The sequence below is a fragment of the Salvelinus fontinalis genome, chromosome 4 (assembly GCF_029448725.1).
Source record: "Salvelinus fontinalis isolate EN_2023a chromosome 4, ASM2944872v1, whole genome shotgun sequence".
Taxonomy (NCBI): Eukaryota; Metazoa; Chordata; class Actinopteri; order Salmoniformes; family Salmonidae; genus Salvelinus; species Salvelinus fontinalis.
The window spans coordinates 14580724-14724902 of NC_074668.1; the positions used below are offsets into that span (position 1 = coordinate 14580724).

Sequence of the window (144179 nt, forward strand, 5' to 3'; positions counted from 1 at the left end):
GATATCAGTTTGTATCTGTGAATGGTTTGTCCTCTGACAAATCAACTGTACATTTCGGTGTTCCTCAAGGTTCCGTTTTAGGACCACTATTGTTTTCACTATATATTTTACCTCTTGGGGATGTTATTCGAAAACATAATGTTAATTTTCACTGCTATGCGGATGACACACAGCTGTACATTTCAATGAAACATGGTGAAGCCCAAAAATTGCCCTCGCTAGAAGCCTGTGTTTCAGACATAAGAAAGTGAATAGCTGAAAACGTTCTACTTTTAAACTCGGACAAAACAGAGATGCTTGTTCTAGGTCCCAAGAAACAAAGAGATCTTCTGTTAAATCTGACAATTAATCTTGATGGTTGTAAAGTCGTCTCAAATAAAACTGTGAAGGACCTCGGCGTTACTCTTGACCCTGATCTCTCTTTTGACGAACATATCAAGACTGTTTCAAGGACAGCTTTTTTCCATCTACGTAACATTGCAAAAATCAGACATTTTCTGTCCAAAAATGATGCAGAAAAATTCATCCATGCATTTGTTACTTCTAGGTTAGACTACTGCAATGCTATACTTTCCGGCTACCCGGATAAAGCACTAAATAAACTTCAATTAGTGCTAAATACGGCTGCTAGAATCCTCACTAGAACCAAGAAATTTGATCATATTACTCCAGTGCTAGCTTCCCTACACTGGCTTCCTGTTAAGGCAAGGGCTGATTTCAAGGTTTTACTGTTAACCTATAAAGCGTTACATGGGCTTGCTCCTACCTATCTTTCCGAGTTGGTCCTGCCGTACATACCTATACGTACGCTACGGTCACAAAACGCAGGCCTCCTAATTGTCCCTAGAATTTCTAAGCAAACAGCGGGAGGCAGGGCTTTCTCCTATAGATCTCCATTTTTATGGAACGGTCTGCCTACCCATGTGAGAGACGCAGACTCGGTCTCAACCTTTAAGTCTTTACTGAAGACTTATCTCTTCAGTAGGTCATATGATTGAGTGTAGTCTGGCCCAGGAGTGTGAAGGTGAACGGAAAGGCTCTGGAGCAACGAACCGCCCTTGCTGTCTCTGCCTGGCCGGTTCCCCTCTCTCCACTGGGATTCTCTGCCTCTAACCCTATTACAGGGGCTGAGTCACTGGCTTACTGGTGCTCTTTCATGCCGTCCCTAGGAGGGGTGCGTCACTTGAGTGGGTTGAGTTACTGACGTGATCTTCCTGTCTGGGTTGGCGCCCCCCCTTGGTTTGTGCTGTGGTGGAGATCTTTGTGGGCTATACTCGGCCTTGTCTCAGGATTGTAAGTTGGTGGTTGAAGATTTCCCTCTAGTGGTGCGGGGGCTGAGCTTGGCAAAGTGGGTGGGGTTATATCCTTCCTGTTTGGCCCTGTCCGGGGGTATCTTCGGATGGGGCCACAGTGTCTCCTGACCGCTCCTGTCTCAGCCTCCAGTATTTATGCTGCAGTAGTTTATGTGTCGGGGGGCTAGGGTCAGTTGGTTATATCTGGAGTACTTCTCCTGTCTTATCCAGTGTCCTGTGTGAATTTAAGTATGCTCTCTCTAATTCTCTCGTTCTCTCTTTCTTTCTCTCTCTCTCTGAGAACCTGAGCCCTAGGACCATACATCACGGCAAACCGGGCACGATGACTCCTTGCTGTCCCCAGTCCACCTGGCCTTGCTGCTATTCCAGTTTCAACTGTTCTGCCTGCGGTTATGGAACCGCCACCTGTCCCAGACCTGCTGTTTTCAACTCTTAATGGTCGGCTATGAAAAGCCAACTGAAAATTATTCATGATTATTATTTGACCATGCTTGTCACTTATGAACATTTTGAACATCTTGGCATAGTTCTGTTATGATCTCCACCCGGCACAGCCAGAAGAGGACTGGCCACCCCTCATAGCCTGGTTCCTCTCTAGGTTTCTTCCTAGGTTTTGGCCTTTCTAGGGAGTTTTTCCTAGCCACCGTGCTTCTACAGCTGCATTGCTTGCTGTTTGGGGTTTTAGGCTGGGTTTCTGTACAGCACTTCGAGATATTAGCTGATGTACGAAGGGCTATATAAAATAAACTTGATTGATTGATGTCTTTGACAGCAGGGGTAATATTCTTGCTTGTGGGTAAATACCACTAAAAGTGTTATTTTTTGTCCTCAAGATAAGTAATTCAAAATTGTATATAAAAAAATATACACTTGATCAGATTTCAAAAGGATCCTTATGTGTGTATGCGTTCATGACAATCGAAGCATAATGACATAGACTTCAAACTAAATTGTATACATTTTAGACTATTTTATTTCAGTGGAAGGAAGCAATGTCCCAAGTGCTGCTCAATCAACTTCAAAGAGAATAATTTGTAGGAAAAATTATACATTTAAAAAATATTTCCTAATTTTCTTCATTAAATGTTATCCTACTTATAGACTTTTGTGTTAAATGCTGCACTTTTTATAAGAATATTGACTATTTTCTGTACATCCTCAGTCGTTGTCCACCCTTTTACATTGTGGTTACTGGCACTTATATATATTTTGACATCAAAATACAATATATATTTTCTACAATGAGATCACAAACAGGAAATTATGTAACTTCCTTGGCGGGAAAACAACTGTGGTGAACCTGGTGGGTATCTAGATTTCATACTATTTCATTTTCATTATGTTGGTGTTGTGATGTGGGAAAGCATAACATGTCCACCCTGTTAAGCAAAATTACAAAAGACGTTAATCAAATTTCATAATTTCTAAATATATTTGTCAAACAATGCAAATTCCTTTTCAAGTGGCAGCCATTATCCTAGCTTCATCACAATCACTTGGAGCATAGTTGCACATTTTTGCTCAAAATGTCCACCCTGTTATTGTCCACCCTGTTTTCCATGTACACGTAACAGGGTGGACATGCACTCAACAGGGTGGACAAATGGATATCTTGCAGTTATGTGTTGCAAAATATGTTTTTGTTCATAAATTGTATTACATAATTACAGTATATATAGCATGTATAGTATTTTAAGAATAAATAAATATCAATTGAATCAGGTCTTTCTGAATGAATGGCACCTCATCTTAGTGCAGCTGAAAGACAGCGGCAATACAGAGAACGACATAATGCTGACCCAGGAACAAGGAGAGTATCTAGAGAAAGAGAGGGAGAAATGGAGGAAAGATAAAGAGGCAGGGAAGAAGAAGTCAATAGCTGAACTCTGTGATAGAGTGCAGCATGCAGAAAGGAAGAAATGGAGTGATTAAAAAAGGATACTGAGAGCCAGGGCCAAGGCTAATGCGTTGCTGCAGTCTGCAGAGGTAACCCTCCTTCCTCCCCATACACACATGCATCCATTTTTCTTGTACAGTAGCTGGTTGAGTATTGAAATGTATAAGGTGTTTGTTACTCTTTATATCTTATCATATGCTATCTCACCTCAGATGCCTGCCTTAGATGCCATTAAAGGAACAATGAAGATTAATCAGGTTATCAGTGTCTCACCAGGCCAGACAAAATACTAGGACATTACTTGTCTGTGCAAGAAGGATAGTGGCATGTTGGACTGTCCTTGTTTCCAGCTCAAAGAGGCAACCCTTGGTGACCCTGCAGCATCTAACCAGCTCCCTACATCTCATGACGAGGCTGACACCACATGGCGACCTGGCACCATTGAACTTAATCACGTAGGGGAGTGGTGTGTTGTCAATTATGACCATGAAGAGTACCCTGGCATCATCATGGATGTAGAGGAACATCACATTAAGGTGCAGTGCATGCACCGGAATGCCATCAACAAATTCTTCTGGTCAAGTCCAAAGGAAGATATTTGTTGGTACTCTGATGGACAGATCATTTGTCAGATGCCAGAGACATAGGCTGTTAATGAACACTGTGCAGATGGAAAAATCCACCTGGAGGTACGTGGAAGAGCATTTGGGGTGAAAGGGGGGAGAGATGGAAAGAGGAAGAGAGGGACAGGAATGTATTTTAATGCTAATTCCAATGATTTTCTAACGGCTATGTATTTTTGTGTTGTTGTTTTTCACAATGAATACAGTTGAAGTCGGAAGTTTACATACACTTAGGTTGGAGTCATTAAAACTTGTTTTTCAACCACTCCACACATTTCTTTTTAACAAATTATAGTTTGGGCAAGTCGGTTAGGACATCTACTTTGTGTATGACACAAATAATTTTTCCAACAATTGTTCACAGACAGATTATTTCACTTATAATTCACTTTATCACAATTCCAGTGGGTCAGAAGTTTACTTACACTAAGTTGACTGTGCCTTTAAACAGCTTCGAAAATTCCCGAAAATGATATCATGGCTTTAGAAGCTTCTGATAGCCTAATTGACTTTATTTGAGGCAATTGGAGGTGTACCTGTGAATGTATTGATGTTGTAGGGCTTCACAAGCCTGGTTCATCCTTGGGAGCAATTTCCAAACGCCTGAAGGTACCACGTTCATCTGTACGAACAATAGTACGCCAGTATTAAACACCATGGGACCACGCAGCCGTCATACCGCTCAGGAAGGAGACGCGTTCTGTCTCCTAGAGATGAACGTACTTTGGTGCGAAAAGTGCAAATCAATCCCAGAACAACAGCAAAGGACCTTGTGAAGATGCTGGGGGAAACAGGTACAAAAGTATCTTTATCCACAGTAAAACGAGTCCTATTTCGACATGACCTGAAAGGCCCCTCAGCAAGGAAGAAGCCACTGCTCCAAAACCGCCATAAAAAAGCCTGACTACGGTTTGCAACTGCACATGGGGACAAAGATCGTACTTTTTGGAGAAATGGCCATAACGACTCTTGTTATGTTTGGAGGAAAAAGAGGGAGGCTTGCAAGCAGAAGAACACCATCCCAACCGTGAAGCATGGGGGTGGCAGCATCATGTTGTGGGGGTGCTTTGCTGCAGGAGGGACTGGTGCACTTCACAAAATAGATGGCATCATGAGGGAGAACATTTTGTGGATATATTGAAGCAACATCTCAAGACATCAGTCAGGAGGTTAAAGCTTGGTCTCAAATGGGTCTCTCAAAGTGACAACGAGCCCAAGCATACTTCCAAAGTTGTGACAAAATGGCTTAAGGACAACAAAGTCAAGATATTGGAGTGGCCATCACAAAGTCCTGACCTCAATCCTATAGAAAATGTGTAGGCAGAACTGAAAAAGCATGTGCGATCAAGGAGGCCTACAAACCTGACTCAGTTACACCAGCTCTGTCAGGAGGAATGGGCCAAAATTCACCCAACTTATTGTGGGAAGCTTGTGGAAGGCTACACGAAACATTTGACCCAAGTAAACAATGTAAAGGCAATGCTACCAAATACTAATTGAGTGTATGTAAACTTCTGACCCACTGAGAATGTGATGAAAGAAATAAAATCTGAAAGAAATAATTCTACTATTATTCTGACATGTCACATTCCTAAAATAAAGTGCTGTTCCTAACTGACCCAAGACAGCAACTTTTTACTAGGATTAAATGTCAGGAATTGTGAAAAACTGAGTTTAAATGTATTTGGCTAAGGTGTATGTAAACTTCCGACTTGAACTGTATGTAACTAAATAGCAGTTTCAGTGTTGTTACTACAACTATTACTATGTACATGTCTATACAGTATTCAGTGTTCAGGGTTTCATTTATGTTCTGTCCCATTATAGCTGTCCACCCTGTTATACCTTGGTCCACCCTGTTATCGTGGCATCTTTTTCAAGTTAATTCAGTTACATTCTCAAATATCAAGAATTTGTGTAATGTATTTTAAAGAGTAAGACACGACATACACCACACAATCAGGACATTGTCTGGAAAAAAGCTTGGTTGATGCCATACAAATATTGTTTACCAAACAAATTTAAGGAAGTGCACTTTAAGATTCAACATAAGATATATCCATGTAATTCTATGTTTCCCAATTTGTGGCTATTGATGATATATGCGTTTTCTGCTAAAAAAAGGTGAAAATCTGACTCACTTGTCCTATGAATGTAAAACTGTGATAGATTTTTGTGAAAACCTTGCAGAATAATTATTTACCTTTTTGAACACTACCCATGTTTTTGACATGAAGGATATACTGTAATATGTTACTATTGCAATGATAACAAGACCATTGAAATTGTTATTATTGTTGCCAAATGCTTTATACACAAACAAAAATTCCAGAATTCTATTACAAATATTTTTGATTGAACTTAATCATCTTGTTAAGAATAACAAAAAGAATAACATCTTCCTGAATCATTATAATGAGATTTTTGTCTGAGTATATACAATTACACTAGAGTTGTCATTCTTTAAAAAAATTGTTGTTTATATATTTTTTGTTATTTATATATATATATATTTTTTTTAATGTATTTTCTTGTTTAAACCTTAGTTTTGTTTTGTTAGACATGTCTAATGTAGGTAAACTATTGAACATTTTGTATTATGAATAAACAAAACAACAATAATACGCACAGAATGACAGAAGCTGGAAGAAAAGACATCCCTCCCACTGAGCAACCACATTGGAAGATGTGTTCGAATCTCATCACGGACTTTAGCATTTTAGCCAATTAGCAACTTAGCAACTACTTACCATGTTAGCTAACCCTTCCCCCGACCCTTAGCCCTAACACATAGCCTAGCTAACATTAGCCACCTTGCTAACGCAAGTGTTAGCCACCTACAGTGGCGTAAAGTACTTAAGTAAAACTACTTAAGTAGTTTTTTGGGGTATCTGTACTTTACTATTTATATTTTTTGTCAACTTTTACTTGTACTTCACTACATTCCTAAAGAAAATAATGTACTTTTTACTCCATATATTTTCCCTGACACCCAAAAGTACTAGTCACATTTTGAATGTTTAGCAGGTCAGGAAAATGGTCAAATTCACGCACTTATCAAGAGAACATCCCTGGTAATTCCTACAGCCTCTGATCTGGCGTACTCACTAAGCAATAATGCTTCGTTTGTAAATATGTCTGTGTTGGAGTGTGCCCCTGCTCCCCGTATACCTTTGATATTTTTGTGCATTTTTCAATTACATTTACTTTTGATACTTAACTATATTTAAAACCAAATACTTGTAGACTTTTACTCAAGTAGTATTTTACTAGGTGACTTTTACTTGAGACATTTTCTATTAACGTATCTTTACTTTCACTCAAGTATGACAATTGGGCACTTTTTCCACCACTGGCCACCTTGCCCCAGCTAATGTTAGCCACAACATTTTTCAAATTCTAAACATATCATATGAATTGTAATTCGTAACATATCATACAAATTGTAATTTGCAACATATCGTACGAAATGGATGATGGACGTCCACAAATGAATACATTCCAAACCAAACTTAACATGCAGTATCATACTAATTGGAGTGTGCCTGATTTACTATGTTACGTCTAGAGCAGTCCTCTTAAACTTTACCCTATCTCCCTCTCACACACACACGCACACAGTATAATTGCAGTACACTAGTATAACTGCAGTATGCTGCAAACACTTCTTCCAAAAGAACACCGTTTTTTTTACTGCAGTAATTTAGCTGTGTAACTGCAGTACACTGCAGTTATTCTGCAATAACTGCATCCAAAATACCACAGTAGACTGCAGTTACTGCACTTTTACTGTAGTTTCAAAACTGCAATCTTTTTTTGTAAAGGACACACACAGAGAGCGAGAGAAGCCAAGAAGAATGGTAAAAATGTAAAGATCGTTAGGTGTGGATACATACAAAAACTATCTTCTTGGCTAAAGTAGAACTTAACATACCCAGTGGTAGGCTATTGAATTGGGCAAACACTGAGCATCAGCTGAGAGGATTGGTTAGTTGTTGTTATGCACTGTCTATCAGCACATAGTGATTCGTTTTTATTATTCCAATAAATGTTCCATTTGACTTTAATTTTGTTTTGAGGATGCCTAGTCTTGCTCTTTTGGAGAACAATTTGATTTGCTTATTTGTCAGATCCTTCCCAACTGAAATTATAGTCTATAGACTAAACATAAAAGGGAAATCAATTAGCCTATAGTCAATCAAGGAAATATATACAAAATTGGTACATTTCATTGTATCTGAGAAAGGTATGCATTGAATGAGGAAAATCAGCAATTTAAATCAAATGTTTACTATAATAGAATGAAAGGTTAACCCAACCCCCACTCTACTCAGTCATTCCGTACACCCTCATTTGCATAAACATGAGTAATTTATGAATAATAAATATGTACTTGCCTTCAGTGAGAGCCAACCATTTGCATATCACCATGGCACTACAGTTATATATACTGTGTGCGGTGTTATCATGAAGCCTTTAAGCCTGCATAAACCAAATCAAAGGAAATGCTTTAACAGGTAGGCCTATGTGAGACTCACTTTTCTATCTTTATCACTCTTGCACGCGCTCTCAAACAGCGGTAAATATTCAAACTTTAACGTTTGAGCGTTTTATTTACAGATATGGTTTTAGTATGGCGTGATATGTAGGTAGCTTGTATCTACTATACCCACTGCTCGTCCCCCCCCCCCCCCCCCTGTGTATTGCATAAACATGAAGTGTAATGCATTATTGATGAGCCCGTAGCAGCGTTTTATAGTCTATTGTGTGTTTGCGCGTATGTCCGTGCATGTGTGTGCGCCCGCGCAAGCGTGTGTCCGTGTTCACTTCTAGGGGGTTATTCTGCTTTTGATAACATGCAGCTATGCATTTAGGTTGCATTACCCCTATTCAAGCACGATTCAGCAGTGAGAAATTAGAGGGACATTTTGATTGAATTCTGAGACATTTTAGCAGACTAAACAAAACCGATGAGCTTACTCTTTGTTTTGTGTCAAGTTATATAGCATACATCTATACAGTTTCCTATTGCTAACATCGTGATGTAGCCTAGTTTCCCTATTTGTATTATAATTGTGTGTAACTTATTTTTGTGCAACAAAATCATTAATACACACATTGACTGACAGGAGGGTGTGTGTGTGTGAGAGAGAGAGTGTGTGTGTGAGCTATCACAGGGATTAATTGACATATTTTTACTAGCATTATACCATTAAACTGTGTGTGTGTCTGTGTCTGTGTCTGTGTGTGAGAGAGACAGAGAGCGAGTGAGAGTCTTCTACATATTACTGTCTGTGTGACTAAAGGCAGTGTCTATGCGTTCTGACAGACTGTGTGTGTCTGTGTGACTAAAGGCAGTGTCTATGCATTCTGACAGACTGTGTGTGTGTCTGTGTGACTAAAGGCAGTGTCTATGCGTTCTGACAGACTGTGTGTGTGTCTGTGTGACTAAAGGCAGTGTCTATGCGTTCTGACAGACTGTGTGTGTGTCTGTGTGACTAAAGGCAGTGTCTATGCGTTCTGACAGACTGTGTGTGTGTCTGTGTGACTAAAGGCAGTGTCTATGCGTTCTGACAGACTGTGTGTGTGTCTGTATGACTAAAGGCAGTGTCTATGCGTTCTGACAGACTGTGTGTGTGTCTGTGTGACTAAAGGCAGTGTCTATGCGTTCTGACAGACTGTGTGTGTGTCTGTGTGACTAAAGGCAGTGTCTATGCGTTCTGACAGACTGTGTGGTGGGAAATCACGCAGGGTTGCTTTGGCATCACCACATCAGCCAAATGATCTGAGCAACACCCTGATTGAGTTACTCTCATTTTGTCGGAAATGAACTGCATTTGCTCTAGCCTGTGCTGCATGATGTAAAAATATTGTTTCATATAAAAAGCTTGAGGCAGTGACAGTGCTAGTTCCAGAGTCTTACATAGAGAATGAGATAGTCTTTTAGCACAAATTTGTGTATCAACTGACGACATAGCAATGATAGTGGGGAATGGGTAGTGCCTTGTTGGCTGTACTTTAGTGTGATGCTGCTTTTTGTGATTTTCTCATTGTGATTTAATTGTGGTGTATATTGCTATCCGAATGATTGATTGACACATATTTTACTAGCATTATATATACCACAATACTGAATACCAGAGCCTAAAGGATATCTATTTAAATGTATGTTTTATATGATTGAAATGAGCACGTCAACTACTAGCCTACTGTTTTTTATTCTTTATGCATGGAGAAGCTCTAAGTGTTCTCGAAACAAGCTACATGTCCTCTGTAAGGTGGTTACCATGTTCAAAGGGTCCACTAGCTACCTATACTCGACCAATCAGCCTCATGTTGTGGACCCAGTCAGTATTAGGGTTATTATGAGGAAACATATTATAGGAATGATGGTGGTGGTGGTGGTGGTGATGATGGTGGTGGTAATAATGGTTATGGTGGTGGTAAAGGTGGTGGTGATGATGGTTATGGTGGTAATGATGGTTATGGTGGTGGTAAAGGTGGTGGTGATGATGGTTATGGTGGTGATGATGGTTATGGTGGTGATGGTTGTGGTGATGATGATTGTGGTGATGATGATGGTTATGGTGGTGATGATGGTTATGGTGGTGATGATGGTTATGGTGGTGATGATGGTTATGGTTGTGGTTGTGGTGATGATTGTGGTGGTGGCCGTGATGAATTCTGCATTTATTATGAGGATGAAGACCAGGATTTGACCAGGGTGATGATGATAATGATGATGAGAGTGCAGATGGAAAGGATGAGTTCCTGTCTTCGTGTTTGTTGTTGTTGTTTACATGGTTGTCCTTCATTTCCCTCAGAATTATTGGATGCCATTCAATTATTTGCAGTGGTCATTGAAGCAGAATATGATATACAATTTTGTTTGAGATTGGTATGAAATTATGCTTTGTGTATAGTATGTATCAATTCCTAATCCTTAGACACACTCAGTTAATTCCTTAATTTCCTTATTTAAATTCCCTTCATGTGAATATTAATTCTTGCACCCCATGATACCCACCCCTTTTTAATTTCCACACCCACCATTGATGCAGTAGTTGCCATGGTGACTATGAGGGGCTGTGGTGATGTCAGAAGCTCCCCTAAGGACAGGTGGGGCGGCAGGGTAGCCTAGTGGTTAGAGCGTTGGACTAGTAACCGGAAGGTTGCAAGTTCAAATCCTCGAGCTGACAAGGTACAAATCTGTCGTTCTGCCCCTGAACAGGCAGTTAACCCACTGTTCCTAGGCCGTCATTGAAAATAAGAATTTGTTCTTAACTGACTTGCCTAGTTAAATAAAGGTAAAAAAAAAAAAAAAAAAAAAAAAAAAGGTGACTATTGGCATACAGCACCCCCAAGAGCAGAACTGACCACCACTAGAGTGTTTTTATGGAATTACACTGGCACAGTGTAAGCACCTGTGCTTGATCAATCATGAAACCCATTTGCGTGGATAAAATGTTTAATTTAGTTGTGTTATCCCACATACATTGTCTCCAATCTCATTGGTCTGAGAATGTACACACTATGTTGAATATCAGATTAACTTTGAGTTATTGTCAACATTGTGAGTATGCCTGTGTGTGTGTGTATCTGTGTGATGGTGCGTAATGCATATGTGTATCTCTGTGTCTGAGTGTGTATGTTTCTCCAGCCAGCCAGTTTGGCATTAAACCCCCTCTGTCCCCTCCCCCTCTCCCTCAGACAGCCACCGCTCCCCCTCCAACCCTCTCCCTAATTGAGCTTTGTGTCTACCTCCTCTCCATTCAAATCAAGAGACATTTGCATACACTGTGTGCCAGCTCCCCAGCTGTACAGTAACTAAATGAGGAACACAGACCGACTTTGTGTGAGGTGCATAGTAAATAGGCAGGAGACCAGCGCTACTCCTCTCTCCTGGAAACACATGCATCCATCCATCCATTCATCCATACCTCCATCCAAAATAGCAGAATTAAATAGCTGGCTATTAATTTCTTCAAATGTATTGCGATACAGAACACGCACACAGGATGTACACACACACACAGAGAGAGAGAGAGAGAGAGAGAGTGAAGTCAGAGTCAGGAATTCTGGCTGCAGTAAGTGTTTATACAAGTACATTATTACTTTATTACAGAACTGGTCCTGAATTAAATTACAACCTCAATGCACCCTCTAACTATACATGAAATATGCATGCACATCCTTAAAGGGAATGTTAAGAACCCCTAGGCCAGCCTTTTATTTTCACATCCTAAAGGGAATGTTAAGAACCCCTAGGCCAGCCTTTTATTTTCACATCCTTAAAGGGAATGTTTTAAGAACCCCTAGGCCAGCCTTTTATTTTCACATCCTAAAGGGAATGTTAAGAACCCCTAGGCCAGCATTTTATTTTCACATCCTAAAGGGAATGTTAAGAACCACTAGGCCAGCCTTTTATTTTCACATCCTAAAGGGAATGTTAAGAACCCCTAGGCCAGTCTTTTATTTTCACATCCTAAAGGGAATGTTAAGAACCACTAGGCCAGCCTTTTATTTTCACATCCTAAAGGGAATGTTAAGAACCCCTAGGCCAGCCTTTTATTTTCACATCCTAAAGGGAATGTTAAGAACCCCTAGGCCAGCCTTTTATTTTCACATCCTAAAGGGAATGTTAAGAACCCCTAGGCCAGTCTTTTATTTTCACATCCTAAAGGGAATGTTAAGAACCCCTAGGCCAGTCTTTTATTTTCACATTCCAAAGGGAATGTTAAGAACCCCTAGGCCAGCCTTAGATTTTCACATCCTAAAGGGAATGTTAAGAACCCCTAGGCCAGCCTTTTATTTTCACATCCTAAAGGGAATGTTTTAGAACCCCTAGGCCAGCCTTTTATTTTCACATCCTAAAGGGAATGTTAAGAACCCCTAGGCCAGTCTTTTATTTTCACATCCTAAAGGGAATGTTTTAGATCCCCTAGGCCAGCCTTTTATTTTCACATCCTAAAGGGAATGTTAAGAACCCCTAGGCCAGCCTTTTATTTTCACATCCTAAAGGGAATGTTAAGAACCCCTAGACCAGTCTTTTATTTTCACATCCTAAAGGGAATGTTTTAGAACCCCTAGGCCAGTCTTTTATTTTCACATCCTAAAGGGAATGTTAAGAACCCCTAGGCCAGTCTTTTATTTTCACATCCTAAAGGGAATGTTAAGAACCCCTAGGCCAGTCTTTTATTTTCACATCCTAAAGGGAATGTTAAGAACCCCTAGGCCAGCCTTTTATTTTCACATCCTAAAGGGAATGTTAAGAACCCCTAGGCCAGCCTTTTATTTTCACATCCTAAAGGGAATGTTAAGAACCCCTAGGCCAGCCTTTTATTTTCACATTCTAAAGGGAATGTTAAGAACCCCTAGGCCAGCCTTTTATTTTCACATCCTAAAGGGAATGTTAAGAACCCCTAGGCCAGCCTTTTATTTTCACATCCTAAAGGGAATGTTAAGAACCCCTAGGCCAGCCTTAGATTTTCACATCCTAAAGGGAATGTTAAGAACCCCTAGGCCAGCCTTTTATTTTCATATCCTAAAGGGAATGTTTTAGAACCCCTAGGCCAGCCTTTTATTTTCACATCCTAAAGGGAATGTTAAGAACCCCTAGGCCAGCCTTTTATTTTCATATCCTAAAGGGAATGTTAAGAACCCCTAGGCCAGTCTTTTATTTTCACATCTTAAAGGGAATGTTAAGAACCCCTAGGCCAGCCTTTTATTTTCACATCCTAAAGGGAATGTTAAGAACCCCTAGGCCAGTCTTTTATTTTCACATCCTAAAGGGAATGTTAAGAACCCCTAGGCCAGCATTTTATTTTCACATCCTAAAGGGAATGTTAAGAACCCCTAGGCCAGCCTTTTATTTTCACATCCTAAAGGGAATGTTAAGAACCCCTAGGCCAGCCTTTTATTTTCACATCCTAAAGGGAATGTTAAGAACCCCTAGGCCAGCCTTTTATTTTCACATCCTAAAGGGAATGTTTTAGAACCCCTAGGCCAGCCTTTTATTTTCACATCCTAAAGGGAATGTTTTAGAACCCCTAGGCCAGCCTTTTATTTTCACATCCTAAAGGGAATGTTAAGAACCCCTAGGCCAGCCTTTTATTTTCATATCCTAAAGGGAATGTTAAGAACCCCTAGGCCAGTCTTTTATTTTCACATCTTAAAGGGAATGTTAAGAACCCCTAGGCCAGCCTTTTATTTTCACATCCTAAAGGGAATGTTAAGAACCCCTAGGCCAGTCTTTTATTTTCACATCCTAAAGGGAATGTTAAGAACCCCTAGGCCAGCATTTTATTTTCACATCCTAAAGGGAATGTTAAGAACCCCTAGGCCAGCCTTTTATTTTCACATCCTAAAGGGAATGTTAAGAACCCCTAGGCCAGCCTTTTATTTTCACATCCTAAAGGGAATGTTAAGAACCCCTAGGCCAGCCTTTTATTTTCACATCCTAAAGGGAATGTTTTAGAACCCCTAGGCCAGCCTTTTATTTTCACATCCTAAAGGGAATGTTAAGAACCCCTAGGCCAGCCTTTTCTTGTCCACCTATTGACAGGATATTTCACACATTTCAACTCATTTCAGGATTCAATCAAAAGACTGACTTGAGGGTTTGCTGAAGTCACATGGTCCACAGTCTAATAGAAGTCTAATAGAGCCGTCCTTGGTTGACAATGGTTTGGTGTGCACTCAAGAATCCCCTCTCAGATGTACAAATGGAGAATTTATTGGATGGAATTTTTCAACACATTCACCCGGAAGACTAATTTGCTATGGCAATGTTTCTGCCTTTGATCTTGAATGGAGCCATAAGTGTGTGAATGTTAGCTGTAAACCTACTAGAAATGTTTGCGTAAGAGACCGTGGTTCAAGGTTGTATGTCTTTGTGTGTGTGTTTGTGTGTGTGTGTGTGTGTGTGTGTGTGTGTGTGTGTGTGTGTGTGTGTGTGTGTGTGTGTGTGTGTGTGTGTGTGTGTGTGTGTGTGTGTGTGTGTGTGTGTGTGTGTGTGTGTGTGTGTGTGTGTGTGTTGGCTGAAGACCCATATTGTGTTCTGTCACTCAGACTGTCTCCATACCGAGTGAAAAGCGGAGAAAGATGCAATCCAATCCTTCACAGTACACAGCCCCTGCAGTCCAATCCTTCACAAAACACAGCCCCTTCAGTCCAATCCTTCACAGTACACAGCCCCTACAGTCCAATCCTTCACAGTACACAGCCCCTTCAGTCCAATCTTTCACAGTACACAGCCCCTGCAGTCTAATCCTTTATAGTACACAGCCCCTACAGTCTCCCAAATTACCCTTTATATCAAAGTGCCATGTCCGTACCTTTCCAAATAGCCAGCCCATTTCACAACATGGATGCATGTAGGCTGTTGCTTGATAGGATTGGGCGGTATCCGCAAGTTAGCAAACCAAATGCATAGCTGAAGCCCTGAGCTGGAGCAAACTTATAGTTAAAAGATATTTAGCTGGCACACATTAGTTGTGAATTTCAAGAGTAACTTAATCATCTCTCCTGTGCTGCTCAACAGTGGATCGCCACCATGTTTGCACCATGTGGTCTTTGTAAACATACTCAAAACAATGTTTGTGAAAAAATTTAAAGGTGGTACACCGCCCAAGTCTACTGCTTGAGTAAAGTACGACCTGCTTGTGCAGTGCTCTTTGTGTGTGTGTGTGTGTGTGTGTGTGTGTGTGTGTGTGTGTGTGTGTGTGTGTGTGTGTGTGTGTGTGTGTGTGTGTGTGTGTGTGTGTGTGTGTGTGTGTGTGTGTGTGTGTGTGTGTGTGTGTGTGTGTGTGTGTGCGTGCGTGAGAGATGGAGAGGGTCCATTGGGAAGAGCCACAAGGTTGACTGAATGAAGATAGGTTGCATAGCCTACCTCTACTCTATGCCTTTTTCCTTGTGGTTTTGTTTGGAGGTTTTCTTCCCTATTTTGATTCAAAATAAATATAAGCATCTTGATTGGGATCCTCTTGTAGATGAGTAGCTACTACTGGAATGGAGATTGAGTCGGGATATAGGCTACTTGGCTTGCGCCATGAAGACAATAGGAATAGCCAAACCGTGAAGGGCATATCCAAGTGCAGAGAAAATCTATTCATAAATATATTATTTGAAAACCTCGGTATGCAAGTGTTCGAATAGAGCAGTTTCTGTGTTAAGAGATTGTTTGGTTGATTAATTACAGTACCTGATTAGCCTATTAATAACGCATAGCGATGATTGATCCCCCACCTATGCCAGGTATAGGCCTGCTGCAGGCTTATCCTGACATCATCCTTATCTGCATATCTACACGCATATTAATATAAAGCAAAACCTTTTGTTAGGGCTACATTTTGTTATCCTTATTTGAATTGTCATGAGAATAATTTGTATAGCCTTATTGCTATGACATATCAATGCTGCAAATTCCAGGCAATAACCAAGCCATTACAGTGGGGCAAAAAAGTATTCAGTCAGCCACCAATTGTGCAAGTTCTCCCACTTAAAAAGATGAGAGAGGCCTGTAATTTGCATCATAGGTACACTTCAACTATGACAGACAAAATGAGGAAAAAAAATCCAGAAAATCACATTGTAAGATTTTTAATGATTTTATTTGCAAATTATGGTGGAAAATAAGTAATAACAAAATAACAAAAGTTTATCTCAATACATGTGGTTTCCAATTGTTTGATCTGTTTGATACCGTTCCATTAATTCCATTCCAGCCATTACAAAGAGCCCGTCCTCCTATAGCTTCTCCCATTAGCCTCCACTGGTCTGTAGTGTAGGGTACTTCTGTCTGATATTGTAATTGTTGTATTCCATGTGGTGAAGCTTAGATTTATTTTTGCAAAAAATAAAAGACTAGTATTAGGCGTGTTCTAATACTATCAGTTTTAAATAGTTAGGCTAATCTAAGACATGACATGCATGCATTTGTTTTCAATATTTAGGTTACAGTATTTTCTAATATTGTATATGGAGGGTATACACTACCCCGAGTCTCTATTCACGTTTTTTATTCTAGGTTTAGAAGCTGGGTGTTGATTGGCTAAAGTGCTGCACTATAATCACATAATTGTTTTTCACTCACATGCGAAAATAACCTCTCCCTCACATGCGAAAATAACCTCTCCCTCACATCTGAAAGGACTAAATGGTCAGTGACGATTCCCCACTGAAAACGTATGAAGTCTTCCAGGGACTTCAACAAAAAGGATCAGCCATCAAAGTCACCAGTTCCCTGTTTCACCTGACAAATGCTACGTTTAAAGAACACTTGAATTGTTTTAAAAACACTAGAAGTTTGGCAATTTTATTCGATAAATGTTGCAAATGCAAGTCCTAACCTTTTAGTAAACACCTAAAAAGATCGGAGTTTGACGTGACTGAGACGAGAACAGCATATGACATCCTGAACCAAGTTAAGCATATGGACTATTAAACTGGCATATAATACAATGCATATTTTATTAAATCCGTTTTTAATTGAATGCTTCTATCTGAGGTCTGTTGCTCATGCAGGGATTTAGAATGATATTCATTTCCAAAAAGAGCACGCTGAAGCATAATTCTCATAATTTTTCTTCCGATCATCTGGGAACGAAGGAATAAATGAATGAAGGATTTAAATAAAATAAGGTATGTGCATATGCCATATTATTGTAGGCTTTGCAAGTAGGCCTATCCCTTTCACTAACTACAAAGACAATTTGATTTAACTTATGACACTAATGTCATAGGTCAAATTTAACCTATTCACCAATTCTATACAATGTCCTCTTAAAGTTCAATTCAACAATGCTCTGCTTAATTGCTTGATTTGGTTCAAACAATTCCAAGGTATCACAGATTGATTTGACCATATTTGAGACAATTCGGTTGTCCTGACTGGCCTACTAATACATTTAAAAATGTATGTTACACATTATTTCTGCATTTTGTAGGCTACATTGTTACATGAAGTTAGGCAGTACTCATTCTAACACCACGTGCACGCTGTGTCTGCTTATTGAGGAGTGCTTAACCCTTAAATGGTATGCTATTTGATTCTGTAAGTAGTGCCCACCCATTGGGGCACCGCCACACTTGTGATTGGTGAATTGTTTTAAGATGGTCATACCAAAGACATTTAGCTATTTGATTTAGAATCTCACGACCCCATTACGGGATAAAAAATAACAAATAAATAATTTGATGAAATATTGAATTTGGCCTTCCTGCTATTAGCCTATATGAACTATGTTTAGAAGTGTCTGTACTATATCTGAGATATTTATAAGAAACATCAGGAAATTAGAATTAGAATAATTTTTTACAAATATTGAACACATTTTTTTCACACTAAACTATTTCCATATATACTTACATCTTTTTTTAAACTGGTACCGGATAGTATTGTGAAGCTTGAGCGTCCTAGATCAAAACAACCGGCATGTACGTTTTCGTGAGAGTCTCATCTTTCAATATAGTGGTCATACATCGTTTGTAGTCCAAACCGTTCGGACACCACATACGTTTTCGTGAGAAGACCGAATTTCGGGATGTCTCATGGTCTGACATCGGCGGATGCGGTGGATTGAGCAGCCAGAAATTGAGCCCTTACGGATACAGTATTTCTATTTTAAACAGACGATTTCAATATGGATTTTTTTAATATGCTAATTCGATTTTCTCTGAGGCGGACATCAACACTATGGTGTTAAAATATATATATACAGTACCAATCAAAAGTTTGGACACACCTACTCATTCAAGGGTTTTTCTTTATTTTTCACAATTTTCTACATTTTAGAATAACAGTGAAGACATCAAAACAATGAAAAAACACATGGAATCATGTAGTAACCAAAGAAGTGTTAAACAAATCAAAACGTATTTTATATTTGAGATTCTTCCAAGTAGCCACCCTCTGTCGTGATGACAGCTTTGCACACTCTTGGCATTCTCTCAACCAGCTTCATGAGGTACACACCTGGAATGCATTTCAAATGACAGGTGTGCCTTGTTAATTTGTGGAATTTCTTTCCTTCTTAATGTGTTTCAGCCAATCAGTTGTGTTGTGACAAGGTAGGGGTGGTATACAGAAGATTGCCCTATTTGGTAAAAGACCAAGTCCATATTATGGCAAGAACAGCTCAAATAAGCACTGAGAAACAACAGTCCATCATTACTTTAAGACATGAAGGTCAATCAATCCAGAAAATGTCAAGAACTTTGGAAGTTTCTTCAAATGCAGTCGCAAAAACCATCAAGCGCTATGATGAAGCTCTCTCTATTGAGGACCGCCACGGGAAAGGAAGACCCAGAGTTACCTCTGCTGCAGAGGATAAGTGCATTAGAGTTAACTGCACCTCAGATTGCAGCCCAAATAAATGCTTCACAGAGTTCAAGTAACAGACACATCTAAACATCAACTGTTAAGAAGAGATTGCGTGAATCAGGCTTTCATGGTCGACTTGCTGCAAAAAAAACACTACTAAAGGACACCAATAATAAGAAGAGACTTGCTTGGGCCAAGAAACACGAGCAATGGACATTAGACCGGTGGAAGTCTGTCCTTTGGTCTGATGGTGTGAGGATGGTTTGCTGGTGACACTGTCTGTGATTTATTTAGAATTCAAAGCACACTTAACCAGCACAGACTTCCAGGCTGAAGAAGGAGAGTGATGAAGTGCTGCATCAGATGAGCTGGCCTCCACAATCACCCGACCTCAACCCAATTGAGATGGTTTAGGATGCGTTGGACCGCAAAGGGAAGGAAAAGCAGCCAACAAGTGCTCAGCATATGTGGGAACTCCTTCAAGACTGTTGGAAAAGCATTCCAGGTGAAGCTGGTTGAGAGAATGCCAAGACTGTGCAAAGCTGTCATCAAGGCAAAGGGTGGCTACTTTGAAGAATAACAAATATATTTTGATTTGTTTAACACTTTTTTGGTTAGTACATGTATGTAATTCATAGATTATGTTTTAAATGCTCATAAAAGTGTGGTAAATGTGTACAATTTCCCGTTAAAAAAAATATTTTTTCAAAACAATCTGTTTGGTTACTACTCTGCCCATCAGTGACAGTCAGCAGCAGCAACTCTGCCTCTGTGGGTGCATAGCATATCTTGCGAACATTGCTTGGATTGTTTTGCCAACTATTTGCTATGAGGAGGAACTGCCCCAATGAAATCGCAGGATTTCATAGTATAGATTATAACAGCACAAAGTAAATGGATCATCCTTGGGTGCTCAATTGTGCGTCCATTCAGTCAGAACTTCTGGGTCTGCTCTAGTCTCCCTCCCAATGAGTGTCTTGCGCCAGACGCCACGTCCGCATGTTAGACTAGATCAGCTCTATTAGATACAGATGGCTTGAAAGCAAAACACTTATTGTAATTCACTTGTAAATAAATAATCATAGCAGTCATGGGAGCCTGAGACCTGATAAACCAGACAACTACACGGAACAAAAATATAAACACAACATGCAACAATTTCAGATTTTACTGAGTTACAGTTCATATAAGGAAATCAGTCAATGTAAATAAATTCATTAGGCCCTAGTCTATGGATTTCACGACTGGGAGTAGCGACATGCATCTGTTGGTCACAGATATGCATAGTCACTTTAACTATACATTCATGTACATACTACCTTTATTGGGCCGACCAACCAGTGCTCCCGCACATTAGCTAACCGGGCTATCTGCATTGTGTCCCGCCACCCACCACCTGCCAACCCCTCTTTTACGCTACTGCTACTCTCTGTTCATCATATATGCATAGTCACTTTAACCATATCTACATCTACATACTTCCTCAATCAGCCTGATTAACCGGTGTCTGTATGTAGCCTTGCTACTTACTATAGCCTCACTACTGTATATAGCCTGTCTTTTTACTGTTGTTTTATTTCTTTACTTACCTATTGTTCACCTAACACCTTTTTTACACTATTGGTTCGAGCCTGTAAGTAAGCATTTCACTGTTGTATCCGGCGCACGTGGCAAATAAACTTTGATTTGATTTGAGATACCTTAAAAAAGGTATGGGCATGGATCAGAAAACTAGTCTGTATATGGAGTGACCACCATTTGCCCCATATAGTGCAACATATCTCCTTCGCATAGAGATGATCAGGCTGTTGAATGTGGCCTGTGGAAGGTTGTCCCACTCCTCTTCAGTGGCTCTGTGAAGTTGCTGGATATTGGAACTGGAACACGCTGTCGTACACGTTCATCCAGAGCATCCCAAACATGCTCAATGGGTGACATGTCTGGTGAGTATGCAGGCGAAGGAAGAACTGGAAAATGTTCAGCTTCTAGGAATTGTTTACAGATCCTTGCAACATTGGGCCATGCATTATCATGCTGACACATGAAGTGATGATGGCAGATGAATGGATCTCGTCACGGTATCGCTGTGCATTCAAATTGCCATCGATAAAATGCAACTGTGTTCGTTTTCTGTAGCTCATGCCTGCCCATATCATAACCCTACAACCACCCAGGGGCACTCTGATCACAATGGTGACATCAGCAAACCGCTCGCCCACACGATGCCATAAACATTGTCTGCCATCTGCCTGGCACAATTGAAACCGTGATTCATCCGTGAAGAGCACACTTCTCCAGCATGCCATTGGCCATCAAGGTGAGCATTTGCCAACTGAAGTCGGTTGTGACGCCAAACTGCAGTCAGTTAAAGACCCTGGTGAGGCCGACGAGCACGCAGATGAGCTTCCCTGAGACGGTTTCTGACTGTTTTTGGAGAAAATCTTCCGTTGTGCAAACTCACAGTTTGATTAGCTGTCCAGATGGCTGGTCTCAGACGATCCCGCAGGTGAAGAAGCCGGATGTGGAAGTTTTGGGTTGTCATGGTTACATGTGGTCTGCGGTTGTGAGGCCGGTCGGACGTATTGCCAAATTCTCTAAAACAACGTTGAGAAATGAACATGACATTTTCTGGCAACAGCTCTAGTGGACATTCCTGGAGTCAGCATGCCAATTGTACGCTCCCTCAAGACATGAGACATCTGTGGCATTGTGTTGTGTGACAAAACTGCACATGTTGGAGTGGCCTTTTATTGTCCCCAGCACAAGGTATATGTGTAATGTGTAATGATAAGGCTGTTTAATGATAATGCTGTTTAAATGCATTAATATACTGTGAATTTACAGGGTGGCAGTGTAGCCTAGTGGTTAGAGCAGTGGACTAGTAACTGAAAGGTTGCAAGTTCAAATCCCAGAGCTGACAATGTACAATTCTGTCGTTCTGCCCCTGAACATGGCAGTTCCTAGGCTGTCATTGAAAATTAGAATTTGTTCTTAACTGACTTGCCTAGTAACAAATTTGTGTGTAAATGTGAGACAAATAAGCTTTTTGTGCTTATGGAACATTTCTGGAATATTTTATTTCAGCTCATGAAACATGGGACCAACACTTTAAAAAGAACATAAAGGGCCATGAAGGTTCGGATAGCTTTTTTCCCTTAATAAATAAAATGATCACTTAAAAACTGCATTTTTTGTTTACTTGGGTTATCTTTGTGTAATATTAAAATTTGTTTCATGATCTGAAACATTTAAGAGTGACAAATGTGCAACAAAAATAAGAAATCAGGAAGGGGCAAATACTTTTTCACAGCACTGTATAAAAGTTAGATCATGTGTTTTCACGGCTTGCATCTGCATACGTGTTGCGTCTCTCAAGTGCACTAGTTCTTTCATGACGAATCTGTTCAAAAATGAAATAGGTGTGTTTATGGTGTTGTTCAAATGCACAGATCGCTTTATATATCTTCTCAAAGAAACTGCCGGCAGTTTGAAAACTTGGCATCATATTTCTGTCATGCTGCTTTGTTGACAACTCCAACCACCTTGTGCCACGGGTATTCAGCCAGTCAGTGACCAGTGTGTGTGTTTGTGTCAGTGGAGGCTGCTGAGGGGAGGACCACTCATAATAATGGCTGGAATGGAGCAAATGGAATGACATCAAACAGACGGAACCATGTGTTTGATGTATTTGATACCATTCCACCACATTCCACTGCAGCCATTACCACAAGCCTGTCCTCCCCAATTAAGGTGCCACCAACCTCCTGGTGCGTGTGTGTGTGTGTGTGTGTGTGTGTGTGTGTGTGTGTGTGTGTGTGTGTGTGTGTGTGTGTGTGTGTGTGTGTGTGTGTGTGTGTGTGTGTGTGCATGTGTGATAATGCACCTCCACAAAGGCAAATGTCACCCAGCGTTAGTGATAACTACAATTACATTTAATAACCACTAGATGGTGTCACAGTACTATTGTGTGGGTGCCTGATGCTTTGGACAATACTCTTTGTAAAGGAATGCAAGGACGCATTTGTCAACTTTTACTAGAACATTTCTCCAGTGTGGGGTATATATGGTTATGGATCACATAGAAGTTAATAATGACCATCCAGAAATTAGGAAGCTTATAGCTTACATCGATCTTTATGTCTGCTATGAATGTCATGAAAACCCAAAAATATTTATGTTAAAGAAACATAGTGAGATTGGAATAGGTTTTACGCTTTTGATCAGAAACATGTCTTTCTATTTGTCAATTCACCATTGATCTCTCTCTCACTGCCCCTAGACGCCCCCCCCCCCCCACCCACTCTCTCTCGCTCTCTTTCTCTTCCACACATTAGAGTAGCATATCATTAGCTCATAGTTATGTTATGGGCAGCCCTGTTGGTCTTGTCTCAGGTCCTCTGTGGGTCTGAATAGCCATGGGAAAGAGAGAGGGAAGCTTTCATAGATGTACAAACAGCCAGCACTGTGAGCCACTATGGAGATTACAAGTAGCCCTTCATTAAACCACAGTCCCGTCTAACGGACCCTTTTGCCTGTGGTCTTTATTCATTTCCCCTGTCCCTTTCTCTCCGAATAGGGCCCAGCAGGTGAATGTAAAGAAACGCCAGAGGACGGCCCTCCGACCAGCCTTTCACATGTGGACAATACTCCGGCCCACCTCTTGTACCGCCACATTAAAAACCTGATTAATGCTCTTCCTGTTAGGTATTGATTGAGGGTGAAAAACTAAAACCAACAAAACCCTGTGCCAGAACCCCCCAAACAAGAATTACCCCCACCCCCCGCTCAGGAAAAGAGAAATTAACGATCTGTAGTTTCTTTCTTTTAGATATATATATTTTTTTATTATTATGTAGAGTATTTCTCACAATCCAATGTCACACACAATGATTCTAAAGACAACGGGGTGTATATAGCCTGAAAAATAAAATAACAAATTCACAGGAAGACCTTAATTTGTCTGTAAAAAAAAAAAAATGAATCCGTCGGCCCAGTTAGTATTTTTGTAATCCTGTGTTTTTATGCAACACTCTCAAATGCACACGTTCATTGTTTGCTGGATACCAAGAGAAAGTGCAAGTTTAGCAAATAGACAATAAGTGAAGCCAAGGATGAAAGATTGCTGAGCTTTAATTTGATAAGGTTTACCATAGGGGTTGTCATTGGTTGCCATATATAGGCATATATCTCAAAAGTGATTTCAGATTTAATTTATACATTAATCAGCTTCTGTAATTAATGATTTCTGAAAGCAAGCGGCTCTCCAGTTGGGCTGATCCTGTAAAATTAGCAACATTTGCAAATTGTCATTCATCTAACTCAACTGAAGACTGTTCAGGTTCTGGTGTGTTTTTCTCTCTTTGCCACTAAAGGGAATAGAGAAGGATCTGAATCTGAATACATACTGAAGATTATATTCAGTGGCTGCATCCTTCAATTTAATTTCAGGGAAATGTGTGATATTTTGTATTTGCCTCCATTAGGATCAGAATTAGGATGATCTTAGACACCATATGGTGTTGCTTTGATGAAACTCACATTATGAGGAGATTACTTTAGAGGACTCTTGTCATTGTTATGCAAACAAGCATTTTTACATGTTAATACATTTATGCAGGAACATAGCTGTATGAAGACATGGAAAATGCAGTGGGTAAAAGAGGAAAAAGTGGGAACATTTGCATTTTGCATATTTGGGAATATGTGAATCCAAATCAAATAACATTTTATTTGTCACATGCACCGAATACAACAGTAAAACAGTCAAATGTTTACTTAGAAGCTCTTAACCAACAAATAAACATTTGCTAAATAAACCAAAGGAAAAGCAGTTACACAATAAAATAACAATAATGTGGCTATTAACAATGATTGTGTGTGTGTGTGTGTGTGTGTGTGTGTGTGTGTGTGTGTGTGTGTGTGTGTGTGTGTGTGTGTGTGTGTGTGTGTGTGTGTGTGTGTGTGTGTGTGTGTGTGTGTGTGTGTGTGTGTGTGTGTGTGTGTGTATTTATGACTGTCTAGAGAGAGATTCCTCAAAAAGCCATAAATATTGCATTTCTTTGTTTGATGGAGGTTTGACAGATATTCATGTTTCCCCAACAAATACCAGTGTCAAATTTTTCCTTTTGTCAGTCATCTTCCAAACAGTGAATCCTGACAATTATCTCAGGGAAATTCCTGATCAAAACCACCTTATTCTGTCTGCTGATCACATCCATCACATTCTGTGCTATAGCAGACCTCTCCCTTTATTGCACACAATCTTTGTTTTTGCATTTTATGTTGCATCACTCATCAATTTAAATGCTAAAATAGCTTTTACAGAATGATTAAATGATACCATTTATTTCATGCATTACTACAATGTGTCTCTGGGTTGATAATATGCAGAGTTAAAATGCTATTCTGAAAACCTGGTAATTTGTGCTGTAGCCTACGAGGGAACATTTTCAACAATTAAATAGCTCCTTCCCTATTCCAACAACAGAATCCGATGTGCATTGACCTAACATTGGCCTACATCTCTATTGCTGGACCAATATGAATAACGTGAATTATAATCAACACATGTAATGGGACTATGATTTGTCTGTGTATGCTTTTGTAATAGTTTGATCACATTATTACTAATTATTAACCAACATCGTAATTATGCTGTTAGGAAATACATTGAAGTTAGTTTCATTTCACTAGACATTATTTGGATGGACATCTTATAAATAATTGGATATTAACTAGACAATCCCACTAGAGGATGTTTCCTCCTTTTAGTGGATTCATGTATTTTTCACAATGGCACTAGGCTGCAAAGAAATGCAACATACTGTATTGCAAAATAAAGTGAGGAAAGGAAAGATGTACTATTGAAAGGGGTTAGGCATCCTCCTTCTGAGGAAATGTACGTGTTTGAAAATGAGGTGAAGGAGGGAGAGAGATGGGGGAGAGTCAGAAAGAGGCCCCTCAGGCTAAATCTTGTATGGTAAAGTGGCTGTGGGATGTGGCTGAAGTGTATTTAACACAACCTACGCAGTTATCAGAGAAGAGTTAGGGTACCCCACCTACACCCAGACCCTGCAGCTTGCTTAATTCAACACACAGACACGCACACACGCACTCACCCACGCACCCACACACACGCTCAGAGACATACACCTACACCAAGGCCTTGGAGCCTTTGTCTTACATCCTGTTCATTGAGTAAACAGAAGTAGCCCCAACCTGAATCAATGCAAATACCACAATCAATTATAGTCTTTAAAATAACTTGAGGCTACTGAAGCTGCAGGTGTGAGTCATGCATGCAGAGAGACAGCGTCAGCTGGCCTATGAGTCTCAACAACATGAGTGGGAGGAAGAGGAGCAGAGGGTAGATAGTTACAGTGTCAGGGAGGCTCCAAGGCCTTGGTGTAGGTGTATGTCTCTGATCTGAACAGGATGTAAGACAATGTGTGTTAGCATTATGGTTGCAAAATTCTGGGAACTTTCAATAAATTCCAAATTTTTTCAATAAATTCTGTTAATCCTTCAACCAGGATTTCGGGAATTTATTGAATGTTCCCCGAATTCTACAACCCTAGTTACCATAATTTGTGGTGGTATGCTTGAATTAATCACCATTGATCACATACGTGCATGTACACATTTACACATCTTTACACATAGGTGTTATACAAATATCCACCCACCCACAATGTATTTATAAAGAGGAGTAGAACAATACAGCATTAAGCGACAGATACACATCCAACTAGCTCTCACACTCATGTCAAATTGGACGTTCATCCGTGCTTCTTAAACGTTCAATTTCAAAGTTCTTACAAATGTCAAATTTCAAAGTGTTTCAAGTTAAGTTTAGGCAATAACTCCGAATTTTTAAGGTTAGGGTTAAGTTTAGGCGTTAACTACGAAATCTTAAGGTTAGGGTTAAGTTTAGGCTTAAAATAAAAATCTCAAAAACAACTTTCGGTCACTGGATTCAAACATGCAACCTTTGGCACAAGAGCCAGAAATACATTACACAAGATCTCACAGTCTCACATCAGAATTAGACGTTCATCCATGTTTCTCAAACTTCAAATTTAGAAGTTCTTCCAAACGTCAAATTTTGAAATGTGTAAGGCTAAGTTTAAGCATTAACCAGACACAGATGCTTACACTCTTCCGCCATGCCCGTCCACAACGCCCTAGCAAAACAGAAACCTACTTGAAGGTAACAACGCTCACTGTTGCCCCTAGTGACCCGTTTCCACGTCATCTCCCACCGTCCTCAGACATGGAAGGATGTCGAATACTGACTTGTATCGCGGGTGACCTGGCTGACACCGTCGTGCCTGTGTCTTTATCACAGTAATTAGCAAAATATGAAACAGGAAAATCTAGATGAACCAGAAATACATTAATTTCCCTCTCACTAATTAAGTGTCAATAAAGCTCCAATGTGTACATCCTATACGCACATGCTTTAACAATTATCAGCCAAATCAGCTCAGGTTTAGTGTTGTGAGTGACTTTTGCATTGGTCATGTCTCAAAGGAATTTACAGAATGCTGAGGCAAGATATTCTTCTTCATTCTAAAGCCATTGTGGTGGATGTGAAGTTAATTTGTATACATATACATACAGTATGGAAGCCATGGCTGTATCAAAAGAATGTTGTATGAGTTGTAGGCTGAAGGTTTCACAGTAGTAGTGCTTTTTGTGTGTCACGGTGAGTTAAACCAGTGCTTATTGCATAGCTTTAAAGCCTTATATGAGCCCCTTTATGTTTTGATTTGCTATTAGTCCCTGCTGAGGTGAAGGTGCCCTAAGGCAACAGTAGAGAGAGTATCAACATCAGAGAGAATAAGTATCTCTCCTTCATGTGCTCCCTGAATGTATCTCACTACGACATTTTTCTCCAATGGAAATGGACTGGTGCGGTAGCCAACAGGCTTTCGGTGAGATAACGGTGTGTGTGCGTGCGTGCGCGCGCTCGTGCGCTTGTGAATGTCCGTCCTTGTTGTCTTCGGGTACGTGTCTGGTCATGCACATATTTGGCCACCAGCTGAGGTGGACTTTGAGTAATGGGAGAGCCAGAGAGTAGACCTATCACAGAGTGACTTGGGGCAGGAGGGAAGGTGGTGAAGAGAGGATGATATGGTGGAGGTGGGGGAGTGTGTGTGTTTCTATCAGGCCCAACCCTGTATGGAGTGACTGGCAGCCAGGACATGGCCCCTGCCACCCCCTCCACCCCACTCCATGGGAGCACAAACAGGGACACACTCCACCCCCAGTGACAGCCGACGTGACACAGAGGGGGACGACAGGGTGTGGGGACCTCTGAACACACATGTCACAGTGAAGGAGTGTCAGGACTGTCAGTGACTCCTCTCCTCATCACATACCCACATCCTATGGCCCAAAAACTGGGCCGGTATCCTGATCCGGGCTGACCCTGCCAGATACGGATCAGTGCCGCGGTCAGGAACGTCCGTGTTGGCATGCCGACACATCCGGGCATGGTGCTGATGAAATGAGGCTCTGAATTAAAAGTGTGGTCAACGCTAAAGAGGGGTTAACCAGATTTGACTAGCTAACTCGATTTGACTGGGCTCTGATAGTTAGCAAGAGAGAGAGGGAGAGAGCTATGACGAGAGAGATGGATTCTTGCCAGGTTTAAGCCGTTGATGGCAGCAAATGCAGCCAAATGAACCAAAGGTTTAGCATTAAGCTAATCTGTTATGTTAACGTGTGTGCATGTATTCAAACTCTGCCAATGGTTATCATTATGATCATCCACTCCCATTAAGCTAACTGCACTACAGTGTGCAAAAGGTTTAGCATTGCAATCATTGTAAGCATATCCAAAGCAATTTTCAGTCATGTCTTATTAGGCCTACTGCTGACCATCAATTCCAATGAGGAATAAAATATCTAGCCTGCATTTGACATTTTAAAGATAGTAACTTTTAAGATATGAGTTGAATGCATCTGCCATGCCATATTTATTTATTTTTTATTAATTCTTGAAATAGCTAGTGTAACGGATGTGAAATGGCTAGCTAGTTAGCGGGTGCGCGCTAGTAGCATTTCAATCAGTTACGTCACTTGCTCTGAGACTTAAGTAGTGTTGCCCCTTGCTTTGCAAGGGCCGTGGCTTTTGTGGAGCGATGGGTAACGCTGCTTCGTGGGCGACCGTTGTCGATGTGTGCAGAGGGTCCCTGGTTCGCGCCCGTGTCGGGGCGAGGGGACGGTTTAAAGTTATACTGTTACATTGGTGCCGTGACCCGGATCACTGGTTGCTGCGGAAAAAGGAGGAGGTTGAAAGGGGGGTGAGTGTAACGGATGTGAAATGGCTAGCTAGTTAGCGGGTGCGCGCTAGTAGCATTTCAATCAGTTACGTCACTTGCTCTGAGACTTAAGTAGTGTTGCCCCTTGCTTTGCAAGGGCCGTGGCTTTTGTGGAGCGATGGGTAACGCTGCTTCGTGGGCGACCGTTGTCGATGTGTGCAGAGGGTCCCTGGTTCGCGCCCGTGTCGGGGCGAGGGGACGGTTTAAAGTTATACTGTTACACTAGCATAACCCATATCGTGGCAAATTTTGTCATGAGAAATGCTTTTAACGATACTGAATTCCCGAAGTGTTTGGAAAGGTGAGGTAGTGTCAAGAAAGACGGTGGTGATATGCAAAACACACAAGCAACTGATTGAGCCCAGGTGGTTGGCGATGGATTGGGAGAGAAAAGACTTGACCATTAGGGGGCCATTTACGCCCATTAATATGAACTGCCACCAAGGCAATTTTCTTCCATGGCATTACTGTTTGTGTAGAAAACAGGGTTTCTTTGCTTTGTATGTAAAGTGTTGTTGCCTTTCTCCTGTCCTCAAAGAGCATTAATCAATGGCGTTCAAAGACACCAGCCTCTCTAAGGAGCCGTTGCTCACTTCGCAACAACGAGACACATGAACACCAGCGAGGGGTTTTAAAGATAAGATATAGAGAGAGCACCTGTTGAGAAAAAGGGGGCGGGGGAAGAGAAATTCCCCTCTCATTAAAGATCAACAGCTCAGTGCTCGACTAACGAGCCCTTTTCCTTGGAAGTGAACAAACACTCGGAGGTAACCAACCATAAGACATAGGCACAGGATTCTAGACATTAGCAGAGACAGCCCCAAAATGGACGCTTTGAAAAAGGTGTGACTGGCCGTCAGTCTTGTGGGGCTGTGGTGGGTAGTGTATTAGAGGTCAGAGGTCACAGGTGGGCTCAGGAGAGGGGGAAGATGGCTGAGCACCTCTGTCCCTTTTGAAGGTCCTCTCTGTAGTCTTCGGTATGGTCTATCTGTGGTCTCCGGCGTGAGTCCTGGCTCCTGAAGACCCACCCCTGCTGGGCCTGTAATCCTGTTTTAAGAACCAGGAGGATGGCATTCTCTGCTCTGCCTTGACCTCTGGGTCTGCACAGTGTGTGAGGGGATTAGCAGAGTAGGTCCCAAGAATCCCCACCGTCACAGTGTGTAGCTGACCCAGTGACTCTGTACCCTGTGAGGCCGGGTGTAGCTCCACTATGGGTGGGCACCGAAGGCTGTATTAGCCCCTCTGTTCCCCCTTAATGAGGTGTGCTGACAGGCACCAGGTAAGGGAGGTCGCCAGGGTCAAGGACCCCCGCGGTGCCACACAAAAAGAGCCGGAGGATCACCTGCCACTCTCCAGATCAAATGAGGTCTTAGAGAGGAGGCTCCCCTCTCACCAAATCTCCCCATGAATACTCAGACAGGCCAGGCATGGGCTACCGGGTGACCTCCCTCAGCTAAAGCTCCTGTCAGAGACCCTACACTGCTACACTGCTACACAGACCCACACTCCCTCCAGCACCAAGCCCCTCCCTGCTCCCATCAAGCTCTTAATTCCTACTCTCAGCCAGTCACTAAATACAATGGTGCATAATGGCCCTATAATCAACCCCATGGCCACTAGGCCTTTTCTCTACTTGCAGTCCCCATGTTGAGCAGGCCTGGTGAGCAGCAATGAGATGTTAATTAGCCCTCATATCCAGAGGGATAATCAGTGGGCACATTCAGGTGCACTTAGTCCTCTCAGCATAAAATCTCTAGGCACAACATGTTTTTTAGAAAAAGGTTGAAATACAGTACAAACTCTAGGTTTTGTATGAATAAATGAGACATTTAGAACACAAAACAAAGTCCTCAGACATGATGGATGTAGCTTTGCGTTCCTGTTTTTTTACTATTCGTCTCACACTGTTGGCGGTAGGTGCACCCGATTCAGCTGCCCTGTGTGACTGGTAGGAGAAGTGTTCCCGTTTTGAACCGTTTCATGTGTCTGAAGGTACAAACTTTGCCTTCCCGGCGGGCCCGGAGAGCAAATCAAGTGCATTATAAGCCTACCGCTGGCCAATCGGATGTCTCAGATTACCGTGTCTGCAGTAACATAGCAGGCGTACAAGAAAGCAAAGTTCATACTGTGAGATTTCAAAACTTTTAAAACCATGACTAGAGAGAATGTCAACGAAAACAGCAAAGAGCTGCTGTTTTTATGAACGAGTTTAAGTTTTTACTCAGAGCTGTCAACACTTTGTATTCAACACTTTTATAAGCCATAAAATGTGCGTTCTTCCTATTTCCACTCAGCGCTACGACAAGCACTGCAGCAGTAATGAATGAGTAGGAAAGTGTATCTACAGGCTTGCGTTGTTATTATTAGCGGCTTGTTTAGTTTTTAATATCAAGGAATATTTCACTTTCTCTGCTCATAGGAGTAACAACATGAATTTGTGCATGAGGCAGAAATAATGTGGTGCGACTCGAGTTTCGCCATCAGCTGGAAAACGGTGTCCCTTTTTGGTCAATGTCAGTGGAGGAAAGAGAGAGCGGAGGGATGTTGAGGCGGACCCTCAGTCTGCTGCTCTCTCCCTACGCTAAGACTGACCATCAGATGCACCATCAGCCATCAGCCCAGTACCAACAGCCCAGTAAAATAAAAATTTAAAGTGAATTATTTAAATGTATGCTCACATCTGATCATATAGCCTACCTCAAATTGGGTAATATGTATATTTTTTTAATTGGTCCCGAACAACAATGCATTGGCAAGGCAATTCAAGCAAAGCCAATTTGCAGTGATAATGTGTTGGGCCAATAGCCAACTACACAAACCTCATTGCTACAGTACTGATTTTAATAGGTTAATGTTGCATAGGCTTACATTTTTTAAGTAATATTAAAAGTACATCTGAGCGGTAGCTCTCGACTTGCATTTTGGCTCAGAAAGTAATCTTGACTCAGAAAAGGTCGGTAACCACTGATGTAGATGGTTGGTCAGAACCAGGTTTCTCCTCCAAATAACCTCATCAAACAGGAGCATGTGACAGGGTACCTCACACAATGTCCCCTGTCAGTCAACCCCACTCCTGGGGGTGACGAGGGTTTAGGAGGGGGGCCCTTAGGGCTCTGGGATTGCCTTTAATCCGCAAGCTAATAAATTCAGAGCGGGGCCATATGCTCCTATGCCGTGTGAGAGAGGGGAGTGTGCCCCATGCTACTTCCACCAGGCCAGTGCTTTCTCAGGTACCGCCCCCCCCCCCACAGCCAGACCCTTTGTACTGCAGGATCAGCCCTCTCCACACTGTGAATGGGCCCAATTGATTAAACCCCACCGTATAATTGTCAGCTAATCCCACCAAATCATTTACCATCCATTTGAAAAGCACAATGCACGCTTCTCATTTTCTCTCTTTTCTCTCTCCTTCCCCACCCCTGATTCTCCTCCTCCTCCTCCTCCTCCTCTTTTCACGGCGCCAGGTTTGTCCCTGCGCGCCTCAGCTCTCTATCCTCTCTGTGTGAGCAGAGGTAGAGGGAGGAGGAGGATGGGGTGAGAAAAAATCTAGAAAGCTGATCTGTCTCATGTCTGTGCTCTGCTGGAGAGCTGGCCGTAGATGAAAGCGGGCTGCGGGGGGACGTGTTCTAATCTGCCTGCTGAGAGAGCGGTGCGCTGCGCTAACCTGGCCTGGCCTGAGCCCCTACCTGCCTGGACACAGACAGGGTCTTGACATAGCACCAGCACCACGCAGCACCAACACCAGTCTGGGCTGACAACACTTAGGTACGGGAGTGGCTACAAGACAGGGATTATTCCGTTTTTAATATTGCTTGCTTATATTACCACATTTAAATGATATTGCATTAATTTCTGAAAACAAACATATTGTTGTTGTCCTGTATTTATCAAAATAACCACTCAATATTTAGGACTTCCAACATATTCAGGTTTGATTAGCACAGCAATTGTCCACGTTCACAGCTCACCCAATGGCCAAACTCCCCCCGAAAAAAACCTACACTTGTCTCTATCCCAATTCGTCTCCCATTCTGAGTACACATGTTCAACACCCTTTCAGTGATCTAAGGAATCCCCAGACAGGGGGTCATGACCCTCTGACCTCAGCCATTTAAGCCTTGACCTCTGGATCCCCCCTGGCCACTCCTCTCCCTCATAGGTTGCTTAATGTCTTTCATACTTCTCATCCTCCTCTTTCATATGGGATAGATGTTACCTAAAGTCCATTTTATAGTTGTGTGCAAGGCCTCTCTACATTGTTTGCTAGTTCAAGTTCAAGTTTTATGGTCACATGCACAAGTACAGTGAAATGCTTAACTTGCGTGAGAAATAAGAAATAAATGAGGAAGCTGTATACAGGGTCAGTGTTCAGCACCACGTTTGAATGTAGAGGTATACTAGAGTAATTTGAGGTAGATATGTACATGTAGGCAGGGGATTAGGATAGAGTGACTGGTAGCAGGATAAATAATTATAATAGTAAACAGTATGGCAGCAGCACAAGTTGTGTGTGTGTGTGTGTGTGTGTGTGTGTGTGTGTGTGTGTGTGTGTGTGTGTGTGCGTGTTAGAGAGAGAGTGTCAGTGTAGGAGTGATAGGTGGATATTATGTAAACAAGGCCGAAAAGTGACTGGTAGTAGGAATATATTAATACTTATGGTAACTAATATACTAGTGGTAATATATAAATGTGAACAGTAGTAATAGTGACCGGTAGCAAGATAAATAGATAGATACTAATGGTAATGGCAATCAATAATCAATGAACAGCAGCATAGTGGTAATAGTACATCTAATCAATAATCATTGTAGCAGCAGCGTTGGTTTGAGTGGGAGAAATAGTTGTTAGCCATTTAACACTCTTATGGCAAGGGGATAGAAGCTGTTTAGGAGTCTGTTGGTCTGAGCCTTGATGCACCAGTACCGTCTGCCGGACGGGAGCATGGAGAACAGGCCATGTCTCGGGTGGCTGGAGGTCATTTTGGTCATTTTTCTGGCCTTTCTCAGACACAGCATGGGATGTACGTCTGAGATGACTGGGCCGTCCGCATCACCCTCTGCAGGGCCTTCTGGTCGATGGCGGTGTAGTTGCCATACCAGGCGGTGATACAACCACTCAGGATGCTCTCCACGGAGAAGCTGTAAAAAGTCCTAAGGATCTGAGGGGCCATGCCAAATTGTTTCAGCCTCTTGAGGAAGAAGATGCACTGCTATGCCTTCTTCACAACTGTGATGGTTTGAGAGGACCATGTTTAGTCCTCAGTGATGTGGACACCCGAGAAACTTGAAGCTCTTGACCCTCCTCCCTGTAGGCTGTCTCATCATGTTGTGGCTCCCTAGTGGTGCAGTGGTCTAAGGCACTGCATCTCAGTGTTAGAGGCAGTCCCTAGTTCGAATCCAGGCTGTATCACATCCGGCTGTGGTTGGGAGTCCCATAGGGTGGTGCAAAATTGACCCAGCCTTATCTGGGTTTGGCCAGGGTAGGCTGTCATTGTATATAAGAATTTGTTCTTAACAGGCTTGCCTAGTTAAATAAAGGTTACATATATAATAAAATACAGAGTCCTGGAACATTTTCCAGTCAGTGCTAGCAAAACAGTCCTGCAGCATAGCCTTTGCTTTGTCTGATCATTTATCTGAACATCTACTTCTATAAATCGAACTCTGACATCACACATCTCATAATCTGACATTGGTCTTTAACCTGAACACTTAGGTTGGGTGACTGGATGAAGGGCGTTGTTTGCAAGATGGATCTTCATGTGAAATTCTTGTAAAGTCCCATATATATAGATTTATGTCCTTGGAGGTTCTAAGGCGACATAAGGCAACAAACCATCTGTGCTCGAGTCACTTCAACTGGGCACATCATAGGATGGTTTGGGGCATGTGATGATGACGATGATGGGGATGAAGATGATGATCCATAGGACCAGATTTTGTTCAACATGATGATGTGAGAGGGTGTTCCTCTTAATATAACGTTTTCCCATATCCAATCCTGTACAATAGGGTTCCTAACATATAACATGGTCTGAAATGTAGTGCCTTCAGCCCCTATTTACACCTGGCATCTTTAACCTTCTTTGAGATTAAAGTGTATTAACATTCACAAATAATACACTGTATTGTTAATGACTGTCCATCCATACCCTCTTCATTCCCCTCTACACAATGTTTTTAATATTCATGTCATACAACCAGCTATCAGCAATGCCTTGGGGGGATTTCTCCTCATCCTTGTCTGGGCTGAATGGTTTAATGATGTCCACAAACTGACCATGGAGTCCATAGCCGTGACCCCCTGGGAACCAGGTCATGGTGGAAAGGTCACGACCTCTGACCCCCAGCCACCACAGTGACCTGACCCAGACATGTGCTGATGTCCAGATGAGGTTACCAATGGGATGTTGTCTGGGGCCGTGAGCAAACAGGCAAGGCCATTGTGTGTAAACGGGACAGCCAACCGTCACGCTGTCCAACACCATAATGGGCTGACCTCTGAACCTGGGTAGCTGACACGTGGCCTGCTTTATTGGGGTCTCAAGCCACGCTACTGGTGATAATACCACCATTAAGGGTCAATGGTTAAGATGCCTGTCTGTCAAATGCTCAACAAGAGGTGGGATACACGGCAGCGGGTAACCTAGTGGTTAAAACGTTGGGCCAGTTACCAAAAGGTTACTAGATAAAATCCCAGAGCTGACAAGGTACAAATCTGTCGTTCTGCCCCTGAACAAGGCAGTTAACCCACTGTTCCTAGGCTGTCATTGTAAATAAGAATGTGTTCTTAACTGACTTGCCTAGTTAAATAAAATACAGTTGATCATAACCACAATTTTCTTCAAGTTTTTTCATAAATTTCAGTGCACAAAAAATGTGTATTGAAAGATTCCAACAAAAACCACCAACAGTACAAGTAATCAGTTAAACATTGCTAGATTTATTTTCAATTCAGTTAATATGAATAGTAGGACATATCTAGCCAAGCAGCACAGTAGTATGAAGGCTCCAACGACACGCCACTAAAACCACTGTGACATCATACAATTGACCCGATATGAAGCTCTCACTTGAGCTTACCCCATCAACAAGACACAAGGTCAGAGGTCAATGAGGAAAGTGACCACCGCGCTTTCTGTTGACTGTTCAACCGTCGCACACCCCGGAGGCATGTCTATCGGTGTTACATCTTCCTCCTCCTCCTCCTCCCCAACCCAACTGACTGTCCGGCCATCCCCATTTGACCTACATCTCTATCTCCCATATGGAAAGGGCAGCGGTCTGAATTAGTGAGGACATCCCCAAAGGTCAAAGGTTAAATGACCAGGACTGTTTAGAAGGAAATTAGATTGTAAACACCACACTGCTTTTGAGCTGTTCTCCCTCTATTAAATAGTACTTTCTTCAATATTGTAATTTTAATCCCTGCTGTTGACTAAAGCCTTGTTTTACCCAAATGAAGACTTCTCAGTTTTGATTACTTTTGATAGCAAATTAGTGTGTATAACTTTTATGTGTCAATAGGAAACATATTTGGCCCAGGGTTGCCAAGATCAATCTCTTATCGATAAATGGTCTGCAATTAGTGGAGTCTTCCACAGACTGGTATAAGGACATTCTGTGGTACATTCAGAACAGCTCTCTATCATGAGCTAGTAGGTGGTCCATACACAGCCTCACTCACCTCCTCAGCTCTACAGCTCCTCACAAGGGTTATGAATCTAATTAACACAGAGGCATGCTTTTGTTTGGCCAACCTCTGTTTACATAAAGGACCCACATGGGACCAGGCCTGGGGGTCAGGGGGTCGCACCGTCGCTGTCAGAGAGGCCTATGACATTTCTTTCCCACGTTCCCCAGCCCCCATTGTCCTGGGCGGGGAGCCCGCTGTAGCATTTGGCCCTGGGAGGTGGTGTGGCTTGAGAGGAGGGCCTGGGGGGTGCTGGCCCCTTTGCGGATCCCTGGGAAACAGGCGTAACCAGGCGCGGCCCAGCAGGGACAGCATGGGGTCATTTTACGGCTTGCTGCCTCTCTAAAGGGGTCTGGAGCATGGAATAGGCCCCAAGAGGAGAGCTGATGTGGAAGAGAGCACAAAGGGCTTTGTGTGTGTGTGTGTTTGTGTGTGTGTGTGTGTGTGTGTGTGTGTGTGTGTGTGTGTGTGTGTGTGTGTGTGCGTGCGTGCGTGCGTGCGTGCGTGCGTGCGTGCGAGCGCACATGTGTTAGTGGAGTGGGGGGACTGAATTTGTATGAGTAAGAGTATTTGTGTGTGGTCAGATGGTAATTTTATGTATGTGGGTGTTTGTGTGTCTACAGACATATAACTGAAAATAAATAAGTTGTGTGTAGGCGATAGAGAGGGAGAGAGAGACGGGGAGAAACCAGTGAAAAAACATGGAATAACTGCCAAGGCCTTAGAGATGTATGCTGATGACACTGCTGTGGTGATGTCATTGCTATTGTGAGGCATGGATCCGGATTAGTCTGGCACATCTTCAAGTAACCAATGGAAAACTGAGGGTCATGTTCATAGGAAAATCCATTTTGAAGAGGAGTCTTGGATTCATGAATCTTGCCAATAGTATTACAACAAAAACCAAGTGAGGGTTTCACGATCTTTGTATTATTTTATATTTGGATAATAATGAATGACTTGTGATTTACGATATGCTGTAGATTAAAATACAACTTTCGGTAACACTTTACTTGACACCCAGCGTCATAGCGATCATAACCATGTCATAATATGTCATAACAGCTGCCATAACCTATTATAATATGGTCATAACACTGTCATTACACATATATTTACACCTGTTGTGACATATGTTGCATTATTTTATGGCCGGTAATGACCCCTACATAAGAGTGTCAAAACCCACGAAACCTACCACACAAGGCAAAACATTCCATTACACCATAGCCTACTTGTCAACAGTATGTTTATGCTGTATATTTTTGTGTGAAATTGACCATATTAAATTATCATTGTAGTTATGCTTACATTGATGTCATACATGCACCTAGCCCAGTGCCCTGTTGCTGATGACTGGGATGAATGCAGGAGCAGGACTAGACACCCTCTTTTTGACTGATGACTGACATAAGGGCATGTATGTGACAGGCCTATCTGGCTTAAATGATTATGATGGTCATAATTCTTCTTGACAGTGTCATAAAGTGTATTTTCTCAGTCCGACTAAAGGTGTATTTTCTACAAGTTATTTAAAATATGATGAAAAAAACATGATTGTAGCCTCCCGGGTGGCGCAGTGGTCTAGGGCACTGCATCGCAGTGCTAGCTGCACCACCAGAGACTCTGGGTTCGCGCCCAGGCTCTGTCGCAGCCGGCCGCGACCGGGAGGTCCGTGGGGCGAAGCACAATTGGCATAGCGTCGTCCGGGTTAAGGAGGGTTTGTCCGGTAGGGATATCCTTGTCTCATCGCGCTCCAGCGACTCCTGTGGCGGGCAGCGCAGTGCACGCTAACCGAGGGGGGCGGGTGCACGGTGTTTCCTCCGACACATTGGTGCGGCTGGCGTCCGGGTTGGAGCCGCGCTGTGTTAAGAAGCAGTGCGGCTTGGTTGGGTTGTGCTTCGGAGGACGCATGGCTTTCGACCTTCGGCTCTCCCGAGCCCGTACGGGAGTTGTAGCGATGAGACAAGATAGTAATTACTAGGGATTGGATACCACGAAAATTGGGGAGAAATGGGATAAAAAAATAATTAAAAAAATTAAAAAACATGATTGTAAAGAATTCATTACAACAACAAAGAATTTAAGAAACAGACTTTCAAACAAAAGGAAACTTCTTGGCAAGAGAAAAACTAATTTGAATAAATGTGAGTTTTGACACTCTTTTTTATTTAACTAGGCTAGTCAGTAAAAACCTGATGAGGACAGAGGGTGCTGTTTTCACTTTGGGGGAAAAACGTGCCCAATTTAAACGGCCTCGTACTCAATTCTTGCTCGTACAATATGCATATTATTATTACTACTGGATAGAAAACACTCTCTAGTTTCTAAAACCGTTTGAATTATATCTGTGAGTAAAACAGAACTCATTTGGCACAAAAAATCCGGACGTTGTGGGAAAAAGTAGCTACGTTAGCACAATGTATAACCACTGATTTCAGCTCTAAATATGCAAATTGTCAAACAAAACATAAGTGTATGTATAACCTGATGTTATAGGACTGTCATCTGATGAACCTTATCAAGGTTAGTCAAAAATTATATATATTTTGCTGGTGTGTCACGATCGCTATCTTTTACTGCTGGGAAATGGCTTGTGTTTCTGGCTATTGTGGTAAGCTAATATAACGCTATATTGTGTTTTCGCTGTAAAACACTTAAGAAATCGGAAATATTTGCTGGATTCACAAGATGCTTGTCTTTCATTTGCTGTACACTATGTATTTTTCAGAAATGTTTTATGATGAGTATTTAGGTATTTGACGTTGGTGTCTGTAATTATTCTGGCTGCTTTCGGTGCAATTTCTGATTGTAGCTGCAATGTAAACTATGATTTATACCTGAAATATGCACATTTTTCGAACAAAACATAGATTTATTGAATAACATGTTATAAGACTGTCATCTGATGAAGTTGTTTCTTGGTTAGTTTGGTTGGTTCTTGGTTAGTTAGGTTGACTTTGTGCATGCTACCTGTGCTGTGAAAAATGTCTGTCCTTTTTTGTATTTGGTGGTGAGCTAACATAAATATATGTGCTGTTTTCGCTGTAAAACATTTAAAAAATCGGACATGTTGGCTGGATTCACAAGATGTGTACCTTTCATTTGCTGTATTGGACTTGTTAATGTGTGAAAGTGAAATATTTCTAAAAAATATATTTTGAACTTCGCGCTCTGCCTTTTTAGTGGAATGTGGGAGGAGTTCCTGGTCCCGTGGTGGCTCAGTTGGTAGAGCATGGCGCTTGCAACGCCAGGGTTGTGGGTTCAATTCCCACGGGGGGACCAGGATGAATATGTATGAACTTTCCAATTTGTAAGTCGCTCTGGATAAGAGCGTCTGCTAAATGACTTAAATGTAAATGTAAATAAGTTAATAAGAACGCCTGAGCAGTAAAGGTTAAGAACAAATTCTTATTCACAATGACGGCCTACCGGGGAACAGTGGGTTAACTGCCTTGTTCAGGGGTAGAACGACAGATTTTTACCTTGTCTAACCATTAGGCTACCTACAGGTGTCATAACCAGCTGTAAAATAATACAATATACAGCATGTTAGGTGTAAATATATGGTTCATGACAGTGTAATGACCATATTATGACAAGTTATATCATATGTTATGATACATTATGACATTGTTATGATCATGTCATAATGTGTTATGACACTGGGTGTCATGTAAAGTGTTACCCATCTTTCAGTTTGGTGAAAGTAATACAGTATTCTAATATGTGTGGTTGTGATTTGAAAAGAGGAACATGACTGAGACACGTTGCCTTTTTCAAGCTTATACTGTTTAGTTGTTTTGTCTGACATTTTGTTTACAAGCTGCCGGTCATAGCTCTATGACTCTGGTGAAACCACAAACTAAAAGAGTACATTGTTAGATTATTCTCACAATGTTTTATGCTATTATTTTTGCTGTGGAGTTATATTTATGTAAATATTATGCAATATGTCGATTGCTACTATACAGGAGAACATGATCTTGAAATATTAACATTGTGAGTTGCTTCTTTGTTATATTCAACCCTGATAAGTAGATGGGTATTTGCATTATGCCGCGTGTAATCTTGTAGGACATCATTTGAAGCTAACACAGTGAGATATTGAATTATGAATAGACATCAACAAATTAATAAAGAAAACATTTTATCCTGCCATTACCATCTTTCATCTGTCTACATATCAGAAGAACATAACAGTTTTTTTTCTACCTCATGATAAGGTCATCCTTTTTTAATTTACTCGCATCTTTAGGGTCTCTGACAGGTTTGCAGAGCCACGTAGAGCCGACACATAATACAGTATGCGACTGAGGCTTTGTTGATCTGAGAGCAGAGCGCACTCGCTAGCGTTGAGAGATGACAGCAGAAAACCTTGCTTCCTGCCTGCCTTCCACCCTCTCGCATTCCTATGGAGAGGAAAAAGGAAAAAGGAGTACAGTACTTGAGTGCGAGACACATTCCCATGTGTGTAAGGAGAGGTTCCTTGCCACTCAATCAGCCATTTCCCTTTAGAGCAGTAGTGCTTATTTCAACTGAAGAATGGAAGCCATTTTGTTTTTATGCATTAAAGATACTAGGATCTCACTACTCCCTCCAGTAAAAAGAGGTGTGAAAAATGTTTCACTGGAATATTACAAGTAAGCATTGCTCTGTATCCCAGGACGATCATGTTTTATCACTTTTTGCTGTCCTATTTCATTGGTAACATGTTGTATAATGTATCAGGCTACTGTATTAGTGAATCATAGGAAGTTGGAGGGTTGGAGAAATTGGGAATCTTCATTTGAATGACTGGACTATGATGTATCAGACTGAAGTTTGATGAAACTTTTGATGTAGGCTACAGTTTGTTTATCTCCAAGACCATGCTGACTTCTGAGTGTCACTTTATAAACCCCTAAAATGTGTTTTACATTTCCAATGTATCAGGCAATAAAGAACTGACTTGATAGAATGTTCCCACTCATCCAAATCGCAGACAAAACATTCAATCTGCTGATCTATTGCAGCTATTTACTTGGCTCTCTCTTCAGCTGAATTGTGGTCTTTCCAAAGTAAAACGAGTCGACTTAACAGGTCACAACTTTTACAGAAGTCAAAACAAAACTTTGTTTCAATTTTAAGTTCAGAAGATTACTCAAAACCATTGCTTCCTGTTCAACCCCCCATCCCTCCTGCCATAGCCCTTAACTCCCTTACGCGTGGGAGCGAGAGTATGAAAATAAAATGATGCTGACACCATCTAAAATATAATTTCCACCTCCAGAAATCGGCCCAATAGCATATTCTTAAAAATGATGTACAAATAATAGTAAGATATTAGACCATGCATGGTCTATATGATCAGATATGCTATTAACAATAAGCATTATCACCTATAGTCAAACTGATGAAGCATAGTGGCTATAAAATGTACATAGGCTGAAGCATGGGGTTACCACATTGGGCACAACATCCTGATTGTTATTATAATTATTATTATTAGAAACATGTACTGTATATAAATCATTGTATATAAATGTATATAAAATGTACATATATTACAAAGTATGTCATTGCCCCTTAAGAGCTCTGTTGCGCAGCTGCACCTATACCATGCTTGAAACTCCGATTGTAATACTGCGTTTGTAAAAGCATGCCACAATTGAAGGAGTAGAACAAACGTGATAGTAATGTAAAACTGGGATCGCCGTCCAAAAAAGCTTTCAAAATACATTTTCCAAAACTGCTTTCAAAAGTGTTTTCCCGTGATTGCATTAAGAATTGCTGTGCATTGACTGCTTGTCAGAATACGTTTCCTCCTATGGCTCTCGCAACTTGAATGACTTGAATGTGCCTAGAGAGGAATATTTATCTCGCATGGAACACACAACAACAAGCCGACTAGGTGAATAGGTCAACTATTCTACTATGGGGTTGTCTGATATTATTTTTATATCAACATTACTTGGCAAAAACAGTAGCACTGGGAAGTTCCATCCTGAGTGATACAACAGAGGTTTTGAATGACTTTACCAGCAGCTACAGTAGACTACACAGCTCTGTCTGAGTTTAGTGCTGCTGGCTGTGGTGCGCATTACTGACTATTAAATTCCCTTCATCTGAACATCGAGTGTCATCAACAGTTGTGCATGTCAGTTCAGTGCACACAGTGTAACAGAGAAATTAAAATACATTTATTTGGGAATATACTGTACTGTAATATAGTGTAGTGTAATATACTGTCCTGTGATATACTGTACTGTAATATAATGTACTGTAATATACTGTACTGTATTTCATAGAACGGACATGTCATCTCCAAACCAGGATCCTGTTGGTTCCAGACTTGGTGCATCGGTACAGCTTGCCTTGCGGTAGCAGAGAGAACATGTGACTTAGGTGGCTGGAGTCTTTGACAATTTTTAGGTCCTTCCTCTGACACCGCCTGGTATAGAGGTCCTGGATGGCAGGGAGCTCGGCCCCAGTGATGTACTGGGTCGTACGCACTACCCTCTGGTAGAAATGAGGTAAAATGGATTTCAGTTTTCTTGCAATAAAGTCACCTCTGGGTGTCACGCCCTGACCATAGAGAGCCTTTTAATTCTCTATTTTGGTTAGGTCAGGTCAGGGTGTGACTAGGGTGGGTGATCTAGTGTGTTTATTTCTATGTTGGCCTGGTATGTTCCCAATCAGAGGCAGCTGTTTAGCGTTGTCTCTGATTGTGGGATCATATTTAGACAGCCATTTCCCTACTGTGTTTTGTGGGATCTTGTTTTTGTGTTGTTGCCTGTGAGCACTCCAGTACGTCACGTTTCGTTTATTCTTTGTTGTTTTTGTGCGGTTCACTGATAATAAATATGTGGAACCCAGATCACGCTGCGCTTTGGTCCGAGTATGCTTCCAACGACGATCGTGACAGAAGATCCCACTACACCAGGACCAAGCGGCATGCCCAGGAGGAGAAGGTATCCTGGACTTGGGAGGAGATCTTGGATAGGAAGGGATCCTGGACTTGGGAGGAAATCCTGGCAGGACAGGATCGCCTTCCGTGGCGGCAGACGCAAGGAGAGAAGGGAGGACAGCGATGACGCCGGGGTTCGCAGCCACATAGAAAGCCTAAAAGACAGCCCAACATTTTTTTTTGGGGGGGGGGGGACACAGGGTTGTCGGCAGAGCAGAAGAGTGAACCAGAGCCAGTCTGGGAGAAGAGGGAGAAATTGGAGGAGAGTGAACGGAGCGAGTCAGAGACCGTCAGTGAGTTGATGGAGAAATTGGGGGAGAGAGAACTGAGAGAGTTGTTGTGTTGGTGTATGATGCACGACATTCGCCCTAAGGAGTGGGTTATCTGTTTGATGCCACCTGAGTCAGCTCTCCATACTCGTCCTGAGGAGCGTAGCGTGCTAGCAGTCTGGTAAAAACTGCTCCACGCACCAGGTCTCCAGTACGCCTCCACAGCCCTGTACGTCCTGTGCCAGCTCTCCGCACTCGCCTTGAGGAGCGTGTCATTTGTCCGGTACCATGTGTGCCGGCTCTACGCACCAAGTCTCCAGTACGCCTTCACAGCCCAGTACGTCCTGTGCCAGCTCTCCGCACTCGCCGTGCGAAGTGTGTCATCGTTCCGGTACAATTTGTGCCGGCTCTATGCACCAGGTCTCCAGTGCGCCTCCACAGCCCAGTACGTCCTGTGCTAGCTCCTCGCACTTGCCCTGAAGTGTGTGTCCTCAGTCCGGTGCCACCTGTGCCGGCTCCATGCACTAGGCCTCCAATGCGCCTTCCCAGTCCGGTACGTCCTGTGCCTGCTCCTCGCACTCGCACTGGGGTGCGTGTCACCAGTCCAGAGCTTCCGGCGACGGTCCCCGGTCCAGAGCTTCCGGCAACGGTCCCCGGTCCAGAGCTTCCGGCGACGGTCCCCGGTCCAGAGCTTCCGGCGACGGTCCCCGGTCCAGAGCTTCCGGCGACGATTCACAGTCCAGAGCTTCCGGCGACGGTTCACAGTCCAGAGCTTCCGGCGACGGTTCACAGTCCGGAACCTCCTGCGACGGTCCACAGTCCTGAACCTCCTATGACATCCAGTCCCGCTCCATGGCAGGAGCCTTCCTCTGCGCCGATGCCCAGTCCAGGCACGACGTCCAGTCCCGCTCTAAGGCCGGAGCCTTCCTCTGCGCCAATGTCCAGTCCAGACACGGCGTCCACTACTGCTCCCTGGCCGGACCCGTGGTCTGGGCTGGGGCAAAGTCCCGCAATTTCCTGTTTTGTGGGATCTTGTTTTTGTGTTGTTGCCTGTGAACACTTGTCACGAGAATTATGTTCTCAATGTTCATAAACCCAATTCAATTAACTACTCAGCCTGAAACCCAGAATTTGTAAGATTCTGGTTGAAATGAAACAGACGGAGGCCCAGCTACGATAGTCAGAAAGTTTATTTACGAGAGCGCTAGTTCGTTGTACAAAACCATTCATTTTATACTATCTCCTTACGCACATACTTTTGCACACAAACAGTAGGTATCCTATGCACATACTGTATCAATACCCAGCCGACAAAGATTAGGGACCGTGAGAAGCACTCCCTGTCCTCCCTCAAATCCCTCAGTGGCCTCTAGCCAAGGTCGGCAGCGAATCTTGCTCAGACAGTCTGTGTTTTAGATACTATAGAGACACACTGTACAGATATATTGTTTTACCCTAATTCTGACTAAAACTACACACATCATATATTATAATTTTACTGACTAAGACTACACACATCATTAATAATAATTTGATGATTCTAATGTATTTCATTGATGATTCTAATCAATTACATACAATTATATAGTTTCAAGGTGGAATATTCTAATCGTTCATTTAAACATATAAATTCCATTGACAATCCACCATTAATGACTAAATAATACACCCTGATACATCAGGGAGCAGAGGGAGGATAATCCAAACCAATACATGTATGTACATTCGATATTCATCAATGACTGTTATAGGACTACATCCAATCATAACGCTTCCTGTTAAGATTTTTATTACAATCTTCATAAAAAAACAGTCTTAAACATTAAAAACAGTCTCATCCAACATTGGCTCCTCGTAGTTAAAAAAAACGGAGCCCTCTTTTGTAAGAGAATTATTCACCCCAGAGTTCTCTGCTAGGTCGTGAGCTAATGTGGTTAAACCAGCCAGGGCCTTGGTCACTGATCCTTCTGGAGCTGTGTTATTTAAAAAATAAACGTACAGCAATGAACCCCAATCATTCTACATACCCCGCCCTTTTCTGCCAATTAACATATCGAGAGTCAGTCTATTTTACCAGGTCATGATGGAGGTGGCGGATAATTTGTCAGAGAACCCCTTTACTGCATCCCCAGTATCATTCACGAATCTCTGTTGATTATAATAGATGTCATTAATCCAATCAACATTTTTATTTTTTGTCAACCACCAAAAGAACGTAGTGGCAAAGTCTTCACCAATTTGATTCATAGCTTTGTATTAATCTGTAACTTCCCTGAGGATGCCAATAGTATCCATCTAGACAAAGCTACTCCCATCCTGGTCAAAACTCCTCCTGTGCCTACTTTAGCCTCCTATAACTGGCCTCTGATGACTAACTCGAACTGGTTGGACCAATAACCCCGGGGCGCAAGTGCCTAACCACCCTTTCTGGTAGTTTCTGTCGTATGCGTCCTTTGCTGGTATGAGCCCACCCTACATCAGATATAGGTGCTGTGAGGTTAAGAATTGTCTCCTGTACTTCCAAATCTAAGTCAGTCACATTAACAATGACCTTTCAGCCATTAAAATCATCTAAGTTCTCAGTGCCATTCTTGTGTCTATAACACTGGTACTCATCAGGAGTTAAAGTGAACCGAGGTGGGTTGGCCGAGTACTTCAATCTGACCAACCCAATCCCTGTAAAGTTATTTGCTTTCCTAAGGAATTGTTTAATGTATGTTTACCTTAAATCCTCCATCTTGATCTTCTTTGACTCCTTATTCTGTAAGACACTCATCAGTATATTCTATAGTTTATCTTTTACTTCTTATCCATGACAATGGCGTCATATAATTAGTACCGGCAGGTGGTGGATCTGGATGTATCAGAAAGGTTACCAAGACTATGATGCAGCTCAGAGCCCCTACTCTTCCCAAAAACCACCAACCCTCTCCTGCCCGTAGTCGGTCTACTAGGTACCACCCCATACTCACACTTCTAGGATCACCCACAGTGATGAAGGGTCGGGATAGGAAATCTTCGTTTAACTTCTTGAAGCACGGATCCCTTTAGCGGGTTAATTTTCATTAACAACCGCTGAATTGCAGAGCGCCAAATTCAAAAAAATTGCTACAAATATTTATATGAATGAAATCACAAGTGCAAAATAGCAAAACACAGCTTAGCTTGTTGTTAATCCACCTGTCGTGTCAGATTTTGAAAATATTCTTTACAGCAAAAGCAATCCAAGCGTTTGTGTGAGTTTATAGATCACTAGACAAAACATTAAGAACACCTAGCAGCAATGTAGATTGGTCACGAAAGCCAGAAAAGCAATAAAATGAATCGCTTACCTTTGATGATCTTCGGATGTTTGCACTCACGAGACTCCCAGTTACACATAAATGTTCCTTTTGTTCGATAAAGATTATTTTTATATCAAAAAACCTAAATTTGTTTGGCGCGTTATGTTCAGTATTCCACAGCCTTAGGCAGGTCATCAAGGCTTGACGAAAATTCTAAATAGTATCCCTAAAGTTCGTAGAAACATGTAAAACGTTTTTAATAATCAATCCTCAGGTTGTTTTTAACATCAATAATCGATAATATTTCAACCGGACTGTAAACTATTCAATACTGGAGAGAAAGAAAATGTCGAGCAACCAGTGTCGCGCGCATGAACTAATGGAAGGACATCCGTCTATCCACTGACGCGTTTTGATAAATCTCGCTCATTTTTCAGAATACAATTTTGAAACTATGTCTAAAAACTGTTCACACCCTGAGGAAGCCATTGGAAAAGGAATCTGGTTATATCCCTTAAAATGGACGAAAGGCAGGCAATGGAACAGTGATTTTTCAAAATAAGAGTCACTTCCGGGTTGGATTTTCTCAGGTTTTCACCTGCGAAATCAGTTCTGTTATACTCAGACAATATTTTGACAGTTGTGAAAACTTTAGAGTGTTTTCTATCCTACTCTGTCAATTATATGCATATTCTAGCATCTGGACCTGAGAAATAGGCAGCTTACATTGGGAACGTTATTTTTCCAAACATAAAAATTCTGCCCCTTAGCTTCAAGAGGTTAATTAAGGAGGTAACCGCCGGACCGTTGGTACTCGGTTCTTCTCCTAACTCTGTGTGTGATCAGCAGTGCTTCTATGGGTACATACCTTCTGGCAGTGGGTAATGTGGACCCAAGTGACTCTCTCAGCTGTTCTAACGACAAAGGCGGTGGTTTAACAGAACCTGGTATGGGGCTTCCCAATGGGGCTGCTTCCAGTCTATTCTCCTCAGGGACTCGATTCCCCCCCCGTCTCCTGGTTGGATTGAGTGAATCACCTTCTCCTGTAATTCACCTGTTGGACACAAAATCTTGGACATACGGGGTTGGTTAACTTCTACCGACTCAGAAACCCGGATCCGGGAGCACCCCCACCTCCCCCACCAGTAAAAAAGCTGAATAGCATAGCTAGCATAGCGTCACAAGTAAATAGTAGCATCTAAATATCATTCAATCACAAGTCCAAGATACCAGATGAAAGATCCACTTCTTGTGAATCCAGCAATCATTTCTGATTTGTAAAATGTTTTACGGGGAAGACACAATATGTAAATCTATTAGCTAACCACGTTAGCAAAAGAGACCATTTTCTTTGTCCACCATTTTTTCTCTCCACCAGTAGCTATCACCAATTCGGCCAAATAAAGATATTGATAGCCACTAACCAAGAAAAAACCTCATCAGATGACAGTCTGATAACATATTTATTGTATAGGATAGGTTTTGTTAGAAAAATGTGCATATTTCAGGTAGAAATCATAGTTTACAATTGCACCCACCATCACAACTCGACTAGAATAAATACAGAGAGCAACGTGTATTACCTAATTACTAATCATAAAACATTTCTTAAAAATACACAGCGTACAGTAATTGAAAGACACAGATCCTGTGAATCCAGACAATATTTCAGATTTTCTATGTGTCTTACAGCGAAAACACAATAAATCGTTATATTAGCATACCACATGTGCAAACATTACCCCAGCATTGATTCACGGCAAAAAGAGCGAAGCATTATCACCACCAAAATGTATTGATTGTTTCACTAACCTCAGAATTCTTCAGATGACACTCCTGTAACATCATATTACAACATACATATAGAGTTTGTTCGAAAATGTGCATATTTAGCCACCAAAATCGTGGTTATACAATGAGAAAAGTAGCCAAGCTGGTCAGAAAATGTCGGGCGCCATATTGGACAGTGATCTAGTCTAATGAATAAATACTGATAAACTTGACTCAAAAATACAGGGTGGACAGCGATTGAAAGACAATTTAGTTCTTAATGCAATCGCTGAATTACATTTTTAAAATTATCCTTACTGTGCAATACAGGGTGCGCCAAAGCAAAGCTACCCCAAAGAAAATGGCGACATATGCGTTTAACACTTTTCGACAGAACAACGATTTATCATCATAAATAGTTCTTACTATTAGCTGAACTGCCATCAGAATCTTGGGCAATGAATCCTTTCTCCGGTCTAATCGTCTTTTGGTCGAAAGATGTCCTCTTGTCCCGTCGAAATGGCCACTAACGTTCAGCATGTACTAGAAAAGTGCCCAGCTCTTGGAAGTGCGTCACACAGAAATGCCAGAAAATCGCACTAAACGGATATAAATTGCTATAAAACGGTTTAAATTAACTACCTTATGATGTTTTTAACACCTATAACGAGTAAAAACATGACCGGAGATATATTACTGGCTAAACAACAGCTTGGAAGGAGGCCAGTCCGATGTCCATCGTGCGTCAGGCGCAGGGAGGAAAAGAAAGGTACTTCCGTATCTTGGTCTTTTATACAGGCCCTGATTGCGCAATCGACTCCATTCAAATTGTCACCACTTACTGACATCTAGAGGAAGGCGTAGGCAGTGTTTGTATCCCCATAGCATTCACAGGGACATTACAACTGACCTGGGAACAGGGGCCAAGATTTCTGAAATCTCACTCCCTGTCATGAAAAGTGCTGTAGAAGGAGTTCTGTTTCACTCATAGACATAATTCCAACGGCTATAGAAACTAGAGAGGGTTTTCTATCCAATAATAATAATAATATGCATATTGTACGAGCAAGAATTGAGTACTAGGCAGTTTAATCTGGAGACCAATTTATGCTAAGTCGAAACAGCACCCCTTATATTCGCAAGAAGTTTTTAACAAACAGTCTTCTCATGTGTTCTGCTAGTATATCTTCAACTTCTATGTCTACCTGTTCTGGTCCCTAACTCTGGCCTTATATTTGTTCTACCTGATTAGCTAAACTGTCATCCATTATTTAAAGAAATAGATCCTAGTAACCCAACTCTAGGGATAATATCTTGACCTAATATTTTAGTTACCATAATCGTGTCTGCCAAGTATGTTGGGAACGCTTCTACCCATTTGCTATATTAATCTTTTATTTCATTTTTTTTTTTTTTTAATTATCCAATAGGCCACTAAGTGTCCTAACCTATCCCCCCTATTGATACATGGCTCTGCCCATGTATCAATAATGTCGCATATCTAAACAATGACAGGTAAGATTAGTAAATTATCCTTAGGTCGGACATTATCTTGTAAGATCGCCCCTTTCATTTTCCACATGTCCAATTCTCCCTGGGGCGTTCGTCCATGACTATCCTGTAACAATTATCTGGTAAGTGTCTTATCTTCTTTAAGATTTATCTGTGCTGCTTTGTATGGTTTTAAATGCCTATGTGCCTGTCGGTGTAAATAGTAACCTTTCTCTCCTTTCTTATTTCGCAGGCCCTAGTCAATGCTACTATTTCGGCCTGTTGTGCAGAATAATTTCTATGCAATGGTTCAGTGTCTAACACCTTAGTTCCTGAAACGAACTATGTAAGCTTTCATTCCCCTTTTATTTTCACTCAGTATCTGTTATCTACCCATTCTGTGTCCCTTCTATCTTCTCTCCTCATACTACTCCCCAACCAACAAGGTCTCAGCAGTGCGGCGAGGGCTTCTCCGTCTGCCCTTCCTTCTATCTGTCTGTTGCTCTCTCTTATAACAGTCAGTATCAAATATGGGTTGTTTCCAAATATTGACTAAATGTCTCACTGTCTCCCTGTCTGAACTCATGGATTTTAGAAAAATCACCTGTCTATGGTGGCAATCTCTAAGGTTATTACACAGTTTGATTAAGGTTACCTCGATGCTCTCAATGATCCTGAATCACCACAGCTGTGATATATCCCTGTCCGGTTGGCTTAGATTAGGTTCTAAATACTTAACATAAGTCTACCATTAATCCAAGGCTATGCCATTTCTTTCTTCTCATTGATTGAAATTACAAATATGTCAAAGAACGTCATGTTTCGTTTATTCTTTGTTGTTTTTGTGCGGTTCACTGATAATAAATATGTGGAACCCAGATCACGCTACGCTTTGGTCCGAGTATGCTTCCAACGACGATCGTGACACTGGGTGAGCATTTTCTTGTTTGTATATAGCCCTATACAGCTCATTGAGTGCGTTCCTAGTGCCAAAATCAGTTTCTGGTGGTAAATAGACAGCACAAATCTATCAGCACAATCCTATCATTGTGTTTCCCCATTACAAGATGAAAAGATAAGACAGTTTCTAGCTTTAAGCCAAATTTGCTCTATATTGTTGTTATATTATCTATTACAATAATTTTACTTCACCTGCGATAACATCTGCAAATCTGTGTACGTGACCAATACATTTTGATTTGATTAGTGCTCCCTCCTACACCCATCTAGCTGGCTGTGCTTCTCTGAGTAATCTCTCCTCCATAGACAGCCATTGCCAGTTCATCCTTTCCTCCATCCTCCCTCCTCTCCTCTCCCTTCCCTAAAGCCTGATCCTGATTCTCCAAACCCGGGTGGAGATTTATATGTTTGCTCCTTCTTTGATGACAGGTCAATATTCACACAGACAGCCAAGGTTCCCCTGCCATTACTGAAGCACTTGATGTTTTCCCACCAGTTAAATTCTTAGGGGATTGTTTGGTGAAATGAATGGGGTCTGAGTGCTGAAGGACATCTCCAAGTTTGGCAAACAAACTTATCGTGATTGGCTCAGCAACAGCTCGGTCCAATGAACATGTTGGGGGGGAATAGTCATCCTGGAGTTTTGCCTGTCAATTAAGGCAGTTGTGAAATCCAGTCAGGTGGAGAGTGTCAGGTTGTACTTACCGCCTCTCTGCCCACTTTGGATCTGCCGAGATAGCTGAGCTTGCGCTCACCTCGAATAGGAGAGATCCTGTCAATATTCATATATTTAATAACCCTGAATGTGCTTCTTAGTGTACCTTTTGAAGACTGTGGGGTCTGCATCCCCCTTTGATGTACATTCATTGTCTGCCTCTATCTGAGATCTTCGGGTATGAAATTGGTGACATTTTCATTTTTCATTCATTCAATCCAATCCCAGCTGTATTTCTCTGGCCCAAGATGCTTTGGTGTAAGCTAGAAGGGGCCGTTGAAGTTGGATGTAGTTACCCAGTAGGATAACTATCACACAGTAATGGAACACCAGTAGAATTGAGTAAGGATCTAACCCTAAACAGCATATACTTTTTACCCCCATCTTTGCACAGTATAACCAGATATCTACACACACACACACACACACACACACACACACACACACACACACACACACACACACACACACACACACACACACACACACACACACACACACACACACACACACACACACACACACACACACGCACACACATGCACACCACACACGCACACACACACATTAATCTCCTTTGTGGAAAAAGTATTGGAAGTCCTAGGCTTTATTTACGAGGGCACATAAAGTTGTTCAGGTGGCTGTTTAATTTCCACTCTGAATATAAACGAATGACTGAAGGCCTTAAAAGCCTCACAAAGGACGCAGTGGTGTGCCTGATTTCCACCAAAGGTCACCACAAGGTTGTTCACTCAAACCCTTTTTCATAACGTTATCATGCCAATTAAGAAGGAATGTCAACATAATTTGCAGATAAAACCCCCTGTTCTGAGCGAATGTATCTATTGTGCTCTACTGCACCTAAAGTCTGTTTGAACCGTTTTCCAGTGCACTTTTCACCATTATTTTGGGATGCGCATAAAACCATGATGTTGCCAAAAATACCATATTATCAATCAATCAATCAAATGTATTTCTAAAGCTCTTTTTACATCGGCAGATGTCACAAAGTGCTTATTCAGAAACCCAGCCTAAAACCCCAAAGAGCAAGCAATGCAGATGTAGAAGCACGGTGGCTAGGAAAAACTCCCTAGAAAGGCAGGAACTTAGGAAGACACCTAGAGAGGAACCAGGCTGTTCTAGTTGTGCCGGTGGAGATTATAAGAGTACATGGCCATTAAAGGTAGATAGTTCTTCAAGATGTTCATACGTTCATAGATGACGAGCAGGGTCAAACAATAATCACAGTGGTTACAGAGGGTGGAACAGGTCAGCACCTCAGGAGTAAATGTCAAAGAGAGAGTGGAAACAGCCGGTCCGGAATAAGGTAGCAGGTCCGATAAACAGGTCAGGGTTCCGAAGCCGCAGGCAGAACAGCAGAAACTGGATCAGCTAAAGACACCAAGCATATAACTAAATCTAACATCGAACTGATACTGTACAGACTCCAACTGAAATGACCTGGTTCCACTACAGTGTAACAGTCCTGACCTATTTATGTTAGTTTTTATGTGTTTTTGGTCAGGGCATGTGTTTTGGGTGGGCAGTCTATGTTATCTGTTTCTATGTTGGTTTCGGTTTGCCTGGTATGGCTCTTGATTAGAGGCAGGTGGTTTGCATTTTCCTCTAATCAAGAGTCATATTTAGGTAGGGCATTCTCACTGTTTGTTTGTGGGTGATTGTCTCCTGTGATGTCTTCGTTATGTTAGATGTATTCACTTTTGGAGCTGTTTGGCTGTTCGTATGTTTCGATGTCCGTTCCTGTTCGTGAGTTTACGTTTGTCCATGTAAGTTTATGTTCAGGTTGCGTGTACGTCGTTTTCTTATTTTGTAGTTTGTTAAAGTGTTTGTTTTCCTGTCATCAGTTTTCGTATTAATAAAAAGGATGGCATATTTCCCTGACTCCGCATATTGGTCTGAAGATCCTTCTCTCCTCACCTCTTCCGAGGATGAGGAAAGCGACAGCTCTTACAGAATCACCCACCAAAATACAGAGACCAAGCGGTATGGGAATGCTAAACGGAGCAACAAGGATTTTTGGACTTGGGAGGAGATCCTGTCTGGTAGAGGACCCTGGGCGCAAACTGGAGAACATCGCTGCTCTCGTGAGAAGAGTGAGGCAGCCACAGCCCAGGAGCGGTGGTTTAAGGAGGCAGCTAGGAGACGTGGATGGAAGCCGGAGAATCAAGCTCGAAACCGGAATTATGAGGGGACACGTCTTGCACGGAAGCCCGAAAAGCCTGTGAGTAACTCCCAAAAATTTCTTGGGGGGGGGCTAAAGGGTAGTGGGCCAAGGGCAGGTAGGAGACCTGCGCCCACTTCCCAGGCTAACCGTGGAGAGCGGGAGTACGGGCAGACACCGTGTTACGCAGTAGAGCGCACGGTGTCTCCTGTACGTGTGCATAGCCCAGTGCGGGTTATTCCACCTCCCCGCACTGGTAGGGCTAGATTGGGCATTGAGCCAGGTGTCATGAGGCCGGCTCAACGCGTCTGGTCTCCAGTGCGTCTCCTCGGGCCGGCATACATGGCACCTGCCTTACGCATGGTTTCCCCGGTTCGCCTGCATAGCCCAGTGCGGGCTATTCCACCTCGCCGCACTGGCAGGGCGACCGGGAGCATTCAACCAGGTAAGGTTGGGCAGGCTCAATGCTCAAGAGAGCCAGTACGCCTGCACGGTCCGGTATTTCCGGCGCCACCTCCCCGCCCCAGCCTAGTACCTACAGTGCCTATATTACGCACTAGGCTACCAGTGCATTTCCAGAGCCCTGTTCCTCCTCCACGCACTCTCCCTATAGTGCGTGTATCTAGTTCGGTGCCTCCAGTTCCGGCCCCACGCACTAAGCCACCTGTGCGTCTCCCAAGTCCTGTACACACTGTCACTTCTCCCCGTACTAGTCCTGAGGTGCGTGCCCTCAGCCAGGTGCCACCAGTGCCGGTACCACGCACCAGGTATAGAGTACGCTTTGAGAGTTCAGTGTGCCCTGTCTCTGCTCCACGCACTAGTAGGAAGGTGCTTATCATTAGCCCGGTGCCTCCAGTTCCGGCACCACGCACCAGGTCTACAGTGTGCCGTATCCGGCCAGAGCCATCCGTCTCCCCAGCGCCATCTGAGCCATCCGTCTCCCCAGCGCCATCTGAGCCATCCGTCTCCCCAGCGCCATCTGAGCCATCCGTCTCCCCAGCGCCATCTGAGCCATCCGTCTCCCCAGCGCCATCTGAGCCATCCGTCTGCCAGGAGCCTGCAAAGCCGCCCGTCTGCCATGAGCCTGCAAAGCCGCCCGTCTGCCATGAGCCTACAGAGCCATCCGCCAGACAGGAGCCGCTAGAGCCGTCAGCCAGACAGGAGCCGCTAGAGCCGCCCGCCAGACAGGATCTGCCAGAGCCGCCAACCAGACAGGATCTGCCAGAGCCGCCAACCAGACAGGATCTGCCAGAGCCGCCAACCAGACAGGATCTGCCAGAGCCGCCAACCAGACAGGATCTGCCAGAGCCGCCAGAGAGCCATGAGCAGCCAGAGCCGTCAGAGAGCCATGAGCAGCCAGAGCCGTCAGAGAGCCATGAGCAGCCAGAGCCGTCAGAGAGCCATGAGCAGCCAGAGCCGTCAGAGAGCCATGAGCAGCCAGAGCCGTCAGAGAGCCATGAGCGTCGAGAGCCGTCAGAGAGCCATGAGCGTCGAGAGCCGTCAGAGAGCCATGAGCGTCGAGAGCCGTCAGCCTGCCATGAGCGTCGAGAGCCGTCAGCCTGCCATGAGCGTCGAGAGCCGTCAGCCTGCCATGAGCGTAGAGAGCCGTCAGCCTGCCATGAGCGTAGAGAGCCGTCAGCCTGCCATGAGCGTAGAGAGCCGTCAGCCTGCCATGAGCGTCGAGAGCCGTCAGTCTGCCATGAGCGTCGAGAGCCGTCAGCCTGCATGGACCTGCCAGAGCCGTCCAAACAGGACCTGCCAGAGTCCTTCAGCCGGGATCTGCCCTTTGTCCCGGTGTTGCCCCTTGTCCCGGTGTTGCCCCTTGTCCCGGTGCTGCCCCTTGTCCCGGTGCGGCCCCTTGTCCCGGTGCTGCCCCTTGTCCCGGTGCTGCCCCTTGTCCCGGTGCTGCCTCTTGTCCCGGTGCTGCCCCTTATTCCAGTGATGGTCCTTATCCTGGTGCTGCCCCTTGTTCTGGTGCTGCCCCTTGTCCCGGTGCTACCCCTTGTCCCGGTGCTGCCCCTTGTCCTGGTGCTACTAGCTGTTTATTTAGGGGAAGGTAATGTTTGGGTGGTCAGGGGAAGGGGTAGAAAGAAGAGGGGAGTGACTATGGTGGTGCGGGGACAGCGTCCTGAACCGGAACCACCACCGTGGTCAACTGCCCACCCGGACCCTCCCCTGGACTTTGTGCTGGTGCGCCCGGCGTTCGCACCTTGGGGGGGGGGTACTGTAACAGTCCTGACCTATTTATGTTAGTTTTTATGTGTTTTTGGTCAGGGCATGTGTTTTGGGTGGGCAGTCTATGTTATCTGTTTCTATGTTGGTTTCGGTTTGCCTGGTATGGCTCTTGATTAGAGGCAGGTGGTTTGCATTTTCCTCTAATCAAGAGTCATATTTAGGTAGGGCATTCTCACTGTTTGTTTGTGGGTGATTGTCTCCTGTGATGTCTTCGTTATGTTAGATGTATTCACTTTTGGAGCTGTTTGGCTGTTCGTATGTTTCGATGTCCGTTCCTGTTCGTGAGTTTACGTTTGTCCATGTAAGTTTATGTTCAGGTTGCGTGTACGTCGTTTTCTTATTTTGTAGTTTGTTAAAGTGTTTGTTTTCCTGTCATCAGTTTTCGTATTAATAAAAAGGATGGCATATTTCCCTGACTCCGCATATTGGTCTGAAGATCCTTCTCTCCTCACCTCTTCCGAGGATGAGGAAAGCGACAGCTCTTACATACAGTACCATAACATTATAATGTCTCTCTCCGGGTCTGTCTGAAGAAGGAGCAACATGGACAGAGACAGGTAGAACTGAACGCTCCGACTCGCCAAGTACAGAGCTGTGATGTTGGGCCTCTAACAACTCACTGGAACTCTCCTTCCTAATATTCAGCTAATTTGGCTCTTCCGCTGTGTCCTCGAGTAGGTGCAATACATCCTCCCCCATCATTCATTTCCACCTTCCCTGTGCTCCCTCTCACCCTGGAGGATCTATACAGTGGGAGATAAGAGGAGATGGAGTCTCGTTGGCTTGATTTGAAGCCTTGCTTTGAAGCTGGATGTGGAATAGAAGCGGCACTGCTCTGACTGCTGGAATTGGGGCCCCCTCATAAAAAGCACTTTACCTGTGCTCTCTCTGTGGATCATTGCAATCCTTAAAAGAGATTCTGGGTTACTTTCAAATCACAGCTACTCTGAGCCCCTCACTGTAAATGGGCAGAACTGTTGAAAGAGAGTGAGAGAAATGTTTCTGTCATTTATTTGATATCTCTCTTTGAATAAGAGTGATGACACATCAGAAGGAGTAAAGCAAGGCATACACAATGTTAAAGTTAAGTACAATTAAGACTTGAAATGTATTCACAGATTTGAAAAAACCATGCCCTATACTGTAAACTGTAATCTTACAATAAGGTCAATCAGTTTAGGTCCCTCTTTGAGTCTTAACTCCTACCCTACCATAACGATGTCATAACCGGTTATATTGCCCAGTGAGGGAATTTCATAGTTATTACAGGTCTACCTGAAAACTGCAGATGTTTTTGAGCCAGTCTCCTACAGCAGGAAAATAATCCTGCAGCAACAGGAAATGTGAATTATTATGTTGAATATAATTAGTTTACATTTTTGTAGGGGTTGATTCATTTTTGTAAGGGAAAATAAAGTCTGAAATTTAAAATTGGAAATTAGAAACTTTAGAAACCTTTTTAAACCTCAAATATACTCCAAGTTTTAAATTCCCTGCGTTGCAGTAAAGTTCTCCTGCAACAGGGTAATCAAATGAAGATCGTACATCTGTAGTGCACTGACGTGATCTTTGTGGGCTCATTGTAAGGCAGACTGTACTGTCTGTTTCTGTTTCCTGCTGGGAGACCCCCTGGGTCTTACTGTATAACGCCAGGGACACTGCAGCTGGCCTGCTTTCACGTCCTCAGACATGCCACGGGGAGCGTGCAGAGTGCGTGTGTGTATACTGTGTGTATATACTGTATATATATGGTTGGATAGGAGGAGCTCACTGAGTTGTTTTTCTTAAACCATATAAACAACTACAGTACATACATGTACAGTATATATAATGACATAGTATGCACTTGGCCTATATATCAATGCCTTTAAATCATCAGGTAAAGTAGGCCTATATCATAATATATCTAAATCATTAGTACCTCTAATAAAGCTGATTCTAACTATTATTACCCCACACAGCTTCAACATATCCTCCCGGAATCACCATCGGCAATCTGCTTTCAAACTCAGTCCAACCCGACAGAGGAAAGACTCAGTGAGTTCTGTGTGGGTTTTCCCTGCTAATTTGCGTTTGTGTGTGTGTGTATTTGTGTGTGTGTATGTGTGTGTGAGCAGCTGTGAAAAAGAGATTCTGGGTTACTTTCAAATCACAGCTACTCTGAGCCCCTCACTGTAAATGGGCAGAACTGTTGAAAGAGAGTGAGAGAAATGTTTCTGTCATTTATTTGATATCTCTCTTTGAATAAGAGTGATGACACATCAGAAGGAGTAAAGCAAGGCATACACAATGTTAAAGTTAAGTACAATTAAGACTTGAAATGTATTCACAGATTTGAAAAAACCATGCCCTATACTGTAAACTGTAATCTTACAATAAGGTCAATCAGTTTAGGTCCCTCTTTGAGTCTTAACTCCTACCCTACCATAACGATGTCATAACCGGTTATATTGCCCAGTGAGGGAATTTCATAGTTATTACAGGTCTACCTGAAAACTGCAGATGTTTTTGAGCCAGTCTCCTACAGCAGGAAAATAATCCTGCAGCAACAGGAAATGTGAATTATTATGTTGAATATAATTAGTTTACATTTTTGTAGGGGTTGATTCATTTTTGTAAGGGAAAATAAAGTCTGAAATTTAAAATTGGAAATTAGAAACTTTAGAAACCTTTTTAAACCTCAAATATACTCCAAGTTTTAAATTCCCTGCGTTGCAGTAAAGTTCTCCTGCAACAGGGTAATCAAATGAAGATCGTACATCTGTAGTGCACTGACGTGATCTTTGTGGGCTCATTGTAAGGCAGACTGTACTGTCTGTTTCTGTTTCCTGCTGGGAGACCCCCTGGGTCTTACTGTATAACGCCAGGGACACTGCAGCTGGCCTGCTTTCACGTCCTCAGACATGCCACGGGGAGCGTGCAGAGTGCGTGTGTGTATACTGTGTGTATATACTGTATATATATGGTTGGATAGGAGGAGCTCACTGAGTTGTTTTTCTTAAACCATATAAACAACTACAGTACATACATGTACAGTATATATAATGACATAGTATGCACTTGGCCTATATATCAATGCCTTTAAATCATCAGGTAAAGTAGGCCTATATCATAATATATCTAAATCATTAGTACCTCTAATAAAGCTGATTCTAACTATTATTACCCCACACAGCTTCAACATATCCTCCCGGAATCACCATCGGCAATCTGCTTTCAAACTCAGTCCAACCCGACAGAGGAAAGACTCAGTGAGTTCTGTGTGGGTTTTCCCTGCTAATTTGCGTTTGTGTGTGTGTGTATTTGTGTGTGTGTATGTGTGTGTGAGCAGCTGTGGGCCTCTGGTAGTAACTGCCTACGGCGAGAGCACGGGATGCTAATCCTGTATCTGCCTCCCGGTGTCTTGGCAGATGTGGGGGAACCTTTCAACCCTTGCAGTGTGCCGTGGGGCACAAACACTTGCCCGCCCGCACCGCTACCTCGGTCATGTTCTACAGTTCCTCCATACTATAACCTATTAGCTTTCATCTGTGTCAGTCTTTCTGTAGAGGGTGTCCATGAGGTAGCTTTCAATTGGCAGCAACGAGAGGTGGCGTAAGGGGAGAAAATAGCCTTTGACTGCCATTAGGGTTGAGCATGCATACTTCTACAAATGTACATCAATGTCTAGGGTGAAGAGAAGTCTTTCTCTATTATCTGCTTCCTGTATGTGTTCATCATGATAGACACTTGGTTATAGAATGGATTAAGCACATAGTTACCAAAACATACACTACATTTCCAAAAGTATGTGGACACCCCTTCAAATGAGTGGATTCGGCATAATTTCAGCATAAAATCGAGCACACCGCCATGCAATCTCCATAGACAAACATGATTGGTACTTGGTTACAGAATGGATTAAGTATATAGTTACATATACTGACATCGGAAATAGCCCAAATATTGAAAAGAAAAGTAGAGTTTATATGTACCGAAATCAATCTCTATGACTGCGAATCAAAATGAAATCAATCAATGAATAACCGGCAATACTTGCGTACATCTATTCAGTGAGAGGATATACATCAAATCACATCGAAGTACGTCAGGAACATTTTCCAGGCTGTTACCTGTTAAAATGACTGATTCATCACAGGTAAAGTGAGATAGCTACCCCTCTTCAACAAACTGCTACATTGTATGGGATGACTGAAAATACTAAATGGATTTGTCTAAATGGATTAGGAAAAAAATATAAACGCATGTCAGATAGAAAAGTAAAATCTACAACCAAGACTGTCCACCACCATAAACATTTCATTTCAACAGTCTGGTCCCATTCATCTGAGGTCGGTGTCTGGCAAAGACAAGGTCTTAATCCTTTGGTTTCATGACCACCAGTCCTGGGCCCCTGAAGTGTTTATTAAGGAGTCTGTTGAGGGGGAGTGGTGGGGTGACAGGTGGTCAATACTCCTATCCACCTCAACAACAGAGGGGTGGCCATAGAGCAAACAGCAGGCCAGTCACTACCACAATCCATCTGTGAGTACAGGAGGTCTTTACACTGTATGGTCTGTAACAATTGACTGGTATACCATTTGGACTTGTCAATTCTTCTGGCTACGCCTCTTTCTTTTGACTGCATCACAGCTGTGGCAATAATCCTATTAACACACCCCCTCTTCTGCTTTATTAGATGTAGGACATTCACCATAGAACCAGCGGGCCACCAAGACTCTCTCTCCTCAGTGGTTTCTGTAGCATCAGCTAATCACAGTTATTAGCTGATTTGGAGGGCTAGAATGAGAAACGTCTCTCTTGCTGTGGTGTTGTTTGACCTCCCTGGCCCTCCCACCTCTGACCACCCTCTCTCTGAGAATGTCCTTGTTAGGAGAGACCCAGTTCCCCCCTGCTGTATTCCAGCACAGTCGTCCGCATCATTAGAGACAGGTAGAGACAGAGGTAAAGGACTGCCATGGCTACAATGCCACTTCTCATGGCTAGGAGATGTGCTGGAGAGTTTCAGACCAGCAGTCTTGAAGACAATTATGAACTGGAAACGGTCCTAACCTACCCACCCGCCCATAGACTGGAGGTTGTTCCAAAGCAAACCCCAATCAGTTCAGAGCTATGGTGCCACTATGGCACTGAGCTAGTATCAAGTATGTCTGGGCACAGTACTCTGTAGGGGCTGGGGGAAGGTTGAGTGGGTAAAGGCGATTCCACTTTCCTGCTTGTGAAAACAGGGCAGAGAGGTGTATGGCTGTGATGGTGTTTTGACCAGCTAGAGAGCTAGAGTACCATGGGTCCCAGACACAGTCCTCGTACATTGATCAATGAATCATTGATCTGCTGCTTCTCTGCTACAGGAAGGGTGAATAGAACAAGGAGGGATTATTATACTGTCAGACCAATAATTGTTTGTTTATAGTCTTCTGCTTTGCTCTTTGAGCGTAGAGATGATAGAAAGTTTAGCTGAAAATGTCACCCCCACACAATTAAAGCCATTACAGACAATTGCTTAAAATGATTGTGGATTCAATTCACTCAGTCCATAACATTCACCACATATTACAATTTCTCACTATGCTTAGACCTTTCAATTTCAAGTCGAAATACTATGTGGTATGGGAAGCCTACCACATTTTCATCTCTCAAAAGCTTTATTGTCCAGGAGCTCCTCACAGAAACCCCATTAGAATGTCTCCTGCCCAAGGTGACTATGATGGCATGAAATTACTGTAGTCTCAGAAGACTCTCTCTCTCTCTTTCTCTGCGTCGAGTCCATCTCTCTCTTTCTCTCCTCCGTTCTCCTTTACCCCCCATTCAAACAGAATGTGTAACTGAATTTGAAATGCAGTGCCACGTCTTTCAAGGGCACCAGCTAATGAGACGTTATGCTCTGAATGGGGAGACCCTGTTGGGAAGAGCCTAAAGATGGAATCTGGGACAGGTGCACCTGTCCAAATCCCCAAGACAGATGTATCCTGAGAGAAAAAGAGTACGAGAGAGAGAGAGAGAGAGAGAGAGAGAGAGAGAGAGAGAGAGAGAGAGAGAGAGAGAGAGAGAGAGAGAGAGAGAGAGAGAGAGAGAGAAAGAGAAAGAGTACGAGAGAGAGAGAGAGAGAGAGTCAGCCAGCCAGCCAGCCGATCTTTGGAATGATCATCTTAAAGCAATTCCATTTAGCTTCGTAGAACCCCCCCCCCCCCCCCCCCCAGCAGAGACAGGTCTTAGACTGTTTAGTGCCCACAAAAAAGGTGGATAAATACAGTTGAAGTCGGAAGCTTACATGCACTTAGGTTGGAGTCATTCAAACTCGTTTTCCAACCACTCCACAAATTTCTTGTTAACAAACTATGGTTTTGGCAAGTCGGTTAGGACATCTACTTTGTGCATGACACAAGTAATTTTTCCAACAATTGTTACAGACAGATTATTTCACTTATAATTCACTGTATCACAATTCCAGTGGGTCAGAAGTTTACATACACTAAGTTGACTGTGCCTTTAAACAGCTTGGAAAATTCCAGAAAATTATATCATGGCTTTAGAAGCTTCTGATAGGCTAATTGACACAATTTGAGTCATTTGGAGGTGTACCTGTGGATGTATTTCAAGGCCTACCTTCAAACTCAGTGCCTCTTTGCTTGACATCATGTGAAAATCAAAATTGTAGATTGTAGAATTTGTAGACCTCCAAAATTGTAGACCTCCACAAGTCTGGTTCATCCTTGGGAGCAATTTCCAAACGCCTGAAGGTACCACGTTCATCTGTACAAACAATAGTAGGCAAGTAGAAACACCATGGGACCACGCAGCCATCATACCGCTCAGAAAAGAGACTCATTCTGTTTCCTAAATATGAACATACTTTGGTGGGAAAAGTGCAAATCAATCACAGAACAACAGCGAAGGACCTTGTGAAGATGCTGGATGAAACAGGTACAAAAGTATGTTTATCCACAGTAAAACGAGTCCTATTTCGACATAACCTGAAAGGCCGCTCAGCAAGGAAGAAGCCACTGCTCCAAATCCGCCATAAAAACGCCAGACTATGGTTTGCAAATGCACATGGGGACAAAGATCGTACTTTTTGGAGAAATATCCTCTGGTCTGATGAAACAAAAATAGAACTGTTTGGCCATAATGACCATCTTTATGTTTGGAGGAAAAAGGGGGAGGCTTGCAAGCCGAAGAACACCATCCCAAACGTGAAGCACAGGGGTGGAAGCATCATGTTGTGAGGGTGCTTTGCTGCAGGAGAGACTGGTGCACTTCACAAAATAGATGGCATCATGAGGGAGAAAAAGTATGTGAATATATTGAAGCAACATCTCAAGACATCAGTCAGTAAGTTAAAGCTTGGTCGCAAATGGGTCTTCCAAATGGACAATGACCCAAAGCATACTTCCAAAGTTGTGGCAAAATGACTTAAGGACAACAAAGTCAAGGTATTGGAGTGGCCATCACAAAGCCCTGACCTCAATCCTATAGAAGAATTTGTGGGCAGAACTGAAAAGCATGTGCGAGCAAGGAGGCCTACAAACTTGACTCAGTCACATCAGCTCTGTCAGGAGGAATGGGCCAGAATTCACCCAATTTATTGTGGGAAGCTTGTGGAAGGCCACCCAAGTTAAACAATTTAAAGGCAATGCTACCAAATACTAATTGTGTGTATGCAAACTTCTGACCCACTGGGAATGTGATGAAAGAAATTAAAGCTGATATAAATCCTTCTCTCTACTATTATTCTGACATTTCACATTCTTAAAATAAAGTGTTGATCCTAACTGGCCTAAGACAGGGAATGTTTACTAGGATTAAATGTCAGGAATTGTGAAAAACTGAGTTAAAATGTATTTGGCTAAAGTGTATGTACATTTCCGACTTGTAAATATATATATATATATATATATATATATATATATACACTGCTCAAAAAAATAAAGGGAACACTTAAACAACACAATGTAACTCCAAGTCAATCACACTTCTGTGAAATCAAACTGTCCACTTAGGAAGCAACACTGATTGACAATAAATTTCACATGCTGTTGTGCAAATGGAATAGACAAAAGGTGGGAATTATAGGCAATTAGCAAGACACCCCCAATAAAGGAGTGGTTCTGCAGGTGGTGACCACAGACCACTTCTCAGTTCCTATGCTTCCTGGCTGATGTTTTGGTCACTTTTGAATGCTGGCGGTGCTTTCACTCTAGTGGTAGCATGAGACGGAGTCTACAACCCACACAAGTGGCTCAGGTAGTGCAGCTCATCCAGGATGGCACATCAATGCGAGCTGTGGCAAGAAGGTTTGCTGTGTCTGTCAGCGTAGTGTCCAGAGCATGGAGGCGCTACCAGGAGACAGGCCAGTACATCAGGAGACGTGGAGGAGGCCGTAGGAGGGCAACAACCCAGCAGCAGGACCGCTACCTCTGCTTTTGTGCAAGGAGGAGCAGGAGGAGCACGGCAAAATGACCTCCAGCAGGCCACAAATGTGCATGTCTGGTGTCTGGTCAGGACCTGCCTTACAACAGTCCTACAAGCCCTCAGTAAAGCCTCTCTCAGCCTATTGCGGACAGTCTGAGTTCTGATGGTTCGGAGGTACCGGTCCTGTGAAGGTGTTGTTACATGTGGTCTGCCACCGCGAGGACGATCAGCTCTTCGTCCTGTCTCCCTGTAGAGCTGTCTTAGGCATCTCACAGTACGGACATTGCAATTTATTGCCCTGGCCACATCCGCAGTCCTCATGCCTCCTTGCAGCATGCCTAAGGCACATTCACGCAGATGAGCAGGGACCCTGGGTATCTTTCTTTTGGTGTTTTTCAGAGTCAGAAGAAAAGCCTCTTTAGTGTCCTAAGTTTTCATAACTGTGACCTTAATTGCCTACCGTCTGTAAGCTGTTGGTGTCTTAATGACTGTTCCACAGGTGCATGTTCATTAATTGTTTATGGTTCATTGAACAAGCATGGGAAACAGTGTTTAAACCCTTTACAATGAAGATCTATTAGGATTTTTATGAATTATCTTTGAAATACAGAGTCCTTCTTTTTTTGTTGAGTTTATATATACACTGCTCAAAAAAATAAAGGGAACACTAAAGTACCACATCCTAGATCTGAATGAATGAAATATTCTTATTAAATACTTTTTTCTTTACATAGTTGAATGTGCTGACAACAAAATCACACAAAAGTTATCAATGGAAATCAAATGTATCAACCCATGGAGGTCTGGATTTGGAGTCACACTCAAAATTAAAGTGGAAAACCACACTACAGGCTGATCCAACTTTGATGTAATGTCCGTAAAACAAGTCAAAATGAGGCTCAGTAGTGTGTGTGGCCTCCACGGTCCTGTATGACCTCCCTACAACGCCTGGGCATGCTCCTGATGAGGTGGCGGATGGTCTCCTGAGGGATCTCCTCCCAGACCTGGACTAAAGCATCCGCCAACTCCTGGACAGTCTGTGGTGCAACGTGGCGTTGGTGGATGGAGCGAGACATGATGTCCCAGATGTTATGTCCCAGATGTTATGCTATGGACCGGCCGAGGACCTCCACATCCAGCTTCTTCACCTGTGGGATTGTCTGACACCCGGACAGCTGATGAAACTTTGGATTTGCACACCCAAAGGATTTCTGCACAAAATGTCAGAAACCGTCTCAGGGAAGCTCACCTGCTTGCTCATCATCCTCAACAGGGTATTTACCTGACTGCAGTTCAGCGTTGTGACTGACTTCAGTGGGCAAAGGCTCACCTTCGATGGCCACTGGCACGCTGGAGAAGTGTGCTCTTCACGGATGAACCCCGATTTAAACTGTACCGGGCAGATGGCAGAAGTGTACAACGGGGTTACGGTAGGGGCAGGCATAAGCTACAGACAATGAACACAATTTCATTTTATTGATGGCAATTTGAATGCACAGAGATACCGTGACAAGAAACTGAGGTCCGTTGTCGTTCCATTCATCTTCCGCCATCACCTCATGTTTCAGCATGATATTATATGGCCCCATGTCGCAAGGATTTGTACACAATTCCTGGAAGCTGAAAATGTCCCAGTTCTTCCATGGACTGCATACTCACCAGACATGTCACCCATTGAGCATATTTGGGATGCTCTGAATTGATGTGTACAACAGCGTGTTCCAGTTCTCGCCAATATCCACCAACTTTGCACAGCCATTGAAGAGGATCGGACAACATTCCACAGGCCACAATCAACAGCCTGAGGCTAATGGTGGTCACACCAGATACTGAATGGTTTTCTGATCAATGCCCCTACCTTATTAAAAAACATATCTGTGACCAACAGATGCATATCTGTATTCCCAGTCAGGTAAAATCTATAGATTAGGGCCTATTTTTTTTCTCCAATTGACTGATTTCCTTATATGAACTGTAACTCAGTAAAACCTTTGAAATTGTTGGATGTTGCATTTTAATTTTTGTTCGGTGTACATTAGGGCTTAAACTGAAAATTAAAACCACAAGGGTCTAGTGGGGAATATAAAGTGACAATTAGATTGAGCAGGAGGTGATGGGCTGGATTAGACTGGCGTGAGGTGAGAGGGATGGAGGCTGGAGAGGACAGAGATGGGATGGGGGTGGAGCCCATGGAAACAGGTACACTTGACAGTTGGCGGTCCGGTCAAGGGATCATCTGAGGGGCAGAGATGATGAAAGGAGTCGAAAGGTTTGTGTCCGAGGGGTTCTCCTTTTAATCAGGGACCCTGAGGAGAGAGCACTGCAGCCTGTGGGCCTTCAGCCGCTGTTAACCACTGTCAGACTAATGGTAAGGGGCTCTGGGTTTGAATAAATGGAGCTAGCTTGTTACCAGAGTGCTGATTAATGTATGCGGCAGGGGTGTGAGGGGTTCTGCATTTTAATGAGGGATATGAGAGTGTGCGTGTATGCGGGTGGTGAAAGGGTTTTGAAGCATGTGGCTGAGTGGGATGAGAGGATTGGGTAGGGAATAGTGTCCCAAGTGCACAGGGTGATAAACTAATATTTCTGTCTGATGTGACAGTTGTTTGTGTAATTGTTGACAAGTCGAGACACAACTTGCCACCAAAAACAGAACTTTTGACCATCTCTCCTCTCTTCTGTTCTCCTTTTTTCTCCTCTCCATGCTGTTATGTCTGGGTCTCTGAAAGATTCCCCCTGGAGCTCTGAGCTAGGCCTCACCTTAGTCCTGGTCTAGGGTGGTCTAGTACTCAGCATTATTTTCTGCAAAGACACCATGAATGTCATACCACAACATGATTGATGAACAATCTCTTGTTAGTATTGTATCATGTGAATGATCATGTGAAATAGTCAATAATCAGGATAACTTGTTCTGAAACATTAAATGGATAAACATGCAAAACATTTGTGCTGTCAATGGTTTACCCAACTGCATATCAAAGCACTTTCAACCTCACAATACTTAACCTTTGGGCAGAGGACACATCTCTGGCTGCAAGCACCGCATATGGTCCGTAGGCCACAACATTGTCTGAGCCAGTCGTGTTAGGTTTGTGGAGTGGAGAGACAGCATTGTTGCAAGTGTCATCAAGACTAGACATGTGTCAAAGTAAAGAGATGGCCATTGGGGGCGGGACCTTCCAAACTGCCCTAGCTCTCTCACACATACCTCTGTGTCGCCTGTAAACACCCACTCCACAAATACATGAGTCTTTTTATCAATAGAATTGACAGGTATTATTATTATATATATATTTTTTACAAAGCTTGATATTGATCTCATTATCATGGTTATCAAGTAAGTATAAATAGTGTGCATAAACATTGTTCTAATATAGGTAGAATTACTTGGGCTAAAATGGGCTAAATGCTTTGGTTCTTTGGTCTGTCATGGGACATTTTGTTTGAAATTTGAAATTGCTGACTTTGATCAATGGAAATTATTTTTAAAGGTTGAAGCTCTGCCACATCAAAATGAATATCTCTCAGAGACTTACCCAGTGTGCTGATGTTCTGTGCTAACAAATTCTGTTCCTCTTCTGCAGTCCATACCTGTAAACTGTTGCAATCTATTTAGAAAATTTGACTTCTGCCTATTGTGTCACGAATTTAGACTGAACAGCCATACCATAAAAACATACCTGGTAGAGCTCTCCGCAGAATTAACGAGACACTACTTCTAGTTCTGACATCACCTACAGTAACAGTCAAAAGTTTGAACACACCTACTGTACTCATTCAAGGGTTATTCTTTATTTTTACTATCTTCTACATTGTTTAATAATAGTGAAGACATCAACACTATGTGGCCAGCAGCATACCACCCTGCATACCACTGTTGGCTTGCTTCTGAAGCTAAGCAGGGTTGGTCCTGGTCAGTCCCTGGATGGGAGACCAGATGCTGCTGGAAGTGGTGTTGGAGGGCCAGTAGGAGGCACTCTTTCCTCTGGTCTAAAAAAAAAATAAAAAAAATATCCCAATGCCCCAGGGCAGTGATTGGGGACACTGCCCTGTGTAGGGTGCCGTCTTTCGGATGGGACGTTAAACGGGTGTCCTGACTCTCTGAGGTCATTAAAGATCCCATGGCACTTATTGTAAGAGTAGGGGTGTTAACCCCGGTGTCCTGGCTAAATTCCCAATCTGGCCCTCAAACCATCATGGTCACCTAATAATCCCCAGTTTACAATTGGCTCATTCATCCCTCCTCTCCCCTGTAACTATTCCCCAGGTCGTTGCTGCAAATGAGAACGTGTTCTCAGTCAACTTACCTGGTAAAATAAAAAAATAAATATGAAATAACACATATGGAATCATGTAGTAACCAAAAAAGTGTTAAACAAATCAAAATATTTTTATATTTGAGATTGTTCAAAGTAGCCACCCTTTGCCTTGATGACAGCTTTGCACACTATTGGTATTCTATCAACCAGCTTCATGAGGTAGTCACCTGGAATGCATTTCAATTAACAGGTGTGCCTTGTTAAAAGTTACATTTCTGGAATTTCTTTCCTTCTTATTAACCTGTTGGGGATGGGGGCGCTGTTTAGACTATTTATGCTAATTGGGTAATTTTTGAAACGGCTTCCCACAAAATCCTTGATCGTACAATATGCATATTATTATTATTATTGGATAGAAAACAGTCTATAGTTTCTATAGGAGTTGAAATTTTGTCTCTAAGTGGAACAGAGCCCATTCTACAGCAATTTCCCTGACATGGAGTCAGATTTGAGAAATGTTGGCCACTGTTCTGAAGTCAGTTAAAAGGGCACTGTCATTGCTATGACTATACGGACACTTCTTACGTCTTCCCCTGGATGCCTTTACGTGATGACGATTCCAATGGGGTCGATTGCGCGTTCACAGGCACTACAAATGAAAAAACCCTGAGGCTAGTCATTCTTTTGGAGCTGCGTCATGCGCCTAGAGGACACCGGCCCGCACCTGTTCCAAGCGTTAGTTTAGCCTGTTATATTTCTCCGGTCATCTTTTCACTCATTATAGGAGTTAAAAACATCATAAGGTAGTTAATTTAAAGCGTTTTATAGCAATTTATATCCGTTTAGTGCGATTTTGGGACATTTATTTTTGAAACGATGTGAATAGTTGGGCACGCTTTTCAGTTCATCCCGAACGCAGTTGGCATTTCCACATGGCAAGAGGACAGCTTTCCACCAAAAGACGCTTACTCCCAAGAAAGGATCCTTTGCCCAAGATACTGATGGAAGAACAGCTCAAGGTAGGACATTTTTATTATGATAAATCGTGTTTCTGTCGAAACATTTTAGTGGCTTAGGACGCCATGTTTTTTGACGTAGCTTCGCTTGGCGCAAACTGTATTGAAAAGTAAGGATAAATTAAAAAATGTAATTCCGCAATTGTATTAAGAATTAAATTGTCTATCAATCCCTGTCCACCCTATATTTTTTAGTCACGTTTATGAGTATTTATGTATAAGAGTAGATCACTGTCTAAGTGGCGCAAGGACATATTCTGACCAGCTGAGTTACATTTCACATTGTCTAACCATGATTTTGGTGGCTAAATATAAACGTTTTCGATCAAACTCTATATGCATTGTGTAATATGATGTTACAGGAGTGTCATCTGAAGAATTCTGAGAAGGTTAGTGAAAAAATTAATATATTTTTGGCGATGTTGACGTTATCGCTCACTTTGGCTAGAATCAATGCTGGGCTGCTATGTGCTATGTGCTATGCTAATATAACGATTTATTGTGTTTTCGCTGTAAGACACTTAGAAAATCTGAAATATTGTCTGTATTCACAGGATCTGTGTCTTTCGATTCGTGTATGCTGTGTATTTTTACGAAATGTTTGATGATTAGTAAGTAGGTAAACACGTTGCTCAATGTAGTTTTTCTATTCCATTTGTGACGGTGGGTGCAATTGTAACCTATGCCATCTACCTGAAATATGCACTTTTTTCTAACAAAACCTATCCCATACCATAAATATGTTATCAGACTGTCATCTGATGAGTTTTTTTCTTGGTTAGGGGCTATAAATATCTTAGTTTAGCCGAATTGGTGATGGCTACTGGTGTTGGTGGACAAATAAAAGATGGTGGATTATGCTAATGTGTTTTTAGGTAATAGATGTACATCTTTACATATTGTGTCTTCCCTGTAAAACATTTTAAAAATCGGACATGTTGACTGGATTCACAAGATCTGTGTCTTTCATTAGCTGTATTGGACTTTAATGTGTGAAAGTTAAATATTTAAAAAAAATATTTTTTTTGAATTTCGCGGCACTGGTTTTTCAGTGGGGGGGGGGGGGGTGTGCCGCTAGCGCCACGCTGATCCTAGACAGGTTAATACGTTTGATCCAATCAGTTGTGTTTTGACAAGGTAGGGGTGATGTACAGAAGATAGCCCTATTTGGTAAAAGACCAAGTCCATATTATGTCAAGAACAGCTCAAATAAGCAAAGAGAAATGACAGTTCATCATTACTTTTAGACATGGTCAATCAATCTGGAAAACTTCAAGAACTTTGAACATTTCTTCAAGTGCAGTCGCAACAACCCTGAAGCGCTATGATAAAACTGGCTCTCAAGAGGATCACCACAGGAAAGGAAGACCTAGAGTTACCTCTGCTACAGAGGATAAGTTCATTAGAGTTACTAGCCTCAGAAATTGCAGCCCAAATAAATGCTTCATAGAGTTCAAATAACAGACACAACTCAATATCAACTGTTCAGAGGAGACTGCGTGAATCAGGCCTTCATAGTCGAATTGCTGCAAAGAAACCACTACTAAAGGACACAAATAATAAGAAGAGACTTGCTTGGGCCAAGAAACACGAGCAATGGACATGAGACGTGGAAATCTGTCCTTTGGTCTGATGAGTCAAAATTTGAGATTTTTGGTTCCAACCGCCGTGTCTTTGTGAGACGCAGAGTAAGTGAACAGAAACCAAGCCTTGGTTTCATGCATGTTAACATCAGAAGCCTCCTCCCTAAGTTTGTTTTAGTCACTGCTTTAGCACACCCTGCAAACCCGAATGTCCTAGCCGTGTCTGAATCCTGGCTTAGGAAGTCCACCAAAAACCCTGAAACTTCCATACCTAACTATAACATTTTCCGACAAGATAGAACTGCCAAAGGGGGCGGTGTTGAAATCTACTGCAGAGATAGCCTGCAGAGTTCTGTCTTACTATTCAGGTCTGTGCCCAAACAGTTCGAACTTCTACTTTTAAAAATTCCTCTTTCAATAAGTATTGTAGTATTTGGGGGAAAATAAGACACACATCCTCAATATATTTAAAATCATAATATATGACGTTACATCAGCATGACCTACTATATTTATTTGCACTGTGACACAACAAGGGACAAATGGCAAAAACATTTCACATGACATTTGCCTTGATGTTGCGTATTATAATACATACATTTTTTTTATCAATTGAAATGTGTATTTGTATTGTGTGTCAAAATAGCAATAGTATATTGGTGTGTAATTCTAATGACAACGGTCAACAATAATAATCTATGATGCTATTTTGTTATTTTCAATTAAAAGCCTACATGTATTATGATGCTCTGAGGGACAGAACTCAAATGTTACCTCAGAACAGATTTTCTACGCCTGTGTAATGAGTGTTTTATTGCGTAATTAATGGATGTGTGTGTGTGTGATTGTGTTTGTCTGCGCTCGCTTATGTGTTTGTGTGTGCGTGATTGTGTGTGTGCGTGATTGCGTGTGTATGTTTGCGTGATTGTGTGTGTGTGTGTTTGTATGTATGCGTGATTGTGTGTGTGTGTGATTGCGTGTGTGCGTGATTGTGTTTGTGCGTGTGTGATATTTTGTGCGTGTGTGTGTGTGTGTGTGTGTGTGTGTATGAATCAGAGAGAGTGAGAATGACAACGGTAATCAGGAGTAAACAAAAATCGCTACACAATTACAAAGCGTGTCCATTGTCCTTACTGTACAATTATACAAGCAACCAGAGACAAGCAGTATATCCGTCATACACAAGTCAGAGCCATGTCTCCACTGCTTTTTGAATATGCTTCACTTTAACATGATTTTCATCCATTGATACCAGCTCTCAGAAATATCACACTAAATAGACATGTCCTTGCATGGACTTAACCTCTGAATTTGTTTTTTTAAAAGATTTTCACAGAGCATACTAGATATAAAAGCATTACGTAGCTTTATCGCTTACAATTCTTAAACTCTCTCCGTTTTCATTGGCCTGAAGTGTCTGTGTTTGAATCAAAATGTCTGAATAGGTTTTGAGGTAAAATTGGAAGCAGGGCGAGTGTGGGAGGAGGTGAGAGTGGGAAACACAGTAAGAGGGAAGATTAGACTGTGGAGAAGGTAGAAGGTGGGCGTGAACCTGGAGAGCAGGTCAACCCCATAATATACCAATTTGGAGGGAGCATCATTAGAGCCATTTACCATGACTTTTCCCTACACTCTAGTAATCACACTGTAGGTTCCTCTCAAGTGCTTCGAAGAAAATGGTGGAAATCCTACAAAAGCACACTTACAATACAGTACTTTCAGAGAGAAAGCCTGGGCTGTTATTACATCACTATGGAATGCATAGGCGTCTCCATTATATCTGTAGGCTCTATGGGCTCTGTAGAGAAGAAGGGAAAAGATGGAGATGTTCACGCTGGCAGCCCTGAGCCACATTTTGCCCCATTGTTTTATTTCTCCGAATAGAGGTGGTGGATGCTGTTTGAATGACATCACGGTCGATGAACGGCGAAGTGAGGACCTGCTTTACATTTCTACTTTTTGCTCCGCCCTGCTCGAGCCTGGCACATTTGTAGAAGGTGGTGAAAGGCATTTTTTTTTAGGGTCAAGCGAGATGGCACAGTGATTTGGCATGCAGAGAAAGCGCGCGCGCGAGAGAGAGAGAGATAGAGGTAAAAGAGGTGCCTCATTGCTCTTGATATACGCAAGTAAAGGAAAGAGAGGTGAAGGCCTTGTTTGTAGTTCTCTGTGGCTCAAAGTCCTACACACACCGTTAAAGCCTCCTGCACCACTAACGTGCTGTTGGTGTGGGTATGACATCATCTGCATTCAATCAGATAGGCCTGTCAATGACGCAAGTATAGAGAGACGGTGGAAGAAGACGAACTGTGGCCATGTTAGAATGGCAAAGGTAAAACAAAGCAACAAAGATGGCAGGGAATATGAACGGTATTATACAGTTGCAGACGTGTCACGGTTTTGATTCACGTTGTGATGAAAAGCCCTGAGATTGGAGGAAATCCTAGGCTTGAAAGAAAAAAAAGCCCTATCCTTGCTGATGCTATTTTAATTAAATAGTTGCTAGGTTACACAGAGAAAGACGGCAGGGGTGAGTGGTGGCAGAGGCGCATGGCGAGGGCGGTGGTAGTGGTGGGGAATGGGGAGGGGTTTGTTTGAGCAGGGGACGTGTCCCAGAACAATGAACGCACATCCCTTTTTACAAACCCAATCTATAATATTAATTTCAAATGAGACGTATTGACATGTAATACAGTGCTCTCTTTCTCTCCCTCCTTCCACCCTTTCTTTCTCTCCCCATCTCTCTCTCTCACCCCCATCTCTCTCTCTCTCTCTCTCTCTCTCCATCTTTCTCTTTCCCATCTCTCACCCTCTCGCCATCTCACTCTCTCTCTCACCCTCTTTCCCATCTCTTTCTCTCTCCATCTCTCTCGCTCTCTTTCATTTCTCTCACAGATCAGAGGAAGGGGAAGTCCCCTTTTATCTTGGTGACACTGCTTTTCCACTGGTGACTTACTGGGGGCCCGTGCTCCTGTTGCACCCTGGGATACCAGATGATGGAGGATGCCTCTAGCCCACGTACCCTGGCAACCGTTCATGGAGCCTACAGCTCCACTCTCCAAACCTCCACCCCCTAACCCCTCCACTCCCCCAGCCCTCAACCCTCCATCCCTTCACCCAGTGTCCCCAGTCCAGGGCTCTGGCCACACATAAACCCCAGACAGGCCTCTGATGGATGGGGCTGGAGAGAGAAGAGAAGCCCTTGATGTTGGAAATAAATCTGACAGGCCCTACTGGAAAGGGCCAGGCCTAATCTTTCCCAGACTAATGCTTTTTCCTTTTCTTATTTTTTATATCCTTCTCTCTCTTTATTTCCAACACCACTCTTTTCTCTTCGTCCATGTCTACAGAGATAATGCTGTAATTTACAGCCAAGCATTATGGAAGATGAATGATAGTTGCTTTTAGACTTAATACACATTAGCCTTTAACAGATAATAGCCTACTGGTAAGAGGAAAACAAAGAAATACCTTCAAAAGGAATTCGTTATTTGGTCATATTCTTCCCCTAATGTTCTGAAAGTTATGTAATTCCTATTCTTTCATAAGACTCAAAGTTGCTACTGATCAAAGTACACTGATCAATCTTCTTTTCAAAGGTACCTTGCTTTTATTTTTCATATTCATGGTTAAAGTATGGTTGAGAATAGACAATAAAGCAATGCTTTTCCCATTTCTGTGACTGTTTGTGATCCTCCTGAGTGTGTGAAACTGGCTGTAAAGAAACACTGTGGATATAATTTGAAACACACACACGAACACACACACACACACAGGTCAACAGCAGATCCACAACAGTGGTTTCAGGGCCACTGACAGTCACTCAACTAGCTAACCATTTTTAGATTGGTAAATTAGTCTAGCCAGTTATCTAAACTTGTGGTAGTCATGGCCGAATAGGGACCGGGCACGCAAGGCACGTGCCCAGGGACCCTGACCTCCAAGGGGCCACCCCATGGCAAAATGGGTAGAACTGCAGAAAACTTGCTTTAAACTGCAACAATAAAAAAAATGCAAAATGTGTAGAATTGGAAATTAACTTTAAAAGTACATTTTTCTCTACCCAGTCAAGAAGTGGGCCACTAAAAATGTTTGCTGGCTTGTTTAGTGCCCCCAAAATGCTAGAGTGGTTTGGATGTGCATGCATCAGCCAGCCCCGTGCAATAGCAGAGGATCAGCCTTGCGGACACTGGAGTGTGGAGTGCAGGAATCCCAGTGTCTGTCCTCTGGCCAGTCTCCACAGTCTCCCCTGGGAACCTCCATTGACTCTTCTGAATGGCCCTAATGACCTGAGCTGCTCCCAGGCCGCCGGTCAACGCTCTAACAGGTGGCATGCAGGGGTGAAAGATCAAGTCAATGTGTGTGTCAATATGTTCCCTAACACAGAGACACAATCAAAGCCGTAAATGGACTCTAAAACACGACCTTATTCCTTTTAGTCAAACGGACTAATTTCAAGTTGTATTTTAAATGACATGAATTACCTCTGCAGAAATGACATTCGTATGTGTTTATTTTGGTTCGTTAGGTCAAGTCAACCTTATTGAAAATGAATGGATAAAACCAAACAAATACAGTAATCAGAATAAGAGCTCAACCATGCTGTACACGGAGCATGAGATTTGTACCCCACGTGTTTTTTTACACTATGGTGTAGAACTGAAAGCCTAGATTCAATCAGATCAGGCGTTAGCTGAAGATAGCCGACACCCGCATAGCTGATGTTTAGGTGGTGTCGGAGGTGGAAATGCGTTGGAGTTGAGCAGCTGCTATTGGGATCATTGTCACGCAGCCACATCCGTCTCACTCGTGTTAGAAGTTCAGAACGAGAAAGTGTATCCTATATAGAAATAATGACGCTCAAATTTAAAAATCCTTAAACAAAATAATTATGATTTCTATCAGCCTAATGGAGGTGTAGATTACATCTCACATCCCAGTGTTCGAACTTGTAAACAAGGTTGCGTTGGATTTCTCTTTTTGCGAATCCGTGCAACCAATGGCAATACTCGCTTTAGGTACAATGCCAGGAGCTGTTTGTGGATTTGACAGCTCTAACACAGTTCCACCTCCGACACCGTCAAAACAACTGCTATGTGGATGTCGGCTAAAGCGGATCTGATTGAATAGAGCTATAAATATAGACACATACTCTAAGAATTCTGTGTTCAGCATAATTGCCCAGATTAATAACTTCATAACGAAACATGAAAGAGTTGATGTGTGTGTACAATCCTCTGTATGATGACATTCTATTGTTCTCCCTCTAATCAGAATTGAAATGACATTTCCTGAATGTATAGTACAGTGTTAAATTGCCGTCATGAGGAACATAGGTTGATCTTTAGGAACTGTGTGAAAGGACTGGGCATGTAGCACTCCAGGAATGTATTGTTCATTGTCAGCCTTAATGAAATACAGTGCTGCAAATGAACCCTTAAGGCATGCAGGAAACGTACCCTGTAGCACAATAATGCAGGCATCGGTCGGCTGTGTGTGTGTGTGCATGTGAGCGTGTATGTGTGTGTGTGGGTGTGTGTGTGTGCACGTATGTGTGTGTGTGGGTGTGTGTGGAGGAGGAGGGAATGCACAGAGGTCCAGGGTTCTGGATGTTCAAGTATTGGTGTTACACACTATATCAATCTATGACAGAGTCTAAATCCTATCCAACCAAAATGCAATCCAGGGACCGATATTTAATTGAGTTAGGACAGATTACTCATTGGGTGGACTTTTTTCCCCCCACTCTCTTCGATGCAATGTAATGATAGCACACAATAGGCTTATGGATGAGGACAGCAGCACTATTTCCGTGATCACAATAACAATCTGTCAATCATCCTGCTGTTCCATGTGGGACACTAATATCTCATGACAAATACACCCTCATTGCCCATCCTTAAATAGCTGAATTTCAGGGTATTCCAAACGTTCTTGTTATTATCATGATTGGAACTTGAAAGAAATAGAAGTGCCCTACCATTGCCAAGGAGAAACCTTGATCTTATTCTTAGGCTGAAAAAAAGATGTACTTGCATTCTTCACCTGGTTCCATTGGATATGAACACTTTAATAAGCTGCTTTCTCATTGGACATTCTGAAGGTTGAGGATTCTGCTGCTGATTTTCAGGCTTACAGTGCAGTTCTGCCCAAAGACCACTAGGGGGAAGTCAACCCTGTTTATTCACCTCAGTGAGGCGATCCCTAGAAGTGATCAAATCTAAATGTATAAAAAAAAAAATATATATATATATATTTAAAATGATCAGTTGATTGGCATTGACTTTTATGGTGTTTTCCTACATGTTGTAACAATTCAAATACATTTCCCGATTTGTTCCTTTTCAGTGTAGAAGTCTCATGAAAGCCCTGTTTTTGTCCTTCTGTACTTCATTAGAATATTTCCTACAGAAGGGTCAACTACCAAATCAAACAGCTATTGTGTTTTCATTTTAAAATCACATTTACTGTAGTTGTGTTTTATAAACTACTATGAATGATCATTATATTACTTGACTGATTACACACACAAGTGCTCACACACGCACACGCACGCACGCACGCACGCACGCACACACACAGAGCTCAGACTATCAGGAAGCTTCTAATTAAAGGCCATGCTAGAATGCACCGTTCACACACACACAGACACGCGCACACACACACACACACACACACACACACACACACACACACACACACACACACACACACACACACACACACACACACACACACACACACACACACACACACACACACACACACACACACACACACAGAGAGAGCTCAGACTATCTGGAAGCTCCTAATTAAAGGCCATGCTAGAATGCACCGTAGAGACCCCAGACGAGCCATGTTCATCTCAATGTGAATGAATGTAAGAGTACTGGTGATTACGAGGAGGGCAGCAAGACATTTCATATGGCTATGAGGAGCAAGCACACCCCAATTTGTCCATGAATAGATGTTACTATGAGCACTGTTCAAGATCATGTTTGGGCTCCCTAGTGGTGCAGCGGTCTAAGGCACTGCATCTCAGTGTTAGAGGTGTCACTACAGACACCCTGGTTTGAGTCCAGGCTGTATCACAACTGGCTGTGATTGGGAGGCCCATAGAGCAGTGCACAATTGGCCCAGTGTCGTCTGGGTTTGGCCGGTGTAGGCCGTCATTCTAAATAAGAATTTGTTATTAACTGACTTGCCTAGTTAAATAAACATGTTTATCATAAGTACTGATGTTGCCATAGCTGCTGACTGTAGTATTCATATTTCCATATTTAATCATACAACATTTTTCAGGAATCTTTTCTGAAGCACTGTAATTATTCTAGCCAAAATATTTAGTCTATATTTAGTCAAATGTGATTGACTGAAATATTAAACGTTTTACAAATACAATGTGGGTCCCTTTGCTGTACAGAACTTAGGTAAGATGAGATGCGGTACATTTATGTCGACCAATGATATCATGAACATTTGGTAGAGAAACACTGCCACTAACTAAAACTTTGTTTTCTTGTTTATTCATAACAATAAAATGCTTAAATGTCTCCGTTGTCATAATCAATGAATATGTCAATATTCAGCCACAATGGAACTGTAATTATTTATCCGACAAGCATTGTAACACGCCTGAAAATTGCATAACAAGTCCTTCTATTTCAGGTGACTTCTGGCGGTAGGGGAGGGGTCTTGACTGGAGATGTTCATAAACCAAGTAAAAAACTTCTGACATGTTCTGACAGTGATGATGAAGGGACGGCAAATGGTGGCATAGCAGGGAGGTTGGCATAGCAAGAACTTTGGAATGCTGTGAACTGTGAGGTTGTGAGTTCATATCCCAGGTGCAGACTGTCCAAATTCGCGATTTTTGGTTCCAACCGCCGTGTCTTTGTGAGATGCAGAGTGGGTGAACGGATGATCTCCGCATGTGTGGTTCCCACTGTGAAGCATGGAGGAGATGTGATGGTGTGGGGGTGCTTTGCTGGTGACACTGAATGTGATTTATTTAGAATTCAAGGCACACTTAACCAGCATGGATGCCACAACATTCTGCAGCGATACGCCATCCCATCTGGTTTGCGCTTATGACCTAAAATGACCTCAAATACACCTCCAGGTTGTGTAAGGGCTATTTGACCAAGGAGAGTGATGGAGTACTGCATCAGATGACCTGGCCTCCACAATCACCCGACCTCAACCCAATTGAGATGGTTTGGGGATGAGTTGGACCACAGAGTGATGGGAAAGCAGCCAGCAAGTGCTCAGCATATGTGGGAACTCCTTCAAGACTGTTGGAAAAGCATTTCTCATGAAGCTGGTTGAGAGAATGCCAAGAGTGTGCAAAGCTGTCATCAAGGCAAAGGGTGGCTACTTTGAAGAATCTAAAATATAAAACATATAAAAAGTAACCACTTTTTGGTTACTACATGAGTCCATATGTGTTATTTCATAGTTTTGATGTCTTCACTATTATTGTACAATGTGGAAAATAGTAAAAATAAAGATAAACCCTTGAATGAGTAGGTGTGTCGAAACTTTTGACTGGTACTGTATATATTTGGCATTAATGATTGTAGAGTATGTCTTCATTAATCACAGCTTTCATTACACATTGGATATATATTTTGGAAATGATAGATTTTCTGTACATTTTGTTAAGTAATGTAAGTGTATTGCCTAATGTGAAAATTGAGTAATCTACTGTAATTTACAGTACTGTAGCATATTACTTTTAGCACATCTAAAGGAGATATGAAACACGCATCTTGCATTGTTTACTATTGGCTTGACTGGTAGTTAAAATGACTCAATTGAAAACATGTGCCAATGCCATCCTCCTCTCTTTCATGTTGATGAAATGGTCTATGACTCTGTCATACAGTATCCGCTTCAAGTTTTTGTTGTCCTAGGCTACCTGGCTAAAAGGCTTTCTCGCTAGCCTAACTTCCATTCATGGGCAACGTTAGCTAGTTAACATTAGCCTTCTACATCTAGCTACATATTGAACTTCCATCCTCTCAGGCCAGGGGTACAACAATGTATGAATTAATGGTTGGATCAGAATTGCCGTTACAACCATTGGCCAGTACGGAGAATTAAGTAAAACCACAAGTCCAAATCTCCATACATGGCTGATTTAGGAAAGGGCCTATTTTAGCTAGCTGGCTAGCTAGCCACCTGAAGACAACAACAATTCCAAGATGCAACATTTCAAGTTTTTCTGTCAATGACGTATGCTCTCAATGGGATTTGATAGTAGTGACTCCAAATCCAAGCTGGCTTCCCTTGACACTTTTTTTTGGTGCGCCAGAACCATTTACAGTTGAGCTCGCAAAGTTTAGCTCAACACTGATTGGCTAATACCTTTTATGTCAAGGAAGGCCAAATATTGCTGGCTTCCCTTGCCTTCAATGCTATGGACGGCAACATTTTCATACTCATTTGGACCAGACAGCATCAGATAGAAGGCCTACACGTAGAGAGACAGAGGGATGCTGTTTCACCAGCTCGGATGCTTTCTCCTGTGAGATACATGTATCCTCTTGTGAATTGAAGGAAAATTATGAAACACACAGAGACGAAAGATAAAATGTATGTTTTTCAAATGTTTTATTGGTAAATTTTTTGGGGAAGCCTGGCTTCTCTTGGCATCCATGAATACACGCCACCACATACTTGAGAAAATAGTACCTAAGCAGGCCACGTTTTTCCTTTTCTCAAATCTGAAGTAGAATTGCAAAAATTATCTACATGTATAAAAACAGGTCAGAGGTGTTCAGGAGAACCGAAGTGTCCTCTTTTGAGCCATTCATTCTACAAGGTCAGGTCATTCAGGGAGTAGCTCCTCTTTATAGCCACTTCTCCCAGTCCCAATAACACAATGGTTGAATTCCTATTCTCCCTCAGAGACCTAGTGATTAAAGGGACACCTCTCCAGAAGATTCCATCATTCTTGATGTGAGATGGGGGTCTGGAGGGGTACGCCAACCCCCCAAAGGGGTGCTCTGTGGCCCTCTGTGGTGAACAGACTGGTCTGAATGGGCCCCTTTCAAGGGAAAGAAAAGAGCCTCACCAGAGGTTGGTTTTGGGATCTGTCTCATTGATCCAGCTGCCTTTGAAATGAATGTATTGGCCCAGTTTCCCCTGTTCATATGGAGTATGGACAATGGCACTCAGCCTTTATTATAGCGCTGTACTATTCAAGGAATGCCTCATAATGCCTGAGTTTGAGTATGACTCCCCTGTCGTACAACTCATCACCTCACTCCAACATACAAGGACATCAGAGGACAGGCAAAGCAAATCAATAGAGAATGGCTAAATTATTTTCAGTCGGTACAAGGACTTCCATTTAGTCTAAAGTGTCACTCGAGGCTAAATAAAATGATATGACGACAAAACAATATTGAACGCTATCTTGAGCCTCTGGTTTACAATGAAGCCGAAAATGTGTCCTCAAAAGTGACTAGATGAAGGCCTTGGAAAGCCAAAATGAACACAAGTAATTTACAGTGAGGGGCTTATCAGAGCAATTACATTATCAGTGTACTTGACAGGCTGATGCTAAGCCACACCCTGTTAGGAGCACAACCAGGACAGAGCCAAATGTGAGGAAGACATCAGGAATGAAAAGGCCAGTTACTAAAGTGAATTTCTTTATTTGTTCCTGTTTAACTTTGGAACTGTAAAATGCTGTAGCCTCTAGCCAGTTTACACATGCTACTGTAACTCCTGAAATAAATAAAAGCAGTGGTGTAGTGTCATAATGTAAACAAACAGCAATGCTATGTATTACATTCAAGCAGCACTTTTCACTGAGGTCTTAAAACACTCATAATTGCATGGGGTTAATTCATCCCCTCCACTGACAATATGTAGCATCCACCTTGGTGATGCACAGCAGCCATTTTGGATTGTAAATAACATGGTGGGCTTTTCAACACATGGGTCGTGTTCCCCTGCTCAGACGTTACATGCATCCACCAATGATTGTGTGCCACATCATCAACTGTGCCCTCGGGGACCAGATTGCTATAACATGATGTGGTTAGCTGATACATAAAATACCTATCCAGGTGTTGTAAGATCTGGCATGCGTCAGCATGACTGACTGACTGTCATCAGATTCCTGCTTACCATATCAGAGAGTGAGTTTAACTTTCCTCCACATTAAACCAAATAAGTTAAACATAGCTCGTAATAATACATGACAAAGAAAATTACAAAACAAATGCCACTTTATTTAAATTCAAGACTCAGACAATGTATAAAAATCAGTCGGTTTTTCCTCTCAGTAAAAATAAGTAATTACTTGCCTGTTATAGTCTACAGAGAACTGTTAAATCATTGAGAATAATTTCACTATACACACACACAGCGTGCCAAACAGTATAAACTCACTGTTGTCAAAACCACATTCAAACAGGAAAGAATGGTTCTCCTGTAATGATTTTATGAAAAGAGCAGAGAGGCGTCGATACGGAGAAAGGGACAATATAGGGACACATGGTTGTGTTCCCCTGCTCAGGTGTTGTTGATGCATGCCAATCTTACAGTTCCTGCATCGGTATTTTACGTATCAGCTAACCATGTTATAGAAATCTGGTGCTAGACTCCACAGTCGATGACATGGCACTTAAAGGAAAAATCCATTCAAAAACTATAATTTGGTATTTTTTTCCTTAGTCCACTTTTGATACAGTCCCAAAGTGTTTTGCATGTCAGCAGTAAAGTTTTCAAGATATTGGACTTTCAAGAAGCAAAGTTGTCACTTGAAACTTCATGATGAAGTGACACTTGGCTTCTTAAAAGTCCAATATCTTGAAAACTTTACTGCTGATGTAACGGCAGTCTAAGTCATCCTCCTCCTCAGACGAGGAGAGGCGAGAAGGATCTGAGGACCAATGTGCAGCATGGTAATTTTCCATGATTTAATTAACACAAAACAAGACACTATACAAAATGACAAAACAAACTAACCGTCACAGTCCTAGCTGGTGCAGACAAAACACAAAGACAGGAAACAACCACCCACAATCCCCAACACAAAACAAGCCACCTATATATGATTCTCAATCAGGGACAACGATTGACAGCTGTCTCTGATTGAGAACCATATTAGGCTGGACACAGAAACAGACTAACTAGACACACAATATAGAATTCCCACCCAGCTCACGTCCTGACCAACACTAAACAAGCAAAACACATAAGAACTCTGGTCAGGACGTTACAGTACCCCCCTCCTGAGGTGCGGACTCCGAACGCACCCCTAAAACTCAAGGGGAGGGTCTGGGTGGGCATCTGTCCGCGGTGGCGGCTCCGGCGCAGGACGAGGACACCACTCCACCACTGTCTTTGTCCCCCTCCTTAGCGTCCTTTGAGTGGCGACCCTCGCCCATGACCTTGGCCTAAGAATCCTCCCCAAGGCCCCCACATGATTTAGGAGGTAGCTCAGGACAGAGGGGCAACTCCGGACAGAGAGGCAGCTCCGGACTGAGTGGCAGCTCCGGACTGAGTGGCAGCTCCGGACTGAGTGGCAGCTCATGACTGAGTGGCAGCTCATGACTGAGTGGCAGCTCATGACTGAGTGGCAGCTCATGACTGTAGGGCAGCTCATGACTGTAGGGCAGCTCATGACTGTAGGGCAGCTCATGACTGTAGGGCAGCTCATGACTGGAGGGCAGCTCATGACTGTAGGGCAGCTCATGACTGGCGGCTCTGGCGGCTCCTGACTGGCGGCTCTGGCGGCTCCTGACTGGCTGGCGGCTCTGGCGGCTCCTGACTGGCTGGCGGCTCCTGACTGGCTGGCGGCTCCTGACTGGCTGGCGGCTCCTGACTGGCTGGCGGCTCCTGACTGGCTGGCGGCTCCTGACTGGCTGGCGGCTCTGGCGGCTCCTGACTGGCTGGCGGCTCTGGCGGCTCGTGGCAGACGGACGGCTCAGATGGCGCTGGGCAGACGGACGGCTCAGATGGCGCTGGGCAGACGGGCGGCTCAGATGGCGCTGGGCAGACGGGCGGCTCAGATGGCGCTGGGCAGACGGGCGGCTCAGATGGCGCTGGGCAGACGGGCGGCTCAGATGGCGCTGGGCAGACGGGCGGCTCAGATGGCGCTGGGCAGACGGGCGGCTCAGATGGCGCTGGGCAGACGGGCGGCTCAGATGGCGCTGGGCAGACGGGCGGCTCAGACGGCGCTGGGCAGACGGGCGGCTCAGACGGCGCTGGGCAGACGAGCAGTGCAGGCAGCTCAGACGGCGCTGGGCAGACGAGCAGTGCAGGCGGCGTTGGGCAGACGGCCGACTCTGACCTGCTGAGGCGCACAGTAGGCCTGGTGCGTGGTGCCGGAACTGGTGGTACCGGACTGGAGACACGCACCTTAAGGCTAGTGCGGGGAGCAGGAACAGGGCACACTGAATTCTCAAAGTGCACTATAAGCCTGGTGCGTGGTGCCGGAACTGGAGGCACTGGGCTGGAGACACGCACCACAGGGAGAGTGCGTGGAGGAGGAACAGGGCTCTGGAGACGCACTGGAAGCCTGGTGCGTGGTGTAGGCACTGGTGGTACTGGGCTGGGGCGGGAAGGTGGCGCCGGATATACCGGACCGTGCAGGCGTACTGGCTCCCTTGAGCACCGAGCCTGCCCAACCTTACCTGGTTGAATGCTCTGTGTTGGCGAACCGGGGACACCATATGTAAGGCTGGTGCCATGTACACCAGCCCGAGGAGACGTACTGGAGGCCAGATATGTTGAGCCGGCTTCATGGCACTTGGCTCAATGCTCAATCTAGCCCGCCCAGTGCGGGGAGGTGGAATAACCCGCACTGGGCTATGCACACGTACAGGAGACACCGTGCACTCTTCCGCATAACACGGTGTCTGCCCGTACTCCCGCTCTCCACGGTAAGCATGGGAAGTGGGCGCAGGTCTCCTACCTGCCTTTACCACACTACCCTTTAGCCTCCCCCCAAGACATTTTTGGGGTTTCTTCACGGGCTTCCAGCCACGCTTCCGTGCTGCCTCCTCATACCACCGCTCCTGGGCTTTAGCTGCCTCCATCTCCTCCCGAGAGCGGCGATTCTCTCCAACCTTAGCCCAGGGTCCTTTACCCTCCAAAATGTCCTCCCATGTCCAGGAGTCCTGTGTAGTTGGCCGCTGCTGCTGCTGTCGCTGCCCGTACTCACGCTGCTTGGTCCGAGTTTGGTGGGTGGTTCTGTAACGGCAGTCTAAGTCGTCCTCCTCCTCAGACGAGGAGAGGCGAGAAGGATCTGAGGACCAATGTGCAGCGTGGTAATTTTCCATGATTTAATTAACACAAAACAAGACACTATACAAAATGACAAAAAAAACTAACCGTCACAGTCCTAGCTGGTGCAGACAAAACACAAAGACAGGAAACAACCACCTACAATCCCCAACACAAAACAAGCCACCTATATATGATTCTCAATCAGGGACAACGATTGACAGCTGTCTCTGATTGAGAACCATATTAGGCTGGACACAGAAACAGACTAACTAGACACACAACATAGAATTCCCACCCAGCTCACGTCCTGACCAACACTAAACAAGCAAAACACATAAGAACTCTGGTCAGGACGTTACAGTTGACATGCAAAACACTTTGGGACTGGATCAGTTTTTGAGTGGAGTTTTCCTTTAACCCATGCAACATCTGAGCAGGGTAACTCCCCTTTACACAGGGAGTGAACACACATATCAGACAATACTGAATCACTAGGAAATAATTCAAATTGAAGCTAATGTTTTTCACTGGTAACATATGGATTAATGAGTCTGGACACTATTCTCACATGGCCTAACTCTTTCTAATCATCATCCAACAGCTGCCTGAAGGTATGATCAATTTAGTTATAAAGTCAAATACTACAACAGATGCCATCGTAATAATAATGCTGATTATGGTTTGGATTTATATAGAGCCTTTCTACCGAGGTACTGAAAGCACTTTACATAGTAAGTGGGAAACTCACCTCATCCACAACCAATGATGACTCACTATATTAACACTTGTCCATTGGAAAATTGCTGCATTATTGAGTCAGAAACTGGCAACATTATCAGAGCTTTCGAGAAGAGGTACATACATGTATGCCATGCCTCTAGTGGCACTCTTCATTCCTGCAGCGGGCCCCTCCTACAGTGGGTCATTCCTACAGCGGGTCATTCCTGCAGTGGGTCCCTCCTACAGTGGGTCATTCCTGCAGCGGGTCCCTCCTACAGTGGGTCATTCCTGCAGTGGGTCCCTCCTGCAGTGGGTCCCTCCTACAGTGGGTCATTCCTGCAGTGGGTCCCTCCTACAGTGGGTCCCTCCTGCAGTGTCCACGACTCTGGCGCATAGAGCTCAAGTGATCAGCGGTCTAAAGGTCCTCAATAATATTTCAGAACAAATCGGTTAAAAAATACAAATGTTTTAGATAATCTAGTCTTGAATGTAACCTCTCATGCAGTTTAAGTGTAATGGTTACTCAATCATGCCACTGCTGGCCTAGCCTGGCCACTGGGAGAGGAACCCTCTGAGACATAAAACATTTGTAGCGCAGCACAAGGAAAAGCAACTTGGCCAATTAGCAACCGGTAAGTCAGTAAATGGAAATTCTTGAGATCGAAAACAAATTCTAAAAAACACAAAATTATTTTAATTTAAAGACAAACTAAACCAGAAATAATAAACACATGGAAATGTAGAAATACTTTTGAACCCAAATAAAGAAATACAAAAAAAAAAACGCAAATGGTGACAGACGAGACAAACAATGCATTTTTGGCCAATGCATTGTAAAAGTATCTCAGCTAATCCTTGATTGACATGTCATGGAGCAAATTAAAGATACAATTTGCAATTGATTTGTCTTGAAAACATTTCTGAACTGAAACATTGTACAGTCCAATAATACAGCCCCTCAAAAACTGTATATACTGAACAGAAATATAAACACAACATGCAACAATTTCAGTGAGTTTCCAGAGTTACAGTTCATAAGAGGAAATCAGTCAATTGAAATAAATGAATTAGGCCCAGCCATTGGTGGGCATAGGGCCACCCACTGGGGAGACAGCTTTTCCCCACAAAAGGGCTTTATTACAGACAGGAATACTCCTCAGTTTCATCAGCTGTCTGGGTGGCTGGCCTCAGACAATCCCACAGGTGAAGATGCCGGATGTGGAGGTTCTGGGCTGGTGTGGTTAAAAGTGGTCTGCGGTTGTGAGGCCGGTTGGACGTACAGCCAAATTCTCTAAAACGTAAATTGGAGGCGGTTTATGGTAGAGAAATGGACTTTAAATTCTCTGGCAACAGCTCTGGTGGACATTCCTGCAGTCTGCATGCCAATTGCAGGCTCCCTCAATACTTGAGACATCTGTGGAATTGTGTTGTGTGACAAAACCGCACATTTTAGAGTGGCCTTTTATTATCCCCAGCACAAGGTGCACCTGTGTAATGATCGTGCTGTTTAATCAGCTTCTTGTTATGGCACACCTTTCTGGTGGATGGATTATCTTGGCAAAGGAGAAATGCTCACTAACAGGGACGTAAACAAATTTGTGCATATGGAACATTTCCAGATTTTTTTTAATTTCAGCTCATGAAATCAACACTTTACATGTTGCATTTATATTTTTGTTCAGTATACAATAAATGCATTTTTTTTTTATTTTTATTTTACTTCAAAACGTGGTGTTCGTAGAGGTTCAATAAATCTTCTGTTGAACTAGTCACGAGGCATAGGGCTGGTAATAAGAGCCATGTGCAGCCGTTAACCGTTGAAGGTAACAATTTAAATCACGGACACCAAACACTTTCATCATAAAAACAAGCTGAAATTAGGCAGGATTGATACATTCATAGTGTGCACATTCCCCACCTTTCAAGAGAGGAACATGTTAAGGTAAGACTGACAGAAAGCCTTCACAGGAAACAAAACAATGATTTTGTCATCCGATATAATGCTGTGTAAACATGTTAAAGGTTGACTCAGCGAAATGACTTTGCTACGAGCAGCACCGCAGATATTGAAATGAGCGAGATGCAAGACTTCACTCTCACACAGTATCTGTGCATGTGCATGGGTTCGCTTCACGCTGTTCACAGTTTGGTAGCCAGGGCACCAAAACAGCGGATAAGTTGAGCTTCGCTCTTCAATGCTCTTAGTTGTTGTGGAAATTGACCAACTATGCTGTTTACTTTCTGCATCTACGTCACATCGCTGAGTCTACATATCAATACGGAGTTAGTGTTACGATAACCATTGACCAAAACAACCTCTCTGAACTCTGATGGGTATACTACAAAGATCAAGGGGGCTCCCGAGTGGTGCAGCGGTCTAAGGCACTGCATCTCACTACAGACACCCTGGTTCGAATCCAGGCTGTATCACAACCAGCCGTAATTGGGAGTTCCATAGGGCGTCGCACAATTGGCCCAGGCTCGTCCGGGTTTGTAAATAAGAATTTGTTCTTAACTGACTTGCCTAGTTAAAGGTTAGTAAGATCAAAGAGTTAGCTAGCTTGCCTAAATATTCTGAAATACATTTTTAGTTTTTTAGAAAGATATGCTTGAAATGGGCATAGTCTAACTGACCAAAAATACATATCTACATATAGCGTTCTTAATGATCCAGAAAATTGATTGTTGTTTATCAGTTAGCAGGCTAACTCATTGATCCTGCTTTGTAGTATACCCCTCTGGACTTCAAGTAGACATAGGCCTACAATCAGAGTAGTGTCCAGACAACTGTCTTTTATTCCTGAACGGGCTGGACAATCATCCCTGTGTTCAAGCACATGACTCTGTGTGTGTGTGTGCATGCATGTCAGTAAGCCTGTGAAAGTCTTGCTGTACATAAAATATATGCACAAGCGTATGAGTACACACTTGTGCTCCATTGAGTCCGCATTGGGACTCTGAAGACAGAAGGCCGCAGAGTTGCTGTATGTTCAAAACTAGCAGACATCAAATCTAAAGCCCACTGGAAGGGTCAGTCTTACTTGGCATCTCTTTCAAAATAAATATTCATAAATTCACAGATAATCATAGTTTCTCTACTGGCTCTACAATGGGTGGAGGAGGGGAGAAGAGAATTGAGGAGGGTCGAGGGTGGAGTTGGGTCGAGGAGGGGAGAGGGGAGAGTGGAGGAAAAGAGTCTGTGGCTTATAAGTGGCAGTTGACTTAAATCTTCTCTTGATCAAAAGGCCCTTTTAGTTTTTAACCGCTAGGCTACCTACTGCCCACGGGCATAATGTATGCCAACATGACAGCAGGGATCTTACTCACATCACATAGATTCATACACACATGCCAATCTTAGTTAATCCAGAACTAAAGTCTTGTGTGATTGGTAAAATGCTCATTTAAGTTCTGGTTCCACACGTTAAGAGAAGATATCGAAAAAGGATCGGACCCGGAACGAAGACCTCCACCTTCTCTCTCTCTCTCTGCAGGTTATGGGCAAGTCTATGGGCCAAATGTCCTCTCTCCTTCCGAAACACCTGCGAAATCGTGATTTGTCCAAAGTACCGGAACTAATGCCGCTCGTTATTTCACGCATCCCATTGCATCATTACAGATCTACGATACATTTGTTTACTTTAGTCTGCACACACGAGTATTAATCTACAGGGCTCACCTGTAAAAGAGACATTGGTCTCCATGTGATTTCCCTGTCAAACTAAAAGATTAAATAAAACATCTACAGATGCTATTCCCTTGAACAGGCCCTGTGTGCTGCCCTACCTGACTGCTGTCACAACTTGTCAGAAGGGGCACAAGTTTCTCTCAGCTCTTCCAATATGGCTCAGTTTGTACCAGGGTCAGTAAAATGGGGGGGTAATATACATCACAAATCATAAGTACACATTGCACAGTTTCAAGTGATGGGATCTCAGCATGGAATGTCCCAGTGAGGTTCCCCTCCTCCTCCAGCAGGAATAGCATTGCTTCCAGCTGTCCCTTCTCAAACCGTGACTTGCGAGCAGCGGTTTAGCTCTCATGTCCCATCACACAATCCACAGGTCCCAAGCCCCACCACAGTATGCAGAGACAAGGTCGTTTCTGCTGCTCTGTTTAAGACTGTACGCACACTGAGTGTACAAAGTATTATGAACACCTGCTCTTTCCATGACAGACTGACCAAGGAAATCCAGGTGAAAGCTAATGTATGATCCCTTACTGATGACACTTGTTAAATCCAATTCAAAATCAGTGTAGATGAAGGGGAGATGACAGGTTAAAGGACTTTTAAGCTTTGAGACATGGATGGTGTATGTGTGCCATTCAGAGGGTGAATGGGCAAGACCAAATATTTAAGTGCCTTTGAACATGGTATGGTAGTAGGTGCCAGGCACACTGGTTTGAGTGTGTCAAGAACTGCAACGCTGCTGGGTTTTTCATGAACAGTTTTCCATCTGTATCAAGAATGGTCCACCCCCCAAAGGACATCCAGCCAACTTGATATAAATTTGGGAAGCACTGGATTCAACATGGGCCAGCATCCCTGTGGAACACTTTCGACACCATGCCCCGACGAATTGAGGCAACTCAATATTAGGAAGGTGTAGGGCTGTGGCGGTAATGAAATTTTGTCAGCCGGTGAAAATAACTGCCGGTCTTACTGTATTTGACCTTCAATTTACATAAACATGTTTAGCATCTCCTGGCATCCACGCATAGTCTACAAGCCACTGATGTAGAACTTTGGAACATCTACATTTTAAAAAGTCTAATAAATCTATGTAATATAGCCTACACCATCACGATAAATCCATTACAGGTCTAAAGAAACATGATATGAAGAATAGGTAGCCTATTTCAGAAGAGCAGAATCTGGCTAGCCATATGGCTCTGGGCGTACATAAAGATTTGCTTAGAATTCCGTTGTATTATTTTACAGTATGAAGAATACAATTGAACATTGCTGAATAAAACACAAAGGACATTTTCTTCAAACGATTTCTGTGGGAGAGCGCACACATGGCTATTCTGTGTTAAGAGGTTAACAAAGAAACAAGTTCTCCTATATGCTTCATTTAGTTATTTCTGCAACCTTAGTTGTGATAAACGTTGGGCTATATGTTTAGATTTTTAATACATTCTAAGCCTGCATGATGCAACTAATGAGGATTTGAAAAGAATTGCATGAAAGGCATGACCTCTGCTTTGTTTCTTGTGTAGGCTGCACACACTTCATCAGTCTCTTGTTCACAATTTGACAAGCACTTGATAAAATGTATCACCAGGCCTCGAATTTCCCAGCGGCATCCCCCTTGTGTGGACGTAATGCCCCCTAAAAAACCCATGCCTTTTGCAGCCAAAGTGGACGTTATGCCCTTGGGCTGAATATAATAATTATAATTCCCTTCTCCCGGCTGCCAATCACCTTGCTCCAAAGTACCTCTCACTCACATGGCTCTCTCAGATATCTCAATTATTTTTAACCAATGCCCGTCATGTAATCGTGTCCTTCTCACAGGCTTCTCAGCTAAGTAGGCTACAAGTGAAGGCAAACATATCGGGGACGCAACTGCGCTCATCCCGCTTATCGAATTCCGAGGCGCATATTGAAGATGTTAGAAGAACTGTCCACATTTACTTTTCGTCAGCCAACAAGATGAGTAGGCCAAACGAAGGGCAAAAACACTAGCCTATGTCAATCTGCTATCCACCGTACCACAAAAGTTTACCTATTCTATTGGTCAACTTGCCCTTCTGTGCATAAATATTCTAAACATAGTCTGGGACAGTTGTGGGATGCGATAGATCCCAAATTAATACAACCACTCACATCAACATTTATTTTAAAAGCAATGAGGCTGATGCAACAGATCAGAACGTTTAACTTAAAATGTTGATAAATTAGGCTATTTCTTCACATTATAAGCTGAGCAATGTGCACACGGCAGTAGCCTATCAGCGCACATGTTCCTAAATATAATCAATTAGCGGGAAAACACTGTTCTCAAAAGTGACCGCAAATGCGATTATGCATGTAATGCTTTATTATAAAGTTTCATTTTTATGGTGAAAATTATGTTCCCCAAACTTAGGCTCTACACTGGTTGTAAAGAGGATTAACGTGCTTCATTTGAAGAAGTTATCTGGCCACTCTAGATGTGATAAAACCTTATCAAAACATACAGGCCTATGGGCTAGGCGACATGAGCAGTGCGACTATAATCTGAAAAAGTCGCAAAACCCCCCCGCATGTGCTATTTGCCTTACTGCATACACTTGGCATCATTCACAAGTTATAATACATCATTCACAAGTGATAGGCTAATATTGCCACCTATCAGACTATTCTTGATTTAATCTTGTCTTTACATATACGTGAAATATGTTTTGATTTAGAATGGACCATTATAATGCACCTGTCTCAGAACAGTGGCAGGGGGAAAAAACTACATGTCATCTATGCACTTAAACGCTTTTTCCGTGGTTCATTTTCATGCCAGCCAGGTAGGCTATACTCCTGTTGTAAAGAGAAGCAATGTACTTTATATTAGAAAAGTTGAGAAATAAATATAGCATGCATAGCCTATAGAAAAAGCTGATGGGATTCTCCTATTTTTAATAGAATAGGATGGCGCAATTCTAAGATGCCGTAGCGGTAGGACGTGTGTGTTTGTCTTATCCCGTGTCTTATCCAGTGTAAATAGCCGCTCTTTTTCGTATACATCTTAATCTCACTTTCTATCTACGAACTAAATATACTTTCCTGCAACCTGCCTCACCCAATGTGGTACGGATCTGCTATTTTTATTCCTTATAACTGGAACTTCCATCAGGAGGTAGCCAGCTAACTAGCTAATAGTCTTTGTTAGCCACGGCTAGCGGTCTTCACCTTTTTCTCAGTCACCAGCCAGCCAGCCTTAGCTCGGACAACATCTCCCTGTCTGCTAAACACGATATGAGCCCAGAGCATACCGGACTGCTTCTCTCTACCAATCACCGGATTCCTGCCGCTCTGGATCATTACACCGGATCAACGTGGTTAGCTAGTTGCAAACGAGTGGCTACTGTTAGCTAACGCCTCTGTCCCGAAGCAAGCACCAGCTAGCCTCGATCTAGGCCCATATACCAGCTAATTCTAGGGCTACAACACCTCCTTTGTCAATTGTTCTGGACCCTTTATTGTCAACACGGAGCCCAGCCGATACATCACGACTGGACTGCTGACGTGATCGCCCGATGTGGTCTCAACAGGCTATTCTGTTACGATGTCGCCAAAGAACCATCTACTAGCCCCGGCCCACTAGCTTTTCTGAACGCTGTGTCCCCTGCTCGCCTAGAGTAGTAGTGACTACCGAACGGCACCCTGACTCACCTATTGCTGCTCTTTTGACCATATGATCACTCGGCTACATAGCTGATGACCCCTGAACCGTTTCAATAACACGGTACCTCATTTTGTTTACCTGTCGGCCCCAGCCTCAAACTCAGGTCCTGTATGTACCTAACTGACCCGCTCTGCCCATTCATCGTCATTTACCCGTTGTTGTCTTAGCTCTCCTGACCTGTGTTTGCTTTATGCCTCTCTCTAATGTCAATATGCCTTGTCTATTGCTGTCTTGGCTTTTTTTATATATTGTTTTATTTCACTGTAGAGCCCTCAGTACCACTCAAAATGCCTTAGATAGCTCTTTTGTCCCACCCCACACACATGCGGAGACCTCACCTGGCTTAACTGGTGCCTCCAGAGACGAAACCTCTCATCGTCACTCAACGCCTAGGTTTACCTCCACTGTACTCACATCCTACTATGACATTATACATTATGCCCTGAATCTATTCTACCATGCCCAGAAATATGCTCCTTTTATTCTCTGTCCCCAACGCACTAGACAACCAGTTCTTATAGCCTTTAGCGGTACCCTTATCCTACTCCTCCTCTGGTGATGTTGAGGTTAACCCAGGCTATGTAGCCCTCAGTTCCACTCCTATTCCCCAGGCGCTATCACTTTTTGACTTCTGTAACCGTAAAAGCCATGGTTTCATGCATGTTAACATCAGAAGCCTCCTCCCTAAGTGTGTTTTATTCATTGCTTTAACACAGTCCGCCAACCCTGATGTCCTAGCCGTGTCTGAATCCTGGCTTCGAAAGGCCACCAAAAATTCAGAAATGTCCATCCCAACTACAACATTTTCCACCAAGATTGAACTGCCAAAGGGGGTGGAGTTGCAATCTACTGCAGAGTTCTGTCATGCTATCCAGGTCTATATCCAAACAGTTCGAGCTTCTACTTTTAAAATTCCACCTTTCCAGAAATAAGTCTCTCACTGTTGTTATAGACCCCCCTCAGCCCCCAGCTGTGCCCTGGACACCATATGTGAATTAACTGCCCCCATTAATCTTCAGAGTTTGTACTGTTAGGTGACCTAAACTGGGATATGCTTAACACCCCGTCTGTCCTACAATCTAAGCTAGATGCCCTCGATCTCACACAAATTATCAAGGAACCTATCAGGTACAACCCTAAATCCATAAACACGGGCACCTTCAACCTGCCCTCTAAATACACCTCTGCTGTCTTCAACTAGGATCTCAGCGATCACTGCCTCATTGCCTGCATCCATAATGGGTCCGCGGTCAAACAACCACCCCTCATCACTGTCAAACGCTCTTTAACACACGTCAGCGAGCAGGCCTTTCTAATCGACCTGGCCCGGGTGTCCTGGAAGGATATTGACCTCATTCTGTCAGTAGAGGATGCCTGGTTATTCTTTAAAAGTGCTTTCCTCACAATCTTAAATAAGCATGCCCCATTCAAAAAAAAAGTATAACTAAGAACAGATATAGCCCCTGGTTCACTCCAGACTTGACTGCCCTTTAGCAGCACAAAAACATCCTGTGGCGTACTGCATTAGCATCGAATAATCCCCACGATATGCAACTTTTCAGGGAAGTCAGGAACAAATATACACATGCAGTTAAGAAAGCAAAGGCTAGCTTTTTCAAACAAAAATTTGCATCCTGTAGAACATACCCCAAAAAGTCCATGGAGATAAAGAGCACCTCCTCCCAGCTGCCCACTGTACTGAGGCTAGGAAACACTGTCACCACCGATAAATCTACAATAACCAAGAATTTCAATAAGCATTTTTCTACGTCTGGCCATGCTTTCCACCTGGCTACCCCTACCTGGGTCAACAGCTCTGCACCCCCAACAGCAACTTGCCCAAGCCTCCCCCATTTCTCCTTCACCCAAATCCAGATAGCTGATGTTTTGAAAGAGCGGCAAAATCTAACACCTACAAATCAGCTGGGCTAGACAATCTAAACACTCTCTTTCTAAAATGATCCGCCACAAATAGTTGCAACCCCTATTACTAGCCTGATCAACCTCTCATATCGTCTGAGAACCCTAAATATTGGAAATCTGCCGCGGTCATCTACCTCTTCAAAGGGAGAGACACTCTAGACCCAAACTGTTACAGGCCTATATCTATCCTACCCTGCCTTTCTAAAGTCTTCGAAAGCCAAGTTAACAAAACACATCACCAACCATTTTGAATCCCACCGTACGTTCTCCGCTCTGCAATCTGGTTTCCGAGCTGGTCATGGGTGCACCTCAGCCACACTCAAGGTCCTAAACGATATCATAACCACCATCGATAAACGACAGTACTGTGCAGCCGTCTTCATCGACCTGGCCAAGGCTTTCGACTCTGTCAATCACCGCATTCTTATCGGGAGACTACACAGCATTGGTTTCTCAAATGACTGCTTCGCCTGGTTCACCAACTACTTCTCAGATATACATCACTGTGTCAAAGCGGAGGGCCTGTTGTCCGGACCTCTGAAAGTCTCTCAGGGGGTGCCACATGGTTCAATTCTCAGCCCGACGATTTTCAATGTATACATCAATGATGTCGCTATTTCTGCTGGTTATTCTCTGATCCATCTCTACGCAGATGACACCATTCTGTATACTTCTGGCCCTTCTTTGGACACTGTGTTAACTTCAATGCCATGCAACTCTCCTTCCGTGGCCTCCAACTGCTCTTAAATACAAGTAAAACTAAATGCATGCTCTTCAACCGATTGCTGCCCGCACCCGCCCGCCTGTCTAGCATCACGACACTGGACAGTTCTGACTTAGAATATGTGGACAACTACAAATACATAGGTGTCTGGTTAGACTGTAAAATCTCCCTCCAGACTCACATTTAGCATCTCCAATCCAAAATTACATCTAGAATCGGCTTCCTATTTCGCAACAAAGCATCCTTCACTCATGCTATCCTACAGAACCTTGACTTCGGCGATGTAATTTACAAAATAGCCCCCAACACTACTCAGCAAACTAAGTGTAGTCTATCACAGTGCCATCCATCTTGTCACCAAAGCCCCATATACTACCCATCACTGCAACTTGTATGCTCTCATTGGCTGGCCCTCGCTTCATATTTGTTGCCAAACCCACTGGCTCCAGGTCATATATAAGTCTTGCTAGTTAAAGCCCCACCTTATCTCAGCTCACTGGTCACCACAGCAGCACCCACCTGTAGCACGTGCTCCAGCAGGTATATTTCACTGGTCATCTCCAAAGCCAACTCCTACTTTGGCCACCTTTCCTTCCAGTTCTCTGCTGCCAATGACTGGAACGAATTGCAAAAAATAACTGAAGTTGGAGTCTTATATCTCCCCCACTAACTTTAAGCATCAGCTGTCAGAGCAGCTTACTGGTCATTGCACCTGTACACAGCCCATCTGTAAATAGCCCACCGAACTACCTCATCCCCATATTTGTTTTGTTGTTGCTTCTTTGCACCCCAGTACCTCTACTTGCACATTCATCTTCTCCACATCTATCACTCCAGTGTTAATGCCTAATTTTAATTACTTCACCACTTTGGTCTATTTATTGCCTTACCTCCCTAATCTTACTACATTTGCACACACTGTATATTTTTTTTTCTATTGTGTTATTGACTGTACGTTTGTTTATCCCATGTGTAACTCTGTTGTTTGTGTCGCACTGCTTTGCTCCATCTTGGCCTGGTCGCATTTCTAAATGAGAACTTGTTCTCAACTGGCCTACCTGGTTAAATAAAGAAAAAAAAATAATTTAAATAGAGGCCATCAAAACTCTGTTTTCTCACGCATTTGCATAGCCTATAGAAATGTTGCACATGAGTTCACATGGAGTGTTTGATTTTCGATTTCTTTGCATTGATGTCAGAGTGACTAGAGGGACAATAGAGTGCTGAGTACCAGGCAGTAAGCAAGTTTGGTAGGCTACTAATGACCATCAGCAGCAGAGCTTGGAGAAGTCTACTTACCGTGATTAAATGGTCACATGGAATATGACTGCTGTCATGAACGCCAGTGTGGCGGTAATACGGTCACCATAACAGCCCCTAGGAAGGTGTTCTTAATGTTTTGTACACTCAGTGTATATTATCATTACTCTCATTTACATTAGTCTCTTGGTAAGGATTTGTGAATCCTGCTCTCAAAAATAAGGTTATAAAAAAAAGGTTTAGAGTCATCCATGGAGGAAGCACTGGGGGTGAACGAGGAGCTCTGCTGATAGGATCATGAGTGACAGGGCTGTGGCAGGGGAGTTGTCATTAGGGCACCTGCCCCACACAGTCACTTCTGAAAGGGCCTGGAACAGAGCCTTGTGGGACACCACACTGAACCTGGGGCAATGCTGCTATGCCGCCATAAGATACTGATGATAGAAGAGGCCGAATATTGATGTGGAGAAGAGGCAGGCAGCGATCCACCAGGTGAAGAAGGAGAGGAGGCCGCGGAAAAGCAGGGGGGTGAACACTGTCCGCAGGCCCCCAAGAGCCACTGACAGGTGGGCCTCCACCTCCGGCCCTGGAGCTGCAGTTGGTGCTGCCACCATGGCAGGGTCAGAGTCCAGCGGACAGGGGAAGTCTTCCTCAGGGTACACCCCCCAGGAGTGTCCACCTATAACACAGAGAGTAGGGGGGTACGTTAGCAGAGTGGTGGGCTAAAGACTGCTGTTAAAACATTCAATATACTGTACAGACAATCATTTCTGATGATGGTACCAAACTCACCTAAGGTTTTTAGCAGCAAGGTTGTATGCAGCAACATCACCAAGGGTGCCACATACTGCAGTGCGATTACACATAGGTAGTAGAAAATACGGGCCACCTGGAAAGCACAAGAAAAGAGTAAAGACGGAGTCATCAAACCCAGTGATTTTTGTGCCATTGAAATCCTTGGGCGGGCCTCTTAAGTATTTGGTTTCCTAAAACACAAGGCCAAATCTACACTGGAGTTACTTGCAAGAAGGCAGTGAATGTTCCTGTGTGGCCGAGTCACAGGTTTGACTTGAACTACATGAAAATCTATCGCAAGAGCTGAAAATGGTTGTCTAGCAATGATCAACAACCAATTTGACAAAGCTTGAAGAATTTTGAAAAGAACGAGCAAATGATGCACAATCCAGGTGTGGAAAGCTCTGCCAAAGGTGCTTCTACAAAGAATTGACTTAGGGGTGTGAATACTTATGTAAAATAAATATTTCTGTATTTCATTTTCAATACATTTGCAAAAAAAAAGAAGGATATATACAGTTGAAGTCGGAAGTTTACATACACTTAGGTTGGAGTCATTAAAACTAGTTTTTCAACCACTCCACAAATGTCTTGTTTACAAACTATAGTTTTGGCAAGTCGGATAGAACATCTACTTTGTGCATGACAAGTAATTTTTCCAACAATTGTTTACAGACAGATGATTTCACTTATAATTCACTGTATCACAATTCCAGTGGGTCAGAAGTTTACATACACTAAGTTGACTGTGCCTTTAAACAGCTTGGAAAAATCCAGAAAATGATGTCATGGCTTTAGTGGTCCCGTGTAGCTCAGTTGGTAGAGCATGGCGCTTGCAACGCCAGGGTTGTGGTTTCGATTCCCACGGGGGGCCAGTACAAAAAAAGTATAAATGTATGTACTTGTAAGTCGCTCTGGATAAGAGCGTCTGCTAAATGACTTAAATGTAATGTAATGTAAATGTTTAGAAGCTTTTGAAATGCTAATTGACATCATTTGAGTCAATTGGAGGTGTACCTGTGGATGTATTTCAAGGCTTACCTTCAAACTCAGTGCCTCTTTGCTTGACATTATGGGAAAATCAAAAGAAATCAGCCAAGACCTCAGAAAAATAATTGTAGACTTCCACAAGTCTGGTTCATCCTTGGGAGCAATTTCCAAACGCCTGAAGGTACAACGTTCATCTGTACAAACAATAGTACGCAAGTATAAACACCATGGGACCACGCAGCCATCATACCGCTCAGGAAGGAGACGTGTTCTGTCTGTTCGAAAAGTGCAAATCAATCCCAGAACAACAGCAAAGGACCTTGTGAAGATGCTGGAGGAAACAGGTACAAAAGTATCTATATCCACAGTAAAACGAGTCCTATATCGACATAACCTGAAAGGCCGCTCAGCAAGGAAGAAGCCACTGCTCCACAACCACCATAAAAAAGCCAGACTACGGTTTGCAACTGCACATGGGGACAAAGATCGTACCTTTTGGAGAAATGTCCTCTGGTCTGATGAAACAACAATAGAACTGTTTGGCCATAATGACCATCGTTATGTTTGGAGGAAAAAGGGGGACGCTTGCAAGCCAAAGAACACCATCCCAACCGTGAAGCACAGGGGTGGCATGTTGTGGGGGTGCTTTGCTGCAGGAGAGACTGGTGCACTTCACAAAATAGATGGCATCATGAGGACACCAAGCGTACTTCCAACATTGTGGTTAAAATGGCTTAAGGACAACAAAGTCAAAGTATTGGAGTGGCCCTCACAAAGCCCTGACCTCAATCCTATAGAAAATGTGTGGGCAGAACTGAAAAAGCGTGTGCGAGCAAGGAGGCCAACAAACGCGACTCAGTTACACCAGCTCTGTCATGAAGAATGGGCCAAAATTCACCCAACGTATTGTGGGAAGCTCGTGGAAGGCTACCCAAAACGTTTGTCCAAAGTTAAACAATTTAAAGGCAATGCTACCAAATACTAATTGAGTGTATGTAAACTTCTGACCCACTGGGAATGTGATGAAAGAAATAAAAGCTGAAATAAATCATTCTCTCTACTATTCTGACATTTCACATTTTTTAAATAAAGTGGTGATCCTAACTGACTTAAGACAGAAATTCTTACTTGGATTAAATGTCAGGAATTGTGAAAAACTGAGTTTAAATGAATTTGGCTAAGGTGTATGTAAACCTCCGACTTCAACTTTACACTACCGTTCAAACGTTTGGGGTTAATTAGAAATGTCCTTGTTTTTGAAAGCACATTTTTTTGTCCATTAAAATAACTTCAAATTGATCAGAAAAAACCTGCCGTTTCCAGTTACAATAGTCATTTTCAACATTAACAACGTGTACACTGTATTTCAGATCAATTTGATGTTATTTTAATGGACAAAAAAAAAAAAGTGCTTTTCTTTCAAAAACAAGGACATTTCTAAGTGACCCCAAACTTTTGAATGGTACTGTATATAAATCGAAGGAAATTGGCTTAAAAATACATCTTTGAAAAAATTTTTTTTACAGAAATTCAACTGCACAGACGGGCTGACCGCGCCATTACCACACCCCTGCTACACCCACCACTTAAGCCACTTTTAGATCCAGAAAAACAATGGGGTTTTAGAGTTCTCATACTCTGCCCATCTGTCAAGGCCAAATTATTGTCCGATTCAAGGTGCTAGACTTGGGACGATAAACCGAAAATTACAGACATTGACATTGCCTCCTTTGTTACCGAAGCATTTTTCTTACGTCTGTAATTTTGCTACATAACGTTCCTGTAGATTGTTCTAAAACCATTATTTGGTCAACATTAATAGCCTATGCACAAAGATGTCGGCATTTCTCTGAAGAGCCAAAAATAAATCTGATCATTCTAGATCCTATTTTGACAGGGCCAAATAGTTACATTTATCATGATATTACTTTTTGTCCATATTGCCCAAATCTAACAATCCCCCCCAAAAAACTTTAGCGTAATGTATCGCTGATTTGTTATCGAAGAACATTGGTCAATTTAATTGCGATTTTTTAATATGCGATTTGCGATATTAAAAAATTAAAAAATTGCGATTTTTTAATATGGATTTTTTTCTCTCCATTTTGCTCAGATCCGCAACCTATCTCTCACCATCTTCTGCAGGTCGACAGTGCTGATGCGTCCCGCCTCCTTCTTCATCTGCTCCACGCCCTTCTGGGCCAGGCTGAGGTAGGCCTGGAGGTGGTGCCTCATCATAGCCAGGCGCAGCACACACAGCAGCAGGATGGTCCATAAACGCAACGTATCGTACGTCTCCTCAGTCATCCTGGTGAGGAGAGGAGAGAGAGAGAGTCAATGTGCGAGAGAGAAAGAAAGAGTGTGTGAGTCAGTGTGAGGGAAAATGATTGGCTAAGTCAAGTCAACCCAAGTCAATAGCGTGAGAGGAAGAGAGAAAAGGTGAGGGTAGGAAAGAAGAGAAGTGGGGTGGGGTGACAGGGAGAGGTGGAAAGAGAGGAGATGGGAAGCTGCTTTACATGATGCAACTTATTACAAATATATCTAAATGTAAATGTATATCAAACATTGGAAAGGCCTGGCCCTTTGACTTTGGATGTGCCGTGTCAACACCATACATGTGGTTGAAAAGCACTGGGAAAACATGAAATGACAAACGAAGCAACCCAGAGGTGAACTTACAAAGGCAAACTCTCCTTCCCCAGGGTAGGGTTCAGGATGTAGTCCTTGGTTATGGGCTTGACCCATAACAATACCATAATAAGAGGGGCCAGGAAGTTGATATGAAGCAAGGTCCTGGGAGACAGGAATAACATAAATACGTCACACATTTTTGTCAGCAAAAGCCTTGCCCTATCCAAGAGTCCTTGAGAAAAGTGAATGAGTCCTCATAGGATGTCTCCCCACTCCAATATGTGTTAACTGCACTGATCTGAAAACAACATAACACTCACACAACTACTGCAGCAAACTCATAGATGAATGGGAAAACAGCAGCTGTTGAACCGTGGTCTGGTTGAGGAGGAAGGAAGACAAAGGAAGAGAGGAACTCACTGTGTGACTTTAGCTGTGGTCAGGTTGAGGGCGTCCAGGTGCATTTGGGCCAATCGTAGGCCAGGGAAGGTGAGAAATGCACCAATCAGAGAGCAGAGCAGGGCCAGGATCAGCTTAAAGGTGAGTTTAGATATGGGACCCCTACAGAAAAGAACAGAGACAAAGTCATAATGGATTAAAGTCTACTTTACATTCATGTGTCAAAACACACAGTCCAGGAGTCATTTAGATTCATGACACCATGCATACTGATAGAAGAAGCTCTTACTTACTGGGACTCCAACCCCTGGTTCTCTAAAAAATGTGTGGCACTTTCAGAGAAATTTGCAAAACCTAGAAGGAAATAAAAACATCTCTATATTTTAATTTGTCCTACCAATACCAGAAAAACAACAATTACAGTATATTAGAAAAATGGATTCAACTATGGTCCTGGGGAACCACAGGGTTTGCATACTATTCTATCCTATCACTAACACACCTAGCTTGTGGAGTTTAATTGTATGTGATAGCACTGGGCTGGAACAACAGCCAGACCAGCCTGTGAGTCCTAAGGGTTATATTCATATGGAAGCAACGTTTTGCACTAATGAATAGGTTCCAGGCGCAGAACTGAAGAAGTGCTATCTAGCCGTACTGACAGACGGTTCATGGCCCACTCACCTGTCTCCAGGCCAAACTCCAGGTAGTTCTCGGTGACGATGAGGATGGCCATGGCTTTGACGAAGAAGAAGAAAGCGAAGGTGATGCAGAGTGAGCGCTCACCGCCCTCCTCCAGCTTGAAGTAGAAGGCCGTCAGGGAGAACAGAGTCTTACTGTGGGGCACGGGAGTTAAGGAACACACCAGCAGAAACACACAACTCATGAAATATAGCCTACAAATCATACTTCTGAGCGCCAAGGCTGTGCAGAGATCAAAAATCAAAATCAAACTTTGTCACGTGCTGAATACAACATGTGTCGACCTTACGGTGAAATGCTTACTTACAAGCCCTTAACCAACAGTGCAGTTCAAGAAAGAGTTGAGAAAATAGTTACCAAATAAACAATTATAAAAAGTAACACAATCAAACAACAACAAGGCTATATACAGGGGATACTGGAACCGAGTCAATGTGCGGAGATACAGGTTAGTCAAGGTCATTTGTACATGTAGGTAGGGGTGAAGTGACTATGCATCCTACACATGTTTCTGGAGTGATGGTGGAGGCTCATTAACATAATATACCAGATGTATCAGAAGCACTGCTGCATTGTGACCCGCAACACACACACAGTCTAGCGTCTGTCTCCCTCCTCAACAGTAGCTGTCATACATTACCCTGGGGTTCAATGGGCCAGGCTTCCTCAGACCTAGAATGGTATTTTTTTGCTGTGTCTGGCTGTAGTGATTCTAGTGGGCTAAGTAAAGACACATCGTGTTTCTAGAGCTGGCCTGGCTCTCCACGGAGAGGGAGCTCAGCCTTTATTTCACAAACCAATGTCTCAGGGCATTCTGAATGGGGGAATCCAATTCACTTTTTCTGTGGGGTCACAACCGGGATACTAAAGGCTGCATTTTAAAAAGTTACTTGACAATTTTGAGCTAGCCTCTCAAAAGAGCAATGCAGCCCCATTAACAGAGCTGTCAGTGAGGCTGCTGCTAACGTACCCCTAAACACTATCTGGGAAGCAGCCACAGAAAGTAAGGTGCAAATATTGCAGCAGCATTTCTGTAAGAGTAGCTTTTGCCCATTCCAGTTATACCATCACTGATTGTCTCGATAAGTCTAGGCTAACCAACGTCTACTTGATGTGTATTAGTTTGGGTATTCAACGTTTATCAACATTTATAGAAACCCTTTCTGTTAGGTGCAAACTCAGAGCTCAGGAACAATCATGAGTTCTAATACTGAGCCACTGCCAACTGTGAGTTTTTCCTAACTTGCACGAAAAAAATTTGATCTGCTAAATACATTCAAACTTAGCCGTTTTAAGATTCCATTCCATGGCTGAGTTGCGTCAAGTCGAGGTTAACACAGCAGGTGCCTGGCTGCAGCCTCTGGCTCTTTACCACACCAAGAGGGTTGCTGGAGATGGGAATCTGAAATCAAGTGTGGCATTAACACACAGACCATCGCATCCCCATCATCATCTTCATCATCCATCCAGCCGTGCTCCCCCCTCCTCCTCCTCCCACCACCTCAAAGTCTCTTCTTTTCCCAGGCCAATCAGTCTGGTGGGCTGTGAAAATTGGGCATCCAATCTTCCTCAGCAGGTAGGCAGGAAATGACATGCCTTCCAACCGCACTCAGCCAGTTCCGACAGGGAGTGTGGGAAAGATTGACTGTGGCGAAGGATAACACGTATGATATAGTGACGTGTCGGTGGAAGAAAGTAACAGGTAGGGGGAGACAGGTGGTGGCAGGCAGTGGTTGGAGCCGTGTCTGTCAGTTTATGGCCACTAACTGCCTGCTCTCCTGATGCTCCCTGACTACTGAAATGGAGCCTGGAAACAATCAAGGCTCTCACTCAGGTTTTTTTCTGTTAACCAGCAACAGAAGGGATGATTCTCAGTGTGTGTGTGGGATACTACTGAAACGCTTTTACTACCGGTAGGTCTTTAACTCAGAAATGTTTGATTTGGCTTGACGGTGCTACTAGGTGAGATCAAATTGAACCTTCAACATCCTCTAGACAAATGTCAAATTGATTTGATATAAAAAGAGTGATTGAAAGAGAGAAGGATGTATTGACTGAAGGATACATGACAAAGGCAAGGACCAGCAGGCACCACACCACGCTGATGTTCATCTCTCCTGAGGGCTCGGCCACAGTGTAGTACAGCTCTGTGATCAGATACACCACTGTGGATGCCACCGTGAAGTCCACCAGCCACTGGAACTCTGGGAAGTAGTGCAACGCTGCAGAGACCAGGAGCAGGGGGAAGAGGAGGATCAGGGGGAAGAGGAGGAGCAGCGGGAAGAGGAGGAGCAGGGGGAAGAGGAGGATCAGGGGGAAGAGGAGGAGCAGGGGGAAGAGGAGGAGCAGGGGGAAGAGGAGGAGCAGGGGGAAGAGAAGGAGCAGGGGGAAGAGGAGGAGCATGGGGAAGAGGAGGAGCAGCGGGAAGAGGAGGAGCAGGGGGAAGAGGAGGAGCAGCGGGAAGAGGAGGAGCAGCGGGAAGAGGAGGAGCAGGGGGAAGAGGAGGATCAGGGGGAAGAGGAAGAGCAGCGGGAAGAGGAGGAGCAGCGGGAAGAGGAGGAGCAGGGGGAAGAGGAGGAGCATGGGGAAGAGGAGGAGCAGGGGGAAGAGGAGGAGCAGCGGGAAGAGGAGGATCAGGGGGAAGAGGAGGATCAGGGGGAAGAGGAGGAGCAGGGGGAAGAGGAGGAGCAGGGGGAAGAGGAGGAGCAGGGGGAAGAGGAGGAGCAGGGGGAAGAGGAGGAGCAGCGGGAAGAGGAGGATCAGGGGAAGAGGAGGATCAGGGGGAAGAGGAGGAGCAGGGGGAAGAGGAGGAGCAGCGGGAAGAGGAGGAGCAGTCGGAAGAGAATTAGTTTGTTAATTCATGACAGTAGTTCTGGATTGGGATGTTGATATTTTGGGGGAAATGTAGATGTGCACAAATATTGAATTATGAAGATTTGTTGAGGTTCAAGAGACAAAACAAAGGTCATAAAGATAAGATGATAATTGAATAGTGTTTGTAGATATGGCCTCATACCTAACGTATCCACTTCTGTGATGCACTTGGTCTCCAGCTGCAGGTCTATGTCCTTGGGAATGGTCAGAGGCTTGTAATCTATGTGGCCATTGTTCCTCCTGGGACAAAAGACAGTGCCAAATCATTACCAGACAGACATGTTCCATGTTGCAGGCAGGTGTACTCACGTTTTTCGTGGTCATTGTTCCACCTCTAATCAAGTGCACAGCAAAGACTGCTTCATACAAATATACTGCTATCATGTCAATTTACTGGCTGCCCTAAAGAACAATACATTAAACCCTGGACTAAATCAAACTTGATTTGTGTACAAGGTAGTTATGGGGTTTGAAATAATTCCACTATTCAAATAGTATCATTTTGCCAGATATCGGGATACATGTATTTAACCTGAGCACTGCTGCATGATATCATCTAACGTTAGCGACTTCCAGCGACAAATGATCAACCAACAGATAACGGTACTTTCCTTGAAAAATAGTTAGGCAACACTGAGCAGAAGGAGGGAGAGAGATGCCAAGGCAACTCGGCTACAGCCAAGACTAGATAACTTGAAACAGCCACGTTATTTATCATCCCATAACGTTAACAGTGCTTGTCTTGACTGGAGTAGCCTAGTAGTAGAGAAGATAGTAGTTTGCTAAACTAGCCAGCTATAGCTTGCTAGACTAATTGAGGCCACATGCTGTGCTTTCTGCCCAACCCCATTCAAATAAAAATCAGTCTACCTGTTGGTTACTCATTGTAGCTTACTCCTCAATTAACACACTTTTAATTACGTAATTTATTCCATCTGGCATTGCATTAGTGAACTCTCACTCCACTTGCAACACATTGAGCCTCTTTGCCACTTTGATTGGCCAACATAAACACAAGAAGGCTAGTGGTCAGCTACGGGTATTTTTAAAATAGGGCTCACGTGCATGTCATAAAATAAAAAATACATTGACAATTTTGTTTTATTAAATTAATCATTTGAAATGTCATGGTATATTCTTGTATGTAACAATGTCACATGGATATTTTAATTTAGAAAAAGCCTTTTCAACGTTAAAAATAGGCCTATATACATTTTAATACTCGCATAAACGAATACTCACAAGTATTGAAATACTAATGTCCATTCAGATATTCAAATAACTGCACATCCCAAGTACAAGGTCATTTGCACATCTGCTAGTATCAAACTGGCTAGTGTCATGGAGGGAGTCTTCCTCAACTTAGTCTCTATTGTCAACCTAACCAAGGGGTACTGAGCACTGATACTTTCTCTTTTGTAGTGCGGATTAGGGCCCATATAATTCATAAATCCAATATTTTGTCATAGGGCTAAAGGGGGCGACGTGCAGGACAGGCTGCAAGAGCAGCACACGGCAGGGATTGGGCCAGCTGTTCCTGGGACCAACTGACCTTTCTAGTGGGCCTTCGGGACACAGGGCAGTGTTTGCTCAGCTCTGTGTGTGCTGGATTCAGAAGACAATACCTCGGCAAGACACTGAGGCCAAACATGCCCTGGACACATTTCAATTCTGTGGCACCTGACTGGAGAAAAGGGCTTCACAACAAAAGGAATGGACATGTGTGGCAAAAGCAGGCAAAAGGACAGTGATCCGTCTTTTGAAGCATAAGCAAATGTGTGGCGTTGAGCTACGACCTGCCTCATGGAAGCTTAAGGAATGGTCTAGGACTAACTCATGGCTCCCAGCGTGAATCTAGATAGCATCAACTTCATACACTTCAATTCTCAAATGTTCCAGAACATTTCATATTGCCACACCTTGCTTTCTGTGAGGCTAAAGGCAGTAACACAAAATATAGATATGGAATATGATCATTTATCACTGATGGCCATACAGATTATGAATAAAGACATTACATGGCATGCCTACTTTCAGAACTCGCCATAGCATCGCCATGACCCCTGACGTGTGGGGTTACAGCTTGTTTTGTTGGAGTCTGAAAAAACTGCTGTTCATATACTACTGAGTTGATTGGTGACTTCAAGAAGCAGAGGAGGCAACATGCCCCAATCCACATCTAACAGCTGGCCCAATCCCTGCCGTGTGCTGCTCTTGCAGCCGGTCCTGCACGTCGCCCCCTTTAGCCCTATGACAAAATATTGGATTTATGAATTACATGGGCCCTAATCCGCACTACAAAAGAGAAAGCATCTGTAGTAGAGAGTCACAAGTTAAGTTCCTCTGTGTCCATGCTAGTAGATAACCATTGACTTCCTGTCAACACTAGTTAGCATTGGCTCGCAAAAATACCTTTAAAAACGTGTATTTTTCTTATATAGACACATCATATGTGTTTAAATCAAATCAACAATATGCACTGAGCTTGTATGATGCTTTAAGCGAACTGTTTGATTAAATAATTAAGACAAATGACTAGGAGTCCGACGCAATTGATTTCATTGTGCTGGGCATGGCACAGATTTGCTGCGTTGTGTTAAAAAAAATACAAAAATACAACTGAGCGACTGTGACTAGCACCCGTTGTCTCTCTCCTCCCTCCTGCAGCGACCACCACAGAACATCAACAGTGTGTATCACGCTGGCCGTGTTGCTGAAGCGGCAACATACAGTACCAGTCAAAAGTTTGGACACACCTACTCATTAAAGGGTTTTTCTTTATTTTTACTATTTTCTACATTGTAGAATAATAGTGAAGACATCAAAACTATGGAGGAACACATATGGAATCAGGTAGTAAGCAAAAAAGTATATTTGAGATTCTTCAAAGGAGCCACCCTTTGCCTTGATGACAGCTTTGCGCACTCTTGGCAATCTCTCTCAACCAGCTTCATGAGGTAGTCACCTCGAAAGCATTTCAATTTCAAGTGTGCCTTGTTAAAAGTTAATTTGTGTAATGTGTTTCCTTCTTAATCTGTTTGAGCCAATCAGTTATGTTCTGACAAGGTAGGTGTGGTAAACAGAAGAAAGCCCTATTTGGTAAAAGACCAAGTCCTTAATATGGCAAAAACTGCTCAAATAAGCAAAGAGAAATGACAGTCCATCCTTAATTTAAGACATGAAGGTCAGTCAATCCGGAACATTTCAAGAACTTTGAACGTTTCTTCAAGTGCAGTCGCAAAAACCATCAAGCACTATGATGAAACTGGCCATCATAAGGACCGCCACAGGAAAGGAAGACCCAGAGTTACCTCTGCTGCAGTGGATTAAATTCATTAGAGTTACTAACCTAAGAAATTGCAGTCCAAATAAATGCTTCACAGAGTAAAATGGTTGAATTGCTGCAAAGAAACCACTACTGAAGTACACCAATAAGAAGAAGAGACTTGCTTGGGCTAAGAAACACGAGCAATGGACATTAGACTGGTGGAAATCTGTCCTTTGGTCTGATGAGTCAAAATTTGAGATTTTTGGTTTCAACCGCCATGTCTTTGTGAGATGCAGAGTAGGTGAACGGATGATCTCCGCATGTGTGGTTCCCACCGTGAAGGATGGAGGAGGTGGTGTGATGATGTGGGGGTGCTTCGCTGGTGACACGGTTTGTGATTTAAATAACTTAACCAACATGGCTACCACAGCATTCTGCAACGACAAGCCATCCCATCTGGTTTGCGCTTAGTGGGACTATCATTTGTTTTTCAACAGGACAATGACCCAACACACCTCCAGGTTGAAGGAGAGTAATGGAGTAATGCTGCATCAGATGACCTGGCCTCCACAATCACCCGACCTCAACCCAATTGAGATAGTTTGGGATGAGTTGGACCGCAGAGTGAAGGAAAAGCAGCCAACAGGTGCTCAGCATATGTGGGAACTCCTTCAAGACTGTTGAAAACGTATTCCAGGTGAAGCTGGTTGAGAGAATGCCAAGAGTGTGCAAAGCTGTCGTCAAGGAAAAGCATGGCTACTTTGAAGAATCTCAAATATATTATTAGTTGTTTAACAATTCTTTTGCTGTAGGTTGCCGCTTCAGCAACACTGACAGCGAGATACACACTGTTGATGCTATGTGGTGATCGCTGGAGGAGAGGAGAGATAGACAACGGGTGCTAGTCACAGAGTCACTCTGGGGTTTTTTAAAACTGTGAAAATAAAGAAAAACCCTGGAATGAGTAGGTGTGTCCAAACCTTTGACTGGTACTGAATATGGTTGATTAATAAAGCTGGGCACATTTAACAGTTAGGCTAGTGATTATAGACCTAATTAATTTGGGGTTTCCTCTCTCCTCACTTTTCTTAGACAATTAAGGCAAGGGCTGTTTTCTCGTCTCCTAACTCCGCTGCTGCCTACACTGCGTTGTTCTCAACACCAATATGCTGGTTAACTTTGCTATTATGCACATAGCAACATGGTCTAGGAAGGCGCCAATTCAACAGCGCACTGATGTGTTTCAGAACCACAGACAGCGACCACTATGCAACGCGGGAGAAAGCGCATCTGTTATAAAATATTTTTCTTCTTACATAATATAACCATATACAATTTCAGTAGCAACTGTCTTAGACTGATGGAATGTGCCATCCCCACAGCCTCCACAAAGGATTAGTGCACTCAGACGAATCAGACAGGTGTTTGCTACTGCTCGACTAAAGAAATCTCGGTCGACCATCAGCTTATTAACCAAACAATCGACCGGTCGACTAAATTGGGTCAACCCTAACAGAGACATAAAAATGGTATCCACGAGTTCAACGGACTCTGGGGCAGTAGATAAAGGGTCTCATTGCCAAAATCCTGAAGTATCCCTTTAACTCACTACCACAAGATAGTCAGAGCCCATTCTAATAAGCAAAGGCTAGCTTTGCTCACGGGCAAAAACAAACAACAGAAATACTTCAAGCCTTAAATAAGCCTCCTAAACACATCTGCTTCATCTCTCCGTTGTCGCACCTGTGTTCTCCACCCTTCTCAAATGTCTGCCACTCCTCTTTAAATTCCTGCCTGATCCAAAAGGCACCACTCGCTCCCCTCTGTGCCACTGCCGTCCCCACCCCTACCCTCCTCACCCCTACCCTCCTCAGTCTGCCTTCTTACCGGTCCTTCTTGCTCTTTGTTTTTTGTTGTTTTCCAGCAAGGCTCCTCAACTCATCTTCCGTAGGGTGCTGGTACCACCGAAGACTGGAGAAGGAGAGAGGAGACAAGTGAGTAATCTAGGTAGCTTTAGAACTACACCTGTGGTCCCCAGTCCTGGTTCAGGAGGGATACAGGGTAGGCAGGCTTTTACTCTGAAGCCTAGCAAGGAAACTCCTCAATCTATTAACCAATTAATAGCAGAGAGTCCTACGTTTAAATGTTTTATCCCAGCCCCCGTCCCCGCAGGAGGCATTTTGCCTCTTGGTAGGCCGTCATTGTAAATAAGAATTTGTTCTTAATTGATTTAATTCCCTAGTTAAATAAAGGGTCAATGAAATAATCATCAATGACAGTAGTAATGTGGATTGGAGGATTTAGTGCTGTGCAATAACAATATAAGCCATTCTACATAGGCTGTGACCCTCCAGGACCCAGTATTGGTGACATAATCCATCATCATACTCAAAAAAGGAAAATGCCTTCAAAAAGTAGGCGTTTATGATTTATAGGACAATGGTTTGTCGTTCCAGGCCTACATGATTGAACATGATTAGGACCATCACTTAGCAAATGAGCTGGATTTTGAGATCCTTTACCTAACAAAATACACACACAGGACAAAGACAACCCTCAAATCATCTTAACATATTCAAATCAACTAATACACTCCTGACAGCAAAGAGGCTAGTTATTGTGTTCCTTAAGGACCGGACTTAAAAATAAAAGAGCCAATTTAAGTGCAGCCTTTTGAAGACTAAGATTTCACACAACCTCTAACTTTGTTTAGAAACCCACTTGTCACAAGCTCTGAGAGGCATAAGGGAAGGAGGGGTGGAGGGCTTGGATTTCATTTTGTGAACTGACTGTGGATCGGTCTCGTATGTCCGTCCATCCATTTGTCTGTTCGTACATTCATACGTTAGTCACAAACGATATATCAAACACTACTGTCCTGATTTTCAGAAAACTTGGTGATTTTTTTTATTTAACCTTTATTTATCTAGGCAAGTCAGTTAAGAACATATTCTTATTTACAATGACGGCCTACCCCGGCCAAACCCTAACGATGCTGGGCTAATTGTGCGCCACCCTATGGGAGTCCCAATCACGGCTGGTTGGGATACCGCCTGGAATCGAGCCAAGGTCTGTAGTGACGCCTCTAGCACTGAGATGCAGTGCCTTAGACCGCTACACCACTCGGGAGCCCTAATGATGCATCTTGCCATAGAGATCCGGCATTTATAAAATTACACTGATTGGCCCAAGGCACGAGCTATAGTGATTAACTGAAATGTTTGAGTCACACCAGGGAGGAAGAGGCGAAGATAGAAAGGGATAACTGGGCCCAAAATATGTCTTATCCAGCATGGAGCGTTTTTCCACACACACAGATCAATGAGCGTGTCGAATTTGGCTATCAAAACATTGAATGGCTTATTTCCTACGTGTGGCTTATTTGATCGAATAGAAGTTTCGTAGTACTTAGGTTGTTACGAGTGTACTGATAAGACATCACATCCCGGCAACTTTTTGAAAAAATATGTTATATCGGAGTTGTGCCTGTTGTTCACACACGTATCTGCCCCTCATTGGCTAGAATGGTCCTACCTGATCTTGCCTCCGCCCAGTCTCTTTTGCTAACATTCCAGTCCTTGTCACTGCCGAAATCTCAACATTTAATATGCACTGGATTTATGGTGGAGTTGCTCATTGGTTGTTGGAAATAACATATTTTCCATGACCACATGTGGAGACTTGAAAATTTTATTGGAATTTATAACAAAAGTCAAAAAGGCTAAATGTATTTTGAGTCTTAAAACTAAGACATTTTGTGGTTGGAATTGCAGGATGTATTTACTTAGAAAATTTAGACTTGAGCTAGCAACTTTTGAGACTGGTGTTATCTGGACAAACAAAAAATGGTTGCTTAGCAACCATATACAACTTCTGTGGAGAAAGTGATGAGTTCCAATATTTGCATAAGTGTTGTGATTGGAGGATAGCTGTGAGGATGATCGAATCAGGATCAAAGCCTCTGTTCTCCCTGAGCACAGTAATGATAGAATGTTCATATTTGAAGATGGCAGAAAGGCCAGCAGTCTCTTTGGCACATTACATGGCGTAAAGGGAGAGGATTAGCTAAAGCGACTTGTACCAAGGCTAACTGCCTTCCATTTTTGGAGACATTTATTTTCATTGTTAGAATGGCCACTTGAGTATCTGGTCAAAATAATGGATAATCTATGGTTACACACGATAACTGAAATGTTTAAGTCACACAGGATACCTCAATTGGCCCAAGGGCGGCGCTGCATCATTTGTGGGGCACAACATGTTTACTGCTGCCTTGTTTATTAGGGGAAACTTAATTGCGGATCTCTCTGGAGGGACACTATGGGCCTCCAGCTTGCGTCAAAGTTTTTTCAAAGCCCCCTGAAAAAAGCACTGATGAATTATTAAGTGTTCTGAGGAGCTGTTTACTCAAAAACACATCTGGCGCTAATTATAGGAAACGAGGCGGGCGCTTTATTTGAATTCCCAGTCCTCTTGGGTCGTCCCAATAGCTGATGATGCCCTTTGGTCTATGCAGTACGACAATTATGTTGTTTTTTAATGCTTTTTGTGTTTTCAGAAAATGTGCTTTCAGCAGACAACTTGTAAACAGAGAGACTGTTTATAAGTTGAGCAAACACTCTGTTCCACATTGTTAAGCATCCTTTGAAATGAATTGTTCTGAAGGGTAAACCAGTGAGGAGATGAAATCATGGCTCTTAAAGACACAGAAACAGCAGGTACAGACTTCTACATTACCCTCCGCTGCAGAGCAGCCATCTTGCGAAGGAATAATGAGGTATGATCTTCTGAATGACACTGGCCATTACCATGGTAACCACCAGCTGCACACCGATCACACCCTAAGGGAGGGAAAACAAATCAAGTTATATTCTAATATGTACAAAACATTAGGAACACCTGCTCTTTCCATGACAGACTGACTAGGTTAATCCAGATGAAAGCTGTGATCCATTATTGATGGCACCTGTTAAATCCACTTCAAATCAGTGTAGATGAAGCAGACAGGTTAAAGAAGGACTTTTAAGCCTTGAGACAATTGGGACATGGGTTGTGTATGTGTGCCATTAAGAGGGTGATTGGACAAGACAAAATATGTAAGTGCCTTTGAACGGGGTATGGTAGAAGGTGCCAGGCACACCAGTTTGAGTGTGTCAAGAACTCCAACACCGCTGGGTTTTTCATGCTCAACAGTTTCCTGTGTGTATCAAGAATGGTCCACCACCCAAAGGACATCCAGCCAATATGACAACTGTGGGAAGCATTGGAGTCAACATGTGCCAGCATCCCTGTGGAAAGCTTTCAACACTTGTAGAGTCATTGCCATGATGAATTGAGGCTGTTCTGAGGGCAAAAGGGGGTGCAACTCAATATTAGGACGGTGTCCTTCATGTTTGGTATACTCAGTATATAGCACACATATACACTCTTCCAAATGGAAACGAGTCATTAAATCATGGTTATAATTAAGTCTATGATTTGATATAACAGTCTGACTGTGCGGTGGTAGGCAGCAGCATGCTCGTAAGCATTCATTCAAACAGCACTTTCCTGCATTTGCCAGCAGCTCTTCGCTGTGCTTCAAGCATTGAGCTGTTTATGACTTCAAGCCTATCAATTCCCGAGATTAGGCTGGTGTAACCGATGTGAAATGGCTAGCTAGTTAGCAGAGTGCGCGCTAATAGCGTTTAAATCGATGACGTCACTCGCTCTGAGACCTTGAAGTAGTTGTTCCCCTTGCCCTGTAAGGGCCACAGCTTTTGTGGAGGAACCACCAGCTTTCATATGTTCTGACCAAGGAACTTAAACGTTAGCTTTTTTACATGACACATATTGCACTTTTACTTTCTTCTCCAACACTTTGTTTTTGTATTATTTAAACCAATTTGAACATGTTTCATTATTTATTTGAGGCTAAATTGATTTTATTGATGTATAATATTAAGTTAAAATAAAAGTGTTAATTCAGTATTGTTGTAATCGTCATTATTACAAAGAAATTAATTTAAAAAAAATATATTAAAAAAAAATATATAATTCGTTTATTTTTATTTTTAAATCAGCATACCGATTAATCGGTATCGGCTTTTATTGGTCCTCCAATAAACCAGTATCGGCGTTGAATTATCATAATCGGTCAACCTCTAGTTCAAATTATCCATCTCAAATTGCACACCAGCCTCCATATAGAAGTCTCTCAGAAGCGATGCAAAAGAAGGGGACCTAACAACAGTGCTGGCAAGACGTCACAGAAGACAGGATTGTTTCAAAACCAAGAGAAACACACAGATAGGCTAAATCGATGGCTCAATGTTTACATGAAAATACCTTACGGAATGAGAGGGCTGAGAGGTGCTGTCAGTCATCAAGTCTTTAACAATATCCCTGCTCTTAACAGTCACTGACATTCACAGCCATTCAGACCATGAGTATGTGACCCAACCTGTGGCCTTCTCTTCTGATGAGCGCATCATTCACTTGGCTTAGTATGCATGTTCTCTTCCAGTATTGGCACAGCATGGATGATTTGGGCTTAATTATAGCCTAGCCAAAGCTACACAGGATGGAAGTGGTGGGCATAAGTAGGCCTACATGGAATAATACCCTCTTTGCAGTGTACCATTAGCAAACAGGGTGGTACTACTGGGCCCAGAGTTCCCACAATTTGGAGATAGTGGTGTGGCTGTTCATATTAAGAACACAATAGCCTATTATTCTTCTGTAACATGCAATATGTCTGATTAAAAGTGTTCACTGCAAAGCAAAGAATGGGAACACGTCTTTGTTGACCTTTTGATTAGATTATATCAATTTGGGAAGGGTAGGCCGACTTCTACAGTGACCTTCAATTGAGTTGACACAGGGACAGGGAAAAAGTGCTAGCTAGGTTACTTGTTCATCTGAATGTCAATTCACCTTCCTCATGACCACAACATGACAGTAAAGGTAAGATTTTTTTCCTAAAACCCCAGATATTGTTGTTCATAATGTTGCGCTTTCTGCTATGTATTGTGGAAGAGAGTTGTTGAACATTTCAAAAGGCTTTAGTAATTGTGCTTTGAGAGTATTCACTTCATCTATTGCCAGGACAGAGAAGACCTTGAACTGGGCTGAGTGGGAGCTGCCCTCCTGTAGGGGTGGGAGGGCCAAAAGAGCAGTATGTGGCAGAGCGGAGTGCTCGGGTTGGGGTGAAGGGTTTGAGCATAGCCTGAAGGTGGGAGGGCAGTTCCTCTTGCTGCTCTGTAGGCAAGCAACATGGTCTTGAAGTGGATGCGAGCTTCAACTGGAAGTGAGTGGAGTGGGCAGAGGAGCGGGGTGATATGGGAAGGTTGAAAACCAGGCAGGCTGCAGTGTTCTGGATGAGTTGCAGGGGTTTGATGGCACAAGTGGGGAGCCCAGCCAACAGTGAGATGAGGTAGTCCAGAAGGGAGATAACAAGTTCCTGGATTAGGACCGCTTTCTGTGTGAGGTAGGGTCGTACTCTACGGATATTGCAAAGCATGAACCTGCACGAGTGAATCACTGCTTTGAGGTTTGCAGAGAACGATAGTGTGTTGTCCAGGGTCATGCCAAGGTTCTTTGCACTCTGGGAGGGCAAAACTGTGGAGTTGTCAACCATGATGAAGAGGTCTTTGAGCGGGCAGGCCTTCCCCGGGAGGAAGAGCAGCTCTATCTTGTCGAGGTTGAGTTTGAGGTGGTGGGCCGACATCCAAGCTGAGATACAGTGGCAAGAAAAAGTATGTGAACCCTTTGGAATTACTTGGATTTCTGCATAAATTGGTCATCAAATTTGATCTGATCATCTAAGTCACAACAATAGACAAACATAGTTTAAACACCCTAATAACACACAAATAATTTTATTTTTCTTGTCTACAGTCGTGGCCAAAAGTTTTGAGAATGGCACAAATATTAATTTCCACAAAGTGTGCTGCCTCAGTTTGTATGATGGCAATTTGCATATACTCCAGAATGTTATGAAGAGTGATTAGATTAATTGCAATTAATTGCAAAGTCCCTCTTTGCCATGTAAATGAAATGAATCCCCCAAAAACATTTCCACTGCATTTCAGCCCTGCCACAAAAGGACCAGCTGACATCATGTCAGTGATTCTCTTGCTAACACAGGTGTGAGTGTTGACGAGGACAAGGCTAGAGATCACTCTGTCATGCTGATTGAGTTCGAAAAACAGACTGGAAGCTTCAAAAGGAGGGTGGTGCTTGGAATCATTGTTCTTCCTCTGTCAAACATGGTTACCTGCAAGGAAACACGTGCCGTCATCATTGCTTTGCACAAAAAGTGCTTCACATGCAAGGATATTGCTGCCAGTAAGATTGCACCTAAATAAACCATTTATCGGAACATCAAGAATTTCAAGGAGAGCGGTTCAATTGTTGTGAAGAAGGCTTCAGGGCGCCCAAGAAAGTCCAGCAAGCGCCAGGACTGTCTCCTAAAGTTTATTCAGCTGCGGGATCAGGGCACCACCAGTACAGAGCTTGCTCAGGAATGGCAGCAGGTAGGTGTGAGTGCATCTGCACGCACAGTGAGGCAAAGACTTTTGGAGGATGGTCTGGTGTCAAGAAGAGCAGCAAAGAAGCCACTTCTCTCCAGGAAAAACATCAGGGACAGACTGATATTCTGCAAAAGGTACAGGGATTGGACTGCTGAGGACTGGGGTAAAGTCATTTTCTCTGATGAATCCTCTTTCTGATTGTTTGGGGCATCCAGAAAAAAGCTGAGCGCTACCAAGGTAAGCGCTACCATCAGTCCTGTGTCACGCCAACAGTAAAGCATCCTGAGACCATTCATGTGTGGGGTTGCTTCTCAGCCAAGGGAGTGGGCTCACTCACAATTTTGCCTAAGAACACAGCCATGAATAAAGAATGGCACCAACACATCCTCCGAGAGCAACTTCTCCCAACCACCCAGGAACAGTTTGGTGACGAACAATGGCTTTTCCAGCATGATGGAGCACCTTGCAATAAGGCAAAAGTGATAACTAAGTGGCTCGGGGAACAAAACATTGATATTTTAGGTCCATGGCCAGGAAACTCCCCAGACCTTAATCCCATTGAGAACATGTGATCAATCCTCAAGAGGCGGGTGGACAAACAAAACCCCACAAATTCTGACAAACTCCAAGCATTGTTTATGCAAGAATGGGCTGCCATCAGTCAGGTTGTGGCCCAGAAGTTAATTGACAGCATGCCAGGGCAGATTGCAGAGGTCTTGAAAAAGAAGGGTCAACACTGCAAATATTGACTCTTCGCATCGACTTCATGTAATTGTCAATAAAAGCCTTTGACACTTATGAAATGCTTGCAATTATACGTCAGTATTCCATAGTAACATCTGACAAAACTGTAAAGACACTGAAGCAGCAAACCTTGTGGAAATTTATATTTGTGTCATTCTCAAAACTTTTGGCCACGACTGTATATTGAATACATAATTTTACATTTTCACAGTGTAGGTTGGAAAAAGCATGTGAACCCCTAGGCTAATGACTTTTCCAAAATCTAATTGGAGTCAGCTAACCTGGGGTCCAATCATTGAGACAAGATTGGAGATGTTGGTTAGAGCTGCCTTGTCGTTTAAAAAACTCACAAAATATGAGTTTGCTATTCACAAGAAGCATTGCCTGATGTGAACCATGCCTCGAACAAATGAGATCTCAGAAGACCTACGATTAAGAATTGTTGATTTGCATAAAGCTGAAAAGAGTTACAAAAGTATCTCTAAAAGCCTTGATGTTCATTTGTCCACAGTAAGACAAATTGTCTATAAATGGAGAAAGTTCAGCACTGTTGCTACTCTCCCTATGAGTGGCTGTCCTGCAAAGATGACTGCAAGAGCACAGCGCAGAATGCTCAATGAGGTTAAGAAGAAACCTAGAGTGTCAGCTAAAGACTTACAGAAATATCTGGAACATGCCAACATCTCGGTTGACGAGTCTACGATACGTTAAACACTAAACAAGAATGGTGTTCATGGGATGACACCATGGAAGAAGCCACTGCTGTCCAAAAAAAACATTGCTGCACGTCTGAGGTTTGCAAAAGTGCACCTGGTGGATGTTCCACAGCGCTACTGGCAAAATATTCTGTGGACAGATGAAACTACAGTTGATTTGTTTGGAAGGAACACACAACACTGTGTGGAGAAACAAAGGCACAGCACACCAACATCAAAACCTTATCCCAACTGTAAAGTATGGTGGAGGGAACATTATGGTTTGGGGCTGCCTCAGGGCCTGGACAGCTTGCTATCAGACGGAAAAATGAATTCCCATTTTTATCAAGACATTTTGCAGGAGAATGTTAGGCTATCTGTCTGCTAATTGAAGCTCAACAGAAATTGGGTGATGCAACAGGACAACGACCCAAAACACAGAAGTAAATCAACAACAGAATGGCTTCAACAGAAGAGTCCTGACCTCAACCCGATTGAGATGCTGTGGCATGACCTCAAGAGACATCCCAAGAATATTGCTGAACTGAAACAGTTTTGTAAAGACGAATGGTCCAAAATTCCTCCTGACCGTTATGCAAGTCTGATCCGCAACTACAGAAAATGCTTGGTTGAGGTTATTGCTGCCAAAGGAGGGTCAAACAGTTATTAAATCCAAGGGTTCACATACTTTTTCCACCCTGCACTGTGAATGTTTACACGGTGTGTTCAATAAAGACATGAAAACATATACTTGTTTGTGTGTTATTAGTTTAAGCAGACTGCGTTTGTCAATTTTTGTGACCTAGATGAAGATTAAGCAAATTTTATGACCAATTTATGCAGAAATCCAGGTATTTCCAAAGAGTTCACATGTTTTTTCTTGACACTGTATCTGCCAGGCACGCAGAGATGCGTGTCACCACCTGATGCATTTTATACCGTTCCATTAATGCCCTTCTAACCATTCCAATGAGCCCGTCCTCCAATAGCACCTTCCACCAGCCTCCTCTGATTTATTCATTGTACAATACAGAAGAGCACACTCCCCCCAAAGTCAGAAAATTCATCCATTTACACCATCGTTCAAAGGAGCAGTCTTCTCTTTACAGCAATAACTATTTGCTTTCCAAACTATTGCGATATGCCTGGCTTGACCTCTACTTTTCACAGACAGTCACAACTCAACAGTAATCTACCCATATTGAGCGTGCTGCTTTCCCTCCGATTGTAGGTAATACGATAGAAAACAATCCACAGCTTATTTATTTTTAAAACAGGTAATGATCCTCTGTGGCCAAATCATGCTTAGTATTTTTAATTATTACCATGTAGACAGGAGTAGGCTATATCATTTTGGCATCTAACCTCAATTCAATTGCAGCCTACGGATGAATAGTTTTTTTGTGGTTCATTCTAAATAAAAAATGATTCCACTCATATGTAAAGCCCAGATTAAATTATGAATAGTCTAATGGGTGAGATTATCATCAAGTGCTTGTCAAATTATTGTGAATGAGACTGATAGTGTGCAGGCTGCGCAAGAAACAGAGCATGGTACTATTTTCAAATCATCATGCAGCCTTAGAATGTTTTAAAAATCAAAACATATAGCCTAAGGTTTGTATCACAAGTAAAGTTGCATAAATAACTCTAAATTAAACATCTAGGAGGACATTTTTCTCTGGTTAAGCACTCAACACAGAATAGCCGCATGTGCACACTTCCTTAAATCTTTGAGAAAATATCCTTTCTATTTTATTCAGCCATGTTCAATTGTATTCTTCATACTATAAAATAATGCCACGGAATTCTAAACAAATCTTGTCTGCTTAATGAACTAGTGTAGCCCACAGCCATATGGCACAGCCAGATCAGGGCCTAACAAGGACAACTCAGAGTATGCTATTCTGTTCTTCTGAAATAGGCTACCTATTCTTCATATCATGCTTCTTTAGACCTGTCTAAAATAAATCATGGATTTATTGTGAAGGTTTAGGCTATATTAAATGGATTTATTAGATTTTTTAAATGTTCCAACTGTCTCCATCAGTGGATTGTAGGCTATGCATGGAAGTCAGGAGATGCTAAACGTGTTTATGTTAATTAAAAGGTAAATTACCGTGACAGCCACAGCCCTACTTCTTCCCTTATGATATACAACTGCAGTAACAAAGACATGAGAGCATTTTATTGGCACGTTTGAGGCACTTGCACAAAATGCCCTCAGTGCAATACAAAAATGAGTGTCTGACTTTCAGCACCCATGATGCTCAGCTGAGAACAAGCAGCAGTCAACAATGGAGAGCTTACAGTGATAGCCAGCTTTAGCACAGGGGGTTCAATTTCAACCCTTACAGATCAATATTCCCTTAACAGGTTGGCTAGAATTGTGCTGCTACTTTATCCCTCACTGTAGGGTAGTCCAACTTTTACCCTAGTAAGTGGGCTTAGTGATATCAGCACGGGTGTGTTGGTGAAAATAGGCCTTTGCATAGCACACTTCAGAGTTTTTTGTTGGGCATATTACATAGGCAATAATCAAATGTATGTATAATGCCCTTCTTACATCAGGTGATGTCAAAGCGCTGTACAGAAACCCATAACATATTGCATAGCAGCTATAACTCTCCAATATGATTATAATTATCACCTCCAAAAGCAGAGCCAGACACCAAATGCCACCAAGATCCATCTTCTCTCTCCGTTCACCTAGCTGTCTGGCTCTGATTACACACGGGAGATAACCAACACCTCAGAACTCAAACACCCAACTGAAGGCCTGCCATCTTGCCCCTGAAAACAACAAGAGCTCAGAGAGGGAAGCCCTGGGTGCCCCCTGCTCTCTAGTTAAGCTGGCAGTTGTGGGAAGCTTCAAGGTTCTCCTCACAGAACATTTTTCTCACTACTAGCAATATGGATTCAAAGAGACAACATACAATCTCATCAAAAGTGGTCAAGGAATTCTGTGTAGGCCTACAGTGGATTCGGAAAGTATTCAGACCCCTTCTTTATCCAAACTGTGTTACTTTACAGGTTTATTCAAAAATGTATTATATATATTTTTTCCTTCTCATCAATCCACACACACAATACCCCATAATGATAAAGCAAAAAACAGATGTTTAGACATTTTTGCAAATGTATTAAAAAAATTATAAAAACTGAAATGTCACATTTACATACAGTACTAGTCAAAAGTTTGGACACCTACTCATTCAAGGATTGAAATGTTTTGTTTTTGTTTTTTTACATTGTAGAATAATAGTGAAGACAACAAAAACAATGGAAGAACACATATGGTATCAGGTAGTAACCAGAAAAAGTGATCAAACAAATCAAAAAATATCTTATATTTCAGATTCTTCAAAGTAGCCACCCTTTGCCTTGATGACAGCTTTGCACACTTGGCATTCTCTCAACCAGCTTCATGAGATAGTCATGATGGATTTGATCCAATCAGTTGTGTTGTGACAAGGTGGGGTGGTATACAGAAGATAGCCTTATTTGGTAAAAGACCAAGTAAGCAAAGAGAAACGACAGTCCATCATTACTTTAAGACATGAAGGTCAGTCAATCTGGAAAATGTCAAGAACTTTGAAAGTTTCTTCAAGTGGAGTTGCAAAAACCATCAAGCACTATGATGAAACTGGCTCTCATGAGGACCGCAACAGGAAAGGAAGACCCATAGTTACCTCTGCTGCAGAGGATAAGTTCAATAGAGTTACCAGCCTCAGAAATTGCAGCCCAAATAAATGTATCTTTTACATCTCAACATCAACTGCTCAGAGGAGACTGTGTGAATCAGGCCTTTGTGGTCAAATTGCTGCAAAGAAACCACTACTAAAAGGACACCAATAAGAAGAAGATATTCGCTTGGGCCAAAAAACACGAGCAATGGACATTAGACCGGTGGAAATCTGTCTTGGTCTGATGAGTCCAAATGTTTGGTTCTAACTGCTGTGACTTTGTGAGATGCAGAGTAGGTGAACGGATGATCTCTGCATGTGTGGTTCCCACCGTGAAGCATGGAGGACAAGGGTGATGTGGGGGTGCTTTGCTGGTGACACTGTCTGTGATTTATTTAGAATTCAAAGCACACTTAATCAGAATGGCTACCACAGCATTCTGCACCGATACGCCATCCCATCTGGTTTGCACTTAGCGGGACTATTATTTGTTTTACAACAGGACAATGACCCAACACACCTCCAGGCTGTGTAAGGGCTATTTGACCAAGAAGGAGAGTGATGGAGTGCTGCATCAGATGACCTGGCCTCCACAATCACCCGACCTCAACCCAATTGAGATGGTTTGGATGAGTTGGACCTCAGAGGGAAGGAAAAGCAGCCAACAAGTGTGGGAACTCCTTCAAGACTGTTGGAAAATCATTCCAGGTGAAGCTGGTTGAAAGAATGCAAAGAGTGTGCAAAGCTGTCATCAAGGCAAAGGGTGGCTACTTTGAAGAATCTCAAATATAAAAAACATTTTGATTTGTATATTTTCCGAAGGCACTGTATGCCACTTTTGAACAACACAATCATGGTGTGTTACACGTACATTGATTGATTATTATTAGGCTATTATCCATATTATTTACTACTGTGCAGCCATAGTGCATCCCGTTAAAACAGCTTACTACAGCAAACTTGAGAGCGAGCTCACAAAAGGCAAATCAGTGACTTTGAGGCAGTCCCACTGACTATCACAGCTTACAATTTAGCTTAATAGTTTATCTAAATGTCCAATGTGAAAAGCCTAGGCGTCATAACACACAAATTGCATTAGAAATGGTATCTCCATGACAATCTCTGTGTTATAAACCTCTTATAACTGGCATATTAACCACCGAATTTAGTGAGTGAGTTCATCCTTAGTGACACTGAACAGGTTTCCTATATCTCACACCTGTGCTTCCATTACACAAAAACATGAGTGCTTTCCTCCGAGTCCCTTTTTTAAATTGTCATGAATTACTTGCCTGGCTAACTACGCCACGCCCACGGACGTTAGTTTCTTCTCTGCAATGAGTCTGGATCGGAGTTCATCCCCGACAAATTCTAACCATTCTGATTGGTCCAGAAATCGATGTGTTGGGCCAGAACACATATGGGTGAAGCAGCATTTTGAAAATGTGTCATTGGCTTTGATATTATGATTGGTTAGAAATGATCCAATCGCTTATGACTTTGTGTTGTACAACAATGCTCATTTTGACATTATCACAAACGACTTCAATGATTGCAGTCTCAGAGTGATGTATGTAGCGAATCGTAGAGCAGCGGAAGAATTCCGCTTGAGTCGTCAGGCAAATTAATTACAGACATTTCTGAAAAAAGTTAAGGCCGCTTTGGTGTAGCCTACTAAATTAGGAATCTAATCTCTTTCAGCAAACCTAGGCCTATAGTCTAGGAGACCATATGATAACACCCAATTCACCTAAACATTAAATGGACATCAAGAGTCCATTTACATTTAAACCGGAGAGGGTAGGCCCACCTTCCCCTTCAAAATGTTTTAAATTGTACTGTTTTGGTCTTTGGTAGTGCATTTTACTTTTATAACATGCCAAGGGATCCTATGGCATCTGTTCCTGCTTTTATGTTGCATCTTTTGAACATCCAGTGCCAAACGTTCTTCTTAACAGGTTGCCCTGGCGATTTTGCAAACATTAGCAGTACCCTAACATTATAAGAAACAAGAATGTGGGACAGTGTATGGCTCATCAAAAAGCAGTTTTACAGTGTATACATTTTGCTCTGAATAGATAGAAAATAACCATAAAGTATACCACCTCACGGAGGGCAATCTGAGGTCAAAACGAGTCGTCTAGATGTGAGAAAAACACCTTTCCCTACTTGAACGTTCTCAATGAGCGACATAAACAAAGTGAAGCTAGCAAACCAGCACGTTTCTATTTGCTGCGCATCACAAGCGCCAAATTAGCAATCTAAGCTGTTGTCAGAAAACGATGGATAAAAACAGTGGTTAGTGATATTAGGTCATTTGCTTTACTACCTGTCGGTAGCTACCTACAGTAGCTAACGTTAGCTACTAACTAGCAAGGGAGATGCCAAGCTAACGTTCGCTAACTTAGCTAACACAGGGACTGCACATTTAGCTAATATTACAACTGGTTGTGAAACACTATTATCATGTTCTACCTATATCAAGATGCGAACGATTGCTGAATTGCAGCTGTATTAGTTCTGATATCAAGCTAACGGCTAATAGCTAGCTACTGTAGCCATAGCAGGATACTCACCATGTTGATGCAGTGGTGCTGAAAAGGACTCAACGCCGACAGCTGTCACATTAAGTTCCCCGAGTCGAAAATCGAGCGTCGCGGAGCACATAAGCCTTTTCTGAAGTTAGTAATATTTAAGAATAATGAATTTGTATATCAAACTGCTTCCCGGTTGCTGCAATTATATTTAAATGATCCATTCATTCAACCTCGGTTCCCGAGTGTTTTGAACGGTCGTCACTAGGTGACACAGCCACAAAGTAATAAACCCCGACTATTTCTACAATTTATCTTCTTAAAATGTGATCTTAACCCTTACCTTGACCAGACTGCTAATCTCAAGCCTAACTCTAAAATTAAAACCAAAAAGCAAATGGTTATTTTCATACATTTTTACGATAAAGCCAATTTAGATTTTGTGGCTGGTGTAACTAGTGGAAACCGTTTTCATTTGGAGTAGAGGTTATGATAATAGGCGTCACTGGATATGCCAGTTTACAGTATGACAGATGTGAGCGTTATTTTCCTTTAAACAAAACACTTGCGCATTGTATTTAAAACCGTATTCAAGAACAGTGAGATATTGCATACTTTCTACTGTATTGTATTGGTTTTATTACGGCATTATGGACCCTAAAACGGAAAACTTTTATTTTAGAGCTGGGAGATGGTGTTGTCAATTTAGCAACTTTGTCGCTAGATTTAGCAATTTTTCAGACGCCTCTAGCGAATTTGATTGGTTACAGTCTATAGCGAAAAATGTAGCAAATTTATAAGGCTGCCCCAGTGACTTTTGCTTGATTTAGCGACTTCCCTGTTTGTGTATGTGCCCGCTCTGCTGTGCTGCTCGCAGCTCCATCGGCTGCTGCTGAGTGTGTATGTGCATCCGTCACTTGCGCACCTTTCCCACGCTTCTCTGTCTTCTATGGAATCAATATCGTATCATATGTATTGTAACGACCCTGGGTTTATAAGCGCGGAAATCGACCCTGCCGGTCGAGCATGCTTTTGCGACATAGTCGATAGCGCGCCGGACTTCGGGCTAGAAGGTCGAGGGTTCGAGACCTGCTCCCTACTGTTTCATCACAGTATTCACAAATGTAAATCACCAATTCTGAAAAGATTTTGCATTGGTCCCCAGATCCTCAAAAGGTTCTACAGCTGCACCATCGAGAGCATCCTGATCGGTTGCATCACTGCCTGCTATGGCAACTGCTCAGTAGTTGTTTCCCTTGCACTGCAAGGGCCATGGCTTTTGTGGAGCGATGGGTAACAATGCTTCGAGGGTGACGGTTATCAATCTGTGCAGAGAATCCCTGATTCAAGCCAAGGTTGGAACGAGGAGAAGGATGGAATAAATACTGTTACAAAGTCTGATCCCATATCCCCCACATCTTCCTTCTACCTTTTGCATGCCTCTCCTGGGAAAACGATTAGAGGCCTCGGACATATTTATCTTAATGCTCATCGTGTGGCGAAATATGGAGTAATCTAGGGCTAGGGTTTCGATTATTTACGTTGGACATACTATGGTTACACATATGGTTAACATATTATGGTTACCATACTATAATTTCTGCAGCCTTGAAAGGCAGGCTGATCAACATGACCAAATGAGAGGCTGCCAGCGATTTATATAAATCGCTTTCTATGGGTATGAACCTTTTTTCTATGAATACAAATTACTTTCTATGCGTGATAACTTCTTGTCTTTTTCTTGTCCTCAAATCCCTGTCAATAGTCAGGTGACCTAAGCGCTTCCAAATATGGAGTTGCAGGTTTGCCATATCTGTCATGCTTGCGCATATCTCTCCTACGTGCAAATCTGTAAGGCAGTCATTTTACTTAAGGCCCTTGGAAATGACCTGCATATCTGCAGTTATTAAAAAAATAAAATGATAATGCAATATATCAATTTAAAAATATAACTCAAAAGATGTTTGTTTGTGGATAGTGAATTGCATTTATGGAAAGTGTTTTACATTTGTGGATTCAAATCAAACTTTATTTGTCACATGCTCTGAATACAACAAGTGTAGACTTTACCGTGAAATGCTTACTTACAAACACATAACCAAGAGTGCAGTTCAAGAAGAGTTAAGAAAATATTTACCAAGTAGATGCAACAGATGTAACTTTATGTCGTCCCCTCGCCCTGACACGGGCGCGAACCAGGGACCCTCTGCACACATCAACAACTGACACCCACGAAGCGTCGTTACCCATCGCTCCACAAAAGCCGCAGCCCTTGCAGAGCAAGGGGAAACCCTACTTAATGTCTCAGAGCAAGTGACGTAACTGATTGAAATGCTACTAGCGCGCACCCGCTAACTAGCCAGCCATTTCACATCCGTTACACTCACCCCCCTTTCAACCTCCTCTTTTTCCGCAGCAACCAGTGATCCGGGTCAACAGCATCAATGTAACAGTATAACTTTAAACGGTCCCTCGCCCCGACACGGGCGCGATCCAGGGACCCTCTGCACACATCAACAACTGACACCCACGAAGCGTCGTTACCCATCGCTCCACAAAAGCCGCGGCCCTTGCAGAGCAAGGGAAACCCTACTTAATGTCTCAGAGCAAGTGACGTAACTGATTGAAATGCTACTAGCGCGCACCCGCTAACTAGCTAGCCATTTCACATCCGTTACATAGACTATAATAAAATGTTATAATTAAAAAGTAACACAATAAGAATAACAATAATGAGGTTATATACAGGGGGCACCGGTACCGAGTCAGTGTGTGGGGGTACAGATTAGTTGAAGTAATTTGTACATGTAGGTGGGGTTAAAGTGACTATGTATAGATAATAAACAGCGAGTGGCAGCAGTGTACAAAAGGGAGGGGAAGGGTGGTCAATGTAAATTGTCCGGTGGCTCTTATGGCTTGGGGGTAGAAGCTGTTGAGGAGCCTCTTGGTCCTAGACTTGGCGCTCCGGTACCACTTGCCGTGCGGTAGCAGAGAAAACAGTCTATAACTTGGGTGACTGGAGTCTCTGACAATTTTATGGGCTTTCCTCGGAGGTCCTAGATGGCAGGAAGCCACCTGAGCCCTAGATTACTCCATATTTCGCCACACGATGAGCATTAAGATAAATATGTCCGAGGCCTCTAACCGTTTTCCCAGGAGAGGCATGCAAAAGGTAGAAGGAAGATGTGGGGGATATGGGATCAGACTTTGTAACAGTATTTATTCCACCCTTCTCCTCGCTCCAACCTTGGCTTGAATCAGGGATTCTCTGCACAGATTGATAACCGTCACCCTCGAAGCATTGTTACCCATCGCTCCACAAAAGCCACGGCCCTTGCAGTGCAAGGGAAACAACTACTTCAAGGGCTTAGAGCGAGTGATGTCACCGATTTAAACGCTATTAGCGGCCATTTCACACCGGTTACACTCAACCCCTTTGACCGCCTCCTTTTCCGCAGTGATACGGGTAAACAAATGCATCAATGGGATCAACTTTTTTCTACGACTACAAATTGCTTTCTATGAGTGAGAACTTTTTTGTCTTTATGGCAGTCATTTTACTTAAGGCCCTTGGAAATGACCTGCATATCTGCAGTTATAAAAACAATTATATCGATTTACAAATACAACTCAAAAGGTGTTTGTTTGTGGATAGTGAATTGTATTTGTGGAAAGTGATTTACATGTGTGGATTGCTGATTTACATTTGTGGATTGGTGATTTACAATTGTGAATACATTCTGCATGATACTGATCCCACATTCTCCCTGCAGCTGCAGCAGCAAATTAAGTGCATTTATTATATTGGTTCCTTGTTGTTAAATGACACCACAGCTTCCCAAGGCATAAATATGAATAATAATACTCTGTTTTGTCTTTTCTGTTTCATTATTCAATCATTTTTGTTCTCCTTCAAACATGCTAGTGTAACCGATGTGAAATGGCTAGCTAGTTAGCGGTGGTGCACGCTAATAGCGTTTCAATCGGTGACGTCACTCGCTTTGAGACCTTGAAGAAGTAGTTCCCCTTGCTCTGCAAGGGCTTTTTGTGCAGAGGTTCCCTGGTTCGCGCGAGGGGATGGACTAAAGTTATACTGTTACACTATTTAGTTTTGCTTTGGGGAATGTATCTTTCATCATGGAGTTAAGATGGGAAACTGGGATGCTAGCAAAGCCGGGAGAAGATTAGTTCTGGGACATGGATACGGAAAGTTGGATTTCAGAGAGGGAAGAATGAAAAAGAGGAAGAAGAGAGTGAGGAAAGCAGAGGTTGAGTTAGAATCTGGTGGGGATGATGATAGCGGGGGAGCTGGTGTGTCGAAGAAGAATGAGGTTAAGTACAAACATAGAGAGCCGTGTGCCAAACCCGAGTTCTGGAGGTGAAATGGAATTAAGGGACATTTAAGTGAGGTGGAAGGTGTGGTGAGGAGCTTGGAGCCCGAGCCTTGCATCGATAGACATAGTTATGATAAAGATGAGTTTGGTCCAGTGGGAATGAGATTATTGGAGAAAGTGGATCCAGACCTTTTGGCTGATCCATATGTGGCATCAGGTTGGGTGGAAAAGATGTTGGGCGCTGTTGAGTTGGTAAAGGTAACCCACGGAAGGAGTGTTGTATGGCGTTGAAGCTCGTTTGGAGGTTTGTTAGCACAGTGTCCAAGGAAGGGCCAGATGTGTACAGAATGGTGTCGTCTGCTTAGAGGTGGATCAGAGAATCACCAGCAGCAAGATCGACATCAATGATATATACAGAGAAAAGTGTCGGCCTGAGAATTGAACCCTGTGGCACCCCCATAGAGACTACCAGAGGTCCGGACAACAGGCCCTCCGATTTGGCACACTGAACTCTATCTGAGAAGTAGTTGGTGAACCAGGCGAGGCAGTCATTTGATAAACCAAGGCTATTGAGTCTGCCGATAAGAATGCGGTGATTGACAGAGTCGAAAGCCTTGGCCAGGTCGATGAAGACAGCTGCACAGTACTGACTTTTATCGATGGCATTTATGATATTGTTTAGGACCTTGAGCGTGGCTGAGGTGCACCCATGACCAGCTCGGAAACCGGATTGCATAGTAGTTAAGGTACGGTGGGATTCGAAGTGGTCGGTGATCTGTTTATTAGCTTGGCTTTCAAAGATTTTATAAAGGCAGGGCAGGTTGGATATAAGTCTATAACAGTTTGGGTCTAGAGTGTCTCCTTCTTTGAAGAGGGGGATGACCGCGGCAGCTTTCCAATCTTAGCAAGGTGGAAAGCATGGCCAGCTGTGGAAAAATGCTTATTGAAATGATTGATTATCGTAGATTTATCGGTGGTGACAGTGTTTCCTATCCTCAGTGCAGTGGGCAGCTGGGAGGAGGTGCTCTTATTCTATATGGACTTTACAGTGTCCCAAAACTTTTGGGAATTAGTGCTACAGGAAGCAAATTTCTGTTTGAAAAAGCTAGCCTAATTCATTTGGGGGCAGTAATGCAACATATTGGATGCCATCCGCCGTTAAACCCCACCAAAGAAGAAGAAGAAGAAGCTCTTTTCACAGGTCTGTCAACAGTTAAGAAACCCAGTAGGATTGACGTGTTATAACTACAGTTGTAGAATGTGCAGTGTTTTTGTACAATTTTGTTCATGAGGTGAACATTGTCTGGTATTTGCCAATTACAGATGTGAAATTGTCTTATGCGCTACAGTGGGTTGTACCGTATTCTGTGGCCTGATGGACTATGGATGCAACATTTCAATCAATGGTTGGAAAGAAAACCAGAGTATTCATATCGATTCTGTAGTACGCGTGACCTGATATTGGGTATTCTACTGTACCACCTCATAAGTTAGCCTATTAGTTCTGATATTTTATTTGAGCTAATATGATGGCATAGCCATTGTAAACACTAGGTCTAAGTCATTCTAAGACAAGTGGTGCCCGTAGTACAATTAAAATTAGAATAGTAATTTCATAGGATCTCTATGGTGGTGCCACAGTACAGATTACATAAAACATGACTGTTCAATTCATTTATTCATCTTGAGCTAATTGAGCCATTTAACAGACTGCTAAACTCACCCCCTTGCACATTTTCCTTCTCTCACAGCCACCCCAGCAAACTGCGGATCCCAACTGTGTTATCCGGGTCACGGCAACCTTATACCAATGTAGCTACTTTCCATGTCTGCCCTGAACTGGGCTTGAACCAGGTACTCTCTCTGCACACATCACTCGCAATCCAACACCAACCATTGTAGCTGGAAGATCAAGAGAATAATGTGGTCTGGCACTCTGTGGGAGACAGTTGACTTTTATAATGGGAGGTGACTTCACTAGCCAGTGGCTCTGCTTCCAATTCATCACAGCTAACTACCTAGACATTTTAGATCAGCTACACTTTCACCAGTGTCAACACTATGCTGGTATAGCGTAAGCTTTGACTTTGATTCTGAATGTCCGCAGAAATGGTTGCCATAACAAGTCATTGTTACTACAAGGCTATTCTTAAACAATGTTTTTAGCAACCACATTGTCCACTCCACATTGTGTTTACCTTTCACCACTTGTTGAGTTGTGCATAGCTATGGTGAGTCTTTCCATTGTCCCTTGGTTGTGAAGGATATACGTAGATGCTAATTGGTCTATAAATAGTTGGACAGGTTGAATGCCCCCCCCTCTGTTTATATGATACTGCATCAAATCAAATTTTATTTGTCATATGTGCTGAATACAACAGGTGTAGTACAATGAAATGCTTACTTACAAGCCATTAACCAACAATGCAGTTTTAAGAAAAATAAGAAATTAAGTAACAAATAATTAAAGAGCGGCAGTAAAATAACAATAGCGAGGCTATATACAAGGGGTACCAGTACAGAGTCAATGTGCGGGGGCACCGGTCAGTCGAGGTAATGGAGGTAAAATATACATGTGGGTAGAGTTGTTAAAGTGACTTATACATAGATAATAACAGAGAGTAGCAGCAGCGTAAAAGAGGAGAGGCAATGCAAGTAGCCTGGGTAGCCATTGGATTAGATGTTCAGTAGTCTTATGGATTGGGGTAGAAGCTGTTTAGAAGCCTCTTGGACTTAGACTTGGCACTCTGGTACCACTTACCATGCGGTAGCAGAGAGAACAGTCTATGACAATTTTTTTGTGCCATCCTCTGACACTGCCTGGTATAGAGGTCCTGGATGGCAGGAAACTTAGCCCCAATGATGTACTGTGTTGTATGCACTACCCTCTGTAAAACCTTGCAGTCGGAGGCCGAGTAGTTGCCATACCAGGAAGTGATTCAACCAGTCAGGATGCTCTCGATGTTGCAGCTGTAGAACCTTTTGAGGATCTGAGGACCTATGCCAAATCTTTTCAGTCTCCTGAGGGGGAATAGGTTTTGTCGTGCCCTTTCACAACTGTCTTAGTGTGTTTGGACCATGTTAATTTGTTGGTGATGGGGACACCAAGGAACTTGAAGCTTTCAACCTGCTCCACTAGCCCCGTCGATGAGAATGGGGGCGTGCTCGGTCCTCTTTTTCCTGTAGTCCACAATCATCTCCTTAGTCTTGATCACGTTGAGGGAGAGGTTGTTGTCCTGGCACCACACGGCCAGTTCTCTGACCTCCTCCCTGTATGCTGTCTCATTGTTGTTGGTGATCAGGCCTGTTGTATCATCGGCAAACTTAATGATGGTGTTGGAGTTGTGCCTGGCCGTGCAGTCATGAGTGAACAGGGGGTACAGGAATGGACTTAGCACACACCCCTGAGGGGCCCCCGTGTTAAGGATCAGCGTGGCGGATGTGTTGTTACCTTCCCTTACCACCTGGGGGCGGCCCGTCAGGAAGTCTAGGATCCAGTTGCAGAGGGAGGTGTTTAATCCCATGGTCCTTATCTTAGTATTGAGCTTTGAGGGAACTATGGTGTTGAAAGCTGAGCTGGAGTCAATGAATAGCATTCTCGCATAGGTGTTCCTTTTGTACAGGTGTGAAAGGGCAGTGTGAAGTGCAATAGAGATTGCATCATCTGTGGATCTGTTGGGGCGGTATGCCAATTGGAGTGGGTCTAGGGTTTCTGGGATAAGGGTGTTGATGTGTGCCATGACCAGCCTTTCAAAGACCTTCATGGCTACAGATGTGAGTGCTACGGGTTGGTAGTCATTTAGGCAGGTTACCTTAGTGTTCTTGGGCACAGGGACTATGGTGGTCTGCTTGAAACATGTTGGTATTACGGACTCAGACTGGGAGAGGTGCTATATACAGTATATAAAAGTATGTGTACAACCCTTCAAGTTAGTGGATTCAGCTATTTCAGCCACACCCGTTGCTGACAGGTGTATACAATCGAGTACACAGTCATGCAATCTCCATGGACAAACATTGTCAGTAGAATGGCCTTATTGAAGAGCTCAGTGACTTTCAGCGTGGCACCATCATAGGTTGTCACCTTTCCAACAAGTCAGTTTGTCAAATTTTTGCCCTGCTAAAGCTGCCCCGGTCAACTGTAAGGGTTGTTATTGTGAAGTGTAAATGTGTAGCAGTAACAAATGCTCAGCCACAAAGTGGTAGGCCACACAAGCTCACAGAATGGGACCGGCGAGTGCTGAAGCGCATAGCGTCAGCACAGGAACTGTTCGTCGGGAGCTTCATGAAAGGGGTTTCCATTACCGAGCAGCCGCACACACAAGCCTAAGATCACCATGCGCAATGCCAAGCGTTGGCTGGAGTGGTGTAAAGCTCGCCGCCATTGGACAAGAATCACACTTCACCATCTAGCTGTCCAACGGACACATCTGGGTTTGACGGATGGCAGGAGAACTCTACCTGCCTGAATGCATAGTGCCAACTGTAAAGTTTGGTGGAGGGGGAATATTGGTCTGGGGCTGTTTTTCATGGTTCAGGCTAGGCCTCACTAATGCTCTTGTGACTGAATGAAAGAAAGTCCCTGCAGCAATGTTCCAACATCTAGTGGAAAGCCTTCCCAGAAGAGTGGAGGCTGTTGTAGCAGCAAAGGGGTGACCAACTCCATATTAATGCCCATGATTTTGGTATGAGTGTTCGACGAGCAGGTGTCTACATACTTTTGGTCATGTAGTGTACATCAGAGATTGGCCTAGTGTTGGAAGTATCCATTAGGGTAAATTGTGTTTTTGTATTTCTGAATCGTAGGTCATTTGACTTAGAAATGGCCTTTATCAGCAGTGTAAATAGGACAACAATAGCCTATGGTCAATTAGCATATGTATGCTACACAGTGTTCAAGATAACAACAATAAGAAGTATTCAAATCTTACCTTGGGAGTCCAAAGTGCTGCTGGTTTTCTGTTTTACCTGATTAATAATCGCCCACCCGGTGTACCAGGTCTAAATCCGTTCGCAACACAAATACAATACTGCATGTTTCCACCTGTCAAGAGGATTTATTTCAGATATGAGGTAGGGGAAGACAGGATAAAACCTAGTACAAGACGGTACTTAGTCTGATTAATCAGGCTGTAATACACAATTAATTGGTATATACAGCCTGAAACTAACAAATTCAAAATCATGTAAATGTTCTGTACAAACCAGAATGTTGAATACAATTACATTTGAACTTACTCTACCGCTTGTCCGTGGTGTTGGTCCTTCAGATGGTTGAAATTTGAGACAAAATAACCACGCAAAAGTATTGTCTGACTTTTTAGAGCGTCAGTACTGAAGTTGTTTCTACCCCTGGCACATGTGCAAAACCCTGTAAACACCTGCTTACTTCAGTTATTATGCATGCATTGTTGCATACCCATGCTTGCTCATGACCGAAGGCACGTGCACAAGACGAAGTACATACACACAATTGCGCATGTGCCAGGGGATAGAAATATCAACCGGTACAGTAAGTTAAAATGTAATTTCATTAAACATTCTGGCTTGTAAAGAACATTTGCACAATTTTGCATTCATTCGTTTCAGGCTGTATTTACCAACTAATTGTGTATTGCAGCCTGATTAATCAGAAAATGAGGTACGGTAAGTTATCCTAAACAATCTGGCATCCTGTCGCTAAAATATGGATTGATACACTGTGGCCTACAATCATTGCGTATTGAGTTATCGACAAGTCTACATTTGTTTCTAAACTTCGCAATCTAAAAGCAATCTAAATATCTGTAGTGATTAATTGTAGGCCGCCTCTGCAGTCACAAAAATGACTTGTGTCATGCTTACCATTGATATGACAGGGTGGGGGATGGGGAGGAAGCATTGGGTGTGAGAATGTGCATCTGCATGGGTGTGTGCAGCCAGCTCGAGGGCACGCGCACGCCTGTGTATGTATTTGCACATGCGCATGTGTCCAGAGCCAGCCCAGAGCCCTCCTCTCTCATTGCAGGGATCCCTACCCACATGATGCATCACTCCAGCCCCCAGTGGCATACAGATGTAAGTGCTCATACACAAACACACACACACAGGAGGAGTGCGTTTCGCTTCTCTCAATCTGAAAGATCGCTCATCGCCCCGTGAGGGCTTCAGGCCTGAAGTGAGCTCACAGAGAAGCAATTCATTGTGGAAATATTGTGATATGCATTCACCACAAGTGCTGTGTACATATTTCATATATACGGTAGGGCATGGTTATTCAAAATGTAATACTTTTCTGACTGTATAGATGTAGGATCGTAATTTGATCGTTCTTTTGTTACTGATGATCTTCTTGCACCGCAGGAAATGCGGATGAACTCCAAACCCACACTAACACAGGGTTATATTAACAGTATTGCACTTTTCATGTAGCCTACTTTTGGCCAGCTAATAGCCTAACCGCTAATCAAGCAACATTATGGAATAAACGTTAAAATCCTGTTGCTCAAGGATTCTTTTTCTGTGACAAAATAGGTCAAATTGAGATCCTACATCTGTATATACTGTGACATGGTGACTCCGTACATTTTACATTTTACATTCGTACTAAAAAGCCATGCTCTGTATTGTATTGTGTCCATATTGTAAGTGCCCATACATGCTCTATCATTGTTATAAACATGGACCATATTCTCTCTGGAGCAGAGAAGTTCTGTTCTGGAACTCAAATCTCAACTGTAATTTTATTTTTGTCTGAAGCATATTAGTCAGCATCCAGTGTGTGCTGTTGAGTTTCAACCCTGATTCTAATCCATGTGTCATCTCCTCAGTGTCTCCTGCTCTGTTGAGGTCCCCCTCATGAGCCCTGCCAGATGAATAAAGATAATAGAAATATTACAGTAGAACCTCTGCATATTCAATCCAACACACACATTGCACAATGTCACACTTCATTTTTAATGGCAGGGCTTTTTTCGTTAATCAAATAACAGTTTGAAAAGCACTCTATTGATCTCAGCAATATACTAGCTTGGAGTTGAAGAAAATCGAACAAAAAACCCCGTCAACTGCTCACCGACGGCACTGAAAACGGTTTGTCTGGTGTAGCGCCTCCTTCCCCATTCCATCTAATCTACAAGAATGCAAATGACATGCAAATGAAAATACTACTGAATAATTTATGCATTGTGTTGCTTAACGCAAACCAAGAGCTTTTGACTTAAACAGAATAATATAGTAGTGCTGCATACATTTGATTTGCCATAGCAGTGCAGCACACACACACACACACACACACACACACACACACACACACACACACGGTTCTGCTTGACAATATGGCAGAAGCTGCACATGCAGAAATGTACTCTACATGTATTTTAGTAAGATAGTAAATCCATCCTTCTAAATTATATTATTGTGTGACAGGCTGGGTTGTTTCTGTGCTGTGATCAACCAGACCTCCACCTCTACCATACCTGAATGTTAGTAGGACTACTGTAGTGTATACCAGTGAGCTCATATACAGGCCCTTCGTCTCTTTACTTTTCTTGCTGAACATTTAACTGTATTTCAAACCCATTGTCGTTGCTTGGAGATGGATGGAATGTTGCTGGGTTCTTGTTTTGACTGTTATGTACCAAATGTTTTCTCACAAATGTTTTGTGAAATGTTCTGAAGCTATAGGTTAGACATCATTAGCTAATTGTAGCAATTGAAACATATGGGTTATTTTGATATTATGAGCTGCTACTATTACTGTTATTTTGTTTTGATCTATTTGTTAATTTTCTTACTTTTTAACCTCATTGTTGGGAAAGGGCTCGTAAAATAAGCATTTCACAGTAAAGTCTACACTTGTTGTATTCGGCACATGTGACAAATAACATTTTATTTTATTTAAATGTTTATTTTATTTAGATTTGCTGCTATTTTAATATGTGAATATGTAAATGTGCCTTCTTACCCCTGTTGACTTTAGATCATACAACACAGCAACATGGACCTTCCAATGCCTTTCCTTGGACCAAATGAGATTCTCAATTGGATGCATCTGTCCACTCCTCGACTCCTCTGTCCTCCAGTGGTCGCCATAAGTTAGTAGGAGAACGGAGGAGTTTGCTACTCTCCTCGATAGCCTCCTCCGGTGGAGGATGCACAAGCGTATCCTAGCGCGGAAGAGATTTGAAATCAGCTGGATTGTTTTTAGTTTTTTGGGGGGGTGATTCTGTAAGACTCCTTTTTATATGACTGAATTCTTTCAACGGGTGCTTTGAGGGGCCACCCGAAAGGGCCTGAAAAGGGGGAGGGCTAGGCCTGAGTGGGCTCTATGAGGGGTCCATTGGGTCAGAGCGACCCCGTGCTAGGATACACCCACACCTTTCACTCCCCTCACCTCCCCTCTCGCCTGCAGAACCACCTTCTAAAGTATCTGTCTAATGGAAGGGGAGGTGCCAGTGTGCTTGGAGCGAGGTCAGCCACCTTGTGTCCCTCTTTGACTGTTGTCTACCCACTCCAAAATGTGCAGGGTAAAACAACAACGGCTCGCTTTTACCAAGCAACATTTTCTAAAGATAAATAGTTATGAAATTAGCAGCCCAGACTCTAGTGTGCAGCCAACAGTCATTTTATGCTATTTTGAAGACAGAATTCTACAATAATATAAATATAGCCTAATATAGGTAGGCCCTAATTGTAATGACAATGATTGGTGTGCTTGCGATTGACAGAGAAAGAGAGGGGGGGCAGGGAGGGAGGGGGGAGGGACGGTGGAAAAAGGTTGGGAGGGAGACAGACTTCATTATAATCAGATAGTTACGCCAGTGGAATTAGAAGTGTCCTTATTTTCTCAGGCGGCAGTCAGAGTGTGGGGACGTTGAAGTGATTCTTAAACCTTGGATAGAGCAGACTCTCTCTGGGCTGACTATGGGGAGCGGCTGTAGCTCGTTGTAAAACAACAGGATTTGGAGGTGAAAGCCTGTCCTCTCAGCGACCTGGGAGCGCTGGGTCGCACGGTTCCCCAGGTTCTGGGCACTCATTTGCATTGATGAGGTTTTTCAACAGCCAGCGAGACAGGCATCCCTCTCACCAAACCCTCTGGCCTCACTGGTTGGAATTTAAGCTGCGTTTATACAGGTAGCCCAATTCTGATCTTTTTTTTCACTAATTGGTCTTTTAACCTGAAATATCAGAATTGGGCTGCCTGTGTAAATGCAGCCTTACACAACCACCCACATGCCAATTAATTCCATATTTATTTCTACAATTCAATTTTTTTTTAATCCAATGTAATAGTATAACCTCTGTGCTGTTTTGTAAATAGAAACAACATTTATGTACAGTGTCCATATGTCTTACATGTACGAATAGGCCTATTCAAATATAGTAAACCATGAATTGTGTTATTAATGGATTTATGATAATACCTGACAACTTAATTCACTTCACTTGGCACTGATTGTATAAGGAGGAGTAAGTGCATGAGATGTGTGTCTGGTGTATGTCTGGTGTGTATCTGCTGTGTGTCTGGCATGTGTCTGGTGTGTGTGTGTGTGTGTGTGTGTGTGTGTGTGTGTGTGTGTGTGTGTGTGTGTGTGTGTGTGTGTGTGTGTGTGTGTGTGTGTGTGTGTGTGTGTGTGTGTGTGTGTACATTTGTCAAGTGTCTTGCCAGTCAAATGAATTAGTTAAATATAAATTATAGATTACATTTATGGCCTGCTTTAAAGTAGGTTATTCATTTTAGATAGGCTATTTTATCAAGATAAATGTTTCATAATGTCAATGTGAAAAGACGCACAATTTTGCGTTAGGCTTAAATAATACGGGGCATTTGGTTTTCCACAACAGTCAATATTTCCATTGCTCTCAATGAAAACAAATAATAAGCAATATGATATGTTTTTTAAAATATATAGGCCTATAAAAAACACCCACATATATATATAGAGAGAGACCTATTTATTTTATAGGCTAATTATGAAATAGACTAAATGTTTAATGTATTTGAATAAATGTGATGCTCTTTTGCATGTGATAGTCTATAGCAGCCTAATAGGAAAGTTATTTCAACCGGCAGTTTATTGAGACCCGAATCCATTCTAACAATATGTTTCTGTCTTACAGACGTTGACCTTGGGTTTAAGGGTGTTTGACCATCATTTGACATTTGACCTCGATATGTTACCTTATCAACCCCTGCTTGTTAACTGCTATTGATCACCTCTCCCCGGAGACATAGCGGTACAGAAATATAAAGAAAATAAATCAATATGATAGGCCTAAATGTTACTCTTGATTCGTGTCTCTTTCAAATAATATCCTACAACGATTTCCTCAATACTTGAATATTCACTGGATATTTCTGTTTTTTAAAGGTAAGAAATATCTAGCATATTGTTTCTATTCCACAACAAAAATTAAATACTTAATTGTATAAATTAATACTCCCTCTCCCCTCTCTTCCCGGCCCATGGTAAGCATTTTCTTCCTCAGTCAACGGCAGGCCAAATCAACCTGGAACAATAATGAAATATTGATTTACAGTATTTTGTGTTCATTATGGATATAAATTATCGTGCTTTGTTGCTCATGCGATTTGGGAAATGTGATCATTTAAAAACTAGTTTTGAGGTATAGGATGTCAATCATTTGTAGAGAATATATTACAGGACCATGCAGTAAATCTTACAGTATATAAACTAATGAAAAATTAGACTTCAAATCCTCATCAATAATGATACATGTTTTTGGACACGATGGAACAAATTACTATACTCTACACTTTAAAAATCAAATGTCAAATTCACGAAAATGTGTCATTAAGCTGATAATGTATGCACAGTATCATAAACTTCATTAAGCTGATAATGTATGCACAGCATCATAAACTTCATTAAGCTGATAATGTATGCACAGTATCATAAACTTCATTAAGCTGATAATGTATGCACAGTATCATAAACTTCATTAAGCTGATAATGTATGCACAGCATCATAAACTTCATTAAGCTGATAATGTATGCACAGTATCATAAACTTCATTAAGCTGATAATGTATGCACAGTATCATAAACTTCATTAAGCTGATAATGTATGCACAGCATCATAAACTTTGACAATAAATGAGGATGATGCTGATTGAAGCATGCACAATAACAGGCTTATATTGCAGGTTATATATTGATGCACTGAGGCACAGTTTTAGAAGAAGAAGAAAAACAGTAAAGCGGGGATAAAAGTGCATTATGTAATAACATAGTAACAACGATTTATTAGTATTATTATTAAGCTAAATTTCTCCAGTTGTAAGATGATAAGATAGTGATCATTTGATGTATCTGCTCATCAATTTTGCAAATGAACACACACACATGACCGCACACATCCATAAAAAAGAAAATGTTCCCGTTTGTGCAGGGGAGAGAAGGGGGAAAGGCACACAGTGGAATGATGACTCCAGAAAGTTCTCAGGGAAGTGCTTGTGTCTGGCCGTGAAGAAGGCGACTGATTTGGGATTGGGCGTTAGCATAACAAAGGGCCAGAGCCTGTGAACTTGGGACACCTTTCGACCCCGGTGCTGTTGGGATGAATAGCCCCCAGGCCTCCCCATAGAGCGCCCCCACGGCTCGCCTGTTCCTGGCTAAATTGTTAATCAGGGTAATTTAATATAGTTTTCAATATGCCTCATCTCTCATCGGGAAAGCATTCACAGGTCCCTCGCACTCCTGCCACAAAAAAAGCCCCCCCTATTCACCCGAGCAAGACGGGCAGCTGCAAGACTTCTAGCTCCCTGAATTGAAATGTTAAAACATCAACAACAAGGAGGCCTGAGAGCCTGTATGTGTGTGTGTGTGCGTGTGTGTGTGTGTGGTGAGGAGGGGTGATGGGAGGAGTGCTTGTTTGAACTGGTCCTCTGTCTGTCCTCCAAACTTGAACGTGAACAGCCATTCATCCATGTCTAAACAAACACATACAGCCTTAACTTGCCTGAGGACAAATGGCAGTGGCAATAGTAGCTGAAATCATTTGTGAAAAGGTTTGCTTATGAAATTTACGTTTTGATATTAGATTGTGTGCCGTACAATATCATGTCAGCAATTTGGTGGAGAATGTCACTTTAGTAAATACAATACCAATTGTCACACAAATATTTGAACTGAGTAATTATTGTCACTTTATCGTTGTGTAACATAAACGTATGAAATACAATGCTTTTATCAATGTGACCATTATCATATAGTATTTATTCAGTCTAGAGTTCAAGTCAAGTTCTGCCTTCTGCATTAGTCTTTCGGTTCTACTGTGCCAAATCAGGTAAGCTGCACGTGATGATACCAATGCATAAACTACCAAATAATAGTCCTTAATCTGAATGACTGTTCATCGCCTTCCCAGTGTGTTCAGAGGCTGTGCACAGGAGGAAATCACTTCAACCCTGCTACGGCAGAACCTCCATGATAGGTTGGGGCTGAACCCTTTTCCTCTTCATCTGCAGCAGATGAGGCAGCACCATGGCTGTCTGCACTGACATGACACATACTGTAATCCCAGGCCGTAGTTCAGCCTGGCCCAGAGTGATGTCATCTCTCTGCGCAATAACTCTGTGTGTCGTCCGGGTGATGTCACCGCTGGGCTGATGTGTTTTGTGGCTATGGTGAGTCACTGGACCGCTGGCTACTGTGTTTGACTGACTACGAGGAGAGGAGAGACCCAGGGCCCGCTCTTGACTCTGGCTTCTATAAATACTACAGTAATCATGGATGACTCAAGCCCTCCCTTGACTCTGTTTGTGTGGAGGAAGGGAAGTGGATGGCGCAAGACTGTGACACGACACAGGCTCTTTTCTGACTAGATAGGTTTATGTGCGTGTGTGCGTGTGTGTGTCATGTTCAATTATAATTTACATTAGCTTTAGACATTAGTTTTAGAGTGGTATGTCCACTCTTTCTGCACCTGGCTGTCACAGTCAGGTATCCAAGTCTCCATGACTTCCACCCTCCCTCTATACCACAGCCTTCCTGCAAGAACACATGCTCCTCTCTACAATAAGTCTGAATATGTTGGCCAGGTGCATTTTGTAAATGTTTCTGCCATTGCTGTAGTCTTCCTTTGGTTACCAGCAGATGTAGAAAAGAGACATGCTTGGTGTGGCTATGGGTGCATTAGCTAGATGTAGACGAGTAATGCATGACTGTGGGTGGAAAGAGGACCTTTGTAGGGAGTGTTCTGTAATGTGACTGTTCAGAAAGACGGGTCAGCCAGTTAGAGGAGGGGTTGATGGAAGGCGTGACAACATGGAGTCTTGTATCTATATGCAGGAGATTTGTCCAACATTTAGACCTCTTACCAATATGTTCATGTTTATAAGGTAAACTGTTGTCCTCTGTGCTTCCAGAGTGGCCTTTTGAAGATGAGTAAACAGATACAGTGAATTCGGGAAATGTACAGATGTATTTTTTTACGTTACAGCCT

General features: G+C 42.8%; 1 protein-coding gene and 2 long non-coding RNA genes across 3 annotated transcripts; 2 read left to right on the forward strand and 1 right to left on the reverse strand.

The window, feature by feature from the left end:
- Positions 1–8261: 8261 nt before the first annotated feature.
- Positions 8262–75977, forward strand: LOC129853136 (uncharacterized). The gene is made up of 2 exons (XR_008759083.1): positions 8262–8350; positions 75196–75977. It is a non-coding gene; the product is annotated as an uncharacterized LOC129853136 (long non-coding RNA).
- Positions 75978–83525: 7548 nt separating this feature from the next.
- Positions 83526–126528, reverse strand: LOC129853137 (transmembrane protein 161B-like). Its single transcript, XM_055918864.1, has 13 exons — positions 126439–126528; positions 114962–115065; positions 112112–112195; positions 107099–107196; positions 106148–106304; positions 104065–104216; positions 103674–103734; positions 103402–103542; positions 103030–103143; positions 102484–102658; positions 99358–99454; positions 86630–99244; positions 83526–84364 (listed from the first exon to the last, which is right to left on the reverse strand). The coding sequence occupies exons 1-12, from the start codon at positions 126439–126441 to the stop codon at positions 98982–98984; spliced, it is 1449 nt and encodes a 482-aa protein (XP_055774839.1). The 5' UTR covers positions 126442–126528; the 3' UTR covers positions 83526–84364; positions 86630–98981.
- Positions 126454–139445, forward strand: LOC129853139 (uncharacterized). Its single transcript, XR_008759084.1, has 3 exons — positions 126454–126543; positions 132482–132584; positions 138691–139445. It is a non-coding gene; the product is annotated as an uncharacterized LOC129853139 (long non-coding RNA).
- Positions 139446–144179: the final 4734 nt, after the last annotated feature.

Coding starts and splice junctions, on each gene's coding strand:
- LOC129853137 (XM_055918864.1), bottom strand. Junction 103,144..103,401: donor ACCACAGCTAAAGTCACACA/GTGAGTTCCTCT, acceptor CCTGTCTCCCAG/GACCTTGCTTCATATCAACT. Junction 102,659..103,029: donor GGGAAGGAGAGTTTGCCTTT/GTAAGTTCACCT, acceptor TCTCCTCACCAG/GATGACTGAGGAGACGTACG.